The sequence below is a fragment of the Bombus pascuorum genome, chromosome 9, assembly GCF_905332965.1.
Source record: "Bombus pascuorum chromosome 9, iyBomPasc1.1, whole genome shotgun sequence".
Taxonomy (NCBI): domain Eukaryota; kingdom Metazoa; phylum Arthropoda; class Insecta; order Hymenoptera; family Apidae; genus Bombus; species Bombus pascuorum.
In genome coordinates, this window is record NC_083496.1 from 1,460,561 (window position 1) to 1,589,250 (window position 128,690).

General features: G+C 39.9%; 3 protein-coding genes and 1 long non-coding RNA gene across 6 annotated transcripts; 3 read left to right on the plus strand and 1 right to left on the minus strand.

Moving 5' to 3' along the window:
- Positions 1-8,495: 8,495 nt before the first annotated feature.
- LOC132910547 (proline-rich protein 2-like) lies at positions 8,496-9,155 on the plus strand. Its single transcript, XM_060966321.1, has 2 exons — positions 8,496-8,852; positions 9,111-9,155. The coding sequence occupies exons 1-2, from the start codon at positions 8,496-8,498 to the stop codon at positions 9,153-9,155; spliced, it is 402 nt and encodes a 133-aa protein (XP_060822304.1).
- Positions 9,156-10,312: 1,157 nt separating this feature from the next.
- Positions 10,313-16,211, minus strand: LOC132910357 (uncharacterized). Its single transcript, XR_009658757.1, has 2 exons — positions 14,676-16,211; positions 10,313-13,714 (listed from the first exon to the last, which is right to left on the minus strand). It is a non-coding gene; the product is annotated as an uncharacterized LOC132910357 (long non-coding RNA).
- Positions 16,212-16,405: 194 nt separating this feature from the next.
- Positions 16,406-97,459, plus strand: LOC132910355 (muscle-specific protein 300 kDa). Of its 3 annotated transcripts, XM_060965998.1 has the most exons (42): positions 16,490-17,667; positions 34,230-34,291; positions 35,041-35,136; positions 35,215-35,298; positions 35,413-35,505; positions 35,914-35,937; positions 36,240-36,418; positions 36,893-37,280; positions 37,368-37,514; positions 37,997-38,537; positions 38,977-40,660; positions 40,829-40,937; positions 41,101-41,115; positions 41,228-42,272; positions 42,526-48,063; positions 48,163-48,451; positions 48,575-49,094; positions 49,181-49,629; positions 49,734-49,929; positions 50,224-50,298; positions 51,933-52,085; positions 52,550-54,797; positions 55,156-56,467; positions 56,723-57,086; positions 58,329-58,937; positions 59,183-59,968; positions 60,217-61,377; positions 61,686-62,465; positions 62,738-63,388; positions 63,713-64,314; positions 64,560-65,202; positions 65,398-65,736; positions 65,879-66,184; positions 66,438-66,589; positions 74,170-74,980; positions 75,641-75,799; positions 75,893-76,255; positions 76,950-77,060; positions 80,370-93,971; positions 95,096-95,200; positions 95,353-95,658; positions 96,107-97,459. In XM_060965998.1, the coding sequence occupies exons 1-42, from the start codon at positions 16,992-16,994 to the stop codon at positions 96,308-96,310; spliced, it is 37,977 nt and encodes a 12,658-aa protein (XP_060821981.1). In that variant the 5' UTR covers positions 16,490-16,991; the 3' UTR covers positions 96,311-97,459. The 3 variants fall into 3 exon arrangements, with proteins under 3 accessions (XP_060821982.1, XP_060821984.1, XP_060821981.1); XM_060965999.1 differs by lacking the exons at positions 80,370-93,971; positions 95,096-95,200; positions 95,353-95,658; positions 96,107-97,459 and adding an exon at positions 79,400-80,025 and having other exon boundaries at positions 16,406-17,667; XM_060966001.1 differs by lacking the exons at positions 35,914-35,937; positions 41,101-41,115; positions 50,224-50,298; ... (2 more) ...; positions 95,353-95,658; positions 96,107-97,459 and adding an exon at positions 79,400-80,025 and having other exon boundaries at positions 16,406-17,667.
- Positions 97,460-114,228: 16,769 nt separating this feature from the next.
- Positions 114,229-127,184, plus strand: LOC132910356 (muscle-specific protein 300 kDa-like). The gene is made up of 9 exons (XM_060966002.1): positions 114,229-114,589; positions 116,547-116,804; positions 119,612-122,347; positions 122,711-122,895; positions 123,030-123,068; positions 123,268-123,774; positions 124,106-124,349; positions 124,996-125,051; positions 125,476-127,184. Exons 1-9 carry the CDS (start codon positions 114,566-114,568, stop codon positions 125,693-125,695), a joined length of 4,269 nt encoding a protein of 1,422 aa, XP_060821985.1. The 5' UTR covers positions 114,229-114,565; the 3' UTR covers positions 125,696-127,184.
- The last annotated feature ends 1,506 nt before the right edge of the window (positions 127,185-128,690 follow it).

Genomic DNA, 128,690 nt, shown 5'->3' on the forward strand with positions numbered 1-128,690 from the left:
TCTAACAACTACAAATAGCATCTAATCACAGAATCGTTATAGCTACGTAACAAATAACTCTAATTACATTATATTAATCTCCGGTTAAACTAAATTTCATCACTTGAACAGCTCGTTCTCATTCCCGTGTGCTCTGGTAAAAATCGGTCACGGATATTCTCGAGAAGATCCATTTGTTGATCGTTAAAAATGACGCGACACAGCCTTTCAGGGATTCAGGTATTTTCTTGTTTTCGTTAGCTTGATAAGTTACAGCTGGGTCGATTTAGCGAGGCGAAGGAAACCAAGGCGGGCAATAAAAACGAAAGATATGTTTTCGATAATCGCGATATATTCAGGAACTCGGTCACCGGATACAAAAGCGAATTGTTTCATGGAATAAGTACTCATAACGTTTGAATTTCGCGCTCCGATCTTGCACATCGCGTCGATCGACGATTTAACTAGTTTTACGAATCTACAGCGAACTAGTCACGCGCCTCTATCGGACCGCACGCGAATCGCTTACGTAAGTCGACGCGTTTTTAAACGTTCATCTATAGAATATAGTTCATAGACTGCTTTTCACAAATATAAATAAACGTTCAGGGAGCAAGCCACACTTACGCGCGTCTCCCTATAACAGTCGAATAACATCGAACAGGAAACGAGACTGAACAGCTTACGTTTTAATTATAAATTTAACACAAAATCAGAAGAAATGATTTATTGCGCGTGCTTCCCAAAAGCGAAGATTCGACCTAAAGCACTTTTGTCACCGAATGAATAGGAAAACAGGGCAATTAGTAATGGAAAAGTACTGTCCACAGATAGTACAGATGTCATTTTAAGTTCGAAAGAACGAAGAAAGGGAACAGTTTTAAAAAGCAGAGATAATGGCGTGAGTCGTACGTCTGACCGATGTTTTTCTGCCAAAAAGATGTCGCTTCATGTTCAACGTGGCGATAAATATGTTACTTCAAGAACGAACCTCGGATTAAAAGGAGGATCGTGTTTCACAATCGAGAGGAAAGCCATGTCTGGAGGAAACGATCGCGAACAACAACAATCGTAAGTGAGATATGTGCCGTTTCGTACGTCAATTTGAATTATGAAAATTTGAAAATCTGAGTAGAGGATCAAGAAAAAAATCAGAGCCAAAAATGAAGACCCGAAACAACTACGAATGGATAGGCGATTTCTGTAATTTAAAATACTGTATCGTAAGAAATCTAGATTAATCCAGTCGAATGTAATCTATGTACATAATGCGTTGCGACGTTTGTCTTCGGCTAATTTGCGCAAGAGGAGTGGTTCTTGCTTTCTACGATTCTACAAATAAAAAGTAGCTATTATAATCACGATTACAATTTGTTCTTGCATATTAAATAAAACTGCATATACAGTTACGTACAGTCATAACGCCCCACTAATCGTTGGTATTTTATGAATTCTTCCTTATCCATTCAGCACGATCCACAAACTATTTAATTCTATTGTTCCAATGAACGTAGTATTTATGGAAGTTTCGTCTATAATAATATCGAACAGCTTTATCGACTGATACTCAAACAATTTTTATTAATAAAATCAATATTTTCGTTGTGTAAAATTCGAGACGAGTTACAGAAGACCTAGAATCGTTCAGTCAGTGTAAATCCACGTACGTGTTGTACAGCGCAGTCTTTGATCGATTCGCGCGAGAAACATCGTTTTGGAATGGGATCGATTAATAAACGAGCGCGGCTTCAAAGAGAAGAGGATCGAGATCGATTGAAATTGAATCGGTTGAAAACACTATTCGACCTTATAATTAAGGGACGAGAAAAAGATGAGGTAAGCGAGTCTTTTCTTTCTCTTGTTTTGGTAGGTCACGCTTTGACATTGTTTGGACTTATGGTTTGTTTTTCTGACAGAAGGAAAGCTTCGACTGACATAACGAAGTTCGTCAAAGAGAAGGCAAGGATAGGGAACGCTGATTAGAAAAACGCTTGTCGACGGTTTGTCGCTACTGCCACCAAAAACAATACCTGTGAAGGTTAAGGTAGATGCCTGTTAGGCATTTGTTTTCAATCGGTCCAATCGAAACGAAGCTTGGTGTTAATGATCCGAAAATACGAAGTTTCAGTTTTGGTAATTTTTCTAGTTTTGGTAATTTTTTAGTTTTCCCAAGATACAGAGTTGTACAAACCAAGAGTGGGTTAATTTACACGAGAAAATAAGTTGAAAATGCGGATTAACGTTCTTTTATAGGAACTTTCATTTTCGAATAAATATTTCCAGTATGTACGTACTTCGCTTACTCTACATAATTTTCCTTGCGTTTATATGTCATGCACATATCATGTACACATGTATACACACACATATGATTTTGTTTTCAACATTTTAAACAGTGCTCTTATAATGGTTACGTTTTATCCCTGATTTTTTTAATTCGTTTACATTTAGGTTCATCGCCTTTTCGCAAGACATTCGTCAAGCATGACGATTCGATGGACTAAATTTAACATAATCTAGTCTAACGAGATCAACCGACCTCGAAGCAATTTCAAAGGAAAAATTGACTCTTTTCTCGCCGAATTGCCGAATCACGGGAGATACCACGGTAATTTGCCGATGATCGAACGTGATAGGGAACAATTATCGGCTAATTTCTTAATGGAACACATCAACGTCGAGCAAAGGAGCCTGATCGTCGTTCTTATGATGGATCTTGGAATAAGTACGGTGAGAAGATCGATGGAATTATCGAATATACGTGCACCCTGCCCTCTGTCCGTTCTTTTTTAAATTGTTTTAGGTGACAGCGATACTGTTCGTCGGAATTTTCGTAGCGCTGACTGCGAACAAAAACGTAGTCTTACTAATCCTGCGTACTTCTTCGTTAACACATTGATTGGCACCGGTAGCCATGGGTGACTCATGTTACTAAGTTTTTTAGGATGATTTATGATATTGTCGGAAGAAAGTGCGCAAATATAATATAACATTTTGCAAAAATTAAACGTTGCGGTGTAGTATAGTCATATTTCTATTGTGGCTTCCAAAATGATCTTTCGAATTTGATTGTTCTTACTATTCTCGTATTTCTTATTCTTTCTTCGACAATTAAAATTCCTTACTGCCCTTTGGCTACGAATTATGTAGTATGAAAATTACAGAATCATGTAATCGTATAACTTATCACATTGTCTCCATGTTATTTTCATGTATTTTCGTTTCTGCGTTGTTTTATTGATATACGCTATTTCTTATAGCACTGCTTTTAGTGTACCCGATGTCAGCTGTACATCATGTAACAATCGAAGAAGCTGTTGGACGTCGTTATGGCAAATATCTATATGGATACAACGTTTACTTCTGTAACAAAGTTAGCTAAAATTTGGGTCGTACTGAAGGAGTCGAGGCAGTTTTCACAAAACACCAATTGTGAGCGAAGACAACTATTTTTTATAGCACTTTTTGTCTTACTCGTTGGTTTTTTCTTTCTGGATTATTGGAGCCACTGTACAGTTCTAAATGGAATTTTATTTAATGTGTAAGAGTAAGTGGCAATCGTGATTATTATAGCTATTTTTTGTTCCGAATCATAGGCAACCAGACGAACGCCGCGACGCATTATGTGGATTTTTTTGGCTGAACTGATTCAGATCTCCTGCAAAATGTCTTGAATAGCTGAAATTCACCAACCCATTTGTAGTTCTTTCTTTGAGTCTATTCCAATGACTCTGGTATTTTTCTCGATATTGTACACGAATGGATTAATTTTTCATAATTCAATTTGAGTTTCGAGCTGCTTCTTCGTCTATTCTATCGTATCGGGGTTAGAAACATTGTAAAAATGGGGAAATACTTTGGAAAATGGTTATTGTCAGCATGCAGCAGATGAATTTCAATTCATTGTTACAGTGTATAGTGCTCTTTGATTATGAAAACATAATTATTCGAGAATCGAATATAACACTATTTGATGTCCTTCAAATTTTCTATATGCTGTACCCTATTCCCCTTAACATCCACAGAAACACGATTTTGATGATGGTTTTGCTCTTCTCGTTGGCTGTAATCTATCTGCATTATCGATAAATCGTGTTAGGAGTTTGTGAGTCAGACTACGTGTACTTAATATATAATTAATAATTGAATTGAGAATACAAAGATGAGAGTAAAGAAGATCAAAAGATTCATATTTACATTTTTCAAATATATAAAATAAAAATTTTGTTTGAAACTAATTATACGATTTATTTCACAATTATTGTTTTGGTACTGTTTAATGCTTTCTGAAGTATCGTAAAAATATAAAGAATTCTATACTTTGTTGTGGCTATAGCATATCCTGTTCTATATTTTATTTATAATTTCATACTAGACTTTAGTTTCTATTCAAACCATGTACTATAACGAATCGGTAACGTCGCATGCGACACGAAAATGGTATGTGAAGTCAGACGATCCCCAAAACATGGAAAACGAAAAAGCAACAAATGTCACGTCTATTCCGTACCTCGTCGATGGTGCAAGAGTTCTATCCTGTATACTCGTCTGTGGTAATATCATTCTCATCATTACCGACTATATCGCGCGTACACGAGTATGTAAGTACGTACATCGTTCAAGATGCCACACAGTTTTCCCTAAGAAAGTAAAAAGTAAAACGTTCAAACTCACATTTCCATCGATCATATTTTCCCAATATCCGCACCAAAGTGTCAAAATTATTTCTCAAAACTGAAGAAAAATTCCGAAGGTCCAAGAAGCTTTCCAAGCTGATGCAAATGTTCCGAGAGAAAAGAAAACGAGGGAAGGAAGAGAAAGAAGAACAATTCTCGCGGTCTTACCTCAGCGCCGATAATAAAACGGAAGCTCGACGGAAAAAGCGGCCGACAGATAGTGGAGGAAGCAAGAGAGATAATCGTGATCGAGGGCATAAAGCGAGGTACAGGGACGAGGAAATGTAGAACAGGAACGTTAAGCGGAATCGCGCGAGCGGTAATCCCAAGCCGAAAGCTCGAACGACGCCAAAGTTAAATATAAATGTCGCGGTAAGCGGCTCCTGGACCGATGAACCAGCGGATCGACTAGTCTCTTCGTGATCTTCGTCGTGGACCGAACTACGAAAAATCGAACCTGATCGATCTCCGTCGATCACGCGCCATATTTTCCGCGACGATCCTCTTCGATCATTGCGGCTCAGCTCGTGTTGTTTCGAGACTCGAGATCGTGGAACGCGAGACTCGTGCCGGATGAGAGTTCGAGGAATCGAGATTTGAACGAAAATCGATCGAATATACACGTTCCGATATTATATCGGAACCGTCGCGATTACCGTGTGCTTTTTGCCTACTTTGCAGATTTACAATCTTCGCATTGGATTTCGTTGATCGCTCGTGTCTGCGGTGCGACGTCTTTTCGGTATCGTTTTCATTTTTATTAATATTCCATTAATTGGTTTGCATGTTGAAGGAAAACTTAAGAGATTTCGTTGGAATCTTGGATTTAACGTTAATGATTTTCTTATCGAGAAGCTTGACGTAAAAGAGCACGATGATCTTCTTTCGCGCGTGCTAATTTAGTGAATTATTTAAAGAATTCGGCTACTCTAGTTCTTTTTGTAGTAAAACTTTCTTGTAAAATATTATCACCTCAATTTCAAATTCTACGATCGAAACAGGATCGATCGTTCGACTAACGATAAAAAGCAAAGGATTTATACGTAGGTAGAACGAGAAACTTTTCATTGATTAGTCGTAAGCCGAAGGTATGCATTTGTAATTACAAAATTTTCTCAAAATCCCGGACAAGCTCCGTCTAGATCATCATCGTCAGCTCGCAACGTTTAGAGTTTCACGTTAATTCTATTGTACGCGACTCGATGGAAAGTTTCAAGGATTATCGTCGATCGAGGATAACCGGTACGAGCAACCTGTGTCAGGAGCATCGGTTCAGAACGAAAACTATTTCTGTTCGTTAATTCGGCAGTAATCTTATTTTTGGACGCAGCATCCGAGGTCCAGGATCCAGCAAGCTAACATTGTATTATAACTACGACGTCTCTTGCCTTCTACAACTTCCCTTAATTTTCGAATATCTTAGCCCGAATTTTCCTCCGCGTATCTTCTTCGTTCATGTTTATTCGCTTCGTCGTTTCAATGTCAACTTATCTATCAGATATACGTTCGATCTTTTATGTATTTCACGGGAATCGTGGATAAAATATCAGGCTCTCATCTTTCCTTGACATCATAACTCCGATGTGTATTTTTATCCAGTTTGAAGAAAGAATCCGTGTGCACCTAGCTATCGTACGTACCTACCTACCTATAGAGTTTATCGTCGTCGAGTGGTAGGTTTTATAAATAGACCGTCAGTCGATTCCTCCAGCCTCAGTCGATGCTTTATTAAAATCGGTGGAACGAACTCGAACGTATGGTCGTCTGAACGAACGTCGAACATCCCCCTTGTAATGGCGCTCGTGAACTTTAACAAGAACAAAATGGACGTGTGTCTTTGACCAGGCGCGTTTATTTCTTTTGAGGGAAAACTCGCCACGTTTGATAAATTTCTTTCGTGCCTCGTTCTCATTTGTTTTCACAACGCCGAAAATGGATCCACGTTTAAAGTAATGCGTGCACCGGCGTAAAAAGAAGCCAGTGTCAAAAGGAGATAGCTAGAATTCTCGAAATTAGGTCACGACCATCGTTCCTTTAAGTAGAGAATCTCGAAACATTTCTACGAATCGGAACGTATATCCGATCAGCGTATACTGCTTTTTCATTTCTCTCGTTTCAAGGTAAAGATAATTTATGTATCGAACGCGATCGTTTTTCTTTGATAAATGAAAAGTTGGAATAACACGAGGCGCCATTCGTAACCATGGCGCCATGCACCATGTGTCACGGCAAAGCTAATTGTAGGTGTTAATATTCGCGTCACTTTCTGAAATATCTGACGCAGTCGTTGCAAATATACTTGCCTTGTCGTACACGTCTGTGGCCAGTGCTCGAATCGTTCTAAAATAGATTTCTGATTATATTTAGTCGGCCTACACTCGATATCCAGCCAAAAACCTTTAGACCTTCGACCCGTACAGCCACGCTACTCTAACTTCCTTATATTTCGATAATTGACCGACATACGATTCTATGATTCTCCTTGGTGTCAGACGTATCATTCAGCAACCCGTAAACGGCCTTCGTTCTTCCTTTAAAATATTTTTAACGACGAAAAGATGGTTACAAATATTTAGGTAAATTTTTATCTTTTACCTCGTAAAGACTTTTCGTAAAAATGGTCTTTGATCTTGGCGTCGTTTAAAAAGACGTTTAAAAAGAATTTTCTGCCATTGAACAAACGCAAAATTACATGGACAGGAAGATAGAAGAAAGTGGGGATGATAATGGTCTCGTTTAATTTCATTGTTTCTACTTCGCGCCCCTTTACATTGTGTAATGCCACGCATGGCGCCGCAAGTTGTCTATTACACATTTTTCACGCGCTAACGTGCAGAAGTCAGCGAGTAGGCAGACAATCGAAGCACCTATTTCGAGAGACTTTTGGACGATTGCCCATTTTAATCTGCCTACTCACTGCCACTAGGCGACCCAGAGCTCGTTACACGTCCAAGACACTCCAACTTCCATACGATATCTCTTTAATTCTAATCGATGTATCGACAGGATTTAATACACTTTGAAAATATTCTATATAATTTTCTATAAATTTAATGTATCCTATGTAATCTACTAGATGTTGCGTTCTTTCATAGTTTACTATTCTTTGGCTTGAAATAAAATTATGATTCATTTTCTACGAATGAGAGTACTCTTTAAATATTATGTAAAACCATCGGTTCTCTATTATTCTACGTGCCATTCACCATAAATTCTAATTAAGAGAGAGCTCGTTAATAGACTGCTGATATTTATGCGAGTGTATATTTTTACACGTGAATGCAGATCAAAAATTTGGAATCGTTTTCTCAATTTTACTATCAATTTCAAATTTTGAGATTAATTAGCAATCTTCTTTACGTCGATAGATCTTTAACGAAAGAGCTTTCTCACGTAAGAGTATTATCAGGTTGTTCGAAAAGTTTCTTTCGTTTTGTAAGGGAATAACAGACGCACGATGCTTTTTGTTTTATATTAGTTTATCGAATTATGCACGAACATAATAATAGAAATAGAACGAAATGGATCGTACGTAATTCGATAAAATAATATAAAACAGAAATTGTCGTTCTTCTATCGTCACTTTATGAAACGAAAGAAACTTTTCGAACAACCTAATATAAAAATGACATGTTTCTAAATTCGTAGATTTCGTAGCGGTCCCAAGCGAAAGCCAAATAAAATCCGTTTCATTTGACAACTAGTACTTTGCTTCTCGTACTTTTTATATTTTTGCATATGACGCACATGCTCGGTTTACTCATCCACGAAACATTGTACCATTTTACAGCGATGCTAGGTGATCGAAGCGCGACGCGTGGAGCTTCGAAATAGCCAGAGATGTCGCAGCCGCCGTCGAAACCCCATGGAAAACCCGGACCAGGGGGTAGCTGGACACCCAGACCGAACGTGTCTGGCCAGTACAGACCTCCTTCTCCTTACAGTCCCACGGGCTCGCCGCATCCTCAGCGAGCTCGAGGACCACCTACCCCGGTTCATCATGCTCATCCTGCGTCGCCCTTGACGTATACTGGAATGAGGCACCCGATGAGCCCAGTGCCGATTGGAATGCCGATTTCTCCTGGAATGTCGCCTGTTTTTGGATCGCCCACAGGATACATACAGTGCCCTAGACCCAGGTGGCCTTCACCGATTCCAGTAGGAAGTCAAGCGCCTAGACCTTTTATACCGATGCAGGTACGTTGTTTTTTGAAATGGTGCCACGAGCGATAATAGTATTCCGTATCAAAATCGGATTTATCGACAATCAGGAATCGTTCATGAAATTTACTCACATTAAAAAGTTTAAATGGAAATTGACTTTTGTGGAATTGGGAATCGATAATGGGATTTATCGATGCTGGGAATTTTAGATTGAACCCGATTTTTGGGATATCGTTAGTGGGATTTATTGCGTGAAATCTTTACTGAATGCCTATTGAGAATTGATAATAGAGTTTATTTCGTGGTACTGAGAATTTGGATGGAAATTGGTTATGAAATCGATCGTGTAATATAGAAGATTTTAGGTGGAATTTAATTCTTGAAAATAATTAAATTAAATAATTAAATTAAAAATAATTAAATTAATTTAATCAATTATTTTTTAATTTCTTTACCATGGGTATTACATATTATCAGTTAACCAGCTTAATAAAAAATTCATGCAATTGCTAAATTTTTTCCTTATTAATTTTTTGATTAAAATAATTGATTAAAAGAATTATAGTTGTTAATTAATTAAAAGTTGTTAAAAGAATCAAAATAATTTCCTTTAGGCATTCAAAATGTTCAGAACCGATCTTGAATTTAGTGCGTAACAGGGGAAATACTGTTCTTGGTATTTTCGGTACTCTCGCTAGTATTCTGGTTGAATAACATGCTGCGAGGTAATGCCGAGTAATGTACAATCGAGAACAATCGTCGAAACGTGAGATTCCGTGAAAAGTAAAGCAGTGAAATTTACGGTATTCTTGGATCCATTAGTCATTGGGATAGGCAGTACCGATCAGTTAACATATAGATAGCTGCTAACCAGCTAGTTCTAAACACAGACCACCGTACAAAATTGTCGGCGAAACAGGAAACGTTGCATGTTAAATCATACTGACGGCACGAAACACGTGTCAACTTCCTCGAGAAAGAGAAGTCCGGCATTTCTCGAGGGATCTTAGTCTCGAGAATAGATGTTCTTTCGTGACAGGTGAAATGCCTTTTCTAACTCGTCCTTTCATTTTACAATTTTATCAACTTTGAAAACTCGTTTAACAAATAAAATTGCACAAGTTTCAAGCGGTTGGTTGGTAGGTTGGTTAATTTTCAACATGTATTTAAACATTATTAAACAACATTATTACAAAACAAAATTACAACATGTATCGTTTAAATTTTTGTTGTAGACTCGGATAAAAAAGTTGTAAAAAAGCGATCTTCACTATTTTTTTCGCCATTCCGACCAATTGCAATTTTCTCAAATTTTGTTTACGCGTCATCCAGTAAATTAATCATTATGACTCCTCGATAAAAAAATCAAATCGTTCGTTCCAATTTTAAATAGATTATTTCGTTCTACAGGGTGTCCGAATATATATACATTAACGCGAATGCGATTGTAGTTGTTGGATTTTTTAAATGTGTATCGTTATTTGTTTTCCTACATTACGAATGCTTCTCAAAGAAACATCCAGGCGTATCGAAGAAGATCCGGGCTGCTTCACAGTGAAAATTCGCCACGTGTACCGTTCGTTTTTCACGCCCACGCGAACGCCTGTCTGACTGGCCGAGGCAACACGACGAAATAGGAACACCTAAATAAAATGTAGGCCGCGGCGAGTTCCAACGACCGGTTTTCTCAAACGCGCGCCAGGTGTGAATGCACCGCTAACATGGCAGAATTTACGTATATTCTTTGGATAAAGATTCGCGAACATTGTTGTGCACCTCGCTATTGTTTGTTTCGCTGTTTCTCACGTTCGAGTAGAGGGGATGAACAGGGAAGATGAATATGGATCGTGTGGCAATACGTGGAAATGGAAGATGATAAAATAACGAGATACGTGACTTACATATAATTTAAATTAGGCATTAAAAAGAAAAGTAATACGTATGGGAGCATGCATAGTAGATGTACGGCACAGTGTATTGTAAAATAATTATGTGGTAATTTATTGGAAGTAGAAAATGATTTTTTCTGAATTATTCTATTATCTGCTTATCGCCCGAAGAACAAGGAAAGAGGAAAGAAATGAAAAGGAATAAAAGATGAGGGGAAGAACGACAAGGGATGGGAAAAAATGAGAAAGTATTAGAAAACCACCCTCGAATTTTTATATTTTAATCTTCCTCTCATTTTGGCAATTTGTAATGTTGTTAAGAAAAGTTTAATTTAAAATTGGAACATCTGTCGTATAAAAGTTTGTTATATTTTATTAGCAGTATTTGTAATAAAGTAACGTACATATATTTCCCTGTTCTCATTTTTTGGTGCGTTTTAACAGAGTTCGTTGGAAAGTGGCGCAACACCGCCCTTAGTCAGTGGACCACCAGAATACATGATTGGAACGTACAGACCCGGCGAATACGAATATGTTGGAGTGCCATTGGATCACTCGCAAACGGAAGAAGAGTCTAGCGGACCCAGTACCGCGGAGATAATAGCAAACCAAAGTCAAGATTACGTGGATGAGAAGCTTGCCGAGTATCAGGCTACGATACAACAGCTTCAAAGTGAGTATTTCTTAGCAACAGTGTACATATTTGCACGTTTTTACGCGGTTCTTAATGATAATTCCTGACGATGGCAAATTTATCTCTTTTCTTATTTGATAAATTTAAGATGATAATTAAAAATAATAAATTACGAGTAATAATTAGTATTAATCACGTAGCTGTGTATAAGCAATGAATTTTGAAGAATTATGGCGTGTGAAATTTTTCATTGGACGAGACAGTTTTTATAAAAATTTTATAAAAATTAAGTTTCCTACAAAACGATACGAATGCTAGATTAAGATTAAATGCTTCGGAACACGTCGACGAAAATTCGTTTTTATTGGCAGCTATCTCTAAGAAACGTTACTTCTGTGCGACGTAACGTTCAAGATAGACATTGACAATGATCTAACGAAAAACCGATGTTCCAATGCCGATGTTCAGCGATATTTTTGGCAAGCACGAAATCAATGAACATTCCATTGCCAATTGAGAAACTTTATGGATTATTTACTACCCTTGAGAAACGCTCGTGGAAGGTGAAATTTATAAAATTGATTAAGAATTATTGATAATCCACATTTCTTTCATCGCAAATAATATTTATATTGCGGTATAAAGAACTTGTTATTGCGGATCACGCGAGAAACTTGCGGTTTAAATTGTAAATACAATAATTATCGGGAAACCGCTAATTCATTCGAACAATTCCAGTGTTTATTATTGCATCTTGCGCAAATGGAGTCGCGTATTCCACCATATGATGCGCTATCCTTTTGTGGCTGTTTTTGTTGGATAAGTGCGTGGAACAAGTAAGCCGCACGTTTTATGAAGTTGGAAATATTCGTTTACACGTGTTATCATTTTTCGTCTGTCTCTAAAACGATTCTAAACTCGAAACACGATGGATACATTGCCAACGTTTACGAAAGATGCATAAAATTTATGCGCGCGTTGAATATATGAATTTAATGAGCTTCTAAGAAATGTTCGAATAATCACTGCTTAGTTATATCATCGACTGTATCGTTTTTAACGAAACCACGCTTGTGTCTGGCAATCGATTAAGTTGAGTTAGTTAAGTTTACCGCACTGCAGCGTAAAAGAAATGGAAATAGCAGATTAATAAAACACTAAAATAGGAAAATATTAGGGTATTAAATATCGGGAAAATCGACTACCGAATTCAAAGTCATCTCAAGAGTCAGTAAGTTTCCACAAAATCTCAACGTAGAAATATTATAAATTATTATAATATTATAAACTATCGATCTTAGATGAGTTCTGAGATTTACGAGTTACTGGAATATTACGAGTACTTTGCAATAAAAATTGCTCTGGGACATTAAAAAACCCAGTGTTAATCTTCTGGAACATGAAATTTTTTTTTAACTCGCTTATTTCGAACCACGTGCCGGACCTACCGCAAAAAATTGGCAAGAATGCAATTTGCATATGAATTGGTTTGCGTACAAACTCTTTTGGAACACGCTAGATGCATGAAATTCATCGTACAAAGGTTATGGATCAGTCATTATTGATCGTTCACGCACAGGTGCCCCTGTACGCGTGCGATCTGCATACTTCTACGTTGAACTGTGTAGGAGGAATAGACGACGATGTCCAGCCTATTTATAAGTGTGACGAAGCACCTGCCGCGGGTTGTTCATGATTGCTACTACTGACATTTTTCTGTCTCAAAATTCAGATCGATCGGAAGATTCCAAAAATCTATCATTTGGCAAATGGTAAATTTGCGATAGAGCGGTACTCTGGATGATTTCGTCAGAAACATTTGTTTCAGTGCGCTTTGATGATTTGTGAATGAAATCTACACTCTCGTCTTATGTTGGCACGCGATGTTTGGACGATATTACGTAGCAGTGACGCATTGTATTGGTCTGTTTATCAATTTATTTCAGTTTGGGTCAGTTTATTTTGGAATACGTTTACGTTGGTTAAGCAGTGAGTTAATTTTTAATCGTAGCTTTGAATTATTTTTTATTTATCTAAGTTTTGAAGCAGACAGTTTTTTGGTTCGTAAGCATAGATCTTAATTTTTAGACGATATTTTCTTGTCCGCAATTTTACGATTGTCATAAAAAAGTTTACGATTTTGTTAAATTTTGTATGTTTACGCGTATAATGGACTATTTTATTCGATTTTACGTATACTAGTGGGTAACTTACACTCTGTCAGAGTAATTTCTTCTGAAACGCCCTGTAGTAGGCCATGTCATAGTATTCGTAGCCATATGTTTAAACGAAGCATATGCGTAGTCTCCTAATTTGTATTCCGACTTGCGTCTAGTTCGTCCATTAGTCAGCGTAGCTATTTCTGACACAACCTGCGGAATGAAGAAAGTTTATCAACGATATGTTCTTTATGTTTACATGTACGCGTTCTCTTATCAAACAGACGTTTGTTTGTTACCGATAAAACGATATAATCTGCCAATACTTGTTAAGAAAGTGTTTGATACACAATTAAATAGTAATCGCAAACGACTCTCGTAATTACAGATACGTGTTTTGAAAAAATGTTCCTCAAATTAAATCGTTCATTAATACATTGCTCAACAATTGTTTTATAATAAATTAAAATGTTCCAGCTTAACGTAGCCTGTATAACGGCTTAAGATACGAAGTACCGATGTTACTTGCTGATAAGCACGTATTTCAGGCAACAATTAAGCTGAATAGTTTAAACACGAAAAACAATTCCAACATCGAGGAGAGAATAAATAATATTAAAAAATTTGAAACGCGAGTATGTGGCAGAATGTAAATTTTTACAGCGTCTGCGTTGTATCGAATGGATATAATTGAGATAAAAAGACGAGAATCGTGCAAACACGTGTCATGAAACAAATCGAAACGATACGACAAGCTCGTAAAGCATTAGCCAGAGACTGCGATTCCTGCTGTTTTGTTTATTAGTTACGATTATCACGTACGTTACGCAACAATGACATGTGGATAACGCGTCGGTGTTTCGTAGAACAGTATGAACTATCGATAAGACGCGTAATACATTTCTTACGACATTCTACCAACGATATCGCTCGTTCTTTATGAGGTTTTGTCGAGCGAACTAGTTCCATGATCAGCTAAACTCTCTGAAGTTCTATGAATTCTTACGTCGTTTTCTATATATAAACTTTACGACACGTTCATTTTATATCAGTAGATATCACAGATATAATTGTGGATTAATAGAGACGCGAAAGAGAAACCGGTTCGAATCGGATTATCGATAAAACATGTTATTCTCGGTTATAGCGATGTATGTCCTCGAATATTTATTACTTTTCTGATTTCTGTTCTTCCAAAATTTTGATATGGGTCGATGATATTCTCGAAACAGTTAGCATCGCGTAGGCGCTCCGTCGATTTCCTTTGGAAAAACGTGACTCTCTCGCTGTCAGTAATTCAGCTTTGCTCGTTTATCTGAAAATAAAAAAAGAGTCAATGTAAATTGTCTGTCGCACGCCTCGTCACCGAAGGAAATAGAATCGTGGACCTCTTGTTGCGATTCGTTAATAGCATCGGAGTGCTGCTTCAATGTTTCGCGAACGACACTCACCGATAGTCCCTTGCAAAAGTGCCAACAGCTTCTTGGCAAGTGACAGCACGTACAAAGCATCCGCTCATTATCGATGACCATTTAATTAAACTATTCGTTGACACAGTGTATCTAAATAATTTAGGTCTGCTTATTAGATTAATTACAAACCTCTTTCCGTTCATCGACAGTAAGAACCGAGTACTTGAAACGAGGAACCTTTTTTCATAAAAAGTATAACTAGGTTTTTATAAGAATATACGTGTAATTAAAATCTCTTTATGCCTCGAGGGACGACCACTCTCTTCCATAAGTTCCCACGGTTACGTCACTTGTCCTTTTTCTCTCTTCATCGTCATACCAATCAAAGATTAAACGTATACCTAGTCTCGTTGTAAATTCTGTTACAAAGTGTTAAAAGCTTTCTGAGAGGAAGAGTAGCTGTCGACATTGTGAATGGCAATTGTTTCGAAACAGTGGAACCATTGTTTCAAAATACCAAGTGATAGAACTTGGTCCGATTTTGTAAAGTGTAGGATGTGAAAATTGTGTCGTTACCTTGCGTAAATTTGTCCTGTATACTTTTATCCTCTGAAATTTATAATGTAAATATTCTACACTGTAAAATATTTCAAAGTTTTCTCGTTAAAAGTATTTTACTTCACCATCGACTAACTGAATAAATTCTTTCAACGTATCTATTAAAATAATCATAAATGAACGCTATTAGTAGCATACGTATAAACGATATTTCACTTTGTCTCGTCTTCCTTTTGCTATTATTAAAATATTAGCAATATATTAAAAATATTGCTTAATTAGAGATAATTTCTTAACAGTCACCCGATACATTTACAACGAAAGTTATCAGACAGGACTAGGTCGAATGCCTAACGCAGAAACTTCCTCTTCGTACCTCAAACCACTCGACTTTGTTTCCCACTCTGAGACCTACCGCAATTCCCAGCGGTCGCAATGTTTTCAAGGGGCTCGCCCGATACAAAGATCGAAAAACGTATGCCGATGCGTGTCACACGCGGAATACCGAGGATACCAGGACTCTGTCAAAGAATACGTTCAAACGGTGGCGCGAGAAGTGACATTTAACTGGCTGCGGAGGAGAAGGACGCAGGATAAAAGCATCGATCGACGTTGGCATCAGGAAGGTTAGACGAGAGAGGGCGAACAACGCGAGAGAGGAAAGGAGGAAGAGGAAGAGAAGTCGGTAGGGCGTCGACGACGACGCGTCGGTTTGTGGCGCATGGGTTCGTGGCATCGTCATGGACCTCGTCATCGTGCGCGATCTCCTCCTCTGGTGGACGTCGCGGCCGTGGCGTCGGTAGAGTCGGTGGTCGTGGTGGATGTCCTCGTGAGCGTGCAATGCGGAACGTAGGCAGGGAGAATGTTACGACTGGGGGTATAGGAGGGCACGGAGGGCACACAGCACGACGAAACGAGGTGGGGACCCGGCGAGAGGTCGGGACCAGCGAGAGGCACCAATATCGAACCGGCGGCCGTGGTGCGCGGCCGGAGTGCATTCCGTGAGCGATAGACGCGTATCGCACATCAGACAGTCGCCGTGAACAGGCAGATATGCGCGCGTGTGTCGTTCTTCGTGTATACGAGGTAACAACAGCTAGGTAACGATCATTTGTAAGTATCATTGAATCCGTTTCGGTGGAACGGAGAAGATCGTGTGGGAAACACGAGCGTGGCCACGCGCCACTAAGACAAAACGAAAAAGAAAGAAAATAGGAGAAAAGGTGTCACAGTGAAGTTTTTCGCTTTGACCGGCGAGACGTCGAAGACGGGAGGCGCAGCGGGTGCTGCCGATGTACATACGTGGTGGTGCGCGTAGCAGGGTGTGGTGTGCGGAGAACAGGTGTCCAGAAGCGCAGCTCGACCGTGAAACGAGCAGAAACCGGAAACGTACGAGGCCGGTGCTCGCGCGTCACGATGAATTTTCGGGCTGGCTAGCCCGTAGAGGGAACATACTCGCATGAACATCATCGGCGAGAAAGCTCTTTGATACACGGTGGTGGTTAGCTAGGTGACGAGTCATGTCACATACACCACCGAAGAGCGCGAGTCCAGCCGGCAGCCGGGGTAGCCCTAGCAGCCCGAGTACGCCACGTGGAGGCCGTCTACGCGATAGGGTCAATTTCTTCATCGAGCTGTTCGAGGATAAAGAGGCTAGACGAAATGCCGGACAATTTAGATCGCCGACGAATCCCAGACCTTCGTCCGGACCTTCTTCGCGACCATCCTCCAGAACCAGCGATTCGTCGTTCGAGGAGAGCTTCGAACGATTGGTGGAAGAAGGTGAATTGAACGGTTCGAAGGTGGTAAAATTTGAGAAGATCACGGTGCGAAAGAGCGTGAAAGAGATCGGCAGCGGTGTGTCTAGCTCGCAACAACGAGGTTTACTCGCGGAATCGAGCAGAACACCGAGCGAGGAACACGCCCTCGAGGACTCGGCTTATCAGAGTCATAGCCACGGTGCTCCGAATTATGAAAGTAAATCCAGCTCGGTCACGTCGTTCACCAGATTTCCATCCGAAGAGAGTTTGTCGCATAGGAAGGGCAGTAGCCCTCAGCATCATCTGGGCCTGGACGATCGAACGCCGTCCGAGTGGTACGCGGAATATCGTACTCAGAGTTTCCAGAACGTCGCCACCAGGATCGAATATGTGCGCAGTAAGAGCGAGTACGATGCACACATCGCCGAGATTAAAGGTATTCATTTCGTTTCTTCGATCCACTCTTTGTTCTTGCTGACTCCGATCGGGAAAGAGGGTGTTGCCGGTGTTCACACACCTTCAGGGTGTGTTTGATTTCGGATGCGATTGGATATTGGTCTTTAACCTTCTAATGATTTTCTTACATCTTGTAATTATTTTCGAATAGAGGAAGCTTTTCATAGTTCTTGTAAGAATTAGGTATATATTTGGAATTCCAGTTACTATAAGAAGAATCTTTAAACAATTTGCATCAGGATTATATCATGGAAGGAAGATATTCCTGATATAATGAAAAGTATTCGACAGATACCGATTTAGTAGACGCTGATTCTAGAATTAAATTAATTCTTGTCTTAAATTAGTCGTGAACAAAGTAAAAATTAATTTTCTTAGTATAAGGTCAAGGATAGCGGAATCATTCCAAATATCGTGATATTACGCACGTTCTAGAGAAACGAAAACAGGGGCTCTTATCGAATTTACGTAACTCTGTGATTCTCTGTTCCGTTAAATATGACGTGTCATTATGATTTATACAATGCAAATTGTTGCAATAATGGAACTCATGCTAGATGTGTTTTCGAGTTTCTTCGCAACAACTCTCGCGAATCGCTTTGATTCGGTGGAAGAACAACTTCCACCGCCTCTCACCAACTTTACGAGCCACTGTCGCGACTGGAAAGAACTCCGACTTTGTCTAGCTCAGTGTTAGCACCGGTCAATACTAGGAACGTTGCATCAGATAATAGTAACAATGAGAAAAAGATGATAAGATACCTTAAAAGGATATAAACGTATAAAGATCAAGGTTCTTATATTTTCTTACACATTCCTAGTATAATTATCCGTCATTTGTTCTTCATTTTATCTTATTATTCGATAAATTATCCTTCGTTTAATTGGCCGTTGATTCAATTGATCAACGACTTCTTCGAGGTCCACGATCGATCTATTTACACTTAAATGGGTTTTGTCGGTTCTCCGATAGTTGAACGCTACGGTTGATACCTTCCGGTGACGATGATCGATCGCCCGTCGTGGAAATTAAAATAAAATTACGCATTGACCTAGATTCACCGACGACACACGATGACGATTCATTACTCATCAGTCTGAAAGGACGCCCTAGGTCCTTTTTATTCTTTCTTACGTTGACAATCGACAGTTACCAGGCGTGGGGCAATAAAAATCAACGAATCTTGTTACAACTTTATTCCATCGAATTTTATCTGGCCTTTGTATGTATGAAATCGGTTTAATTCGCATCTGACTCGAACCAAGTTGTCAACAAGACACGCGTTTCTATATGTAGTTTATCAATTTAAGTTAAATCCTAATTATCAAGATACATATGGTAGCTCAACTACAACACGAAACGATCTTAAGCCAAATTAAATTTTTGTAACCAATATACGCGACTCACCCCTAAATGAATATAAACTTTTACCACGTACTCGACTATTTTAATTCGAACTTAATTCGATACTAATCCAAACTCAATTTTTGTAATGAAAATACAATGCTTAATCCAAATCTAATTCAATTTGAATCTCTTTCATAAAGCTACATTTTCTGGTGTCTTTCTTAAAGGTACTTCCAAACGCGAAGAATTCATTGTGGCTCGCGTTAGATAATATTTACCTGATAAATTGCATAATACCAATCGATGTTACTGTGATACCATAACACCTACGGAAATGGATCAATGTTACCATAATACCCGCTGAATCCCATTGAAATCAGTTTACTTCGTATTATCTCAAATTTGCATTATTCCCCTTGAAGAACATTTTCTTACTGTTCATCGTTTTAGATAATGCCACGTAATCAAAATTTCCAATTAAGCGTATTATTTATTTCAACCGATATTTCAACATGAAAAATAAGATTCCAGTCGTTCAGTTTCTAATTTCCATTTTCTGCCCCGTTTTCAAATTACGTCGGAGTTTCTCGCTTAACAGAAAGGAAGGGACGCGGACGAAGAACCTGGCTTTCCCAGCGATCAATAAGTTATTCGCGGCCGTTAAGTACCATATTAGCAATTCCCTCATGGGGACCTCGTGGTACTTTTCTTGGTGGCGACACACGTTCGCGACCAACCGGATCGACTCTTACGAAATCGTGGCGAACACGGAACGAGGACGAGTCCTCGTCGTCGCAAGAACTTGAAATAATCAGCGAGGATTAGATAAGGCAAAGACGTTCTTAACTGGTTTTACGTCTAAAATAGATAACGCGGAACGCAGTCATAAGGGTCAGACCTGGTTAAACCAGTCGTTTGAAACTCGATGTAACGAACAAGTTCTGATACATCGTTGCCATTTTGCAGTGATGCGATTTTTTGCAATTTGGAAAATTTATATTTGCGTATTGAAACTACTGGATTTGTCTATATAATGAATTTTTTATTCTTTACAGAAATTTGATAGATTTACATTTTTTATCTGAATTGCTGGGTAAATGTTTTAGAAATTACGTCTGTACCGGGCTTCATGTCGCGTGAATCTTTATCTTCTGTGTTTCCCGATTGTCATCGTTGATCGATAACGTTAATTTGCGGTTTACGCTCGATAATCGCATTGCCCACGCTCAACACTTTGCACTACGTGGGATAAACCGGAAAGATCGGTTGTCGACAAGTCGACGATATTTTCATGGCCACGGTCGACATCGCCGGTATTCAAAATACGTAATATGTAGAATAGAACAATACAAGCTATTTCGCTGTAATTTTCCCACACTATATATTCATTATTCGAACAAAGTGTCCAAAGAACTTCTTTTAAAACGACAGGTAAAGAATAAGATTTCTGCGATTCAAACATTAAAACTACACTACTAAAGTATAAAATTTATTCAAATTGGTTATGTCCAAATCAAAATGGTAAATACGCGAGAAAAAGAACTCTTCGCTATATATTTTAGAAAAGATCGTATCTACCAAATACATCTTTTTAATTTCATGAAATCGTTAACGATTGAAAAATCCCATAAAATTTATATCTATAAAATTTCTATGAAGAAATACGAATCGGTGGTTTTGACAATGCTGCTGGTACAAATGCCAATCGATATCAACGAAATTAATAAAACTAGTGAAACTACTGAACTACTAAAGTATAAAATTTATTCAAATTGGTTTTGTCCAAATCAAAATGGTAAATACGCGAGAAAAAGAACTCTTTGCTATATATTTCAGAAAAGATCGTATCTACCAAATACATCTTTTTAATTTCATGAAATCGTTAACGATTGAAAAATCCCATAAAATTTATATCTATAAAATTTCTATGAAAAAATACGAATCGGTGGTTTTGACAATGCTGCTGGCACAAATGCCAATCGATATCAACGAAATTAATAAAACTAGTGAAACTACTGAACTACTAAAGTATAAAATTTATTCAAATTGGTTTTGTCCAAATCAAAATGGTAAATACGCGAGAAAAAGAACTCTTTGCTATATATTTCAGAAAAGATCGTATCTACCAAATACATCTTTTCAATTTCATGAAATCGTTAACGATTGAAAAATCCCATAAAATTTATATCTATAAAATTTCTATGAAAAAATACGAATCGGTGGTTTTGACAATGCTGCTGGCACAAATGCCAATCGATATCAACGAAATTAATAAAACTAGCGAAACATCGTTCTGACGATTCGAAGTAAAATTTGAGATCCCGTACAGAGGTTGAATATTAAAAAACCACAAAATGTTTGCGGTCGCGGTATCGAATAGCCATTGATTGGTTGTGCTCCGTTTACGAGACGCTAGTCGTTATCTTGACCTAACAAGCTTCGTTTTATTTGCATTCGTGAGGAATAGACCGGTTCGTTGCCCTGTTTCTCGATCAACCAGAAAACGATTCGCGTATGGTGACTATCGCGACTAACGTTTGCTGGTATCGGTGCCAAAATGTATCCGTGTCTCTTTAAATTTTCGGTAACTTTGCTTTGCTTATTCACGTTTGATTCGGCTACTAAACACCTTGCGTCTAAACTTTCCTGATAACTTCGCTCTACTTTTTCTTCGTTTTTCTCAAGCAGAACATTCAGGCATGCTAAATTACTTTTTTACAACTTTCTTGGCCGTCTACTCTTCTTTAATTCACACTCGTCGACATTTTCATTTAGGTTTCGCTGACTTCACTCCCAACTACATGCTATCATATTCGGCGAAACAGATTGTTATAACCTGCATAGTCATCTTTCAAACCATTCTTTATCCAACAGAAAATATTCGAAATTTTATATGAAAGCGATTGAATATTTTCAAACTTTCCGTGATACGCAGTCGCTTTTAAAACTTTCCGTTTTATAAATGACACATTAAGAAAAACTTATTGAAATTAAAAAATTATTGTTGAAATAAAGTACGCGATATAACTATATGCGATATATTTATTTGCTAACGGAGATGATCTTTTCATAAGGTGTCCGAAGGTTTCTACATCCATTAAAGATCTTTTTAATGTTATCCATGCGTTATTTAAAATAAATGTTTAAAATCAATAAAATAAAGAATTACAGCAATGCGAGCTTAATAGCAATTATCTCCTTATCGGGTTCAGCCTTCGGTGAAGAACAAAATTTTCCTCGTCGAGCTAATATAGTATAAATAGTCGGCGATATTTGCACGTGGCAGAAGTACAGAGAGCGTGAAAACAGCGGGACAGTGTTCGATTTAATTGAACATAGTCTTCCTTGATCAGCAGGATGGAATGGAATCGTAGGCGGTCAGATAACGCGAACAGCGGCCACGTTAAGAAAAGAACGACGGTGAGAGTGAGGTCAAGGTCTCCCGTGGTTCTCTGGTCCCCTAACTTATTAAATCCTTACGTCACGTCGCGTTGGCCAACGTACGAATCGGACATTCATCGAATCGGCCTTCGAATAATCGGAATCTCAGTCTCGTCTCTTGTTGGAATTCAGAGGTATCGCGTGGCTCACTCGACTAAGCGTTTTAAAAAGAAAAAATATGTTGCGTCAGCATCTACGATATTACGCTGACAAACGATCATCGTTGTACGACTGCCGAGTCCTGACATACGAATTTCGTAGGAAGAATGGAGGAAAAGAACGTGGAGGAAAACAAGTCTGTTTTTGAGAATCTTTTACAATCGCTGGAGTTCTGCCTACGGTTTGTAATGTAGTCGGACTAATCGGGCAATAATTTAAACTTCAACGGTAAATAAATATACGATGAATTTCAACAAATACAATTCGCATAAATGGAATTTATATTTATGACTGTACGTTATTTAGAGATGTAAATAACGCAATTAAAATAGTAAATAAAATTAAATATACATGAACTTGAAGCGAAGATATTGGAGTGAAAAGCAAGCACAGTGGCATAGTACTTCAGAAGATAACCGCGGGAGTAATCAATGAAATATTAAGTATATGGACTACTTGGAACAAATGAAAGTCTTCCAATCATGGAACATTAAATGAAAGCAATAAGCAAACGAAGAAAGCTGAAAATGAAATGCTCGATTCTTGGAAGAGGTAAAATCGATATAACAAAATGCTCGATAACGTGATACGCTGGATTTCATGATAGACACCTTAAGTCAGGTGTAATAAATTGGGCCAACGGAATGAACGACAGTTGCGTAAAAGCGACGAGGTTCGCTGTCGAAGAACAAACGATCGTTTGTCATCCGCGATGAAAAATGCGCGTAACGATTGTTAGGATTCATGTCGAGGCAGTGTGTTTCAGAATCTGACACGATCGAACGTAGCATTGTGTTGCGTATAAAACGTAATATAGTAACTCGTATTAATAGTAAACGATGACGTTATTGGGCGTCAGTTCAAGGCTACGCTCCGAGCGTACTCGCTTTGTCTGGAACCTTTTGCTCCGTCTTTCCTTCTCCAACCTTTCCCAGTCCTATATTTTCTCTCTCTGTCAGCCATATTTTGACTGTTCTCGTCTTTCTTCCATGTCTGGTTTTTAAGGCAATCTTCCGTTTTATGATTCTTCTTCCCCTTCTCTCGTTTTACGATCCCCTTCTTCCTCTTCTTCGTACGTTGCTCAATGAAAGGGGAGATTCTGCAAACTTTCCATATTTCTGTTACTCAAATTTTCTTGGCTATTCGTTGTTACTGTTGAAATTATCGCAAATCCTTATCCGCGCTTTCGATCGTAACGGATGCAATCGAAGATATCTAAAATTAATCGAGATATCTTTCATCATCGCGCCTGACGTGCATTATTATATACATTTGCTTGGAATCTTTTTTGGCGAAGGCGCGAAGATGGCGTCAAAGTTACCTTTACATTTTCTTCAAGCGAGTCATTCTGCTTCTTCGTTCGTACGTTCAATTCGTATATAATTCACATTCCATCTACGAAATTCCAAATTTATTGCTTCGAGCTTACAGAGAACTCGAGAGCTCACGAGAGTGTAAGAACTAATAGCAACTCGAGAACTAATAATTCCAACGATCCGAGTCTAGATAGACACCTTCTCTATACAAATTTTAAAGATTACCATCGTCGAATAGAAATTGCATGAATCACACGGTAAATCAAGAATAGTAGATTACATTGTTTTTCTTTTTATCGTATTGAAACCCGTAACAAGCGTCACGGCAGCAACAATTTGTTCCTCTCGGTATTGTACGGTATTGTTCTTTTCTTTAACGATTATAGCGTCTATAAAACATCATACACCATATAAAATCATATAGAAAATATTTTACGTCCCAGGGTCACGGTTATTATCCCTTTACAAAATGAATAACCGATTTACCAACTATACTTCAAATAAAGGAAACAGATTACAACACGTTATTTTGCTTTTCATCGTGTCTGGCGTATCTATCTGCTTCCGTCCGGTTTCTCTCGATACCGGTTCTATCTTGTCTACCTGCTACAGACACCAACCATCTCGTTCTATCTGTAGCTAGATCCGCTAACTTTATGTTCGTCTAGTCAGGCTGGTTAGTCGTCCGAACCGGGCGAACGAGAAGCGCGAAATTGCAGAGCGCGCGATTTAACAAGGGGGAAGGACTTCCTGATGAGGAATCGGCGCAACCTGCCAATCCAATTGGGTCGATCGATAATCTGCTAGCGAGCCGGCGTTCATATTACGGGGCTTTAATCGCGAATGAAAGACAAATTCGATCCAAGATGCTACGAACAACGTGTTTCTCTAGGCTTCGTGGTAATCGGATTTCGTTTCTTTTTTTTCTTTTATCCAAAGTCGTACAAGTGATATTTTACATTCACGTATTATCGTGGATGATCCATAGGTTTGATAACGATAGATGTCGAAATAGATAGAGATAGATAGATCGTTTTGTTCGAGTTATTGGAAAATAAAAGACGAAAGGTGTCAGATACTTAACGTGTTAATCGAATATTATTTCTTTACTTTCTCTGATTTTTCTCCGACGCCAAGTTAGATCCCGAAAATGGTGGGGGTAAAAATTAATAAAAATCAGGGAAGAATTAACGAAATAATATTTAGTAAACGAAAACTTTGGCTTACTCGTACGAAAGACGATCCAACGCCTGGTCGCTTGAAATCTCAATTTCTTTTTTGCTTGCCACGGTAATTTAAAACAGCGTCGTATATTCGACAGTAGCGCCTTTGATAGTTTATATTTAGAACGTAATACTTTAGGTGTAACACTCGCGATGTGCCATTTTTGCGCGCACATGGCGTGCAGGTGCGTTCCCATTCAGAAACGCCTGGCAATTATCGTCGATGAGCTCGCAACATCTTGGAAATTGAATGGAGTATTCGTTACTAGACCAAACATAGACCAAGTACCTCCCGTTAAGCGATTACCTATCCCTGAGACACGTGATGGACAGGGTTAAGCCATTATGACAGCTTGCAATCTCTATATTCTATATTCGTTCCTAGATCATTGAAAATGTCGTGCTAGGGACGCGAATATCATCAAAAAATAAAAGCAAAATTCCTGCCACTTCTTTGAAGTAAAATAAGTAGAAGGTAACGTCAATAATGACGTCATTCTTATTCTATTTATTCTATTAAGTCATAGTAATTTAAGAACCACAATTTGCAATTTTAATAAACACTGACGTAATAAAAATGAAACCCTCTAATTAGAAGAATCAACCCTCTAATGGATGGTCTGAATATTCTTTTTCTTATAAAAAGTTTTAATCGATACTTGTAGGTCGTAACTACAAGGCTAACGCCGTAACTAGATCGCTTTTTGGATCGAGACGCTTACAATTAGCATCATGCGATACTTGAGAATGAAGTTATGATAACGTTCAAAACGTTTGAGATATGCCAAACCTCGTAACAGAACTGAACGCTTAAATTCAATTTAATTTAATTTAAGCCCTATAAATGATTACTATGTCTATCTAAAGTTTCGATGTCTGACCAAGAACCGAACGAATCTACTGAAAGATTGTAGTGGTCGCAGGGAACTGATCGATAACGTCGCGTCGATGACATTGCTCAGACTCCTAAACGTCATTTACTCGAGACTTTAATAAATTACCGATGCGGTAAACATGCGATGTTGCAAACTACCAGCCTCGTGTTCTCTATTTATAGTCGTGATACTTTTATTCCAAACACGTTGTTAGTTTCAAGAAAATAGAGGAACGATTACGCGATTCGAGATTCGCTTCTCTGTTTTCTTCTTTCTCTCTCTTTTTATCTGTCGTCTCAACCTTGCGAATCTCGTTAGAAAAAACGAATGTTCCCCTTACTACTCGACCTCAATCGACTGGCGTACGAGCGAGTTTACAGGCTATTCGAGGACGAACGTCGATTTCATACGAGGATTAATCGCAGAAAGACAACTTCGGCAAGGATTTCAGCGGTCGAAGCATGGTCGGCACGCACGCCACGAATTTTCTCCAATTTGCTTGACGAGCAACCATGGTCGGCTGGCGGCATGCGATCTTACCTCATCCCCTCTGCACTCTCATTAGGAAGTAATTAACAAACAATCACGCGTACAAACACACGGTCGTTCTTTTTTAACGGAGAGCGATCGCGATGACCCGGCATAAATTCTATTCTTTCGTATGGTTTCATTTTTTAATGTATTATTTCCACGAAGAATATTCTGTTGCCTGGAAAATTATTTGGGAAAATAATGTTTTACAAATCGAATATTGAAAACTGCAGGAAGAATAAGATTTCTCGAATTATGGAAATCTATAGAAAATTTATACGAAAACGATATTTGATATTTTCTCTACTCTAGTAAGTTACCATTTTGATAATAAATTAGTTTCTCTTAGCCGATTCTTTTGATTATTGAAAATTAATTTTTTACTTTAATAGTTCGAGAATGGAAAATATCGAAAACTGAAAGAACAGATTTTTAATATTTCCTCCTGATTGTTTTTGTTGCTTTCGTTGATCGACGAAACCTTTCGAAAATCGTAATATCATAGTTGGGACGAATTGATGGAAAGAGTTATTGGCTGGAACTCTCAAAACTTCGACCCTCGAACACCTCTCACATCGTGTGTGCAACTGCATGCATAGTAAATGGCGTGCAGTTGCATTCGATAATTGGAAGTTAGGCTTTCACGTTCTTACGAATGCGGCTGTTTAGGAAAGTCGTTGCAGTGAACATTATTATCCCGTTGTGTAAACTTGTTGCTGAAACGAGCTCGCGAGCCATTTTCCACGGTAATCATCTCTAGAAACGGAAGTTAAGAATCACTAGGCGTACTTCACCTTGATGCTTATCTCTTTGTAATGTATTTTTGAAACGTTTTCAAGAGTTTGAGCATCGATAGACGTGGAACGTATCACGATGCGGAGGTTAAGTTTTATACATTGCAGTTTCAGTTGTATAATAGATCAATCCTCTTATCGCGCTGGGAATGTCAAGGCCTTGCTTCGTTATCTCAACCACCGTCTTGCGATTACGCTTCAACGATCATGAATTTCTTTTGCTAATATGACGAAAACAAACGTTAGATTGCCGTTTCTAATTAATTGTTCTTTTTCTTCTTTAAGTCTAATTCTTTTACTTTTATAAGCTTCCAGACAATCTGAGAAAGTTGTACGATATTTCTTGATGTTTCTATTATACGATGCGATACTTCATAGTTATTATTTTCGATTGCTATCTATACCAGAATTATCTGTGACACAAAAGCGCGACTGACGAAGTGATAAGAGAAAAGAGGCAAAATTGAAATGTTACTCTTTATCTTCGGATATTATGTTTCATTCCTTATGATCTGCTGGGACATAGAACCGTGTAAATATAGAGTAACGTGGTGTAATAAAAATACGCAGAAATACACGGCTGATGAACCAAAGGAAATCGTAGATTCGTCACGGGTATCGTTTGTACGTCGCGATGAATTCGATATCCTTTGCAAACAGGAAACACAGAGTGGATGTATGATTCCTTTCATCGACCAACAGTAGCTTGCTACGCGAAATCAACCCTGAGATATAGAATTTTCCTTAGTTTACTATTAATTCGTTTCTATCAAAACCATGTTGTGTTTCTATTTAACTAATTGGTAGATTTAATTAAGCTTTTAAATTAGAAGCAACGATAGAGATTAGAAATACATCGATGATTAAATTCATAATGTTTTTTTCTAACTTGATGCAAAACTCCAGGCAAAATATACGAAAGAAGATAAAATGTACGAAACGACGTAATAGAATCGGCATAGAATACGTTTTATATAGAGATGGGAATGATATGTATCGGACAAAGTATTTCAAAGATTCAAGCTGTTAGAGTAGATGCGAGACTGGAAAATGGGACAAAGTGATCGATGAAGCAGACATCCTTCTTCGAAAGGATCAAGAAAACGGACAAGTTCACAAGATTGCAGTTGGACGGAGTGATGAGAAGCTCGAGCCTTGTGAAATCAAGTCAGGAAAAGAGAACAAGGTGAGACGAGGAGAGGAAAAAGCAGCCTTGCTCGATTTTCCCTTTTTCAAAAAGCATTTTCTGTTACACGGACTGGGATTACCGGATGATCGGGAACCTTCGTCAATTTCACGAGATTGGAGTCAAGTAAAGAGAATGGAGGCCACGATCTAAAACGAGAAATAGAGGAAACTATCTATTATTTTCCTCGTTGGATGAAACATAATTTAGTATACGAAATAGAATTCTTACTCCATCATGAATACCCATCTGTGTTACTAAATTGAACTCAAACAAAGAATCATAGAGAATAGAGAGAATAAAACGAAAAAAGAAGAAAAGAATCGTCGAGTCGAAAGGATTGGACTTTAGTAAGAGAAAAGAGAGGAAGACAGAGAAGAGTTAATATAATCGAAAGAAAAAGGTCGATTATCTTCCTTCTCAAGGACACCTACGAATTGGCTCATTAACTACGCAGTTTACGTCAATCTCCATCGATTTTACGAAATCGAAGTGAAGGAAAGGAACAAGGTGATTCGTACGAAAAGGAAAAGGAAGCTCGATCGATTCCCCCTCTCTCGTACGAGAGACACAGGCGCTATCAAGCATATGAGGTCATCCACGAGAATTTGTCTCATTTCACCGATCTCGCTTCGTCCTTTTCTCGCCTTCTGCTTTCATCATGTCTGCGTTGTGCAGGCTGAACGAAAGCGCTAAAAATACGAATTTATATGCGCGACTCGTGTTATGCGTGTGCCTCTTCCCAAGCAAAAAAAAAAAAAAAAAAGAAAGAAGGGTAAGAGGGGAGAAAGCTGAGATCATTTTGAAATGTCAGACCTGCCGTTCGTCGATGGAAAGGAGAAGAGATGAAGAGATAACACGGATACAAAGACAGAAGAATTTCTGGAAGGAGAATTGCTTAATTTAGCGCTTTGTTAATTGGCCACGGGTTGGACTTTATGCAGATATCAACAGAGAAAACCTTCGGTATCTCCATCGAATGCAAATCAGTTACGAATACTTTGACACGTTTGATTTACACCCGAATCCTTTGTAAACGATCGAACTAACGTTATCGATCAAAAATTTCGAAATTTCAAGTTTCAAGCTGGCATTATTAACGAATTCGTGGAACTATAATATACGCAAGAAATGTCACGAACGTCAAATGACCACTTCTGTCTGGCTTCGGCGTGATCGTGTCGATTGTTTCTGTTTAATTACGTTTGGTAAAACGTGACATGGTTGCACGTCTGATACCCGTTATCTAGCGTCAAGACACGTTCGCCTTGTAAAATAGGGACTTAACGAGCTGATTGCAACGTTCCGTTCGACGAGTCTTCGCAAGTTTAAGATAGGTCGGAATTTGCTCGTTGCTGATGCAATTTCATATCTCACATTTTATATATTTTACGTTTTAACACTTTGTAGCGTTACATTACAAATTACAGATAATTTGTATTCCATTCAAAGATGCATCTACGAACACTGCCTATTCACGATACAATAAGTAGAATGGAAAATTCGCAGACAAATAATTTGACGATGAAAAGGTTAAGGGTGAACTATGCACAAGTATTTCTAACACAACTACTTGCACGCCTAATGATCATTAGCATATAAGTACATCTATACGTCCGTCATGCGACGCACAGTAGATGAGTGACTTGCTCAGTCAGACACAGCCTATTGAATTATTTCTTTCGTGAAAAGCGACCGCACCTTAGGGACGATACGACCAACGGTAAAAGTGTCACGAATGCTGACCTGAAAATACGAGGGGATTAATCGTCTTTTCGTCGTCCAGAAACACCGCCATTTTACGATGCACGCGAACACAGCCTTGATTCTTTTTTATTCTCTGCAGGAACGTTATATTCGACCGTACCAGTGTACGAATCGTATTTCTTGAAAATTTATCGCACGTCTGCCAATGGCCACGGCTCCCATTATCGTTCCATTAAGCCGCCAATAAAATGTCAAATCCCCGTAATTTACAACTAATAACGTAATTCCCTGTTTACACTCGATCTTACGACTCATTCTCTTTTCCTTTTCTACTTTCAATTTCTTTTCACCGGGTAGATGCCTTGCTTCGGTCCATCCTCGAGTTTTTGCTCTCGTCTCCGATCAACTAGCCGTCACGGTGAACGGTTAAATTACATCGTTCCCGCGAAACGTGTAATTTTACGGTGCATTACGCGTGCATCAATCACGTGCTCTTGTAATTTCCCAATGCTGTGTGAATTAATAAAGCAGCCGCGGCTAATAGATAGTCCAGAGCTTTAATCGTTTCGAGATCGATTTTTCTTTTAACAATAAATATATAGCAACGATACAATAACATGGACTGTACAATACACTCAACTTTGACAAAATATAGGTCGATCGTAATTTTTTAAATGCGACATGTACGTAGCTCCTTTTGTCGTATAATAGAATTCTATGTTCCAGTAGATCTCGATCCAGCCATTTTCTTAAGTTATCGTGCGATATGTATTGTACCGTTAGTTTCATAAAGGGTGTCTTTCATTTAACGCTAGTTACATCTTTCTCTCGACGTGTCATCAATGAGAATATCGTTCGCGTGATAATAATAGGACGTTGATATAGTCGCGAGTAGAGATATTCGAGTGTCGAATTATGTATATGCGAGTGCTCTCAACCATATTTAAAAGCCCTGACTCATCTATCACGTTAAGATACAAGAAATAGCTATTAGCAAACAATGCGATAGCTTCCCACGAGTGGCCACCATGATCTACATTTCTATAGCCTCGATCGAAGAACTTGATGCTCGAGGTTGCCTCCCCACCATAAATCCAACAATATAAAAGTATGGAACTTGAACATCGTATGAATATTCAGATTATTTACCTGTTAAAATATCGCATTAGCATGTTTATTGCGGATTCGTGATCTTTAATGCTGTACATGATACCGTGCAATACTTGTCTTTATACCATAAAATTTTACATACGTGTCTGATAGGAATTATTGTGAAATATTGTTTCATAAGTTCGTGCCACTCGGTTTGCGTTTTATGCAAAACTACATTGCACGTATACGATGAAAATTCATATGTTTATGAACAGAATTAGAGAAGCAGGACCCAGACTAACTAAATATTATGTCGAGTACTATACTACATGTATATTAGACGCGCTATATGTGTTTTTGTATCTTTAAATTGCTCATAAACACGTAAAAACTCGTGGTGTATGTATAACCTGAAAGTACAGGCCAACTGGAATCCGCGTCGTGAACTTGTTAACACGCAGCCATAAAAGAATAAAAAGCATTTGACGGAAGTGTGATAATAGATTTTTATTGACATAGAATAGCGAATACAAGGAAAATATTTCTCCGACTTCGTACGTCTAAAGTCTTTTCTTCAGACTATAGCACGAACACGCGAAAGGGGAACAAAGCAGCGTGTAATAAGCACGTCTGTCGCGAGAAGTGACAGAACGCACTGTGTATGCAGATCACGTATGCGTGCCAACAGCGACTACACACGAGCTTCTTCGTCTTGCACGCACGTGCAGCGTGAGCACTTTTTAATTGACCCTCGGTCCCTAGCGACTTTTCCTCTTGCGAGCTTATCGACGCCAACGATCCATCGTCCAGCGTGCTCGTTCCCAAAATAAGAGCCATACATCCCTTGAAACGTGATTTATAATACGATTCACGATAAAGATTACGGTGTTTTTCGCGGGAACACCGTAATTAGGCCTGGGCTGAACGTTTTTCGTGCGGAGACGAAGGGTGCATAAAATTAGAAACCCTGGGAATTCGTGAATTTTGCTTGTTCCGAGCCACTCTGCAGGAGTTCTCTGCACTTTCACTATCGTTTAAGATATTAACGTGTAAAATATTAACCGACTAATTAATTCTCACAACTATCCTTAGAAAGTGGCGAGTTCGGAAGGAAAATAAAATTGTCCGATTTTGCACATTTTTTATATTCCATAGAATAAAATACGTTTCAGAGTATCAGAAGCGATCGAGAATGCTGTTAAATTACAAATTAATAGACGTCGTGAGATATAAGCAAGATATTACTAGACGGAGCCTATCAATGTCACGTGTAGGCTACATACGTTTCTTTAACGAAGGTATTTTAACGTCAATGTTGCGAAGTAAGTAGAACAGTAGTATGCGTACTTTTACCTACGTTTTCTAGAACACGAAAGGATAATAAGACAAATCCAAGCACATCGTTCCATATGTAAATTTTGTAAAAAGCATTACATTGTTGGTTATCTGGATAAAAAAAGTTTTAGCTGTAGCGTTGTAAATGGGAATGGAATGACACAAAGGTTAACGTAATTGAGAATGAACGTATGCTTTCTCAGCTGTTTATAGGAAAAAGAACGTACGTAAATGGTTGGCAAAGAATAAAACGGCACATTGGTTCTTTCAGCTAGAAATGAATGAAACTCTATCGTATACATGATTCGGGCTACCTGGAAAGATATTTTAAAGGCCCACGTAAGAGCGTGAACGTTTACTGCCAATAAAAGCAGTCTATTCCACGCGGCATACGCGCATGGCTAAATTTACTACGTGGGAAACTGGTTTCAGCTACTTCGTGGCGATACCTTCTCTGTACCACTCTGATCGCCAGTTTTTATTCTTCGATTAACCATTTAACGGAAGATTCGATCGGTTTATATGCGATACTCGGAGCAATACCGATTTCAAGCTGAGAGCGTGATTTCTAACTCGATTTACAGTTCACACAACGCAACGATCACGAGGCTCCGCAATTGTCGATGACGTAATGACAAGACTGTACGTAGCATTTATTCGAACGCTGCGTACGAATATTATCGCCTATGTTTTCTCGCCATCTCCATCACGAATTTCGTCGAATATCGTGTCATAATTATTCTTGGACTTTAGAGGCCAATATCGATTATTTAACGATACGGTATTCGAATTGCAAATTCCACAACAGTCACGATACCTAGATCACGATACATATAAAAGATATTTTTCAGGCTTGATAAAACCAGTTTTTTCGTATATGCTCGCTTATTGCGAGAATTAATGCGATTCGTTTATGTAATCGCGCGGAGAATTTTCATTTTATCTTAGAAGGCATTAAGGGGATTAACTGGACGATAATGAGAAGCCAGACAATCGGCACGTTTCGAATATCAATGACGACAGATCTACGAAGACTTTTTAGTTTCTCAAAACACTTGTTTTCTCTTCAAAAGTATTTTCAATGTTTTGCTTGTATCGACAATTAACAGACTCGTTGGTCGAATTATTCGTAAAACAACGCTTAACGAAACCGCGAACTTAATTTGATAAACAACGTTTACGTTGATAAACAAAACTTGTTTATCCCTCATGATGCTAATTTAATTCGCATCTTGAGAACGAATTCGCATAATGCTACAAAGTTGCTACTACCTCGAGATAAATAGTTAAATTTACAAGCTCTTTCACTAGAAATAAGCAAACTGAAATTTCTCGTACAATTAGACACAAGCTTACTAGTGTCATATCGCAAATAATAGAGAGACGCGGAAAAAATTCTTTCTTAAATTTAATCGATACGAGGAGCATACGATTGAGATTACTACTACGAAAATATCAAATTGGTTTTAAGATAAGCGTACATTTAATACGATTGTGTCATCAATTTGTTAAAAATTCTCTTCTTTTCTTTTCAGACGAACAAGAACGCGTACAGAAGAAAACTTTTGTCAACTGGATCAATTCGTATCTTTCTAAGGTAAGGACAAGCACGTAAAAATTCAGATAAAACTCGTAGAAACAGCTTTCCGGAAACAAGCGACAGAACGAAGAACTCTGAAAACCTTCCGGCTGTTTCTCTTCCGCAAACCATCCCTCTTTAAATAATTCCCATACACCGAATGTTACGCAAAGTTTCTTGCCTCTTTTTCGTTTTTTATCGTCCCTTCTATATAATAATGCATCGTTGAAATTACTGCTCATCACGAATATCAGAAGTTCGGTGGAATAACTCGTGCCTGGCTCGCGAGTCTCGATATCGCTCCCCTACTTCCGCACTTCCGGATACTTCGAAACTTGAATTAGAAATCCCGGAACTCGAGGACGTGCATGCCCCAGAACCGGCACGACATTGCGTTCGATGTTGTCCTCTGATCGAAATAGGGAAGATTCACCTGTCATGCTATTTTTAATTTATCTAAAAGTACACGCACGAAAACTAAGGAAGATTCGTTCGTCACGAAATGAAATCCAATTTAATCAAAAACGTGACGTGAATTTGGAAAATTCCATTGTCGTTCATTTCGTTCGAATTTATAGTTACGACAAAATTTCTCGTAAATAATTGTAACGACTTCGTTTCCTTTCATACGGTTAGGGATGCTTCGCAACCATATATTTTATGACGTTTTTCGAAATTTTTGTATATGCATTCTCGATTGTCACAAGTTTCGTTGTGAGTGTCGAGAAGCAAGAAAGGAGAGTATCGATGATCGAAATCGCTTTCAGAGAAGTCCACCGCTTCGAGTGGACGATTTGATCGAGGACCTCAAAGATGGTACCCGCCTACTCGCGTTGCTTGAAGTTCTGTCCGGCGAGAAGCTGGTAAGTTTCAGCAACGGTTGTTCTGTAACTCTCGATCGATAAATTACGCTCGTACGGAACGCGTTTGTCTGTTCGCAGCCGATGGAAAGGGGCCGAAACCTGAAGAGACCGCATTTTCTTAGCAACGTAAACACAGCGCTTCAATTCTTACAGAGCAAAAAGGTGAGAAATCGTATTGTTCGATTGAAATATAAAATTGAAAAGATTCAAATTGAGAATTATTTCATGACGTGGAAAGCGTTTAGTATAATATACATTTGTGAATCTCTGTTGCAGATCAAGCTGGTGAACATAAATTCGTCCGATTTGGTAGACGGACGACCGCCCGTAGTGTTAGGCTTGATATGGACCATCATTCTTTACTTCCAGGTAGACGTTCTTCCATTCGTACTGTCGAATACAATCGAAGCTATTGAAAAAATCGCACACGTATTACTAGAATGCGGTAGTTGCTTAAATAAGACGCCCGTGCCACATGTAACATCGAATTACATAAACGCGTTACGATATCCGCGCGGCAGCACTGCGACGATCGTTTGCAGCGGGGATTAATTTGCTTGTGTCACGAAGTTGTTCGATCACTTTTTTTCTACCGAATTGCTTCGTGAAATCTTAGAGGAATAATTCTTTATACGAGCACACTGTTCCTTTTTTTTAACAATTTTTTTTTCCACTTAGAGTTGATAATTTTTATTATTAACGAAATTAATCCTCGTTAAGAGCGAAGTAAGAAATTACATTCCATTCTGCTAACCGTATTTATTCCATGAAAACAAGCTACGATCGAAGGATCGAAGGAAGGTGAGTAGCTAATTAAAAAAAAAGAACTGAACCAAAAAAAAAAAAAAAAAAAAAAAAAAGAAAAGAGATTGTCGTCTAACCTGATACGATGTTTATATAAACAGTAAAGCCGTAGAAAAAGTCTGTGTGTACAGAGGAGAATATTAAGTTAGCACGCACCTACATGATCTTACGCATCACCCTAGTACGCACGCTAGTCCTTCCCTTTGTGAATTTTTCTGTTCTCACCCTCGATACCCCGACCTTGTTGGTTGTTGTTCGAACTCCATATTTCGCGGTCCACTGATCGCGCGTTTTTCTAGATCGAGGAAAATACCAGGGCTTTGGAATACCTTGGACATACGTGGGGTAGTCAGAGCAGTTTAGAGAGTCTTAGTACCCAAGGATCCGCGACTAGCGAGAGGAAACGCATCAGTAGCGAGAAATGGAAGCAGGGTGCGAGGAAGACTCTGCTTCAGTGGGTCACCAATGCTCTGCCAAAGTCAGTATTTTATACATAATCTTTATATTTGGCTATTTGTCATTTAATATCCTGGTGTACAATAAGATTCCTTGTAATTTGTGCATTTGCAAAAAACGGGACAGGCAAGGAAATCCACCGCTTTTAACACACTATTTAAGAGTGTATTATTGGAACTAGCAGAGTATTTAATCCGACCAATTCGTAATTTTTCAAAAATTTTATTCTGTTTATGGCGCATCTCTAACCACGCGAAAATTCTTTTGTAAAACGTAAATAAAAAATTGTTGTCTTCGCATTATATGTATATCCTTTTATATACATCTTTCGCGTTGATCTCTTTGATACGAGTTTCATGCTCCGGTCATGGAAAGTTCTGGCATTAAAAAGAAAAGCAGAATTAAAGTGTCGGAAACACCATTAAATCAGTGCTGATATCGCAACACTGATAATTGCCTAATTTACAAAAGGTAAATGTTACTTTTCTCAACACAGGGACATCCAAGTACGCGATTTCGGCGAAAGCTGGCGTGACGGCAACGCCTTCCTGGCCATCATCGATGCTATCAAGGCGAACTTGGTGAACATCGCGGCCATGAGAGAAGCAACGAACAGAGCTCGTCTAGCGACGGCGTTCGACGTGGCCGAATCCGAGCTGGGTATCGCCAGACTTCTGGATCCCGAGGACGTCGACGTTCCCCAACCCGATGAAAAATCTATCATGACATACGTGGCTCAGTTTTTACACAAATATCCGGAACCAGGATCCGCCGCTTCCGATTCGTTCGCGGCTGTACAGCAGGAGTACGATAATCTGCTTGGTTGGCTGTACGAAAGGCTGAAATACCTGGAACAGATGGGTAGCTCCCCGTTGAGTTATGATGTATGTTTTAGTGTCTGTACGATTATTTTAGTAATCGAGGAACAGCGGTTTTGATGGTGTTTTTTTGTTTGAATTTTATATTCGAAGGAGTACGCCGCGTTGAAAGCAGAAGTCGAGCAACAGAGGGTTGTGTACAATAAGCTACAGCGTCTCGTCGAGACGCCTAGCATGATCAGCATCACGCGGGACTCATGGAAGCACGTGCAGGATCTGTGGAAGACCCTGGAGATGCTCGTGAGTTGAAATTTTATGAAACAATAAATAATCTATTGGGATGATTTAACAGCTAAAACAATGAAAATTTTGACTGGCAGCTCTCAGTCTGATGACGTTCATCTGTGTACCATGTTCTATCATCAAAGTTTGAGATTAACAAATTATCAGTTCTATTGTACAAATTAAAACGCTATGTTCAATTATGAACATTTATTGCTCGATAGGCAAATTGCATCATCGTTGACGATCCAAGTGAAGTTTCGCTTAGAAACTCTATTAATACTGAAATAAACTTTTAATGTTTTACTCAATAAATGATTGTTCCATGAATGGATAAAAATCTGGGAAGATTTTCAAACTTTTTAGGAACCCGAAACAGTAAAATTTAAATATCAATGATTCGACGTATGTGTGGAGTGTGAAAAAATATGTTTGCCTATAAAGAATTAACTAATAAACGTAACTTGTATATAAAGATATTTTCTGTTCCAATTTCGCAGATGTTACGCTGGCTCTGGCTCCTAGACTCTTATTTGCCAGGTGAATTAGGGGTCGTAGGGCGATGGTTGTGTCGCGCAGAGGACCTTCTGCTATCCGACAACGACATCCCCGAAGAAATGACAGAAGAAACCGCCAACATAATCTCGAATAAGCTCGAGGAGCACAAAAAGTTCTTCCTCGATCTTCCGTCCATGACGGAACGATTTCAAGCGGCGAGAAGTAGCGAGGCCGCGTTGAAAGTACATCCTCAACAATTGAACGAAATGGCGACTCGATTGGATAGCCTGGCGAGTCGTGCCGCCAAACGTAGAATCCGACTAAAGTTCCTGGAGCATAAGTGCTGCCTTATTGCTTTCTTGTTCCTAGTTGAAACAAAGTTGAAGAGTTGGAGCGTGAAATACGATACTGAAGAGAGTGTGCACCAGATGCTGGAGCAATATAGAAACTTCGTATCGCGAAACAGAATTTTCCAGGAGTTCCAGAAAGCCTACCTGGACATGCAACAAGTCGTCGAGGACTACAAACGCGAAGGTGACGTAGGTGAGTGGTGATCTCTGTAATTTTATTGATTTAGTCGACGACATTTGTCCGTTAAAATTTACGAATTCTCAATTTTTTCAATTAATTTTATTTACTGACCCGATGTTTAGCGTCTGTTATTAAGGATAGAGACACGAAATTACGATTTTCTCTAGGATACCAAAATGACTACCATTGGCTCTGCTATAAATTAAAAAATTTTTTTTTGAGTTTAAATAGAGATATTAATAACAATCGTTAGATCGTAAGTCACCACGATTGATAGTCTTTATTTGGTAAAACACACGATATAAAATTAATACGGAGTACCTGAAGATTAAATAATAATTATCTTAAATTATCGTTAATCATCTACGGTTCAACGATACCAATTGAGCGTTATAAATTCCTATCGTGGACAAATGTTTACTCTACAAATATCTGTTTTGCCATGCCCTAGACACCGAAGAAAGAGCGAGCATCGATCGTTTCATGCGAGAGACCAGCGACAAGTGGAAAAGCGTGTCCATGGATCTGCGTTGCGTGCAAAGCATGCTTGAGGAAGTGGTAGCTTATTGGCGTCGCTGGAACATAATCTCCGATGAGTTCGTGACTTGGTTGAACCGTGCTGAACCTGCCTTGAACCTTCCCGAAGAGGACAAAATGGAATTCTTCCAAGATATAAGCGTGTGGAAAGACAAACACCAACAATTGTCGGACACAGTGACGTTCTTGATCGCCACATCCGACGAACCAGTCGCCTTGCAATTGAAGCAACGTTACACGAGTCTCGCTTCTAGATGGGACTCGCTGTTCCAGGAAGCGAAACAGTACATGCACGCTGGAGACGTGATACGAAATAGAAAAGACTACAGACAGGGCGTGGAAACTTTACAAAAGTGGCTGAGGAACGTTGAATTGGCGTTATCAGCTACTGATTTAACCACAACAGAAAAGATCAAGGCATACGGTGAGAAGTTGCAAGTCTTCCATAATGAAGTAGAAGGAATCGAAGATCTTTTCAAGAGTATCAGCAAAAAATTCCAGTCACTCATTCAAGATTTATCTCGAGACGAAGTAGACAAAATGATGAACACCCTGAAGAAAGAGAAGGAGGCGCTGGTTAAAGTACGAGCCTTGATACCGATGCAGTTGCACCTGTACCATCAACTTCTGGTTCAGCAGGAGTCTCTGGAAGCTGGTCAGAAGGAAATAGCTACCTGGTTGGACGAAGCAGAGAGAATGTTGACCAACGTCGACTTATCAGGTGGTAGAGAGCATATTTTGGCTCAGTTAGAGCGGCATAAAGCCTTCTTCTCGAGAACTCTCTACTATAAATCCATGCTGGAGTCCAAGAACAAAGTGTTCTCCAGTATAGTGAAGTCTGTGGACAGTCACGCGGATGTAGCTACTGCAGAAGGTGGCAGAACCTTGAGAGAATTGAACGAACGGTTCAATCGAGTGTCTCAAGCAGCTCAGGCATTGGAACAACGGCTTCAGGAAGCTGTTAGATGCTGGACCAGGTTCAAAGAATGCGAACGACAGGTCTGTGAGTGGCTGTCGGTCGCTGAGACCATGATGAATGACAAACATACCGATAATAGACGATCTATAGAGTATCACAAGAACTTCTTTAGCAATGTAAATGAGAAGTGGATCCAAGATTTTGTGAACGCTGGACAAGACTTGAAGAATATTCTGCCTGTTGAGAAGCAAGCTCCTATTTTGGAAGCTGTCGAATCGCTTCAGAAACGTTGGAAGGAGGTGTTGACGTTCGCTCCTCTTCATTTAATGAGACTCGAGTTTCGCCTGGATGAAACCACGTTCCTGCAGTACCTGAAGGAGATCGAGGTGGAGGTGAATTCGGAACAGCAGGCTTTGATGAAGAATGACAATGTCGAGAATATACTGCAGAGGAACAAAGAGTTCTTCGTGAACCGTGGTACAGTTCTGGAAGTAGAGAAGTGCCTGCAGACTTTGAAGAAGATCAGCAATGCTTATAGCCAGTTGATACCTAACGATACTAGCTTGTCTGAGGCTGCACAACATGCTGAACGCCTGTGGGAGGATTCCGCTCAGAGAGTGGAACGTTTGAGGGAACAATTGAAACAAGTGCCTGAGCAGTGGGCTGCCTATAAGAAGAAGTAAGTATCGTGAAGGCTGTGGATCATCTATCGTTGACGTCTAGTAAATTTGAAGAATTTCCATTCTTCGAATTATCTTTTTACGAATCTTTTTTATTCAGATTTCTTTTTTTTACGAATTTCTGCTATCTTTGTAAATTTTTATTCATATACAAATTGTTGATTCAGATTTGACGAGATGGTACGATGGATGGACCATGTAGACAGTAACCTGGCGACTATTCTGCACGAGGTGAATACGCTGGAGGAATTCGAAACAGAAAAAACGGTATTCCAGGTAAGGATCATCCCTATTCTTACTCTTAAATAATAATAGAAATTTAGATGTGTGCATTATAAGGCATTGTTAACGCGAAGCATGCAATTTTTTATTCACCACACACGTTGTATTTAAACATTTCTTCTTCATTCTCTTCTTGTATTGCTTACACTGGACGTAGGTTCAAGTTTTAACGGTAAGTACGATCACGTACACTCCACCATGAAAATTCAATATAAAAACCTCACGTTATAATATCCAAGATAAATGTATCATATTATAATAAATTTCTTCAAATTATTCAACAGAAAATATGTAGAGAAGCAGACAGCAAACGGGAAGAGATGAAATGGTTGGTGCAAACCTTGGATAGCCTGACTTCCAATCGTTCAGATCACGAAGCCCTTTCAGAGCAGAACCGTCTGGAGCAGTTGATTACTCGTTATAAGAACCTCATACCAACCATAGAGATCACCATGACGAAAACCGATATCTATTCAAAAAGCTACACGTACAGAAAAGAAGTGCGCGAGGTGTGCACTCTTTTGCACAAGGTGAAAGATCAGTCGAAGGTCGACGTAGTGTCTGAAATCCCGGAGACCTTGCAGACCGCGGTTACTCATCAGGAAAGCCGTTTGAACCAGTTGGAACAACAGAGATCAAATATCGTGAGCATGCTTCAACGTGGTAAAGATCTTTTGAAAGACCAACACGCGCCTCCATTTGTGTCCTTGGAGGTTCAGCAATTAGAATCAAGCTGGAACGATACTTATGGTCAGAGCGTGGAGACCTTGAAGTCTCTGAAGAGCTCGCAGAAGTTGTGGAATACTTACCTGCAACAGAAAGAGGAGATCATGAGATTGATCGAGCAAGCTGAGGAAGAATTGAGAAAAATCGAGTCGACTACCTATTACGAAGCGTCCCAAGTATCATCCGACCTTCAGAGTAAGCAGGACTTTAGCTCCACATTGAGAAAATCTACCGAAGAGATGATGAAGAAGCTGCAAGAGACGTACAGTCATTTGACAGAGATCGCACCACCTGAAAGAAGGGAAGTACTGAAGAAAGAGATCACCCAAACCGAGAAACGAGTGGAGACTACTCTGAAGACCGTGCAGGAGAAGGTTGTTTATCTGCAGGAGCATAGTACTAGGTGGAACAAGTTCCAGGCGAAATTGAACGAGTTGCAATTATGGACGCAACAAAGTGCGCCTCAATCGATCGCAGATGCGGAGAACTTGGCGACCACTCCCGAAGAAATGGTTTATAGAACTGAGGTCTTGCAGAAAGATATTCAGGAGAGAAGCAGGACGTTGAAATTCCTCGAAGAGGAATCAGAGAAACTGGTGAAAGGTACGAACGAAAGTTTCATTATTTTTTGGTATATATTTTCTTTCAAATTTCATGATAGTACTTCGTATTTTTATCGTGTTTCAATAAGTTTCAAACAACTTTCTCATTTATACTCGTAGAATATGTCGAAAAATTTGGTAGCAAATAATTGAAGCACTCTGTATAAACTTTCCCTGTTTTTCTTTCTAAAACTAATTAATGTATAAAATAGATAGTCATAAATAATTTAGAAATAATTTATTTGCATTTGCAGGTGAAACTGGTGGTCCAGGAAAGCAGCTGCGCGCTGACATCATAAACCTCGAGAAGAGCATCGAAACTCTTCAAAAGAGTATCGTGGCCCAACGTCAAACCGCTGTACAGAACCTGGAAACTTGGAAAGAGTATGAGAAAGGAATCAAAGAATTGAAACCTTGGATCGAAGAAGCCGAGTCAAAAGCAGCCACCATAGGCAGCAAACCTACGACTCTGCCGCAAGCAGCTCAAATGTTAGAAACCGCCAGAGCATTCGAAACACGATGTCAACAGCACTTCCCTCAAATTCAAGATTTATCCTTGGTCAGCCAGCGAATATCAGGGAAAACATCAGCCTCCGACGAAGTGGACGCTGTTCACACTCGTTGGAACGCAGTACACGATATAGCAGTCCAAACAACCACGAAATTAGACAAGCTAGTCACTTCGTGGAACAGCTTTGAATCCGAGATCAAAGAATTTAACGAATGGTTAGAAAAATCCGAGAGAACCGTTCTCATAGAACCAAACACCGAAACACCGGAGGTATCGGTCTTGGAGAAAGAGCTGACTCGATTGAAGGACTTCAACAAGACTATATCCGATCATCAAGCTCAATTGATATCGTTGACCCAAGTGTCTGATCATATTAGTCACGGTTTATCCTTGGAAGGAGCGACCAACTTGAAAGCTCGTGTATCAGACATCAAATCCAGAGTCAGTAAGCTGGCTGACACGGTCAGATTGCAGATCAATCGCGTCTCTGATTCTCTGTTAGCCCGCCAGGAATTCCAGATGAAGATCACCGATCTGGAGAACTGGATGTCACAACTCAGATCGAACGTCGCTGAGATCAGCGATGCAACTGTTGATACCGTTGATACCAATCTTCAGGCTGTGCACGCGTACATTCAGGAACACTCCGAGAAACAGCCCAGTTTGGAAGCTATCTGCGAAGAAGTAAAGGTGATATGTCCTAAAGGATCCATAAAAGTTAAAGCTGCTTTGGTTGACACTTACGTAGATCTAGAGAAGAAGTATAAAGCATTAGGCGACGACTTGCAACAGAAGAAGAAGGGATTGGAGAAATGGATAGAAATGTTGAGTTGGTTGAATGACGCCAATGCTCAGTTAAGTCACTGTAAGTACGAAGCTGAGGCTAGAAAACCTACTATTGCTGATTTGGAGAGATTCTCCTCGGAATTGCAGACTATATACGAGAAGATAGACACCTGGAAACAAAATGTTCTACCTGACACTGCTATTGGAATTCAGATCAGAGACAAACAGGGCAAACCTCTGTCCGCATCGGGTTTGTTAAATGATTTAGAGAACAAAGCCTTAGCTCTACAGAACGAGATATCCGCCAAACGTGACAGACTAGAGAATCTTGGCGCCAGGTGGAACAATTTCAGAACACTTCAACAAACTATCACGGAGAAGATACTGAACACTCAAACTTCTCTTCAAGAGACGGTTTACAACGTTGACTCCTGCAAACAGTTGGCTCCTGCCGTGGAGACGATCGATCGATTAATCGAAGAGCATCAGAAGAGAGAACAGGAGAAAGATATTCTTCATTTTGAAGGAAGTTCCTTGATGAAGGAGGACCAGAGATCGACGACCAATATTCAAGTTGTTTTATCTTCTGTGGATGCTAATTGGGAGAAGGTTAACGAGCTTCTTCGAGAGCAAAGGAAGAAATACGCTGACATGAACACCGACTGGAAAGATTACGAAGAAGCTAAAGAGAAAGTGGAAAAATCTATCAAAGAAGCGACCAGCTTGTATCAATCAGTGAAAGGAGTTTCTTATGACGTTACTCAGGCAAATATCACGTTAGAGAAGCACAAGAAAGCTTTGGAAATGCTGAAGAAGGGCAGACATTTCTTAGACAAAATGGATTCTAAGGCGCAACAGTTGACGAAGGAAGCTTCTTTAATGCCTAGATTCAATTCTGAACTAATCGAAAACGACTTAACCGATGTTCGACAACGATATCAAGATACTTTCAACGATATCAGTGAAAAACTACAAACCTACGAGACTCAGGTAATCATCTGGAAACAAATAGAAGAATCGAAATCTGAACTTATCAAGTGGCTCAATAATACCAACGACGCTTTGACCACTGCGTTTGAGCGTTTAATGGACGCAGAAAATTGTCAAGCCAGGTTAATCAGATACAGAGAGGAGCTGCCTGGTTATCAACAATTGTATCAGAACATCGTCACCAAAATTGAACAATTAGTGAAATCGAACAACGATTCCGATATTCCTACTTTGAGTTCTCTTCATAAATTGTTGGACGACCAGTTCAAGGTGGTTAAAAGTTCGGCGGATAAACTGGAATCTTTGACTTGTACGTTAAACGAAAGAGAAAGAGCGATTAGACAGGAGCTGAAGAGATGTGGTGACGCCATATCGAAAATTCGCGAAGACATTATCAAATGCGATGATTTGACCGGCGAAAACACCAAGATTCTTGGTCGTATCAATAAATGTCAGGAATTGAAAACAGAATTGGAAGAATGCGATTACGCTCTGTCTAAAGTTGAAGAAACACTGACGAAGATGTCTACGGAGTATCCTAGCATTTCCAAGTCGAGTTTACCAAAAGAATTGCAGGCTCTTCAGCTTCGAAGAGATGGTGTGGCCAGTCATGCTAATAAAGTGATAGCAACGTTGGTAGCCTTCTTAACTAAATTATACCACGAAAAGTTCAGTGCTCTTCAACGTATGGTAGCGACGCTGAAAGAAAAAGTAGCATGGTGCGAACCTGAACAAAGTAGCGATCGTTATAATCTAGAAGTGAAAATGGCGTCCCTGATGGACGTGGAAGCTGGAATTGCCGATTGCACCGCTAGAAAAGAAGACACTGACAACTCCTTGAAGCTTCTAGCATCTGTTGAAAGCGCCGAAACGATGACCGGCTTAAAAACGGAACGTGACAAGGTGGAGAGTGACTTGGAATCCCTGAAGAGTAGTTACGATAAGATCAAAAATGATTTAGAAAGAAACATCGCTCTATGGCAACGTTACGAACTTACATCAGAGAATGTCTTGTCCTGGTTGAAGGAGAACGAAAACAGAATCAGAGCTGAAGCTTCTGCGTTGCTTAATTTAGACGATATCGAACAGAAAATTGCGGAAATGAGTCAAGTACAGAAGGCAGTGATGGAGTATCAAAGTGAACTGAAAGACCTGACTGCTCTAGCTGAAGACATCACCAGAGTTAGTTCTGAATCTCGAGTGAATCAATACATCAGCCATCTTAATACACGTTACGATTACGTGTTGAAGTTCCTGGCGCAACATTTGGACAGACTTAAAGAGTTAAAAGAGAACAGGGATCAGTATGTTGCTAATAAGAAGAAACTCGAAGCTTGGATCGAAAATGCTGAGAAAACTTTGAAAGCCTTCGACGAAATCACCGGACCAAAGCCTATAACTTTCTATCAGTCGCGTTTGAAAGAACTGAAGGCTTTTGCCGAAGGACGTGAAGTTGGACAAGCCATATTAAACAAAACTGCGGAAGCTGGCGAAACTTTGTTCGCCAGGGTCACACCGGACCAGAGAGAAATGATCAGAACCGAGTTGAGGAACTTCCGTAACCGCGTGGACGCAATGGCAGACCGTGCTAATGTGATTTATAAAAGAATAGAGAGCGACATGATGCACAGGTCTTCGTTCGAGGATAAATTCTCTCAAGTGAAACAGTGGCTGGTAGATGCACAGAATAAATTAGGAGAGAAACAGGAATTATTACCGACCTTACAAGAGAAGAAGCTGACTCTTCACCTATACAGAGCTGTAGCACAAGATGTTAGCGTGCACAAGAATATTCTTCAACAACTGCAAGATAGACTAAGCTCAGCTCCCGATGACGATGCTAGTGAAATGTTGGGCAACGTGATCGAAGCCCATGAAAAACTGTCTAATGAAGTTGAAGGACGAATTAATATAGCGGAGAAATACGTTTCTAACCACGAAGCGTATCTTCAGACGTTCGAGAAGACTCGGGATTGGATCAATACGGTAATCAACGAGGGAACGCCTATAATCGAGGACTTTTCGGTGGAACGAGACACGGCAGAGACTAAAATCACTGCTATAGAGAATCTTCTTCAACTGAAGGCGGAAGGGGATCGAACTCTGGCTGACTGTAACGAACAATTGAATATCGTTCTTGAACAAACTTCTTTGCCAGGTCATCCAGCTTTGCTGTCTAACTTTGAGCAACAGAAAAAGATATGGGAAGATTTCCTGAAGAGATCCATAGCCTCTAGAGACAAGTTGAGGCATATGTTCGACCAGTGGTCGGAATTTGAGAAGATCGTGGAAGACCTGGAGGCCTGGATCAAGCAGATGGAGACACAATTGAAGGATCAAAGTTTGAAGAGTACAGAGGAGGCAAAGAGGGCTCATTTACAGAAGCTAAAGTCCTTGGAAGAGAGCATTATCGCGAAAGGAGCTGAATTTAACGCTGCCATTGAGAAGAGTCAAAGTATCGAGGCTGAAGCAGACCTGGCCACTAGAGCTTCCAGACAATCTACCAAGTATCAGGCTATCAAGAACCAGATAAAAGAAACCGTGATGCGGTACGAACAGTTCGTAAAGGAGCACAATACTTTCAATGTGAAATACAATCAATTATTGCAATGGATCACGGACATTCAATCGGAATTGAAGAAGCACAGCGAAATCGTGGGCGATTTATCCGTGTTGCAAAGTAGACAGAAGCTCATTCGTGACCTTGGTGATACCAGAACGAAGGAGAACGCTAGATTCGAGTCTGTCGTAGATCTTGGAGAGAAATTATATATTCATACGTCTCCCGATGGTAGAGAGATTATCAGACAACAATTGAGAAACTTGAGAACTCTGTGGGATGGATTCACCGAAGATTTGCAAAACACTACGCAGAAATTGGACCAGTGCCTGATGCAATTCGCCGAGTTCTCCCTGTCCCACGAGCAATTAACTGCCTGGCTTCGAGACGTGGAACGTGCCATGCATCAACACACAGAATTAAAGTGTACCTTGGAAGAAAAACGAGCACAGTTACAGAATCATAAGATTATGCACCAAGAAATTATGTCTCATCAGTCCCTGGTAGAGTCCGTTTGCGATAAAGCTCAGCAGTTGGTGGATCAGACCAAAGACACTTCTCTCAACGTCTTTCTACCTTCTATTAAACAATTGTTCCATAACATCGTAGCGAAATCGAAAGATTTGTTGGAAAATTTGGAAGATTGCGTGGAGAAACATCACAGATTTAACCTGCAAGTGAAGAACTTCTCTGACTGGTTGAATGGCGAAAGAGACAAGCTCGCAGAATGCAACGATGTCACTGGAGAAAGGACAGATATTTGTAGAAGATTAGCTACTTTGGCGACGTTGAAGGACGATCAGATGCAGGGAACGGAACAGCTTGGAAAGTTGAAGGAACTTAGTGATACGGTTGTTAAAAGAACCGCGCCGAAAGGATGGGACGCCATTAATAAAGAGATCACCGTTTTGGAAAGCAACCTTCGTCAATATCTAAGCGAAATAGGTATTTGCAATTTAAATAAAATGCTTATATCTATAATATCTAGTCTTAGGATTTGCATAATTTAAACAATTGTTCCATTTCATTCTTTCTGCCGTGTAGAATCCGTGGAAGAGAAGCAAAAGACAGCTCTTCAGAAATGGCAAGACTTTGAAGACAAATTGGAAACGCATACAAAATGGTTCAGCACGATGGAAGCTGCCTTCAGAGACCAACAATTACAACCTACTTTGCAGGACAAGGAGGCTCGTTTGAAAGCTTTGAAAGAGAAGCGTGACGCAATATTGAAGGAAGAATCGAATATAGACGAGTTCGTTGACAAGTCTCATAGTCTACTACATGCGAGCGGCGTTGAACGTATCAAACCCATGATCTCGCAAATTAGCAATAGGTAAAGACAAGAATCGAAATCTTTCAATGTCGCCAAATCTAGATCTTCGCGTATATATATATTTATTTTTACGAAAAGATGAAATCGAGGTTTTCAATGAAATTGTTCAAATGGAAATTTCAGATACCAACTATTGCACGGGCTTAGCAAAGAAGTAGTGACAAGGTGTCAGAGTATCCTAGACGATCATCGGGCTTACGAAGAGAAACTGAAGGTTGTGGATGCGTGGCTGACTCAATTGGAACAAAGTTTAGCCAGTCTGAAGAAAGACGAGGCAGGTGGAAATCTCGAAGAGAGAGTCTCTCGTTTACAGATATTGTTAGCCGAGAAAGAGCAAGGTGAACATCGATTGGGAAGCTTGATATCGTTTGGGGAGAGGATCCTTGCCGACACATCTGCCCAGGGAAGGGAACTTATTCGTCACGAATTAAGGCAGGCTCGAGAACGATGGGATAAGTTTGTAGAAGGCATAGATGAGCAACAGAAGAAACAGGATGCTCAGTCTTTGCAATGGACCAATTATCAGGAAACTTTGCAACAGATTTTGGCTTGGTTAGACACTATGGAGAGATCTGTGAAACAGGACTCGACGATCACGTGGTCTTCTCTTCAGGAAATTAAATCCAAGTTGTTGAAGAGCAAGGTGCTTTTAGTTGTTTTCTCGTTTTGTTTTAGAAGTGAAAAAGATAAGCCTTGTTATCGATAATAAAATGTTGTTATCTTTTATAGGGAATGCACCAGGAAATTCTGGCATACAAACGCATCATCGAGGGTGTCTCTGAAAAGGCAAATGCACTGAAGTATGCAGTGCAAGCGCCATCAGACGCTCAACAGAAAGCTGCTTCGGTTTCTGGAAGATACGAGGACTTGGTTGAAATGTCACAAAAGAATATAGTCAACCTAGAGACTCTCCTAGACACGTTCCAACAATTTTACGATCTCCAGAAATCCTATCAAGACTATCAGAAACAACAATGGGAACAATTGACCAATTACAGCGACTACACGGGCAATAAAGCTGCCCTTCAAGCTCAGCTGGCCAAGATCATGGAGCTTCAAGATGGCCAGAGGGAAGGAGAATTAAAACTGGATATTCTTAGCGAACACGTGGCTCAGAGTGCATCCAACTTATCACCTAGATCGTTAGAATCTATGGAAAGAGACCTGGCTTCGTTGAGGCAAGATTTCTTTTATTAGTTTATCGTAAACTGTATTCGAGTTGAGATTCAAATGAGATTAAACGAGTTAAAATTTCTTGGTAAAATGAATATTTATGTTACAGATTCGAGCATAAGAAATTCGCCATTACAGTAAACGACATTATTCGATGCATCGAGGAGAGGATCCAGCAATGGAGCGAGTACGAAAATTCTTTGGAACGTTTATTAGCTTGGTTGGCGGATGCAGAGTCGTCTTTGAAGAATTACTCCCTAAAGAACTCTCTTGAAGAGAAACAGGAACAACTCGAGAAATACCAGGTAATATTTTATAATCTAAAATAGAGACCACAGTTGTATCTTGCAACGTATGTACACCATACAGGGTTACATCTGTAAGAGCAGATTATTCTAATTAAAAGATTAGTTCAACGTTTCGTTGAAAAATTAACTTTTATCGCGCGAAGTCACACTACGAACGCGATCTGTTTCTTTTTACGAATAACGCGCGAACGGTGCGGAGATTTTTTGATTTTTAATCAAGAAGAGGAAAAGATACGAGAGAGATGAAGTGGTATACAGGATCAGGCATTGTATTTTGGAAAACTTTCTTAGGCACTGCAAAAAACCGCCTTATCGTGGGACACGGAAGTGACGGAACTGGTGGCCCTAGGAGACCACCTGGACCAAGTAAGAGAAACATCGAAAAAATTTGTTCGATCAGGGTTGTGAACGCTTTTTTGTCAATTGGTCTCTCGTTACTGTCTCCTTCTCTTTTTCTTCTTCTTCTTTCTCTCTATATTCTAATCGTTCTTTTTGCTTTTTTTCTCTCTTTCTTTTTCTTCTCTTCTTTTCTCAACGATTTAATTTAGTGTGATATAAATCGAAAATATTACATACACATATAAATAATATATATATGTATGTATATTGAAAATGATTTTATAAAAGCATTGGGGTAAGTTTCAAGAACTCGATACACTGTACAGGGTGCGCCGTTAGAATTCGGACAGAATTCAATTTGTAGTTCCCACCATATTAGAATTCAGATGTTTGTGCTGATTGACTCTGAAGTTAGTTAAATATGTCAATAAGTCTTCTATAACCTCAAAATGACAGAACTCGTTAAGCAAAACCCGGAATACGATAGAAGAGCGGCGATTATAGAAAGTCTTCGCGCCGGGAGAACGCCGGTCGAAATTATAAAATTCTTTAGCTACCCAAGATCGACGGTATACGACATTGCTAAGAGATACGCAGCCTCAGAGTGGTTCGAGAAGGGTTCTCCTTCTCCGGCGAGAAAAGTTCAGCGTTGTCTCAAGTGAGGGCGACGTCATGCCTCCGCACTTCTTCCAAAAAGGCGAAAGAATCACAAAGGAGGATTATTTGGAGGTCCTGAAGACAGTAATAAAGCCGTGGATGGAAATTACGGCTTCTGGAAGGCCGTATTTATTTCAACAAGATGGCGCACCTGCTCACACAAGTCATCTTGTTCAAAATTGGCTCTCTGACAATGTGGACATGTTTTGGTCGAAAGATTTCTGGCCTCCTAACAGTCCCGACCTAAACCCATTGGACTATTACGTGTGGGGCGTTATCGAGAGACAAACTAATAAATGCAGGCACCCCAACGTCAACTCCCTACGAGCTGCTATCGAGTCAGAATTCGCGACAATTAAACGCGACCAGTTGAAGTCAGCGTGCTCGCGCTTTAGAGCAAGAATAGAGCAGGTCATAGAGGCAGAGGGTGGTTACATAGAATAAAAGTTCTCAGCAAGGACCCTTTAAATGAGATATAACAACATTTTCATGTGTTTTTGTGTATTGACTTAAATAAACAACTTTCTGCACAAAACTTCTTTTGTCCGGATTCTAACGGCGCACCCTGTACACTCACTTTTCACACTATGATACTTACACTTGTCTTTTCTTAAACGTCTTACGAGTAGATACTTTAACACACATAAATTTTCTATCATCTTCTTGTCTCCTGTTTTACTTCGATGCATGCAAACGTGTTGTTTTGAGTACGTTTGATCGAAGAATCGTGTTTCCAAGCCCCTACATTGCGTTGTCATGGCACGCGAAAAAATCCATGACTAGTTGATTGAATTCACATTAACCATCTGTACATGAACATACCCAAACATACAAACAAACATGCGTGTTACCTCTGTGAGTTAATGGTAGTTTCAGAAAGACGGCAAGCTACCTAATCAGTACACGCGTTTTAATTAGTTTGTTCGATAAAGTACACAAAATTTAAAGATAAAAGCTTCCTATATGAAATATCGTGGGATTCCAATGAGATTTCTGTTCCATAGATGTTGATCGTGAATCTCCGACAGAACGAGGCCGAGTTCGACAAGATGAGCGACGAATCTTCCGAATTGATGCAAATTAGTGGGGAGACAAGGTTCTCAGCCAACGTTCAGCAGATCACCTCGCGTTTCCAATCCATTCAAGCGACTGCTAAGGTGAGTATCAAAAATTACATGTTAAGACTCATAATTATAAGGCAACATTTATCTTTAAACGTAAATTATACAAACAATAATTCAATTATTGATCAATAATTTTGCTAGAAACTTTTAAGTCTTTTACAAGTTCATGCGAGAGACGTATAATTATTTTATAGAGTCTATAATTTCGACAAGTAGTTCTATAATCTGTACGATTAAAATTCTATGAGTAATCTATGAAGAATTTTAAAATTCTAATTCGTCTACGCGTTGTAATTTCATAGAAATTCTTGGAGCAATTATTTAATTAGAAATTCTGATTTATCGAGAAAAAATGTCATCTAATTTAGTTAAATATATTTATCATTCACTCTATTCCCAAACATTTCTCACTCTGCTAAGAATATTCTAACGCCTCCGCGATAATTATATATTACATCGTTCAAATTTAAAGCTGGCAATTCTTTAAAAAATCACAGGAATTGGTAAAGAAGTGCGAACAGGCAGTGGCAGACCACGCAGCCTATCTGGAACGCTACAAACAGTGTTCAGAATGGCTAGCAAACACCAGAACTACTTATCAATCCATCAAAGACGATCTCAGTGGCACTCTTCAAGAGCTAACCACGAACGTAGCAACGCTGAAGGATCTCCTAGCTCGTCAATCTTCGGCAACCCTTTTAATAAACAACACCGTGGAAGCTGGAGAACGTCTATACTACACCACAGGCATGGACGGCAGAGAGATCGTTCGTCAACAATTGTTAGATCTTCAACAAGCCTTCGAAGAACTGTACGACAGCATCGCGTCGACCGAACGAGAGTTACAATCAAAGATCTCACGTTGGTCCGGATTCGACGAGTCCAACGAGTCATTCGACAACTGGCTGAAGACTGTCGAGACTCAACTAAAGCCAGAAATCGAATTAAAAACTACACTGGACGAAAAACGAGCTCAGTTGCAAATCTATCGTTCGTTCTTGCACGATATTCAGTCTCATCAACAAGATTTACTCGATCTTCGCGATAAAGCTGACAATTTACCAGACTCTACTGACAAAATACATCAGACGCTGAAGAAACTGAACGACAGACACGCTACAGTGTTGAAACGAGCTGTTGCGTTCGTTGAAAAGTACGAAGGCATAGTCAGTGATCATCAACAGTACAGCAAAGCTGTGCTCGACACTCACGAGTGGTTAGACGCGACGCATAATGCAGTTATTCTTTGGGGTGACACGGAATTAGAACGAGTGTCCCTTCACACGAACCTGGATCGACTGAAGAATCTATTGCAGAGTTTACCAGAGGACAAACCAAGAGTTCAACAAATAAGAATCCTAGGGGAGAAGGTGATTCCAGGAACCTTGGAATCTGGTCAGATTAACATTCGTTCGCAGATAGACTCCTCGCAGCAAGAATGGGAAAGTTTGGTCACCGCTGTCAAGTCTACTATAGAGAGTCTAGAAAACAAGCTTCAACAATGGAACGAGTTTGAAACATCGAAAGAACGATGTCTCGCCTGGATGAGAGAAACTGATACCAAACTTCACGCGGTAGATTTGAAGGCTACCTTGCAAGAGAAGAAGGACCAATTGGAGCTTCTGCGCACACTCCAAGGACAGGTTCGCGCGAAAGAACTGGAAATAGATGCTGTCTCCGAGAAAGCTCAACAGCTTCACAAGAATATCACGTCTCGTACCACACATATGTCAGAGTTAAGCATCAAGTATCAACAGATATCGAACAAAGTGAAAGATCTGAACAGTCGTTGGCACCAATACGTGACCACTCATCAAGAATTCGACAATCAAGTGGCAGAGTGCACCAGATGGTTGGATGACATTAGGAAGAAGCTAGCTTACTGCTCTGATCTGGGTGCATCCTCTCAGAAAGATTTAGAGAACAAGATGGAGGTAATTCAAGATCTATTGTTGTACAAGGAAGATGGATTCGCCAAGGTTCAAGGGATCGTAGAACTAGCTCAAGCTGTCTTAGCAAACACAGCACCAACTGGACACAAGGCTATCAACGATGCTGTTGGAAAATTACAGGAACAATGGAGCGCGCTAGCCTCGAAGATGTTGGAGACCAAGACCAACTTGGATGATTCTATCAATAAGTGGGCTGGTCTTCTAGAACAGATACAATCGATGAATAAAACTGTTGATTATATGCAGTCTGCTTTGAACGAATTCTTGCCATTCCAAACGACAATGTCTGAAAAGAGATGTCAGTTGGAACGTATCAAGGCCTTGGAAGAGAAAGTTCGATGCGAGAATATCGAAGTGGATAGTCTGAAGATCAAGGTGGCTGAAATGATCGCCAGTGGTCCTCAAGGTCTAGCTGCATCCCAGGCACAGAGCATCTTGAACAGATTCGACACGTTGTTCGAGAAGATTAAATCGTTGCTAACCGAGCGAGAAGAACAATATAAGGATCACAGATTGTACAAAGAAGCACACGACGATATTATCAATTGGTTGAGTCGAGCTCGTGAAAAGATTCCATCGATGAAACAGAGGCCATTAAGCGATAAATTGGCTATTGAAAATGCTGTGGCTCCATTGGAGAGTTTGTTGAATAAGAAGGCGCAGGGTGAACTCTTGGTGGAACATCTTCAGCATACTGGCAAGGTCGTCTGCGCGAGTACGAGTCCTCAGGGTCAGGAGATTATAATGAACGAGGTGAAAGCTCTAACTCAGAGTTTCGAAGAGCTTTTCAGAGGTAAGTCTATCGAGAAATTTTTAAAAGATTCGAAGATTTTGAAAGATTCGAGAATTTTCAGAGTTTGGTATCACAGAGTTTAATCTTAGAATCGAAGCTTTGGTGTAGCAACTGATTTTGGACGAAGCTAGTTGCAATGCTGACGAATCGTCAGAGCTATTACATTCATTCAATCTTTTTCCATCGAATCATATTTTCTATCGTTAGACAATTTTTTATATTCGAAAACATTTTTGTTATTTAATTCTTGTTCCAATTATATTTCAATGATTTTTTTAGAAACTAAAGCGAGATTGAAATATTAAGAATTCTAAGACCATGTTACATTAAGGACGATTTATTATTTTCAATTCCACAGAAATTAAGCAACAAAAGGATCAATTGGAACAAACCGTGAGTCAATGGAGAGACTACAAGGACGAATACGAGCGAATAAGCGATTGGCTACAGCAGTTCGACATCCTCATAAAGGCGCAGAAGAATTCTCTCTTGTCAAATGTAGCAGGGAAAAAGAAACAAGTACAAGAAGTGAAAGAAATACTGGAAAACCTATTAAAGAGACAAGAACAAATCGATAAATTCAACAAGACTGCATCCAGTCTTCTTTCGTCTAACCTGGACACCTACATAAACAACCAACTTCGTCACTTAAACTCTCGCTATCAGGTTCAAGTGAATCTCGCCAAAGACGTTCTGAACAAAGTGGAAACTAACTTGGCTCAGCACGAAGAATACGTAGCTAATTTGGCCAAGACTTGTGCTTGGATCGAAAACGCGAAGCAAATCATTCGCAAAGGGACCGAAGCAGCGTCCACTAGCAGTCGAGAAGAATTACAAAACAGATTAGACAACATCCAAGAATTATTAAGAAAACGCGAGGAAGGACAAAACTTGGTGCATCTGACGGTAAACTGTGGAGAGAAAGTAATGAGAAATACTCGATCAGACGGTCGTGAAGAGATAAACATTCAATTAAAGGAGATTCAAAATGCGTGGGAGAGACTAGTGAAGAAGATTTCGACGACCAAAGTGCATTTAGAGACGAGTCTGCTTCAATGGGCGGATTATAGTTCGTCGTATTTGCAATTGCAACAATGGATCAACGACAGGGAAGCTAAATTGCAACAAGTCTGTGAACAAAAGGTGTCGAAAGCTAGAAAAGGTCTGGCTGGCTTGAGTTCCTTGGCTATTGGAGAAAGGAAGGCGAATCTTAGACAGACGAACAGTATAGTTCAGGATATAGTGGCGTTCGAGCCGATGATTCAATCGGTTACCACGAAGGCTGAGGATCTTCGACAGGCCACACCAGCCACGGAAATTTCAATAAAATACGAAACTTTGAGCAAACAAGCGCAGGAGTTGTACGCGAAACAAAAAGAAACCGTGGAACAGCATCAGGCGTTTATCGATAGTGGAAACGAATTTATTCAGTGGATAAGAGCGGCTAAGGAGAGACTTGGAAAATGTTCAGAACCTACTGGAGATAAGGAATCGTTGGCGAATAAGATTACACAGTTGAAAGTACTGCAGAGCGAGCTGCCAGAGGGCCAGAAGAAATTGCAACATGCTTTGGAACAAGGGAACGCGGCGTGTCAGATCGCCGACGAGGAGGACAAGGAGATCATCGAGGAGGAAGTTGCGATGCTGCAGGAAGAGTACGATAGCTACGTGTAAGTTTCGTGATCTGTTTCGAACTGTCAGAATTTTTTATATTTTTCTGACGTACTTTCAATTGCATCATATGTATTCCATAATTTTCTTAATATATTTCTTGCATTTTTCTTTTTTCTTTTTATATTTATCGATATCGTTGACGTTGATAATAAACAACAAGTTCGATAATTCAATAATCAGAAATTCTCTGATTAAATGTTCAGTCCAGAATTAATTATTTAAATACCGAAGTTCTATATATCTGTTAACAGAGACTCGCTGAACAACACGAAGAGTTTACTGGAAGTAGGAATAGTGAAATGGACGGAGTACGAGGACCAATTTTCAGAAGCTACCGAATGGCTCACGCAGACCGAGCAATTGGTGCAATCGTTCAACAAACTTCAAGATAGTTTGGAAGAAAAGAAGAATGTTCTTGAACAATTCCAGGTCCATTTACAGACGTTGTTCGACTGGCAAAGAGAACTTGATCGACTGAACATGAAGGCTCAGATGTTATTGGAAACTTGTGCAGACACCAGAATCTCGAACGCTATCACCCAATTGACGACCAAGTACAACGCGCTTCTATCTTTGGCTAAAGAAATAATGCGACGTCTGGAATTACATTATCAGGTATATCTCATTACTGAACTTTGAGTGTTAGAGATGCTTAAAAGATTAGGATAAAAGAAGAATTAGGATCTGAAAAAGATTAGGATCTGCACAGTTTAGTGTCGCGTTCTCAAATAATTTTATTCTGCATTACCTTGTACTGCAGTCTACGTTCTTCGCTATTACTTTTTAATATAAGCTTCTATAGTAACCTTGAAGCTATTTGCTCATACGACATATTTTTCTACGGTTCGATATTCGATAGATTTTCAAGCTAATTATCAAAACAATTTCTTTTAATATTTTTTAATAAAAATCGAAACTTTATAATAACCTTGAAGCTATTTGCTCATACGACACTTCTTTCTACGGTTCGATATTCGATAGACCTTCAAGCTAATTATCAAAACAATTTCTTTTAATATTTTTTAATAAAAATCGAAACTTTATAATAACCTTGAAGCTATTTGCTCATACGACACTTTTTTCTACGGTTTGGTATTCGATAGACCTTCAAGCTAATTATCAAAACAATTTCTTTTAATATTTTTTAATAAAAATCGAAACTTTATAATAACCTTGAAGCTATTTGCTCATAAGACACTTCTTTCTACGGTTTGGTATTCGATAGATTTTCAAGCTAATTATCAAAACAATTTCTTTTAATGTTTTTTAATAAGAATCGAAACTTTATAATAACCTTGAAGCTATTTGCTCATAGACACTTCTTTCTACGGTTCGATATTCGATAGATTTTCAAGCTAATTATCAAAACAATTTCTTTTAATATTTTTTAATAAAAATCGAAACTTGAATTGCTGAGGTTATTAGATGTGTGAGCAAAGGAACACGTGGATAAAAAAGGTAGAAAATATATTTTAATACAGAAGTGTAAATACAAATAGGAATATAATTTGAGCTGGTCCAGATCCGCACGCTAGTTTTACCCTCTGACTGAAAGCCCCGAAGCCATCGTCGCCTGTCTACCGTTTATGGTCTGCCTTCGTCCCAGTCTTTTGTCTATACGCTGTCGATGGCTTCGGTGTTTGAGAAAACTAAAAAGACCAGATGTAGATTTTTCTTAGAAGTCGTGACCACTTCGACATGAATATCCAAGCTGAATATTAAAATTCACTATGCTATCTTTCCAAGAACACAAGGGATTAATTTTGATCTTATTTGATACTGTAACTGCTATCGTACGACCGCAAGGATAGTGAAATCAAAATTCCTAAATAATCCTCCGTATCTTTTCGTCTACAGGAACATCAGCAGCACAATACGCTGTATCAAGAATGTCAAGATTGGATCGAACGAACTCGTGACAAACTGAGCGAATGTAAGGAGATTCCAAGCACCTTAACCGAGGTGAACAATAAGCTGCATACTTGCAAGGCCATCAGACAAACCCTGGAACAAGGCCAGAACAAGCTGCGTTATGCTCTCGAACTAAAGGAGAAGGTGATTATGAACACAGAGCAAAATGGCGCGGCAAAGATTCAAGAAGACACAGAAAACCTCAAGACGGAATTCGAGAAATTGTTAGTCAACGTGGAAGACATAAGACAGAAACTTGCGGCAAGAGCAAGCGCTTTGGAAGAATTGAACAAAATTCATCGACTCACTACGGATTGGATCGATGAGATCGAGGGCAAGATTCAGCCGGGTGAAATGTACAAGAACGATCTCAGTGAAAAACGAGCGGTGTTGGAAAAGTATAAGACGGTTCAGAGGGATATTCAAGGTCATGGTGAAACCGTAGATCGATTGAAAGCTCGTTTGGCTGAAGATTCTAGCATACCCGTTGGCCCTTATCAATCTACCATCGCAAAGTACGACGAATTGACTAAGCTGATCGCTGAAAAAATTCGAGTACGTATTTATTAAATGTGTTAAACATTAATTATTATTATAAATATTAATTGAATCGATTAAATCTTGGATCTTATTTCGAAGTTTAAATGGAAAAATACAGGAATTTCCCTCGATTTAATCGAACCTCGTAAATAACAGATGAAGAATATTAATACAAACGTGTAATTACAATTAATTACAATTAATCTTTCACATATATCTGCGTATAAATATACCATAAAATTTCCTGTTTCTGCTTTTAGAATTTAGAAGAGCAAGTGAACGATCACGAGAAGCTGCAACAAGCTCACAACGAAGCCGCGGATTGGGTTCGTCACACGAAACTGGAACTTCAGCAAAACTGCGACACCCACGGCGAAAAGGAGCGGATCATCGAACGGGAGAACAAAGTGAATCAGATCATCGCTTCTCTTCCCAAAGGAGAAAACTTGATCTCGAAAGTTATTCAATTGAGCGACGGAGTGATCGCCAGCACAGGTCCCGAAGGTCAAGAAGCTATCAAACAGGACGTGAAACAGCTGCAAGCAAATTGGAAATCTTTGCAAGCGCAGTGTCACGAGTCCCAGAAGACTTTGTCCAACTGTATTTCCAGCTGGTCTCAATTTACAACCGCGTTGGACAGCATGAAACGATGGATAGATCATTTCCAGAAGAAGGTGAACGACGAGCAATCGAAAGAGAATAAAACCCCGGAGGATTTAATTCGGTGCAAAAGTCTCGTGGAAGAAGCCGTTCAACAGAAGCCTGTTTTGGAAGATTTGAACGACAAGTGCGAAGCTTTGTTGGAAATGAGTGCTTGTAGTTGGGCTCGTGACAAGACTGTGCAATTGCAGTCGGCTTACACGTCCTTGTTGACGGATATGCAAGGACTGGTTTCCAGGGTGGAGAAGAATTTATCGGATCACACCGAGTTCTTGAAGGCGAAGAAGGAAATGGAAGATTGGCTGCGTATTGCTCGAGGATCCGTGCAGGATTGCATGGGTGTTGGGGATGCTGAGTGGGCCAAGGATAAATTGGAAACCATCAAGGTGTGTTATCGATAGATTTTTATGCGCGCAAAATTTACAATATTTAAATAGCCAAAACTAAGTTCTCGTTATTTTTAATAAAAGTTTCTTTCGTTTTTAATAGAAGAAATCTTTCCGTAGTTGTATTAAAATAGTTATTTATCGTTGTTGATATTTCAAAAAATTAAAAGATTCAGAGGATTGAACAGATTTTTAAGAATATTAAATTGTTTTTCCTTTTCCTGTGTCTAATTTTTCTGTGTCTGTAGATCGTCGCAACAAGAATCACGGAGGGTCAACATTTACTTTCAACATTACAAAACGCGTACGCGAAAGCCATAGACACGGCAGTGCCAGAGCAACAAGACCAACTAAGATCAGACATGGCGGGACTTCTTTCCAGCTGGGAGCAACTGAGCATCGATTTGAATACGGTTCAAGCTCAGCTTAAGTCTCTGTTACACCGTTGGGATGATCACACGGAAGCTCACGGGAAGATGAAACGTTGGTTGGAAGAGACCGAGAACAGTATGCAGGAACTTCCAGACACGAAGGGAGAATTCGGTGACATGAAAACCATGCTGGAACGTTACAAGCACATCCAAGAGGAAGTTCGCGGCAAGAAAACCGAATTAGATCATCTGTTGGAAGAAGCTGACGAACTGTCCAAACTGGCGAAAAAGAGCACGCCTCTGGATCGTACGAGAGAATTATCGAAACGTTGGCAGAATCTGAGTGAGAACGTCGACGAAAGAAAGAGATTGATCGAAAATGAAATCGAAGAATACAACGCTTATCATGCAGCCTTGCAAGAGACTGAGAAATGGCTGTTGCAAATTTCTTTCCAACTAATGGCCCACAATTCACTCTACATCACGAACAAAGAGCAGACGGTATCGCAAATTAAACAGCACGAAACTCTGCTTGCAGAAATCGAAAATTACACGAGTGTGCTGGACGATTTGAAATTGAAAGGAAACGGACAGATCGGTCGATACGTGGCTGCCAATCCTGAGATAAAAACAGTCATCGAAACGCAACTTCAAAATGTTCAAGAGAGCTACAACTCTCTATTGAATACCGCGTTGCAGATTAAGAAACGATTGGCGGAATCGTTGGTCAAATTCCAGGAATATGAAAACACTTTGGAGAGTATTATGAAGAATCTGGATGCGTATGAGCCGGAAATAGCGCAAGAGATGGAGGCACCTTTGGATACTCTCGATATTGCGAAGCAGAGGTTCGAAAATGCGCGTACATTGCATAATAAGTTACAAGGCGAGAAAACGAGGCTTGCTCTGGCTGTCGAAGCTTGCGAAGCTGCGGTCGCTTGCGTCTCGAGACCCGGAAGTCCTCTGGATGCGCCACCTGTGCAGATTCCACCGAGAGAAGTGGAAGTTAGGAACAAACTGGAGGAACTGATCGATCAGGTATCGTATTCTTTAAATCTTTTCGTTTCAAGAATTTTTTTATACTCATATTTTCGTATCAAACCTTTCGAACTTTTGCACGATAACTTTCTTTTCGTCTGCATTAAGGATTTCTATTAAAAAAATTGTATTAGCGAAAACGAAGTAAAATAATATGCGTCCTCTTGTTAAATATGCTCGTTATTATCAATTTAACGATAATAAACGATGAAACGTACCCTTTTGCAATTATAAAAATAATCATGAAAATTTATTTGATGGCAAAACGTTGAAATAGCTACACTGCATGATCAACGTCGTGGTTTCAGGCTCAGGGACACTTGATGAACGTGACGAAAGCTCTGAACGAACTAGAAGAACAAACTCGTCAGAAGAACGTGCTTCGATCTTGGATAAACCAACAAAGAGCTCTGTGCGCCGAATGGAAGTCTCGGCCAGCGAAATTAAGATCCGAAGCTGCACACGCCGAGTTACAAGCAATGAACGACTTACTTGGAAACGTTGGCGAACGTCGAACTCACGCGTTAACTGAACTATCGCTGAACGACGACGATCAGGACATCGAGGAAGGATTGAACAAACTGGAAGCAGAGTTGACGGATGCTATCGCCGGAAAACAAGCTGCTCAGGATCTGATTCAAAAGTACAGAACACAGGTGCAGAGTATTCAAGCCTGGTTGGATGTTCTATCGAAGAAAGTTGACGTTATCGAGAAGGGAAATGGACAAACTATCGGGCAAAAGATCGCTAGCGTGAAAGAGATCACAACGGAGTTCGAGTCTCAGGGACCTGGAAAGTTGAACGAGGTGAAGACATTGAGCGATCAAGTGATGGATTCTGTGAGCAACTTGGATTCGCAGCAGATAGAAGAACAAATTAAGTCTGTGGAAAGAAGATACGCTGATATAGCGAAGAAGCTGCAGAGGAAAGCGCAGGTATTGGACATGACTGCTCAAGGAATCGAGGCAACTAGGCAGGAGATCGAAGAGAATCGTGATTGGATTCAGCAAAGGAAACAGCAAGCCCAGGTCTCTGATCCAGTTGGATTTGACAGCAAGCAGGTGGAGGAGAAGCTCCTTGCTTTGAAGGTAATTTAATCAGAAAGGATATTCAGATTTCAAAGAATTTATTTCTTCGAAAGAGCTTACATTTTTTAGTCGAGTAGTTGAATTATTATAAACTTTGTATTTATTTTATAAATCAGAGAACTAGAGTTAAATGTTCGATTTACTATTTTCCAAAAGTTCTTTTATTATAATACTTCTACTTTAAATTTGTTAGGATAAATAAATTTTCCTCGATCTTTATAAAACATTACGTATACAAAGAAACATAACGATACGTTTCTGGTAAATTTCAGGCGATGTTGAAGGAAGCAGAAGGAAAGCAAATGGTGATCGATACCCTGGAGAAACGAGTCGGTAACATGCAGAACGAATTAGAGGCCAATGAACAGCAACAATTGGAAAACGAAACGAAAGCCCTGCGTGGCGAACAATCTCAGCTGTGTACGATCTTAACCGAAGGAATCTCCAGTGCAACGGCTGCAGCCGACGCTCGACGCAAGTTCGAAGGTGATCTGGAACGAGCGCGGGCTTGGATCAAGTCGAAGAGCAATAACTTGAAGAAGCTGAGTGGCTATCTGCCTTTGAAGGCGTCGAAAGTCGAACAGGACATCATTCAGCACGGAGAATTGGAAGCTGACATCGATTCCTTCAGTGAAAAGGACCTGAATGATATTTTGAAGCAGGGGCACAATCTATTGAAGGAATGTAACGAGGAGGATCGCGCGAAATTAGGAAAAATCTTGGACGAAATGAGCAAGGATTATGAAGAGCTGAAGAGCGAAGCGCAAGAGAAGCAGGCAGCACTCGCGGATCTTCTTCAAGGACGAAAAGCCTTCGAAAATGAAATAGACAAGTGTAAGAGATGGATCAACGAAGCTGAAGTGGCCACGTCTTCGGATCTGAGGTCTTCTAGCATCGATATTTTAAGGGAACAGCTGGCTAAGGTAAGATACAGGTTTCTGTAGCGAGTTGTGTCACAATAGACGTACAATGATAGCAGATTGCATTGTTTTCTGTAACATAGAATCGTTTGTATTTCCATTTACTGCATCTAAATATTCAAGCATAAAGGGAACTATATATGAAAACTTTGCTTGCAATTTCAGAAGTATCGTAATAAAAAGCACGATCAAATTCTAATCGTGAGATTACTATTCTAATTCAATTCTATTCTATTACTGTTCGGATTATAATCTCACTTTCGTTCTCCATTCATCCAACCAATTTTTCATCATCGAATTATTCCTACTTCTCTCCTATTTCTCCAGTACGATCGTCTAAAGAAAGAGGCAAAGGAGTACGCGGACGATATCGAGAAGCTAATACAGCAAGGAAAATCGATTCTCCCAACCGTGAGCGACGCTGACAAACTCGAGCTAAACGAGCAGTTGCAAAACATGAAAGAGGCTCACGCTAGAGTAGCTGGTATCATAAATGAAAGAGCTCTGGCTCTTCAAAAGAGCATCGACGAAGCCGAAGAATCATTGGCAAGGATTGCCGAAGCGGTTCAATACATGACAGACGTGCAGAAAGAGCTTCACGAGCTTAATAAACCGATCGGTTCCCGCGTCGAAGACGTGGAAGCTATGCTGAATGCGTACGAGAAGATCCTAAACGACTTGAAAGCAAACAAGGCGAAACTATCTGATCTCCAATCGGTCAATGTATCTGATCTTCACGGGGTATTGACTCAACAGGACGACCTCATAAAGGCTATAGAATCGCAAATTGCGAAACTTCGCCAGTTACTTCTGTTACGACAGCAGTTCATCGCTCTGATCACTGATATTACGACGTTCATTGCTAAGTACACGGAGATCGTTCGAGACATCGAGAACTCGGGTCAAACCACGGAAGAAAAGATCAAGAGGTAGGAAATTGTTTGTTTTGAATTATTTATCCAGCCATTGGAAACGAACGTCGTACATTTTGATCTTTATACATTTTGAAAAATTGAAATATTTATAAGATCGATGAATATTTTGTTATTTCTGATTAGCGCATCAGGCTGCTGTAAAGTGTCTATCATAGAAATATTTAACAATGTTACTAACTTTTATTTCAGCGTTGATTATCCTTCGTAATTAAACATGACTGTTTCCGATTTTTATTCAGATACGACGATGCCATTCTAAAGATCCAAGAATGCGAGGCGACCCTCGCAAGCGCAACTGACAAGGGTCAGCAAATCGCAGCAGAAGGTTCGACCGCGGATAGAAACAACATAACGGAACAATTGCAATCATTGAAGCAACAACTGCAGGGTCTAAGAAGAGCCGTGGAAACCCAGAGGGAGCAACACGAATTAGCTGCGGCGGAACACAAGAGACTCGCGAACGAACTGGCCGAAATTCTCGATTGGTTGGAAGATAAAGAGAAAGAAGTGAAATCGAGGCCTCTCCTGGAGAGAGATCCAACCAGCGTGGAAGCTGAACTGAAGAATCACAACGTATTATGCGAGGCTGTCAACGAACATCTCGACAGAATCAGAAACTTGAAAAATTCTGTGCCTCACGAGGAAGGAATGCCTGGTTCGTTGAAAGAAATGCTCAGCGAAGCAGTGTCTCTGTTGACCTCCTTGCCAAGAGAAATGGAGGAACGTGGAAATTATTTGAAGACTAACATGAAACTCAGACAAGAGTATGCTGCTCTTACTGAGAAACTTCGAAGTTGGGTTCGCGAAGCAGAGGTTAGACTGGAAAGCGACAAAGATGGACTCGATTTTGAGAATATCCTGAGCGATCTCGAGGAGCACAAGGTTCGTATACATCGAACAATTTGATTAAAATGAAATAGTTTGACGTTGATGCCTTAAAAGCCTTCAAAATTATATCTGAAACGTATGGTTCAAAATTTGTCAAAACCTTTGAATTAATATCGGATCACATTCAAAGCGATTCGAATTATTCGCTACACTTCTTCGCTGTATTATTTCGATGAATTGTTCTTGCAGATTTACTTCAGTAGCGAGCCAACGATTCGCGAGCTGGTGTCTCAGCAAATACAACAAGCAGGTGACAAAATTTGGCCATCGTTGACTACGTCCGAGCAAGAAGAATTGAGCGCGGAACAACAGCAGCACACTCAATTACTGAAGAACACGCTGAACACCGCAAAATCTCAACGTGCCAGATTGGAACAAGGAGCTGAAACCTGGAGAGACTACACGCAAACCCTCGAGCGAGTTCGAGCTGTGATCGCGAGGAGTAGATTCACTGACGAACCTGTCACGACTCTGGCTGGATTGCAATTTAACATCCAGAAGATCACGCACGCGCTCAATGATATACAGGTTAGTTAGGCTAATCTTCGTACTGTCTGTTTGTCGTTAATTACAATTACAAGATAATTAGACGATGTTTCTGGCCATTTACTAAGGAATACGTATTACCACGTATAAGTAGAAAGAAACAAATTTGTATTTTTTGGTATAGAATCAACAGTTCGAATTGGACCTTTTGAACGAACGCAGTCAAGAAGTGCTTCGATTGGCTGATGCTAATAACAAGAAGACGATAGAAACACAAATCGCTGAAATCAGTACGGAATGGAAAGAATTGGTTTCCGGGTTAGAGGGCCGCAGAGACGCTCTCGAGGCGCTCTCCAAACATTGGGAAGATCTTGAGACGCAATGGTCTGTCATTGAAGCTCGTGTAAATGTCATCGAAGAGAAGAGCAAACTTTTGGATACCGTAGTTCGGTCTAAACAACACTTGCAAGACGTTATCAAGGCTTTACATGTAAGCATAACATCTCTCTAATAATTGGATGGTGATAAAAAGAAAACTGTTTTGATATCGTAGAATATTATCTTGAAATTTTATTTACTTTCTTTAGAGTAAAAGTAATTCAATTAGAAATCAAATGCGTAATAAAAATATGATGTGGGAAAATGCAAGAAGATATTTTATATGTATAAAGACCTTAAATAAAAAAAATATAAAAATGTATTACTTCGTGAATTTTATTAATCTTGTTTTTTACTGTGTACAGGAGCTGGTATCGGAAGCGGAGAAATTGAAACCGATGGCAGAGGAAGTGAAAGATCTATCAGGACCTGTTCTAGCGTATCTGGCAGCCTTCACAGAGGCACCAGCCCACGCGCTCGAGAAAAAGCTGAATAAGTTGCAGAATTCCGTCGAATCGTGAGTCGAAACTGCTCTTTTGTTGTTGCGATGTTCCAGAAGCACCGCCAAGGACACTGTATCGGTGTCACCAGAGGATCGTATATTTCTTGATTCGCGAACGCGTTTCTTTCGAAGTCGAGAAAATTTTTTATTTATTAAAATTTATTCCACAAAGCGTTGATTATTATATACGGTTTACATTCCATTCGTTTCTCGTAATTTTCCGTTCTTATCAGACTATTTTAGAATTATTTTATATCTGCTAGAACATAATTTCACACAGATCTACTATTCATCGATTATCAGTTACGTTTTTTACTCCGCTCTTATCATTATTAGATTTTAATTTCTGTTATCAAGTTAAGATTACATATTTATCTCTTCTATTTTCTTCCAAAAAATCATTATTCAGTGTTCCGCCAAACTGCGGAATCATCAACGAAGGAATCATGCGGTGCGATTGTGTGCAATTTCGACGCATGTGCATGCGTGTGTATGTGTGTATGTCTGCTTATGCATATTACCATCCCTTTGAAAGGGCTAGGTAATGTCTGCTTCCCCCACCCTTTCATATATTTTGTTTCAGGCTATCTTCGCATCGAATATCGATATATTATTTAATCATATATGTATATTCTTGCAATTCTTTTCTGACATAATACTCTTTTCAGGATAATTTATTTATAGCCACCGATCGTTACAATTCGTTTATTATTCGTTTCATATCAATCTATAAATAGCGGCTTTGAGTTTCTGCGTTAAAAGCTCGTTCATCTTACGCACGCTGATCTTTCTTTCTTCAAGATAAATAATATCAAGAAGTCGATTTCGAAAGGTTGATTCTAGCGGGAAGGCGATCTCGTTGAAATTTTTGCCGAGGAATAGCAAAAATTGAAGAAATAAAGAAACGATGTCGAAAGAAGGGAAAGGACAAGAGTTGTTTCTCGATAGCGGCAGATTCTTTATGGATTACGACACGTATCGATTTAGCATGCATTACGTGTCCTACTGTGTTGTGTCATAGCCAAATTAGTCCCATGACGTAATTAGGCCTTGGAAAAAGTTGTGCACTACGTGTCGCGATATGCATTGCATCATAAAATTAATATCCAGAAATGAATATAAAATAAGCCGACCGGAGATGCCGATCTTATCCGAATCATATTTCATCCAGTCCACAGACTTTTAAAAAAACTGGTTTTTCTCGATTAATAATGAACGATGTGCTGCTGAAGTTAATCTCAATCAGCCGGTAACTCTCATTTTCTGTTCTAATTGAAAGGTATCTATGAACTGATCAGATTTGTTCACTGATATTTCACCGTTGATTTAATCTTCGAAAATAATTAAAAAAGAATAAAAATGAGTGGAACTTCTTACGTACATAGAATCTGTTTCATCCTTTGAATATTAACTAATTCGATCAATAATTTCTTCCACGAACGAATAGAGCCGATTAAAATACAAATATTTAACGAAACGATCTGTATAAACATGAAGACGGATTATTTTCTCCAATCTCGCTATACAATCCAATAGTATACAACAAATAGGTTCAAATATATGAAAATACATAAATGGCAAATCTTTACACGTTCAAATTTCCCATGAATGCACAAACGCCCACGATTCATCACGCCTACGACAGTTCTATTTCCACCGATGCTGTTTGTAAACATGTTTCAATAGATTGCGCAACGCGTTTCCCGAGTAATTCGCACGACGTCGTCGTCGGGTCATTAATCGAGTGACATTAGGTAATCCATGACTCTCTGCATTCCCATCGATTCGAGAATCGCACGTGAGGAGAACAAACGAGAGAAAGAGAAAGAAATAAAGAGAGAGAGAGAGAGAGAGAGAGAAGGGGAGGGAGACGGCTCGGAAGACCTTGCACGCCACCGCGGTATGTTCTCGTTTCGAAAAGGGGTTGCATTCGCCAACCCCGCACCGAATCGTAGCCCTCGCTCCCTCACACTGCTTGGTTGTCGATCGAATTTGCACTAAATATAGATTTGACGAGGAAAAGTGAAGCGACCGCCGTGGCGGCACGTTGGCCCGTTTCTGAATTTCATGGCGTAATATCCGCGGCACGGTTTGCACACGTCAGTTACCATTCGTACGCGGCACCGCACACTGGAAATAAAGTATGACGAGAGAGTTTGTGGTTGTTAAGCAGTCGAGGTTGATCCGCGTGTCCTTTCAACCGGCCGTTTATTAAATTATCGTCTCAGATAGTCTCAATTATACCGAGTCGTTTACGCGAACCTGACGTTCCGTGGTTATACGACCGTGTTGAAGAAGATCGTGATTTCAAGGATTATTATAAAGGATATAGTAAAGTGTATAAATCGATTGCGATTCCAAGGATTTTTCCTGCGATAGCAAAGATTATGATAAAGTCTATAAATCGAATTGCAAAATTTTACGCAAGATCGAATCAGTAACTTTGGTGTCTACAATCGGATCGTGGATTTAATTTGAAAAAGTGATTACACGTGAATTTGTTGTGTTCTATTTGAATTGTATTTGTCGAGGATTTTATTCAAAGTTTATTGTGTAGTGAATCAAAGGATATATAAGAGTGTCTGACGAGTATCGCTGTCAAGTTGTGCAAGAGCCGAACAGACCGGCAAGTGCGTAGACGCACGTTGATGGTGAACGAGCACGGCATGTCGATTGACAGTACGTAACAATGAAATTTTTACGGTCGTCTATCGGGATAATGGGATTGTACGCGGTTATTGGCTTAAATATTATGACCGTTAGCCCTCGTAGCCTCTCTATCAGCAATCGATACCGAAGCGGAACGACGAAACGTGTTTCGGTGCAGCACGTGTCTGTTCGGCGTTGCCGTCGCTGCAATGTAACAAAGAAATATTCCTGAATCTACTGTCGGTCGTGTTACAGAAAATTGTGTAGCAGTGATTGTTTACTCTGCTCTTTTCGTTTCTTCGTTTCTGAACGATGATACCGATGGATCACTGGATACTACATGACATCTTTTAAAATAGAAGTAAAGTTTCCACCATGAACGTAGAGGTGACTGATACGCAGTTTGATTATCTTCCTTGGTTTATTTAACCTTTTGTTGCTAGAGATAAAGCTTCTTTAATAGACTCACGTAGATATTCCAAGATCGCTTCAGATCGATTTTTAGATGCTGGCAGTACTATTTTTATCGTAGATTCGTATCGTGGCTTCTAGGGTTGATAATAAGGGTTGGCAAGTTCCATCGTCGTTTTTTGCCCGTTTTATGATATTTTATTCAGTAGTTTGCTTCGTATCATCGAGAAAGTTGTGCTTACGAATGAAAATATGCGAGATTTCAGTATATATGTATCATATACAGTATCGACGTGATCAAGTCCTTATAAGTCTGAAGAATTACTTAACCGTGTCGTGAAACTTAAAATTGGTATGACCCAAATGAAGCGAATGATGGCAATACATTTAAACTGCAGTGTTAGACAAAGCACGCTATGTCATCCGATTTTCATTTACTTCAATCGATAGTTAAAATTCAATAGTTATAAGTAGACTCTTCACATTTACTTATGCGGATTCATATTTTTATGAATAGAACCAAGGAAATAGAATCCAAATAGAAATTCGTATCGCTACTAATCTTCTTGAATATTTTTCCTCTAAATACGAGCGTTTTGTTCTGAATTTTCTGTACGTTTCTACGTTCTTAATTTTCCCTATTTTACATACGTAGGTACGAAGATTCACACAGTCTACCAATAAAAATTCTATTCAAAGACTAAATACGCGAGTCGCGAAGGTCTCTGATTCGGATGGAAATCTTTGTTCCTTCGCGTGTTGCAACATCCGATGCAACCTTTCGATTCGCATTGTAATCATACAAGGTTCGTTCAACGTGCCAAAAAGAGTAGGGAAACAAGCGCGATGGCAAAGATCTTCGAGCCAATGAACTCGCCTTGCTCCCGAGGCGTCTTTGCTCTGCAAAAGACGAACACGATGGATAAGCGTAGGAAAACGAAGCAGACGAAGATGAGAAGAAGAAAAAGTCAGAGAGAGAGCTATATTATTCTTAGGAACAGCGCGGCGTGCGCCGCTTTTCGGCTGTCGTCGATTTTCGTTCCTGTCCGGCTTGGCGAGCGTTTAAACGTAAGCCGCATGCGTCGCGGCGCCTCGCCAAAAGGAAAATTCAAAGCTAACGCTATTACGCCCTTCTAATAACGTTTCGAACCGCGAACGCTGCTGTTTAGCTTGATCGTGCCGCGCCATACTGTTGTCCGAATTTAATTTCACGGCGGATTTTCAAATATCTCACGCGATTCGAACGTCGTCTTAAAGAAGTCGGTTTTAAAGAGGAACGACTCATCGTCGTGCCAGGCAGGGATAAACCGAAGAACGAGATTTGTCGAGAGATTGACAAATTTATCGATTCGATCACGAGGATCCACCACTGTTACTGAACTTGGTATACACGTACCACCTTTTTGCTGTTGAATCTCATCGCCCATAGATATTCGTTCACGTGTTTCTTCAGGGATAGCTATTTTCGTTTGATCTTTCTCTTCCCTTTTTTCGTTCTAAGAAAGTTAGATAGTTTAGATAGGGATTTTTATTTGATTCGACCGAGTGTCCTTTGGTGTTAGAATATTTCAAGAGGATAGTGCTTCGTTGGAACATGGTGGATAGATCCTGCAAAGAGTGGATCGCTCGATCGGTGTTACGGAAATATCTCTGTGCTGGAGCACATTGGATCGAGTCGCATGCCCGCATAAGGATTGCATCACGTGCACGAGATACTTCCGCAACTTGCTGCCGGCCGCGATGTTTCAAGAGCAATAACGATCGTCTTGCAAATATTTCAAAGTGCAGTTTCTACGTAACGCCGCGCCGCGCAAATTCAGAACATTCAAATGACCAGATTTGCATAAATTGCAATTTATCTCTCGTTCGTAGAGAAATCTCGATTATTTGAAATTTCGTATCGTATTAATTTACCGCATTAACGTTTAAACAGATATTATCTATTTCGAGAATAATGAAAGTGAAAAAGATCGAATGAAAATAATTAATTAAGCTGTTATTCTTTTCTTATTTAATCTCGTATTAGTCAGCGATGATACAGAGCGCAACGTGTTTCGTAAATTTCTGTTCCGTTTTGAAAATACCACGACCGTCGGCTGGTGATTGCACCTTGTGTTAAACGCCGTTCATTATTAGCTACGATGATGTCATCGTGGGAAAAGAAACGCGTTGCGCGTGCGAAACTTGACATTGACATCACGAGCCCTCCGCGTATTCTGAAATTCCGCTTCCGGGCTGATACTTGCAGACGTTAGGGCTTTCTGAAACAATCGTTATATACAGCGTTAATAAGACAAGCAAAGAATAATTTGGCAACAACGATGGCGTCGCCAGTTCTTCCTCTTCTTTTAGAAAATATCTTACTAAATCGTGGCTTCGATTCAAATTGTCGAGATGAATTTGACTGATTTCTAGAGGCTTCTATGTCGTATTTTATTTCTTATTAGACCTCATCTTGCAATTACAGTAACCTGAATGACTAATCAAAATTGCATCCTTAACGCTGACATCATTGTTGATCAACGTGAAACATCGCGAAAACACGATGCACCGGTTCGTAATCGGACATGAGGCGAATCCAAACGAGACGATGACTGATTTCGACATTTCTCGTAGCACGATACACCTATGGTGATGTCGTCATCTTTTATGAAAACTCTTGGCACCGTTCTCTATCAAAACATTCTTTGATCTTCTTAGCTACAATGAAGCAAATTCAAGCAATTCGTACCGCGATCTAATAAAACAATCTGCTCTTCTATAAACTGCTCTATTCTACTTTGTTATATCGGCGTTTCTCTATCAACATTTTTCTGTTCACAGAATGTTTTAAATATTACATCACGCATTTGAATTATCAGTAACTATATAATAATTTCTAAATTAAATAAAACATTCCAAAAGATGAAAAAGACAAGTAGCTAATTGAATCCTTATATATACACGGATTGTTAGAAAATAACAAAATCAAATGTTCGAATGGACCAACCGGAATTAAGGAACAGGATTTGTAATAAGATTTCAATCTCGTTTGTTCGTCGTTTGATAGAAATGATATAAATCGTGTTGCCAATCCTTTTCAATAGAATGCAGCGTAACTTTATGTAGAAACGTGGACTCGAAGATACTTTGATTCTGTTACTTTAACTCGTGTATAATTCTATAAGAAGTTAAGAAATTATACTTCACGGAATTTGATATAAATTCAAATATAAGCATACCCAAATCACGACCAACGATAGAGGAATTCTAAAACGAAGTGTAAAATTCCAATAAAAGAATAATTCCGGTTCCGACATGTAACCAACAGACTCCTCGCACAACCACACATGGATCGTTCGTCTACTTTTAGCCAAAGCGTCCTCCGCTCTGGCTGGAACGAAGCCAACCATAGTTGAACCAGCGACACGCATTTCCGATTCTAATTTCGTCGCACCTCTGCCTCGGACAATTCCTTCTGACCGATCGATCCGGCGTATCCTCCGCCTTCTTTTCTTCTTCGTCTCGTGACTCCTTCGTCAACCTCTAGCCTACAAGTAGGCTGGACAGGAGCGCGATGATCGCGCATTGGCACGCATTATTGGAGACTCGTAGGCCACGAGAAATATGCTAAAATCTATTTTTATGCCTGGCCTCCGTGCACAAGCACGCTGCTAAGGGGCAAGTCGTTTTCCGTTAGTAAGGTAGCGACCACAGGCTCGCCGACGGTCACGTTGGTATTCCCTTGGCTCTGTAAACACTTCTAACTTCCGACTGGATCGTGTACAAAATACACGCGTATTCGTGAACGTGTACGTTGCTCGGTATCTTGCGGAGAACACGCGTAAGTTGTTGCTGTTCGAAGCTTGTTTGACGGCATGCTATTTCAAACTTTGTTACCGTTACTTCTTCTTTTGGTTCTAGACAACTTCGTTTCGCTTCGTGCAACACGATATTAAAAGCTATCGAAGCTGCCAAGTTTCGAATTTTAGTCCTGGAAGACACTCTACTATCGCTAGAAACTCCTTTGGCGCCAGGCTCTTTCGTAATTTACATTTCTGTCTCTTCGTTTCGTAAGCAGTGGCGAATGCCACCAAACTTGTGAAAGCTCGAGCTTTGACCTTCGAAGAGGTGCCATTTACGTTCGAGGCTACTTTGACGCCAGGATATTTCACGGTTTACGTCTGCGTCTCTTGGTTTCTGCGCCGCTTCATTCGGATTTTTCCTTTGTAACGTGCACTTTCCGTTTCGAGTATTTTTATCAAATCGTTTTTTCACTTCGAATTCCATTTCAAATCTTCACAGCTCGGATCGTTATGTTTCGAATCTTTCCGCCTGGAATCATTTTTTTCCGAACCTGTTGGTTCGCACAAATTTTATTATCTTTTCGTGATAAACCTGTCATGGAATGGGATCATCGCGGTTGAAATCTCGACCTCGAAGGAACGTCGAGAAAAACGATAAAGCCTCGCATTGCGTTTAAAACATCGTTGCATACAATTACTCTTACGCGAGGAATATCATCGGAGAATGAAAGAATTCGGTGCTCCTTGTAGGCTCATCGACTCCCTGCAGACGAAATCCAAGAAGGCGGACGAGGACTTGGAGGCGTTCGAAGGCACCGAACGTGAGATCGAGCAGCTGAGGAAGCGTTTGAACGAGGCGCGAGAACGCGCCTCGAACCTTTACGTCTTCGGTCCGGATCAGGACGCGATCGAGGAGGAGCTTGACGAGCTACGCTGGGCTGTCGAGCAGCTCCTCGACAGCACGAAAAAGTTCTCAGGAAGCACTAAGGCGCGGTACCAAGCTAGCCAGCAGCTGGTCCCTAGTGATCTTGCTCAACACCTGACAGCCCTTGAACTTTGCGCTGAAGCGACGGCGCAAGCGATGGAGGAGAAACAGAGGGAACAGAAACGGGCTAGAACCGTCAGGTCGGATTACTTAACCGATCTCGACGAGGTTCAAACGTGGATCAGACAAGCTGAATTGAAGGTTCAAGACAGATCCGTCGAGCCTACCCCTCTAAAGGAACAATTGAAACAGGTGCAAGACGAGTTGGGCACGATCACCGACAAGCTCGAACGATTAACGAGAAACGGCCGTACCATTGCGGAGAATACGAGGGACGATACTGAGAAACAGTTGATCGACAGCACCGTTCACAATGTCACTGAACAGTTGAACCAAGTTAGGAACTGGCTGGACGAGAGGAAGCAAGTGGTAGCTGATACCATTGACGCTTGGCAGAGATTTTTGACGTTGTACGAGGCCGTTAAGGCATGGACCGAAGAAAAGAGACAGTTCCTAGTCGAGCCATTGAAGCTCAGCACCCTTGTGCAGGCTAGGCAAAGGCTGCACGAGTATTCGGTACGTCCGAAACATGTCTATCGAACCGTGATCCTCTCGACTAGTGGAGAAAGCCAGGAGAACGTGGGTTTCTGAAGTTAGAATTTATTTTCCGTTCTTTCTTGGGATTGACCTTTGTTCGGTCCCTTCGTCTGGTTTTGTTGCATAGAAGCATCCCTTAAATGTTCTACTATCTATCGTCGAACAGTTGATATACGCGCAATGGTTACAAGGAACGTTGATACACCACTGCATTTAGTGTATTTAAATACTAATTAATTAGGTCCAAGTATATTAAATTTCGTATTATTTAGTAGTACCTTTGCATAACTACAAAGGTTTCATATTACTGGAAATAAAATTTAGATACGCTTCGTTGAAAAATGTACTTTTTGTAGTCATTGTAAATGACCACGATCACTGCTATATTACTGTAATGTTCAATTCTTGAAAAAGCAATATTTCAAAATTATAACTTCGGAGTGTAATTCCCATTGGACGCTACATACAACCGGAAAGCTTCGATTGTAACAGCGATGCAGACTATACGTGCTATGCAGACCTAGAGTTCTTCGAAAACACACGTTCCTTTGCGTTTCATTCCACGAATGGAGAAATCACGGTTCATCTTTCTGTCAACCGTTCGTTCTATTAATCTTCGTATTCGGGGTGGGTTTGCAGACAGCCGTAAAAAGCTGCAAACAGATCAACAAGAATCTCAGTGATATGGGTAAGGAGCTGGAGAGTATCGGTCAGGTTTGCAGCGTGGGCGACTTGCCCGAGAAACTACTCGAAGCTGAAGAAGCTAAAGTCCAAGTAGAGGGTCAACTGTTGGAAAGGGTTGGTTTTTCTCGATCGATCAGCGAATTTTATTTAGTTAGGGGTGGAAAGAAAGTGCGTAAGATGAACATCGTTTCAAACTGTTCGTTTCAGAACGCGCTGCTGCAAGAAACTAGCGAAGAATGGGAGCAGTGCGAGCGAAAGATGAAGGAAGTGAGAACGTGGATCGAGAAAGCGAAACAGAGTCTCGAGTCGCCGCAGAACAAAAAGAAACCATTACGGGATCAACATAGTATAAGGGAAAAAATGCTGAGCGATATCGCGATACAGAAAACGAAAATTGGTATGTCGATGGAGAAACTTCAGGTTCACTTCCGATCTGGGATTGGTGGCGATAGTCGAATCGGCGAAACGGTTGACGAGCTGTTGGCCGAGCTAGACAATCTCAATACCAATGTGAGAGAACAGACTACGGCATTAGAGGCTTGTCTAGCTCAGATTGATCAATATCAACAGGTTAGAATTGCTCAGAGGATTGTTTCCTTTTTTTTTCTTTTTTTTTTTTCGTTGCTCTAGACTGGAGCTGTATTCTTTTGAAACTTGATTGCTGATCCGGTTAGAATTTTAGGGAATAGGAAATTAGCTTCATAAGTTTAATCGGAATATAGAGAGTTTTGTCGCAGTTTGAAGTAAGTCGAACAGGATTAAGATAAATAGAAAAAATAATGGTGGTGAAGCGGTTAAAGGGTATAGCAAACCTTATTTTTCTAACGCGTTACCTTCTTACATAGATGATGCTTCGGGGTGCATAGTTGCATTTGTTGCACTATGGAAAATTCGATTACACTCTGTTCAGGTGCATCGATGCCCTTGTAGAAGAAAGATGTAATTGCAAGCATATTGCTATCAGGAGAATGTAAATACCTGTATAAAAGGATTGTACAGTCGCAATTTACAGGTGCATTGCTGCGCCGATGAAGAATTGCGTATAATTCCTTCGGATATATCCTACGAAAAGGTGAAACTTCAAAGAAATAAATGTGCTATACCATTGAACTATCTTCAACACTATTCCCTCATCTACAATTATAAAAAAAAGATTACCTGTAAACGTAGAATCATAGTACCGGGTTTTCTAGAAATAAAGAGGATCAGCAATCGTTTCAATGACGTCCAAAAGAATACGGCTGACGTCCGTTTGTCGTTCTAGGAGATACAACAGTTGAGGCAACAGATTATGCAGGTGGAGCAGCAACTGAGGACAATACTGAGCCCAACGTATCTGTCCGCCGATAAGGAGAAGGCGTTACAGGAGCAACAGGTAGGTTTGTCTTGATCCCACCTTTTTACCACCTGCACAAGTGCGCTAAAGCAGCAAGTTGATTTTTTGCATCTGCTCGATACCAACTGAAGACCACCACCAGGATAATAATCGCGTACTTTTCGAATCTCTCCCTTGAAACGAGTTGTTTCTTCTTTACTTTTTTTTTTTTTTTTTATTCGTATATGTATTAAATTCGTGGTCGGGGGTAGTTTTTTCATCGATAAATCACGGACTTCTCTCTGGCATCTGCTCTCGAGACACCATGCCTGCTCTCAAAATATTAATTTCTCAAGTGACTAACAATTAACCGTCGATCGAGCCAACATTAATTCCTTAACCGCGTCAGGGTAAAATAAGATTTTTATTGGCTACGGATATTTGCGAAGAGATTTACAGTTCCATGTATATTTTCATTTCTGTTATCTAAATACAGTTAATAGATTAACGCGAAGTAGCCAATATAAATTTGTAACATCCATATCAGAATTATACCAATCAGAATTTGGAAACATTTTGATAATCCATTCTGAAGAGACAGAGGTCGACGTACCTTTTTCTGATTATAATTTCAATCAAGGTGTTTCCGTTTAAATTTCTCCATGCCAATATCCTTATTTTCATTTCATACGCATCATTAGAATTATTTTTCCTTCCTCTCCAAAGCTTTTCTCAAACAATTCACCGACGCTTAACAATATAACATCTGGTAATAACATGAAACATATATAACAATCGCTAAACATCTATTCACATCTTTCTCTGACTTTCTTTAACTCTGTCTCTCTGTCTCTCTCTCTCTCTCTCTTCTTACTACTTCTTTACATCTTTCTCTAAAAAATAAGTTAATCTCTAATAACATCATGCTGATTCCATTGTAACAAAAAATGCGAATTTATATAGAAAGAAAAAGATAATCCACGCGCTCTCGTTGAAATTTTATTACAACAAAATTGATCGTCCTTTCGTCAAGATAACGATCGAACGATCAAAATCGAGTTCGTGTATTCGCACGCTTAATCATCGTGGTGGTACATCTGTTACGCGGTATTGGTTGGTATCATGCTCTTGACTAAAGTTTTATCTCACCTGTTCTTTTTGTAACTGAGAGATCAATCGGTCATACATCACTGTTCACGCACGTCTCTGCGTTTATTCGTCTGTTTCTCTACTTTCTATTCGTATCTCATGATCCATGTATACATCACCATACTCTTAATGACACACCTATATGTTGTTTCGTGATGGGGTTTACTTGATTTTGCTTGTTTTCTCTTTTCTTTGTATAACGTCACGTGTTTCTATCTTATTTGTACTTTTCTTTTCTCGCCGTCTCTCACTTGTCTATACTATCTATGTATCAATGAGTGTTACAAGAATAACGCAATTCTGAATCTTTTCGAATTGCACCGCACTCTATATATATATTACATATATATATACATGTATATATATATATTTATATCCATAGAGTAAATAGAATACGAAGGAAAAATTGTAATAGTCGCACAAAGATATGTAAAAGTCGCATCAGTATGTGTAAAAAAACGAAACGAACGATTGTCTTGCAACGTTTCGTCCACCACACACAGAAATGTCTGTTTCACACACCGTTTCACAGTAGGCTTTTTCGATCGAGTTTCTGTCGTTCACGAAAGTAGCGCTCAGCTGAACTTGTACGTTACGTTACGATTTGAATGTATACGCAACGCGAGCGTTCGTCCTGTCGTGTCGAGAAACGCGAAGATCGACGACGAACACGATCTATACGCGAAAAGAAAGATGTATTACGCAAGAAAATCAAGTGACCTCCAAAACGCGCGCCGAGACTTGTGAGAACATAGCGAACACAAGTCAACGCTCCGAAAGACCAGTCGAACTTACCTCGATAATTTCTCTTATGTTCATTCGTTTCATTTCTCTTTCCGGTTCTTTTTCATTTAACTTCACATTGTGTTCGCTCTTTTTTCTTGTTTAACTTGTCTTTAATCCATCGCATCGGCTATTTGATTTACGAACATTTTGTTTGCTGTACCTTTTCCCGCCTCTCCTATAAAAATACAAAAATCCATCCACCGTTTCACGTCCCACGTCCCACCTTCTTCGTTTCGTTTCTGACCATCGTTTCTGCTTCGCCATCGTCGTCTTTTGGGGTTCTGCGGCGTCTACACGATTATTAATCGTCTCAATTACTCTCCTTTGTTCTCACCTTTCTTTGGTTTCTCGGATCTCTGTCTCTCTTCTCTTTCGATCGAAATTTTGTTCACGATTTTTCCGTCCATCTCGCTCGATCGCTCGGCGTGTTGTTGTTTCTTCGTTTGCTCTGTTCGTTCGTGTAGATCTGTCGGGAGAAGATCAAGTCGTTGCAGAGCAAAATCCAGGCGCGTACCGAGAGATCGAAGATCCTCGTGCAACGCGGCAAGCCTGATCCAGAACCGTTAGATCCATGACCAGTTTGGTCGTTTACAGTCGATTGAGATCATCCAACGTTCTCGCGATTCTACGTGATCACGATTTTCACAGCCATTAGTGTCGTTCCTCGCGTTCTTTTCTCACCCGGTTCTATTCCGCGCACTATATCCGGAGCGAAGAGTACGTCGACACGAAAATGGCGACAGAATCGAAGAGATTCGAATTCTTCGAGTTTCAAAGAATCCTGAAGTCTTCGACCTATCGTGTAAAACTGTCGACGTTCGTCCTCGTCCACGGAATGGAAACCGATCGATTTTTAATACCTCAGGATCTTTTTTAGCGAACTTTATATTATATATATGAATGTATGTATGTATACGTATATTGTCTATATTACATTATATCGAGCAAACTTTTCCTAAAACGTGTTATTCGTTCAGGCATAGAGAGCAGAGTTGCGTTCATATAAAAGAAAAAAAAAAAAAAAGTAACAAAACCAATTTACCAGTATACTGTTTTAAAAGAGAGAATAAAGAGCCTTCTTTATCGCCAAGCAATCTTGTATTTCTTCGCGAGCTACACCACCGCTGATCATAACGTTAATCTAGCATACACGCATATAATACTAAAACTCTCCGACAAAAGGGAATTCTAATCTTCCAACAGCCCCTTAATCGCGCCCCTGACCACATTATTTAACAAAGAACCACCCCGATCTCCCATTATTTCCATACCGACTTTAACATCTTATCTGGTTCACCCCTGCCACGAAAATCAAACAAACAAAAAAATGCAAAACAACACAAAAAAAAAACAAAAATAGAAAAATCTCCCAGAAAAATTGACGTATGTGTATTCCATTGTTGTGCCTTGGCTGTTCCTCCGTGGCGGATAAAGCAGAGCCTGCAGCAAAGGATGGACGATTGGAAGCAACGCGTGAAGATAGTGCTGGATCAAATATACGCCGTGGACCCGTACTATGTACAGAGCAACGAGACGAGGATCGTCAATCAGATCTCGTACGCGGACATCGCCGCGGGTCGGACAAGTCCGAGCTCCAGGGGTTCTAGCCCCTTTAGAAATCCCCGAGACGAGGTTTCTTCGGTCCCCCTCTCGATTCAAGTGCTCAAACCTACCGTGCAACTGTCAAGAACAGTGGAAGCCCAGAAGCAACCTGTTATCGAACCAACTGGCGACAATACTCCACCAAATGCTGCGATAGCGGAGACGAAGATGAAAGAAGAACAGGCAAGACCCGAAGAGCAGAGCGAACAGAAGGAGCCTGAAGTAAGAACCGAGGTTAGAAGACGCGTCTCTAAAGTAGATTCAGTGGACTCTAGATTGAGAAATCAGTCTAGAAGATCTGGTTCCGTGCGAAAGGACGTTCGCGGACCTATCAAGGAATCTCCCGAAAGAAATTCGTCCGCGGAGGCTGACAATGAAATTTCTGGATCAGACACTTCTAGATCGGTAGTGGAACAGAGGAAGGAACAGTTTGTACTTAAGAATACACTGGCTCCTAAGGTGGAGAGAAGAGGAAGGTCTGCCAGTCCCATTTGGATGCCTGGATCAACTACCTACGCGGATATTCTTCGTGGAAACAGACAGAATTCTCGCAGCCCTTCGGTCGAGACTGGCAAAGATGCTCACGTAGTTGGTAGAGAAGTCGGAGAGACCGTGGTCGAGGAATCTTGCGTGGAAACTGTTCGGACGGAGAAGATGGAATTCGAGGTGCCCAAAGTTGAAGTAGAGGAAGGGGCAACGGCTGAAAATGCTTTTATGGAACAACCAAGCGAAGACGCAGCAGTGGAGAGCTATCAACAGCAGCCTGCCGAGGTCGTGCACGAAGTTGTACCTGAAGTCGAGTCTCCTGTAAAAACTTCTGAGGAACCGAGCGAAGCTCAAACCAGTTGGACGGACGAAAGCATGGACGAGTACGTTTTATTGAATGAGAAAAGTTACGAAAATGTTGCAAGACCGCCAGTTACAACGCAACAAGTTCCAGAGGTCTACAACTATATTCATCCGGCTATTCCTGAATTGGTTGGTTTCATCGGGTCTCAGATCGCCTATCCAGTAAGTTCCTACGTCTACATGCCAGCTGCACCGCCTCAGCAAATGGCTCTTCCTCATTACACCGAAAGTCAGATAGCCTTTCCATCGGAGCCGTACGTGGCACAGGCTAGCTACATCCCTGAACCAGAGATTTATCAGCAAAATCAGTTGCAGAAACATCCGCAAAGGCATCCGCATCAAACCAAATTCAAGATCCCTCCAAAGACTGCTCCTGTAGTTGTACAGAACGTTGAAGAGAAGTGTTTACCTTCGAGAGCTCAACAACCTGTGGATGTTGAGCCTGTCGTTCAGTCAAATATTCAAGCTGCTGTTCAAGCTGCTGCTCAACCTGCTGTTCAACCTGCTGTTCAAGCTGCTGTTCAACCTGCTGTTCAACCTGCTATTCAAGCGGAAGAAGTTTCTGAACCAGAAAAACCAGTAGAACCAGAACAGTCTGTGCAGCAGACAATCGAGCAACCTGTACAACAAGTTTCTACGTCACTTGCAGAAAGTACGCCTATTAGGACGAAAAGTACTACCTCAAGCGAGAGCAAGACATTCTCGTACGCGCAGATTTTATCACAGGGTCTCAGTTCTAAACCGACATCGACTACAAGTGTTCAATCCTCGACAACGACGACTTTAATCTCAAAACAGACGAAAGAGCGTTCGCGCTCGCCAGTAAACTCGGCGACATCCTCTGTGCACGAGTCGAGTCCTCCTCAGGAAGCCAGACAGACTCGAGAATCGACCGTAGGCAAGTCAGGAAGTACGTGGGATATATCGAGGAGAAGGGAGACGAGAAAGACTCACCAGGAGTCGCCGAAGACGAAAATTCCTGAGAAGAGAGCTCGCAGAGGACCAGAGCAACCAAAGGCTTCGGAAGTATTTCAGAAACCTCAGAAAGAGAAGATCAGGACCAATACGGAACAACAGAAACAGGTATTCGAATTGAAAGATGAAATTGTGGAAGATTTGACGGTTTCTCCGAAGGTAACTCCGAAGAGTGTCAAGGTTGAGATTAGAAAGGAACAAGTGGACGATGTTAAAGCAGAAAAGAGGATAGATGCTGAAGAAACGAAAAAGGTGGAAGATCACAAGCAGGATGAAAAGGATGTTCAGGAGGAGAAGGAGGTTGATGTTCAACAGAGGAGCAGGTCTCAGGAGAAGAAACGAAAGGCGAAGAAGAAGAAGCCGGAGAAGGTGGACGACGAGATAGAGAAGGCCCTGAAGGAGATCGAGGATATGGATAAGCATAAAAAGAGGGATAAGTCGAGGGAACAGGCTAAGAAAGATACGGTTCAAGCTACGGTGGAAAAACCCAAAGAGGAGAGCGAAAAGAAGAACGTGAAATCTAATGAGAGGAAGAAACAGGGTAAATCGAAGATGGAGAAGATTAAAGATGAATCGGAGACTGGAGTAGGTCAGTCTAACGCGAAAGAACAGGTTAAATCGAAGGACGATGCGAAAGAGAACAAGGAGGAGAAAGATTCTGGGAAAAAGACCGCGAAGGATGACGTTAAAGCTTCTGAAGAGAAAGCAACGAAGGTTGAAAGTCGAAAGAACGAACCTGAGAAGAGATCTGATGTGAAGATCGATTCGAGTGAAACGAAGAAAGTGGACGCGAAGGAAGAGAAACCGTGGAAAAAGAAGCAAAAGGGTAAGGAACAAGCTGGTGCAGCGAAGGACAAATCTAATAAAGATACCAAACCCGCGAAGGTTGACGCGGAGTCGGAGCAAATCAAGAAGACAACTGACGAAGATAAAGTAGAAACTCTGAAACAGAAACACGTAAAACTAGATTCGGTTGAAAGTGTTCAAAATTTGGAGCAGATAAAGAAAGAAGACACAAAGGTTACGAAGCCTGTAAAATCAGATAAAACGGCCGAAACTAAAGTTGAATCTAGGAGCAAAGTGCAAAGCGAGCCTAAAGAGAAAGAGCCGATGAAAGAACAGGAGAAGTCGAAAAAGAATAAGAAACAGAAACAAGGCAACGACCAGGAGACTTCTAAAGTCCAGACACCGAAGAAACAGAGCCAACAGAGAGAAGACAAGAAAGCAGAACAGTCGAAACAAAAGAAATCTGAAGAGAAATCAGAAGTGACGAAAGATGTGAAATTGGATGAAAAGGAAGAAGTTGGAGCAGAAGTTAATGTGAAAACTCCAAAAGACGATAAAGATAAGAAAGCGGCTGAGGAAGAGAAAGGGAAGGAGGATGATACAAAAGAACAGAAGAAGAAGGGTACGGTATCGGAAATAGAACCGAAAGCAGTAGAAGTAGAACAGAAGAAAGTAGAACAGAAAGTAGAAAGAAAGAAAAGACAAAAGAAGTCAAAGTCACCGACGAAAGCAAAGAAAGAAGAAGATTCAAAGTCTGCGTTGCCTGTGGAAGAAAAGGAGAAACCTAAAGAAAATGAAGTAGTAGAAGCGGCTAAATTAGAAGAAAAAAATAGTAAAATTGATAACGATGGCAAACTGATATCTATAGAAGAAACGAGAATTACCGGAATTGAAGAAAAGATTACCGCGATCCAGAAGGAAGAAAATATTGTTAGCGTAACAGAGAAGATTGAAGCACAACCTAATATCGAAAAGAGTATTACTGGAGAAAAATCTACAGAATGCGTCGAAATATTTATAGACAAAAAGACGGAAGAAACTGTAAAGAAACCAGAAGAACCTGAGATAGTTGAAACTAGTGACGTGAAAAAGGAAGAAGGAATTCTTCTGCCTGAATTACCAAAAACCGATACACCCGAAATCCAAGAAGTTCCAGGAACACCATCAAAGTCCAAGAAAGGGAAATCAAAGGAAAAAGCTGTCACCGAAAATACCACACCCACTTCCGCGGTCGAGTCCAAGGAAGAACCCAAATCCAGTCAACCAAGCACACCGAAGTCTGACAAGAGAAAGAAAAAGAAACAGGACAGTAAAGACAAAATCGTGGTCGAACCTCCACAACCAGAACAAACGATAATCACTGAGAAACCTAGCACAGACACGAAACCAATCGAAGAATCTGAAAAATCAACGGAAGCACCATCATTAAAACTCGTAACTCCACCGATAGAGTCTCGGGATAAAAAGCAAGGCCACGTTAAAAAACCAATTGAGATCGAGAAAATTTCAGTGACAAAGTCTGACGATTCAGAATCTCGCTCGCAAGAACTGATTGAAAATCCAAGTACAGAAGAAGATTCTCTTCTTTCAAAGAACGAGAAAACTGCAAACGTTTCAGCCACTGTTTCACCAACCACAGAATCATCTTCATTAGGGAAATCGTCGTTGGTCGAAAAGACGATTACCACGGTGACTAGCAGCGTGCCTGAACCTGTCGAAACGAAGCCATCGATCGAAAAAATCGTAGAGAACTTAGAAAGTATTCCCTCATCCAAGGTCGTAGGCTCCAAACCCACCGAATTAATCACCCTGCGTCCTGAAACAGTAGAAAGTAGCCTAACAACCACCGAATATGCTAGGGTATCGGATGATTCAGCTGTTGGTATCCCCTGGAAAGCGTTAGATACGTTAGCAGACGTTGACAAATCAATTTCCGATTACACGGTATATCTTGACGATCTTGTTAAAGACGATCAGCCGATTCTGTTCGGTAGCGTTCAGGATAGGAGGAGAGGTCGTTCTGGAACTCCGAAATCTGTAGGAAGCGCGAGAGACGAGAGGGAGTTGGATAATTTCGAGAAAGAACAGGACGCGAAGGTTTTGCAGGATAAATCTAAGCACGAAGTTGAGGGTAAAAAGGATAGGATGAGGGTTAAGGAGGAAGTTGAGATTGTCGGAGAAACTGCAAGTGTAGCATCGAAAGATTCAGGTGAGTTAGTGATAGAGAGTGAAGGTGAAATTGCGCAAGAGAAAGGAAGGATGGGTACGGGACCGGAAGGGTCTTCTTCTGATATTGAACAGGGACAGGGAAAAGGAACGGGCATGATGTCGTTAGAATTGGAATTAAACACTCGTGAAGTAAGTACTCTTCCTACTCGTGTAAGACATATGACACCTGGTACAAGATATATTCCCGAACTTGTAACTGTTCCTGCTGACGATCCTAAGCCTGAAACGGAAAATATTGAAGATAAAACAAGTACGGTCGAAAAGAAGGTAGGAGACGTTGAGGAACGTCGTGAAGTTGATGATTCTAAATCTAGAACGGAAGAAGTTAAAGAAAAAGCAGCTCTACCTGAAGAGAAGATAGTAGACTCTGAAAAACAAGAAGTCTCTATTAAGGATGAAGATTCTAAACCTGAAAAGCAAAAGATAGAAGATAAATCAAGCCAGATCGAAATACAGGTTGCAGAAACTAAAAAACAAGTAAAAGTTAAAGGTGAAAATTCTAAACATGAAAAGCAAAAGGTTGAAGATAAACCAGGCCAGAGTGAAACACAGGTTCAAGAGTCTAAAATACAAGTAGAAGTTTCTGATAAAGGTGAAGATCCTAAACCTGAAAAGCAAAAGGTTGAAGATAAACCAACTCAGATTAAGACACAAGTTGCAGACTCTAAAAAGCAAGTAGAAGTTTCTGTTAAAGGTGAAGATTCTAAATCTGAAAAACAAAAGATTGAAAATAAACCAACTCAGATTAAGACACAAGTTGTAGACTCTAAAAAGCAAGTAGAAGTTTCTGTTAAAGGTGAAGATTCTAAATCTGAAAAACAAAAGGTTGAAGATAAACCAAGCAAGACTGAAACACAGATTGCAGAGTCTAAAAAACAAGTAGATGTTTCTGTTAAACGCGAAGATTCTAAATCTGAAAAACAAAAGGTTGAAGATAAACCAACTCAGATTAAGACACAAGTTGCAGACTCTAAAAAACAAGTAGATGTTTCTGTTAAACGCGAAGATTCTAAATCTGAAAAACAAAAGGTTGAAGATAAACCAAGCAAGACTGAAACACAGATTGCAGAGTCTAAAAAACAAGTAGATGTTTCTGTTAAACGCGAAGATTCTAAATCTGAAAAACAAAAGATTGAAAATAAACCAACTCAAATTAAGACACAAGTTGCAGACTCTAAAAAGCAAGTGGAAGTTTCTGTTAAAGGTGAAGATTCTAAATCTGAAAAACAAAAGGTTGAAGATAAACCAAGCAAGACTGAAACACAGATTGCAGAGTCTAAAAAACAAGTAGATGTTTCTGTTAAAGGTGAAGATTCTAAATCTGAGAAACAAAAGATTGAAAATAAACCAACTCAAATTAAGACACAAGTTGCAGACTCTAAAAAGCAAGTGGAAGTTTCTGTTAAAGGTGAAGATTCTAAATCTGAAAAACAAAAGGTTGAAGATAAACCAAGCAAGACTGAAACACAGATTGCAGAGTCTAAAAAACAAGTAGATGTTTCTGTTAAAGGTGAAGATTCTAAATCTGAAAAACAAAAGATTGAAAATAAACCAACTCAGATTAAGACACAAGTTGCAGACTCTAAAAAGCAAGTAGAAGTTTCTGTTAAAGGTGAAGATTCTAAATCTGAAAAACAAAAGATTGACAATAAACCAACTCAGATTAAGACACAAGTTGCAGACTCTATCAAGCAAGTAGAAGTTTCTGTTAAAGGTGAAGATTCTAAATCTGAAAAAGAAAAGATTGAAAATAAACCAACTCAGATTAAGACACAAGTTGCAGACTCTAAAAAGCAAGTAGAAGTTTCTGTTAAAGGTGAAGATTCTAAACCTGAAAAGCAAAAGGTTGAAGATAAACCAAGCAAGACAGACACACAGATTGCAGAGTCTAAAAAACAAGTAGATGTTTCTGTTAAAGGTGAAGATTCTAAAACAGAAAAGCAAGAGATTGAGGATGAAGCGAGTCAGAAGACTCAAGTTGCAGAGTCAATAAAACAAGTAGAAGTTCCTACTAAAGCTAAAGAGTCTAAACCTATCATAAAAGAAATTTACCCATGTTACTTTACAGACTTGGTCAAACCCTACTGGTTCAATTATCGCCCTTACATCGAGGCAGAGGTCAATTTCCATCGGTGTTTCAAAGTGGTAAAGGTAATAGAAGAAAATGTGCCTGCTCCTGCAACTCCAAGATTAGAGAGTATCGAAAGATTTGCTCAAGAATCGATTATGAAGGAGCATAAAGAAGAAGAAGAAGAGATGTTAGAAGACACGGAGCAATCTGAAGTTGAAAGCAGAAAACTTTCACTTATCAAAGAAACTTTGAAATATCCTATTAGCACATTTTACAAAGTAGAATCCGAGTGGGTGAAATCTAAGCAGACTAAAGAGAAAGAAGATATGGCAACTCCTTTGGAGGAATCTAATCTTACCGGCGTTGAAGTTGCGAAGGAAACAATGCAAATTCAAGAAGATAAAAAACATTCCGAGGTATTAGATGCTCGAAACATTTCAGAAAATGACATTGACAAAGAGAAAACTATCGCAGAAATTACCACGGAGATTAAATCTACGGACATGATTTTGGATCAAACGGCAGCTCTTATCGAGGATGTGAATAAAGAGCTTGACATGATGAAAAAGGAGAAGGAGCAGAGTACAGTCGAGGGAAAAGTAGAAGATAGAGAGGATGGAAAAGAACCTGAGATACGGAAGAAGGAGCAGCAAGTATCTGATAAGAAGCCGAAAGAGAAATCGAAGAAAGAAAAGCAGCCGAAAGATGAGAAGTCAAAGTCTAAGAAAGAAGAAAAGAAGGAAATAACATCACCGGTAAAAGAACCTGAAGTAGTCGAAAAGAACGATATTACAGAATTAACCAAGGCTGTGGAACAACTTACTATGATTATCAATGAAGAAACTAAAGAAGCTTCATTGGCATTCAAACAAACTGAAGAAGTTGAGAAGGAAGATATTGCGATTGTACAGGGGACAGAGTTGGCACAGACAACGGAACAACTTGTCACAAAAATAGACGAACCTTCAGTTCAAATTATCGATCGAAAAGAAGAAGAGAAGATAGAAAAGAATGTTACAGAAGAAGAACCATTAATCACATTAGAACCAAAAATTGAAGAAGTAATAAAACCTGCAATCGAATCTTCTGAAGTAGAGAAAGTAAAAGAAGAAACGAAATTAGAAAAAGATAAGAAGGAACATGAGAAACAGGATGAAAAGAAAGAAATTGTTCCAGAACCTCAGATCTTAATTGAAGAGAAAATTGAGAAGGAAAGTGAGAAGGTTGAAAAGCCTGTTTCTGGAAAGAAGAAAGTTTCTAAAGAACCTAAAAAGAAAGATGTTAAAGAGATAACAAGAGAAGAAAAGTTAAGCACAGAAGAAAAAGCCTTGCCGCAAGAATCTATTAGTGTCGTGACTGAATCAACAGCAACTGAAAAATCAATAAGTGACAAAGTACCAGAGATAAAAGATTCGAACGCACCTGAATCTCCAGCGATAGAAAGCAAAACTAAACCCTTGGATAAGCCTAGGAAAGAAGAAGGAAAGGCAAAGTCAGGAAAACAGAAACAGCCTAAAGAAAAGTCTGATATTAAAGCTACGTCTACCCCAGAGAAAGATGCAAAGAAACAAGAAGAACAGGAAATTGTTTCACCAGATTCGAAGAAGAAACGTGATGGAAAATCGAAAAAGGCAAATGAAATCCCAGCAGTGGTTCCTCAAGAAACACCGACTGAAGCTCCTTTGGAAGAAACTAAGAAAGAAGAATCTCAATCAGAAATAAAGGAAATATCTAAGGAAGAAAATCAACCGGTATGCGCCAAATCGTGGGCATCTGTTGTTGGTATGAAAGGAACAAGCAATCTTCCTGCGGAAAATGTACAAACTGTGACAGTAACTCCTCAAGAATCGATAACTGGAACATCAGAATTAGGGAAAGTAGCACAGATAACAGAAACTGTGCCTGAAGAACCACAAAGTCCACAAACGCAGCATAAGAAACATCAAAAGAAGAAAGAAAAGATTGTTACCGAAGCGAAAGTGTCTTCTGTCGATACTGAAACTGAGAAGGAAAATATGAAGTCTGTTATTCCTGAGAAAGTTGAAGAATTAGAATTCAATATGAAAGATTCCAACAAATCATACGCTCAAGTAGCAGCTTCCAGCAAAGGAACTTCTCCACAATCGAATCAAGAAGATGCTGTGTTACTTAAACCGATTCCTCTTATTCCTGATCAAAGCTTGGATAAACTAATGGAAGTCGAAACAATTACAACTGAAAAATCATTAACAATCGCAGAAACTCCAGAGGCTGAAAAAGAAACATCCAAACCTGATGAAATAGCAACAAATGAAAAGTTCAACGAATTAATTACTGAACAAGACGTTTTCAAAATGGAGTCACCTTCGTGGGCGGAAGAAATTGAAAAAGAAGCAATGGTGGAAGAAACTAGTTCCATGTCGCCAATTCCAAGCGCGATAGTAGTCGAGACGCCACAGAAAATGAAGGATTCGTGGGCTACTATTGTTAGTAAACACGCGGAACCGCTGGAACCAATTTCATCACCCACTAGCGAAAAGATTATGATGAAAAAACAACAAACTACCGAACAAAATATAAATCCCCAAATACAAATCCATGTGGAAGAGGCTCCAGAGCCGGTATCAATTGAAGAAGTGGTTGAAATCGACGAACAAGGTTTTATGGAATTCGTAAATCGAAAAGAACTGCGATCTAGACGATCGAGATCGCGATCCAGAAGCATCAGACGAGACGAACCAAATTCGAGACAGTCGAGTGATAAGGCTATAGTTCCTGAAGAAATTTTAGCAGAAGAACAGAAACAGATGGGCGCGCAAAAAGTGGAGGAACAGAAGAAAAAGGATGGAAACAAAGGAAAGGAGGGAAAATCGAAGAAAAAGAAAGGTGAAGCAAAATCGAGCAGTGCAGATCGCAATCAGGTGACAAAGGATGAACAGGAAAAGGATAGAGAAAACCTTCAGAAAGAAAAAGATAAAGAAAAGACGAGTAAGATTGAGGAAAAGGATGTGAAGAAGGTGGAGAAAGAAAGAATAGAGCCATTAGTCGAAGAGAAGACACAGAAACAGGCAGAAAAGAAAGATACTAAGCAACATGAGGGCAAATCGAAGACGAAAGAAGTTAATTTGAGCCAAGAAAGCAAAGAAAAGGCAGGAGAGAAAATTGAAGAAAAGCTTGATGAGAAAGTGAAAGAAGTAGAGGTTGTGAAGCCTGAAACTCCGGAAGTAGATAAAGTAATCGAAATGGATAAACAGAATTCTAAATCAGCAGATAAGTGGAGAAAAGCAGAAACGAAGGAACAATCTATCGCTGCTTCGAAAAAGAGTAAGAAATCAAAGAGAGGAAAATCTGATAAGGACCAACCCAAAGAAGAACTAGAACATAAAGAACAAATCAAACAGCCGGGTGTTGTTCAGGTAACAGAAATACAACTGAAATCGGAAGTTGTGAAAGAACCAGAAACTAAAGAAGTTAAAGAAATTCAAGAAGTATCAGCAATTACAAAATCTGAAGCTGAAAGTAAACCTGAGATTGTCGAAGAAATTAAATCTGAAAAGTCAACGTCTCCAAGAAAACGCAAAGGAAAATCTAAAGAAAAGAAAGTAGAGACAGTATCAGGAATTAGCGAAACATCAATTGAAGAAAAGAAGGTACCTGAATCTAAAATTAAAGAAGAAATACCAGCGAAAGAAACAAAGGTTCAAGAAATTCAAGAAATTGAAGAAGAAGTAAAAATTACAAAACCTGAAAAATCAACGCCCACAAAGAAGCATAAAGAAAAATCTGAAGAAAAGAAAGTAGAAACGATACCAGAACGAATCACTGAAACATCAGCTGATGAGAAGAAAGTATCTGAACTTGAGATCGAAGAAATGTCGGTAGAAAAAGTAAAGGAAGAAGTAAGAGAAAGTGAAGCAAGTCAAAAGAAAGAAGTTGATTCTAAAGCAGATGTTACTGAAGAGAAAAAAGAAGTATCTGCAAAGGAAGGAGCTCAGGAGAAACATCAAGAAGAACCAATTAAGTCCCCGCAAACACCTGTTGCAGAAATGATTGTAGACGCTAAAACAGAAACAGCAGAGGTAACAGACGAAGCTCACGCAGACAAAAAGTTGAAACTTTCGAAGAAGGAGAAACGAAAGCAAAAGAAGAAAGAAAAATCAACTACACGAGCAACCAGCGAAGAAAGATTAGAAAAGGAAACATCCGAGACGTTTGTTCCAGAAAAGAAAGAAGAAACAACAACCCTGGAAGAAATAAAACCAGAAGAAGTAACTATTTCACCTGATGAAACCAATCAAGAAAAAGAACTTAATGAAAAACTCCAAGAAATTAAGAAATTGAGCGCAATCACCCCTGAGGTGATTCCTGATGAAATAAAGCTTGTTCCAGAAACTATGCTTAAACCGACAATTAAGGAAAAGACAAAACCAACTAAAGAGCAAGCAAAACTTCTGAAACCAACTGAAGAAAAGGAAAAAGTTTCAGAAGAAATAGAAAACTTTGCTGAAGACAAAATGAAGACACCTAAACTAGTTACAGATAAATCTGAAACGCCCAAACTAGAGATAGATAAATCTGAAATACCTAAACCAGAGACAGATAAAGCTGAAACATTTAAACCGGATAAAACTGAAACACCCGGACCAGTGACGGATGAAACTGAAAAAGACATAAAGCAGAAAGAAGAACCAACGTCAGCTTCGAAAGAGAAATCAAAACGTAAGAACAAACAGGCGAAGAAAGGTAGACGCGAAGAACAAGAAGCAGCAACGAAGTCTACGGATGAAGAACTTCAATCGCCAAAGGATGAGAAAGAAATTGAAATATTAAGCACAGGTTCTACTATTCCATCAACTCCAGAAACTCCAAAAGAAACAGTCGATCAAGGGAAAGACGCGACGATACCTGAAGAGAAAATAGAATCAGGTGCACAATTGAATAAGTTGGAAATTGATGAACCAAGGATCGAGGAGGTTATTAAGAAAGATGAGAAAGAAGCGAAGGATGTCTTGCAGGAACAAGTTGTTTTGAAAGAAACAATTATACAAGAAAAGACAGAAATATCTGGCAAAAGCCAAGAAGAAGTCGATCGTCTACAGAAAACCGAAGAAATTCCAGAAGCTCAGCCTCCAGAAAAGAAATCTACGAAAGAAGAAAAATCTAAAACGAAGAAAATTAAAGATAAGAGACAGGAAGAGACAACTAAAAATGTCGAGCAAAAGATATCTGAAGAGGAAGCAGTAATTTCCAAAGAGGAAATGCCAGTCAAAGTTTCTGAAGTTAAAACAGATAAAGTCGTTCCACCCGAGGCAAAACCGGAAGAAACCATTAAACCTGCTGAAATAATAGTGAATGGTAAACTAACAGAAGAAGACGACAAAACTGAGAAGGAAATAACGGAAAAGAAGACAGAAGAAATCGAAAAGGTACAATCAGGAATTGTAAAGGAACTCGAAAGTATAATCCAAGAAACCGATCAGCCTCCGCAACGAGATATATCAACAGAAAAATTATTACATAAAATTGAATCTCCCATAACCATAGAGTCGATTCAGTCTCAACTAGAAACCGAAGAAGAATTCGAAAAATGTATATCCAGTGAACCAGAAATAGAAACGGTAGATATCGTGGTGGAACCCGTGAAACCAAAAGTACAATTCTACATAGCCGACGAAATTCTGGTTCTAAGTCCGGAGAAGAAAAAACCCGTACAAACCCCCCTAATCTTAAAAACCCTGTCAGAACTCAGTAGATCCAAATTCCTTTCTCTTGATAGCGGTTTTTGGCCGGACAAACACCCCTATCACGAGGCTGAACGCTACCTGTTCGAAAATTTGGCTAACTATCCGATGGCTAACTATCTTTCCGACGATGTCAAACGCGATTCTAACGATAAAGATGATTTCGACGGGGATCAGGGCGGTGGTAATTTGAACGAACGCGGTGGTAATGGTGGTACCTTGAATTCTTATTTCATGGGTGGTCCACATACCGAACGTCTGATCGCCGATCTCCCAGGTGGTATAGGTAGCTGGAGCGATTACAGTACTTACTTGTCGAGCGAGAACGAGCAGAGAACGGACCAGTGCACCGAACTGGTTCAGGAAAAGATCGAGAATCCAATGTCAGACCCAATATATCCCTCCGATAATCTACTTTCTGAGTTATCCTCTGTCCATCTCAAGGACGAACAGTCTATTTCCAAATTCGACGAACTATCGTTGGAGTGTGACGTTCCTACAACGTCAGAAAATTCTGAAGATGTAAAATCGTTGTCACTGTCCACTGTCGAAGTATCCGCTTCTGGCGAACAACCCCTAAAACTCGATTACAAGACCGTGAACCCGGATCAACTATCAGAGTCCACTTATTCCGATCCACGTGAGTTATCCCCGACACCAGGCATCCCTGACCATGATCCAGATCCCAAGAAACATTTAGGTAGAGAAAAAGGATCGATGCAGCGGCGCACTCCAATCGTGGAGACGGAGAGAGAGATGGGGGTAACTGAAGATGAGGCTGAAAAGAGGATACGAGGGATCAAGGTGCGATCACAATACAAGCTGTGCTCGATCATCACCCAATCGAGCTTGAACGAGTTCATTATGTTTCTTGTTGTTCTTGTTACCGTTGTATTATGCGAACTCGCGTGTGGCTATATGTATTATATGTAGGACACGCGAGCTCGCATATGAGTGTGTGCGCGCGTGTGTGCTTGGTAAAGTGTTTTTTACTGTTTTCTTATGTCTTCGTTCGTTGTTGGTTTTATTCTTCTTTTTTTCAATTTTTTAACGTCTTTTTTTCTTTCTCTCTCTCTTTTTTCATTTTTTCACTTGTCTCTCGACGTGTGTATACATCGAACGTATTATACTTCTTTCTACTCGCTGACTCTGTACGTTTTCACTTTGATAGCCGCTGTTAATAGTTAATTACCACTGTTAATGCTGCTACATTGCTGTTGCTTCTCTCTATCACCATATAGATCTTTGTTTCCTTCCTTCGTTTGCATGCTATAGTTTTTTGATTTTTATTAATGCACGAGAGTAACGTTACTTGATTTTCTGGTTGCGTTGCGGTTCACGAGAACTTTTCAAAATTTATCTCGCGATAAATTCGACTTGGAAGAAAAGAACATTGACAGAAAATAATTCTTTGTGATACCGATTAACTTTATTCTTGTTCAAGGAAGCAGTTTGTAGTCACACGACACGTTACGTCGACGTATTTGATCAACAGAAATCCCTCTTAAAATATTACGTAACATGGTGTCTTTCTTTAAATCTTTTTATTTTAGCCAGCTTTCCCTCTTATAGTCCTAAGAGAGTATTTCTTAGAGTTTGTCCAATGTAAAAGATCGATGTTACACGATACTATAATAAACACGATTATTAGAGCGCCCTATAGCGTTATAACAATTTCTTGATTCTTTTATCAAATCTGCATGAATATAGCTATATCTTCTAAATTTGTTTAATCGTTAAAATAAAAAACATTGCAGCATTTTTTGATACATTTATGTGTTTTCTGTCTGTGCCCCCGTGTTACGATTTGCTACAAATTCGACGAGTTCCTCTAATCCATCGATTAACAGACTGGTATCGGACGTGCACGGCATATTTTCTTCGCCACGATCAATCTTCACGTTCATTAATACATCCCTATATTACAGGATATCATACAGGAGCGCCTAATGGTTTTACAGTTGAGTCTTTCGAACCTAAAGGGAACTTACTTGCCACGAGATAGCATAGACTCTATGCTGTCTGCAATTACGGTGAGATTATGCACAAAAAGCGATCTTATAATATTTGTCAATATCTTCCTTTCTAGAAAATTATTTTATTACATATTTATTTCAAATTTTCACAGATGTACATTCGGATGTTTCATTTATTCTGTGACTTGAACTATCGAAATAATTTTCAGAATTTACTAACGGAGCTCCAAGGATACGATGAGGAAGTGGGTCGTTTAGAAGAAGAATTGCGTAAAATTCCAGCCGATTTGGAAGCGCAGAAGCTTCTGTCGAGTCTGGAAGGAATTCAGTCTCGCATCGCCACCCTTTTATCGCAGGCGGAACAAGGGCGCGCTACTTTGGAAAGAGCGCGTGGTCAACAAGAACAACGCGGCCACGATATCCACGAATACAAGAAATTCTTGGATGAAACGGATAGCTGGCTGAAGAATATCGTAGCCGGTATGAAGCAACAACAACCGACTACCACGAACAAGGTGCGTTTATATGAAATTAAATTTATTTTCAGCCTTCGTGGGTGATGGTACGACGACACTTCGAATTGTACACAGAGAATCGAAGAATATTCACGTGTTTGCGAGCGTTTACAAAAATTCCATTGATTCTCAGTGAATGCAAATATCGTTCTAATATTTCTCGATCCTCTGATCTTTTCAAAAAATCATGCAAATCGAAATCGCTTGCATCTCATACACTCAGAATTTTCATATCACGATTCTTTATTCTTATTCCTATTGGTAAGAAAAATTCGGAAATATCGGACACGATAGTTGACCGCGATTTTTACAACGCACGGACCTGGTCGGCGATCTCGTAATCCCCCGTTTTAGAATGGCGGCGTGCACGATTTATTTTTAAACGAAACCACGATATGCGGAATCACGCATATAAAACGTCTCTCTGTGTGTCTCTGTGCCGGGACAGGCTTTACAGGACGAGCTGAGCAGTCACGCGCAACGGGTGTCGGAGCTTGAATCGTTGCCAGAAATCAGCACGCTGGCAAAGGTCCTGAAGAATGCGCTGTTGGAAGTGATGTCGCGACTGCAGCAAAGGCAGCAGGTATCCAACGTTTTCCAATGCACGGGGGCTTTCGCAAACTTCGCTGGTCTTCGCGCAACAGTCTCGTGAAATACACGATGATACAGAAACAGAGAGTTCTAGGAGTATGAAAGAAAATTGAAACGAAAAAAGAAACGAAACTAGAGTTGAATAGAATTATTTAACAAATATTCGTTACATATTACATAATACTTATTTACATTTATAGAATAGAATAGACGTAACGTCGTGAATGACTTTTCAATTTAACATATTTCATGCAACAGGATTATCGAAGCAGAGAATCGAGAAATATGAAATTAGAAATTAAAAATTGAAAAGGAATATTTAGCAAATATTTATTATATATATATTTATACATACGACTTATTTTTATTTATTATATTTATACGGACATATAAATGTAGCACCATCGATTAATTTAAAATTTAAAGATAGGTAAACTTTGGTCAAATTTCTAATCGATTTCTAGTCAAGTTCTAGTCTATTTTGGGATTGGGAATAAAATAAAAGGAATTATTCAGTCTCTTGTCGACGCAAGAGATCTACTACAAGAATAATAAGGATGTGTACAGAGTATGTATTATACATTAAGAAATGGTATACATATACATATAATACTGCCTGTATCTTATACTTTAGTAAATACATAATGGTAATAGGGTGATAGATATAGTCAAGCATGTAACATTCTTTTTGTTTCCTTTCTGCTTCTTAACGTAGTAATTCATGTTTGTCGTATCACGTATCATTTTGCACGATATTTATTAATGGGTAAATTATGACAGGATAAGGTTCTAGTACACTTGTCGTTTCATCTACTTTTATTTATCGTTATGTCATTGCGTTTATTTCTCACCTGAGCTTCACATCATATGCAACGAATATGGCGGGTTAAATATCATAGGCGTGTTAGTCGATATAATTAATAACTTCAACCACTAAAAATATATAGAATTTTTTATTATTTATGAAAAATGACTATGATTGTCAGCCCGCCATTACACCGTCATTTTACGCTCATCGCACTGTCATCGTTCACTCTTCTCACAACTTCACGGTGTATTTATTTATATATAAAGCTAGCACTTTTTACGTTTCTTTTAGCTTAAGGTAATGAATGTAATTGTATAGGTGCAGCATTTGTTTATGGAATGTTAATACAGTTACTCTGTAATTTTTTTCATGCTGTAATTAAAGTATTCTCATTAATTCCCATCTCCCCCCTTTTTTATTTATCCCTCGATATCACCAAAAAATTCTACGAGTTCTATGTACTTATGTATATGTGTATATGTAAAATAACGACAAAACGTCTTTCGTTCGCAATATTGCTATTAGAAAAGTATTAAAAATAGTGTCTTGTGAAAATTTTAATTGTTTCGCTATTCAGCATCGCTATTTTATTTTCTTATCTTTTATTTTCTTTTTTTTTAAATTAATTGCTCGACCGTAAGTTTTGATTCTCTCTTGATAGATAAATCGCCGGTTCCTTTTTTCTTTATATCGCATATACGTAGACCACTCGGCGTACCCAAAATAAACGCATTAAAATAAAGTCGGACGTGAGCTAAAAATACGACAGTGTTACGCGGAGTGTTCTTGTCTGCAGATATTCTCGTTCTTACTCCTCGATGATCATGTTTTCTAAATAATTCTTTCGTTCTCGTTTCCACCGACATCATGCAGGTGCAGCTATACCGTAATCGAAATAATCGAAGACCCAATCATCGGATAATCAATGTGGTCTTCCGCGTAAAAAGCCAGTGATTAACGTAGTGCCATCATTAACACAGGCGCGTTAAATTTTGCTACCACGACACAGTGGAATCCACTGTTACTTACGCCATTGCTTTCAGCCCTGTTGTGCAATAGGCTTTTTGGACAATACGACGCAATAAAATCTGCCATTATATCTGGTTCACACTTGAAATTTAAATGTCAAGATATGCAGTAACAAAGTAGCAAAATTTAATAGCTTTATTGTTAGAGCTTCAGTCACATCATCCATAAAAATAAACTACATACATACAATGCTCAACGTATATTTAACACTTAATTGCTAGAGTGCGATTAAAAATATAATATTGCTAGATAATACAATTAGAAATATGTTAATTGTTTACTGTGGCTCCTAATAAAATATTTAAATGTGAAATTGTACGTTACCTTACACAATTAAACATTTTTCAAATATCTAGCAGAATAATGTTCGTAATATAGTTAAGGGTTGAAAGATAGTTCTATCATTATACGAGGAAAAGTAAATAAAATTTACGGTGAAAGATTATTTAGAAAAACATTGCAGCAGTCGAAGAACCAGCGTCCAGGATGATCACACAGGTATCTTGAACCAGAATCGTTTCTTAAATTTTCCAGGAGGTTTGCGATGAAGAGGCGCAAGCGGACGAAACGTCAGACCGAGATGATGCCACCCTCGATCAGGCACCCTCCATTCATTCGTCCCTCGAAACTAGTATGCCATCCCTAGCCGACGTTTCCCTGCAAACAGGACAAAGTCTGCTAGCAAACATCGTCGAGAAACCACAACAACTGACCAAACAAACGTCAACAAATAAAATGCCAGTTTCAACAGAATGTCATTCTTTGACCACGCAAACCATGGACACAGCACACCCTAACATCGAAAACATTCAGACCCAAGAAACGATAAAGATTCTAAAAACCACAGAAGGTGATCACGATGTGATCGAGATAGCCACGAAGAACGTACCTTCCGCTTCCGCTCAGGAAATCGATCAGGAACATGCCGAAGCGACAGCAGAGGACATCGTCGTTGATATGAAATATCAAGATCCTACGAACACTGACAATACCACCAGTGAGTTAAACATCGTTCACGCTGCTCCGCAATCGTTCGAAACTGTCCTGGTCGAACCAGACGACGTGACCACCGAAGTGGTGGTAGACGAAGATGGTTCGAAGAGAATAATAGTAAGAAAATTAAGACGAACCACGATGACCAGTAGACAAACCACTCAACAACACTTGTCATCCACGTCCACGGCGATTGGAGACGCGCCATCCGTGGTGCAAGCTTTCTCAGAGGCCACGTTGAAGGATCAACAGGTCACGGTGACTACTACGAAGCCAGATGGTACGATAGAAACCACGACGAAACAGATCCATGGCGGAAAAGTAACTACTGGCACTCCTTATAAGGATGTAAAAGTGGAGGAATACGAATTAGTGCCACAGTATACGCACATGGTGACCCAAGGTCACGTTCGAGACATCAGTCCACAACCTTTCGAGGAGGGACTGCTGATGGAAAGTGGAGAATATCGGGCGCAAACGTCGAGCGTGCACGCTGTGGTACAGCAAGTTACTCGAAGAGTGATTAGAAAGACTAGGAGGATTATTAGGAAAGTTACGATCGTGGATGGTAAAGAGACTGCTACCGAGGAGATCATAGAAGAGCCCGAAGAAGTGGAGATCGATGAGAAGAATATTCCGCATATTAGCATCAACGTTATTAAACAAGAGGAACAGAGACAGTTTCGAAGTGATGCAGCAACAGGTGAAGAGAAGACACCAGAACGCGTTTTAGTTGAAGAAATCACCGATAAAGAAGAGAAAGATTTGAAAGTAGAAAAGATCGAAACCGACGACACACCGATGCAAGGACCGTTCTTTGGAGCATTTGCTAAAGACATGCACCCCAGCACGGGATATATAGAAGCAGAACCATTGGAAGAAAAGCCATTAATTGGTATCAAAAAAGATATTCCAGTAACCGAGAAGAAGGAAGAAAAAGTCGTAGACGTAGCTATTCCAAGAGAAAAGACTTTGGAGAGTCAAGTGGAACCTTCGATAGTGGATATTCGAAGGGAACAATCTCCACGAACTCCTGAAGAATCTTTATCACAAATTCATCTTGATGACAAGAGCTCAAAATTGGAATTCGTTGGAAAGAAACCTGAACCAGTGGACAAGTACGAGCAGGAGCATTTCCTGGTCGAGGTAAAAGACAAAAAGTTGCTTCCGTCCGCCAGCCAGGCGTTCATCGATGCTGAAGTATCTGCTGTATTGCAGAGTCCAATCGGAGAGATCAAGATACACGAGACACAGGTACAGCAAGAGTTAGCGAAGTCTTCGATCGAGTCGATCGTATCGGACGACATCACTAAAGCGACCTGTAAGTCTGTCGATGCACCAGTAAGCAGAGAAACACCCGGTATCGAGCTAGAAGGTCGCACGGTAGATGTAGAAAAGCACGATGACACTATAGGCACCGTAGATGTACTAGAGGAAAAGCCATCGATCGAAACGGCGACGACAGGAGCACCAGAATCGTCGCTAGAATTTGCATCAACGGAACTACAAAAGATAGTTGACGTTTCAGAAGTGCAACCTACACAGATCGAAGGGGCAGTTTCGACGATTCCATCGACGGAGTGCGAGAGGCACGACGAACCGGAAGTTTTACCTATACACGTGAAACAGCAGATAGTGAAGAACTCGTTCATTCCGGAGATCGATTATTCGGTCGACGACTACATGGACGAAGCACTGAAACCGGAATACAAACCGATCTTCCATAAAGTGGAGATATCTCTGGCTGTGAAGAAGGACGGTGAAGAGATGCAGTCTACGGTGGAGGTGAAGAGTCAGGCTGAACCGGAAGCAGCTCCTCATCGTATGGTGAAAGAAGACGTCAACATCAGTTTACCTGCAGACAAGGAGAGCAAATTAGTTATTCACGACAAGATTGTACAAACTTCTCCACCGATTGCTGAGCCTACGATTGTCAAATTGGACAAGTATGTCGGTCTCTCAGAAAGAACAATGATTACCTCGGATAAGTTTACTATTACATCAGAGAAAGAGGAAACTGACAGGTCTATTATCTATTCGGAAAAGGAAGGAACTTCCGACAATGTGGTTACGTCAGAGAAAGAAGACGAGTACCAGACTGAACCTGCGATAGAACTTGAAGAAGAAAAATTTGTACCGTTGATTGAGAAGATCGGAGAGGAAGCTAAGTCACCTATGTCGTCCATGGAGACGAGATCGAGCGCTTCTCTGGTATCCAATATTGCAGAGTCTATAGAAATCGACGTCGCATTATCTGATTCTTCGAAACATATCAGCGAAGCGCCACAGCCTGATATCACGAAGATGTTCGAATCCAAGGAGCTAAAGATGTTGCCGAAAGACGAAACATCGGAAGGGGAAGACGGTTATGAGGCGGACAGAACGATGATATCGACGACAACACCGGATGACGAGAGTATGATGAAGATGAAAAAGAAGAAGAAGAGGAAGCAGAGAATACGAAGCTTCAAGGACGAAGAGCAAACGGAATTCCCAGAGACTAGCTCTGATGATGAAGAATTCACGGATGATTTGACGCCGATGGAGAGCGAGTATGCGAAAGCTACGAAGAAGAAAAAGAAGAAAAAGAAGCGTGCAGATGTTGACGTAGGTAAAGACAAAGCTCCAGCCGTCACATCGAACGAGGCAGACACACAGACTGTTCCTCAAGCGTCCAACGTTTCTGTTGCTACATCGCCAAAGCAAAAAGAGATATCAGAAATTTATATTCAAACCTCGCCTCATTTATTAGAGGAGACCAAGACACCAGAAATCGTAAAAGTTCACGAAGAAGCGCAAACTTCTTCAATTTCGCTCGAAGATTCGGAAAAGATTGAAACACCAAAAGTGGCGGAGATTCACGCAGAGATGCAAACGTCTCCGCTGTCTGTTTTGGACTTTAGCATGCAAACTATACCAGAAAAGGAACCTGAAAAATCAATTACGCAACACTCTGAAATGCAAACGTCTCCGTTACCCGCTTCAGATTTTGGCGCTCAGGCTGTTACCGAAGAGCCACCTCAGATAGAAGAAACGAGCACTCAAACGATAGAAACTCCTGAGAAGAGAATGGAAGAGTATGCTGTTCAAACTAGTCCGATCGAAGATACCACAGAAGCCACCGTTCCAATCGAAACTGTAGAAATTCAGGTTCAAACCGTAGCAACGGATGTAGTCTCTATCGAGGCACAAACGTCGCCAACTGCGCCGTCAATGGAGATGGAGACACAAACAGCAGACAAAATAGTTGTCGCTGTCGAACAGCAGACCACTCCACCGCCAATTGAAGAGAAGATCTCAGCTGGAATAGCTACTCAAACTGTGACTCCTGAAGCACCAAAGACCATAGAAACAGAAGCACAAACTAGCAAGCCAACCAGTCCAGAAATAGTTACGTTGGACTTCAATATCCAAGCGGATTTGATAGAGCATCCTTCCGTCGAGATAATGGAAACGCAAACGACCCCAGCAGAGAGTCCGCGGCAGGCAGACACTCAAGAAACTGAATCACAGACGATATTGGCCGAGCCAACTCAAGAAATCATGATACAGACCAGTCCAGTTACATTTTCCCCTGAAAAAGTCGAGGTTTGCGAACTGTCTTCTCAGACCAGTTTAGAAGAGAAGAAACAATCGATGGATGAACAGTCTCAGACTGTCACACCGGAAAAGATAAAGACGTTGGACACCTCGGTACAAATAAAGACGTGCGAATTGATGGCACAAGTTGAGGAAAGTGTACAAATCATTCCCGAAACTCGTGAAGATGGCGCGCAAACGAGCGTCGAAGAAGAGAAACCGTTGTTGGTGACGGCTTCACAGCAAACACACGATGTGTTACTAGTACCTCGAGAAGAAACGGAAGTGGTTAAAGACGAAGAAGGCAATGTGATAGAGGCCACGATAGACGTGGTAGATGCAGAGGTAAAGATGCCTCTAAAACTTACAGAAATTCCAGTAGCACCTGATGTACAAGTACAAGAATACAAAGAATACCTGGATACGAAGATTGAAGAAGTAACAGAACCAGAACCTGTTATGAAAGAAACTATTCAAGAGGAATTCAAGGACGAACAGAGTCTCTCTGAAAAGATAGAGAAATCAGAAATTGAGGAATCGGTAGCACCTTCGAAAGAAGACACCGAAACTACGGATGCTGAATTTAAAATCCGTTTGCAGGCAACCATAGAATTCCCAACTAGCGACACTACTACCGATACTGCGAGTAAATTCACTGATAGTTCGCAAGATACGACTATTACAGAGGATCTAAGCTCTGCAGGAAAGATAGACAACAGCGTTAGCAGGAGGCAGAAACGGAAGAGGAGACACAAGACCAACGAAACGTCCGCAACGACTGAAAAGGATCTAGAATCCATATTTGGACAATCTGTAGAATCGCGAGATGTGCCTCTAAGATTGTCTTATTCCGATGTTACCAAGAGAAACATGGGTAAAGAAAAGTCTGCCTCTGGCGAACCTGGTTTCTTCGAAAGAGGCTTTGACGAAGATGATACTAAAATTGTCCCGGACGAAAAGGTAGATAAAGAAAGTATACAAAGCACATCATTGACAATGATCGAACCAACAGCAATTAAAGACGCGCAAGATGTATGGACGGTAGTCAAAGATGAAGCAGAAGGTCAACAAGCGCCAATTGTTCCACACATGCCTTCACCTGAACCAATGGACACGACCGAAGAACCATTTTCTCCTGTAGAATCAGTAGAAATTTTGCAGGAAGATGACCGGCCACGAATCAAAACTTACGCGGATATCATCAGTGAATCTTCGAAAACACCAGGAAGGGATCAACCTTCGTGGGAACTGTCCCATCACGCGATACCACAGAAGGGCGCGAGTTCGAAAGCTTTCTTGTTAGCTGAAACAGCAGAATATGAACCTCAACATCAGATCAGTCAGAGCAATCAAACAACCAGAGCGATCTCTGATCGAATGCAGAGCCTTCGAAACGCTAAACAACCGAGTCATCTAGGAAACATTCTTCATATAGCTCATCTGGACAAAGTGGCAAATGAGAAACTAGCTGAAGAACGAGCTGCAGACGTGAGGAAGGAACTGTCTCACTTGAGGGACGCTGCTCAAGAGAAAGACGCGATCGCCGTTGAAGAAACTCTGGTTGTCATCGTAGATACGATTTCCACTTGGTTGGAGACCATCGAATACAGAATTTTCTTGAGCAAAGAGTGTCCTACTGGTCCCTCTCACGATGATAAAACTTACGTTGAACTGAAGGACGAAGTGGAAAATGTGGAAGAGAATATTCAGGAGCTTAATAATATTTGGGAATTAGTGCAGACCAGTTATCCAGGGGAAGATAGGAAAAACTTGCAGGAATGTTTGAATGCTCTCATGACTCAGGTTAAAATGATCGAAAACGCGACCGATGATGGAGAGGAACAACTTACGAGTGAGCTCGCTAGGTGGGATGAATTTGTAAATGGAGTGAACAATATGTACAGGTGAGATGTTTATTTGAAGTTAATAGTACCTTTTCTCCTTTTTAATTTTTATCCAAAGTTTAAAGTTCTTCTATTTTCTTTTTCTTTTATTTTAATAGATTAATCGAGGAACAACGAAAACTGCTGAACGAAATCATTGAGCTCGAAGCATCCACAAAATGGAAACTAGAGGAGCTGGACAAACTGGAAAATATGAACCGGTGTCACATGTGGAAGACCGCAACATTACTTACCACTTCACACGAACTACTACGCGATTATCCTGGAAAACATATTCCAGAAGAGACCTATGCGGCTCACGAGATGACCAAAATAATCGAGCATGGAATATGCATCGAACGTGAACGTCTACTCCAATTATTAGCCTTAGCCGAAGAGTACGAACAAACTCTTCGAGAATTCGCTCAGATCACCGAAATCGCGGAGAATCTATTAGAGAGTCCTATCTCGGTGATAAGTTTAGAACATTTACAAGAAGAGATGCAAAAGCACAGGAAGTTCTTCGTGAATCTAAACCATTGTCGAGCAATTCTGGAGTCGCTGGAAGGAAATTTGGACCCAGAAACCAGAACTAAATATTCAGATCTTCACGAAGAACTGCATAGCAGAGCTATATCGTTGTTAGATCAGGCTGCGTCTAGAGCTCAGCAAATGGCTCTGGCTGCGTCTAGGTGGATTCTTCTGGAACAAGGGGTAAAAGAGGAGAGAGGATGGCTCCAAGTTGCTCATCAACGAGTTCCTGATCTCCAGACTGTGACGTCTTCTGATTATGACCAATACATCTCCTTATATCAGGTAAATTAATATTTTCTTTTTAACGAATCAAGATATAAATAATATCACGTATTTTAGTTTAGTCTTGCATGAATTAATTTGAGCTACTTTTTACATAATGGTATCGGATATTGGATATTTAGCGTGTATTGATTTTCACTGAGGGAAGAGGATACGACGAATACATACGTACTTGATTTTTTTCTAGTCTCTGGCGATGGACGTTGCGACACACCACGCTCGGCTTATTCAGCTTCTGAACGTGGCACGCAATCTTCAAGAATTGGTGAACATCGAAGATCCCGAAGATCGTTATGGCGAAGCCTTAGACGTTATCGTGAAGCTTCAGGATAACGTAGAGTCGTCGTTGAGGAAATTGTTGGCATTTAGAGAAAGTTGGTGCAATCAGGAAGCACTAATGAACCGTTTAGAGAACTGGATGACATCGGTGGAGAAGGAATTGGTCAGTATCCGCGATCCTTCGGGAGGCCATATACGCCAATTCTGGGTAAGTAATCAAAACTCCTTCGAACGATTAATATATTTCAAGAATTAAGTTAAAAAAATTGTTACAAATTTCTACAACCAAAGTTAAAACGTCGAAATTCTTCACACGTCGAATATTTCCATCTTATTAGGAATTGAAGGCGCAATATGAGGTGCACAACAACATTCGGGAAGAAGCTAACAATAGCTTCGAGCAAGCTCTGAGAATAATTCCCTTATCAGACGAGATGTTGCAAAGGCAGTTCCATCGTGAGGTTCAAGATCGTTGGAGCGACGTCTCGCAGAAAATAAACGACATTCAAGAACAAGTCACTCGAAACATTTCCTCCGAAGATATTTCGTCCAACGAGAAACTAAAACTCCTCGAGCGAGAACTAAACGAATTACGAATAACCGTCGATGGTTTTCACGGTGTTCTAAAGACAGAAGAAGAACTAGATCTATACATCGAACGTTTGACAGTCTTATTCGATAGGATCTGCTTGATCCAAGACGAGCTAGGTCGCCTAGGCTTGCTTCCCGTAGCGGAGAGCGAGAAGGTCGGTGTTCTACTGTCTTCGGCTCGCAGAATAGAGAGCCAAATTAGCGAAGAGTTAGACGCAGCGCAGTTGCTGAGGGAAAGGCTTCAGGCGATCCAGCGCGGCCTTAGTCGCGTTAGAAAAGCCCATCAACGACAATCGTCTATATTGGATCAATGCGAGGGAAGCGAACAACAGGGAAGCGAAGTGGTCGCAGCTGCTGTGGATCGATGTCAAACTGTCGCCGACGAACTGGCGATTTTATGGCAGGATATCATGGGCCTCAGACAATTATTACACACTCTACCCACAGTAATGAGAGTCTCGGTATCGCCAGTCAGCGTCGAACGAGACATTTCCAACCTTCAAGACACTCATACGGACTTAGAAGGCAGATGTTCGCGATTGTTAACATTGTTGAAGAACAGGCTCGCTCTATGGAAAAGATTTGAAAAACAGTTGGAGATGGTACAGCAATCGGTTCAAGAGGCTGACTACATGATGGAATTGTTAACCGTGCAAGGATCTGTCGATTATGAAAGACTACTGAAAGCTACCGAAAGGCTAGAGGTAAGTTTGAACTTCTATGTCGATCGTCCAAAGGTAATCGTACGTTGTGTAAGTACGTTGTTCTTGGGTTGGGTACTTACGTCACGCGAACTAAATGTCGTTAATCAAGGAAGAATCCTAATCGAAACCGTGAGTCGATTCACGGCCCTCGATGTAACGTTTCGAGGCATCCAAGATTTACAATAACACGCCCCCGGTGCTCGTATGCTCGAACATTCCTTGAAAGTCTCTCGCGCCTCGGAATGCGTTAAAACTTGCACAAGTTTGAATAACTAACCGAATGGTATCGACCGGCCTGCTTTTGCGCGCCCTCGACACCTCCAATCGTTCGCAATTGAAGAAACTAGTATGTAACTCTGCTATATAGACAGTATTTCTATGAATATTCCAAAATAAGTTTCGCATAAAGGCTGGAAACCTAATATTGGAAACTTTGTTCGTTGCAAAATATACATCTATGTAATCCACTTTTGGTCGATTACCATATATTTCCAAAAATAAGAAAAAGAAGAAATTAAAAGATATTCTGGAAGACGTAATAAATATGGAAGATTTAAAAACTGAAGATAAAGTTATTTAAAATATATTTGCTACATAGATAGTCGATCTTCGAATATTCAAATATTCGGACAATCGACTTTCAAATATTTCAAACGTAAAACATTTAAAATTAAAGAGAAAATTCGCAAGAATTAAAATCCGCTTACCCAACGCAGATTATCGATCGATTGACGCTCTCGCTGTACATCAAACTTTGAATATTCCATTCTTCAAATGTTCCAAATTATAACAGGCTGAAAATTAAAAGCACGCGTTTCTAGAGATTAAAATGAAACGATGTACGGAAGCATTTCGATCGATGCTCTCACCGGAAGACGCACTTTCCTCTCCGATAACCTTCGCCACGTGCGAGGAAAGCGGCGCGATTCACAGAGCGCGCAGGCGCGTAACAAGCCTGGGATCGGTGTTATCGGAGGTCGTGTATCAGTGACACGAGTTCCGTGGATGCGGTCGTGTCGAGCGCGCGTATTTAAACGTTCTCGTTCATTTATACAGTGACTGGCGACATAAGTGACACGCGAGTGCATTTCTTCTTTCTTATTAAATAATCTTCCTCGTTATGAAGGTGCTCGAACATCGAACGCCACAATTTTGTTAACGTTCGCGAAATGAAACGTAAGAAATATTAAAAATGTGGCAACGCGAATCATGCGAGAAATTGGTGAAACGATCGACGCAGATGATCGTAAGAAACCGTCGAGCATACTTGTGCCTGGACACGTCGAGTTGATTGAGCGGAAGTAAGCATTGAATATTTATAAAAATGCAAAGTATCCGAACAATTAAAACTCGAGGACGCATAGAATTCTTCTTCAACTTCGCTTCACTATTACGTTAGAATATGTAATGTAGAGTTTGACTATCGTTTTAGGATATACGGATTCTTTTTATGTATATGTTGTTAGTTCTTTGTTGTTTATTTTTTTTTTTTTTTTCGGTATTTGATATTTTTGGAGATAAGGGATGAACGTAACGGTGGAACGATAGCAGCGAACTCGTAATGTTTTGTCACTTCGTGGTGTCCCTTGTGTCGTAATTCCCTGTACAAACAAACCGAACCAGGTCGAAGAATGTATATACAAATATGCAAAAAACGGAGATGACTCGTTATAGAAGGAACATAATTAACAGCTGTGCTCGAAAGTCATTTTTAGTTTCGTTGAAACAAACAGTGTAATGCTTATGTTTCGTGTTTGAATAATTAGAAACGATTAATCGCAGATAGAAGTCCGTTGACGATTAAATGGTAATTGGCAACAGGTCGGGCCAAATGAATTGTCCTTGACGAACAACAGATATCGAGTCATCGCGAATAAAATCTCTCATTTACATTTTTCATGTGCGACGGCGACGCGGCCTGAAATTCTTCGATTCCACGTGACATTATTTGAATTACAAAGAATAAAAGAAAATCGATTCAAGAAATAAAGAAGGACAAACGAAAAGACAGAAATGTTTATAAAATTCAATTAAAATCTTTTTCGTTATTTTTCTTACACTAGAATTGTGAATTACAATAGCCTAATTAGAAATTTAATATTTTCTGAAAAACAATGAAAAAGGAAGAAGTATTTAATAGAAAGACTCAATGATTCTTTGCTACTCCTTCTTTGTACTTGAACATTATAATCGATGACCTAAAATATTTACTCGCAATGTAAATTATAACTTCCACTTATCGAATATTCAAAGAAGAAAGTGCAGTAATACTCCAAAAGAACGTAAGAATAAAATTCTGCCGTGGCAATGCTATAAGTAATAAACATGATGTGAATCATAATAAACGCGATACATGTCGAAGTAAAAATGAAGGAAACGAGCATGCAGCAGACGCTCGCTGATCCACATTGATATAATTATATACGAGGGATGACACAGACGAGTACGATGGCCAGGATGTATGACGCAGTGATACGGTATGTAAACTATGCCATGTGGAAAAGCACGGATTTACCTAGCTTGTAAAGGAATCGATGTTTACAATTTCAGTAAGTTAACGATTGTTTCCGATTAGGTTTGTCTTTCAAAATTTTTACCACGAATTTACAAAATTCGAATAGAACGACAACAAGCAACCGCACCCAACCACGCATTTTTGACCTTCTGTTTGTTATTCCGCGTACGGCACACATATGGCTTTGTTTGCTATGGATGAGTCGTTTTAGATAAGATTCTCTTCCTTTTTCATTAATTTTTTAATTGGGGAAGCGAATATTTTTGCAATAGCTCGGTTTGTTTGTTAATTATTTATACAGCGATTAATCTTGAGATGCTTATCCTATAAAAACGGATAATTATTATTAATATATTCACATATGAGAAAGGAGTTTTACGAATGAAGGATACTGTGTTGTCGTAAAATGTGATTCTTCATCCAATAAACGACACGCGAAAAATCTCCGCTTAAAATTCATATTTCTTTCTGATATTTTTAATAAAGAATTGTCTTCTTCGCGTTTCAACACGACTACGTTTTCGTTATGCAATGTTCCTTCGATCGCTTTTATTTTTGACGCTCGGCTGATAACGTCATAAAACACTCGAGGAATTTTATTCTTGTCGGCTATATCATATAAAGCGGAAGCTGCAGGCCAGTCGCAACTTCCTGTTCCGTTAGTTATCGCAATACCGCGCCCACAAGAGCAGGCCGGTGCATTTTAGTAACTTCCGGCTCGCGAAAAATCGACCGATCAGCTTCGTTAAAATCGACAAGTGCACCATCGGCTGCCACCGTGGCACTTGACGGCTTGAAATAGACACGAAGCGAGTCACGATTATCCGAATTAATCGCACGTTACACGAGTTTCGGGATGCTCTTTTCCTGTCACGAAATTCCATTTCATTTTTCAATTAAAAAAAATTGGCATATACCAGTTCCTAAGTAAAAACATACGACTTAAAATTATTCCAGGACAAAACATTCTAAAGTAAAAGTTTTTACGAGCGTTAAATTGGAACAAATTCCCCTTCGTTACAGTTTCGTGCGATTTGTTCACGAAACTCATAGATTCTCAGCTAAATAAAACTTATGGTAATTTTACTTCACTTAAGTAACAGTTTAAAATAAATTCCTGGTTGAACATGAAGCGAAGAAAATTATAGAATTGGTTGAACGAATTCGAAGAAAAAGTTGCCTGGTGTAAAACGAGATTTCGCTAGAAATGTACCGGCGGCTATTCGATTTCCGCCAAAAGGTTTCGCCGGAAAACCGTCAGCCAGGTGAACGAACTCGAGTACACGACACAAAATTAGTCCAACCACGTTCTGACCGAATTCGAGCCACACAGGCTTCGAAACGTGCTCGTAGTCTCGTGACTCAAAATTATTTATAGTGCATATTTAAAGGAAATTGGCACGCGCATTCTTTGAGTAGCAACGGCGATATACACATTGTTATGTGTTCGAATGTTATAACGATTCCAATGATATCCCACGATCGTGCGAATATCCCGCGCTCTCAGTAGTATTCTTTGCGTTCAAGAAATACGAGCACTCGGGCAACCAGAATTTTCTAACGACTTGAAACTTCTGTCGAGCCAGCTTGAGCCTGTAGAACCTACCTTCCTTAGTTTAAATGTCCAATCTAGCATTATTCCATTTCTCAAGGTATTATATTGAAATATTAAAATGTCTTCGTGTTTTCTACCTTTTAAGTATTGTTACATCATATAGATTGTCCGGAAGTAATGATTAAATATTTGAAATTGAATTTTTAAAGACACGGACGATGGAAAGAAAATTATAAAACTTCGATCTTCTTCAGTTTTGAAATGGTAGATAGGACACGTCACTTAAAGAGGGTAAAATATTTCTAATACAGTAAATTAGATAATTCCAACTATTTTCTTTGCAAATATCTCTTTGTAAATATCCAAGAGACTAAAATATGCTAATAGAGATAACTTCATGTGGACGAAGAGAATTAGGAAACGTGTTTGAAAGGCTTCTCGAGTTAATAGCTACGACGGTCGCAATTAACCAAGAGATCATAGAGCAATACATTCATCGTTCGATTAATCGTCTCAAGAAACAATAGAACAATATGCAAAGTCTCTTCCTGTATCTATTCTTCCTGTGCTCGAGGTTATATAACGACTTTACGATTCCACGCGGTGCAAAGGAATAAAACCGAACCTTCTCGTATCGATGTAAAATATCGCGGAACGTACGTCAAAGATAATTTTAATCATTAGTAATATGCATGAAACGCGTGCAAAGTGTATTTTCCCTGCTTAGAATGTTTATCTTATATGGAGAACCCGTATACGATGAAATCACTAACCGAACGCGGTTATCCTTGGCTACATCGTGATATATTAACATATGGAAATCGAAAATAGAGGTTATTATAAGAAGAAGTAACGAGTAAGAGTCAACGAAGAGACAGTTAATCGTTCGTATAAAATCGATTAAAGTTTCATTGAACCCCAGCGGTCCGATAAAAGAAGCCTTTCTGCGCGAGTTTGCTTCTTTAATCCGTATAGCGAAACGCGGATAAACAAACCGATTAAAGGAACTCGACCAAATACGCTTAATCGTATTGTGTATCGCACAATAAAAGAGGACACAGGGGTCCTATAATTCTTGGTAATTGATCTCTCATAGAAGATAGATTTTACTTATTAGGAAACTAAAATATTTCCAATTTTTATATATTCGAACGTTATTACATTATTACGTTTGTTTAAAATAGTTACATACACAAATGTACATACCTTCTCTGAGTAAAAAGCATTGAGCTAAGCAATGTTAGAATTTCACGAACTGATCTAATTACACTGAACTTGTTATCAAAGAATTCTCCTAAATCTTTCGTCGACTTTTTGCAAGTTCCTCAAACAATGTCCGAATTCACGTCGGGAAGAGCACAGGAGAGGAAGAGAGACGGGACGCAAAAACTTGTGTATGCGTGGGTTGTGTACGAACGGAAATATTTTATCTTATTGCAGGGTCTGAGCGGTGATTTGGGCGCGCGAGAAGTTCTCATTGGCGAATTGCGAGAGGCTGCCGAACCTCTGCGGGAGGGTTGCGCTGCAGAGGTCCGCGAGAAGGTCGAAGCAGCGGTAAATGAGGCCGTACAAGCCTGGGAGGACACCAGGGCCGAATTAGATGCCCTTTGCACCAAGTATCAGCACGCGTGCAGATTGTGGCAGCAGTACAAAGACTCGAGTGCCGCTGTTAAGGCCTGGGTGGACACGCAGATGGACAGCGTCGCCAACCTGCCACCTGAAGAGGCCGTCAAACACATCAAGGTACGCGCGAACGTCTCTTTATTTACGAAATTTGCACAGCTGCTTAGTTAGTTTATTGGTCGGTTGACGCGTGATTGGCACATGCCTCGACTCTTTCGAATTTTATGATACTTTGGATTTTATCTGAAAGGAGAGGAAACACGAGATACAGCGTTATCGTGAAAATGAAAAATTGGAGCGCGAAGAGATTAGAAGAGAAAGAAAGAGAGTAGCTGAAGGTGGAAAGTTTCTGTAAATCTATATTTAGCGTCCGAGTCATCGAATTTGGAATCGTAATTGGCTCAAACTGTCAGATAACACCACCGAAATTTTATGTAGCCTTTGTTGCGATTTCTAAACTGGGGATTCTATTGTCTTTAGAACGATTCAGAGAGTAAACTGTTTTTATCTCTGTGACTCATCGGTGGGCATCGGCTAATGAATTTTGCCGGTAAAGTAAGTAACCACGAGGAATCAACTGGCAAGGTAAATGTGATAAAGCTGATCGTATCTATCGTAATGTTGGATCAGGTTGTTAGACGAATACGAATGTAGAAAGACAGCCGAGCAAATGTTTGGACGTCTTCGAACGTCTTTATGATTTTTTTTTTTCGTTTGAACGTTAGTAAACTAAACGGTAGAATCCTCAGTTTGCTTTCGTATATTATTACTTTAAAGACTTGACAATTTATGCTGGCAGTGGCCATTAACGTTATCACGTCGTATATCGATGACATAATATTTATCAGCAAAACACGTTACCATTTGTACACACTGTCGAACAAGACAAACTATCTGTTGGGTCTAGATAAGCCGAAAATGCTGTATCTGCTAAAATTTGTTAACCTATCTTCACCCATCGACATGACGCTTTTTTTCTGTTATCCTCCGTTTCGCTTATTATTCTGTTTTTCTTCGAACGATTAATAATTATTCTGACCGCACTTTAGCTACGAAAGAACATCCATTAATTATTTCTATTACTGTACCCAACCGAGTATTTATAGGTACCCGTTAGATACAAAAGTCAATACCGAACCTGGTATCTACTCTCGCTAAACACAAGATCAATAACCAAGCAATCATCTCATCCATTTAAAAGCATAAAAAAGCATCTTCCCGCTGCCGACAAAGTCGATATCTGCCCTTTGGTACAGTGAAACCGGAGAACCATGACTTTACTCCTGCGTCGTCCATGAAAAAAAAAAAAAAAAAACACTCTTCAGACAAAGCGATAGTGCGACCAGAACGTCATCGTCCCTTGAATGGGAGCCTCGGGGTAGTGTCATCGTCCCCACCACGCCTAGTGCGGCACAACAGCACGTAGAAGGCACGATTCACCCTACGCAAGTGCGCCGAAACGTGGCTGCGAGGGTAGGTCGTTGAAATACGGGGCAACAGAGTCTCTCCCCACTCGAGTCTCAGGGTATGCGCATCGATCCCCGAAGAAGCGAGGACGCCAGTCTGGTCCAGAGCGTCGAGACGCTTGTTTCTTCATACATCTATTCTATAATCGTCGACGTGTCTCTGTGTGTGTTCACTATCCGTTTCGTTTCTCTGTGTATTATTATCGTTTCTTCAAGAGACCGACCGATAAGCGTACATCGCTCGTAAACACGTTTCGCAAGCATAGCAATTCGCGCGATTATGCGCGTACCATCGACGGTGGCCAAGAACCGTGTCCAGTTTCCGGCTAATCGAAAATTCGAACCGCATACTCGATGTCGCGACGACACGTGCCCGATTTGCTCCTTCTACCGTCGGCTTGTCCCTCCGCGGGTGGATTGTGCGTGACGTGCTGTGAAAAATAGGAACGATGAACAGTGACCTAAATTAAGAAGCATGTGCACACCCGAGGAGATAAAGGTACGATCGAATTGGGATTCTGCGATATCAGACGTACCCGGCTTCGTCCAAGGACGGTTCTGCTCTCTTATAAATCTATGCGGTTTATCGATTTTTTACCGTGTTTAGATAATTTATATGGTGATACAAGTGGTTTTATTAATTAAATTTTACACAATCGTTTCAGTTATTCTTATTTGATTAAAATTTACGTGATTTCGGCAATTTATATGATAATAGCGTCGTTCTTATAGCGTTGGTTTCTATTGCATACTTGAATTTATACGTAGATTTTAGCTGTTTTTATTTGATTAGAATTTACACAATAATAGACGAAGATAATGCATTGTATTCGTTACTTGAATTATATATATAGATATGTTGTTTCAGCGTGATTCAATTATAGTATACAGTCTATATCGACATCGATATATGACGTTCGTGGTTCGAGGCGTGGGATAATTTTGTGTTGGAACTGTGTAATCCGGCGCACGTGTGATGCAACGAACTGGAATAGAATTTCTGCGGAGTCTTCGTGCATGACACTGTGCGCTAATCTAGTAAATTGTAGTTTGCATTCGACGTCCCTACTACTCTGACTATTCCTTATCAAAAGATGCAGTTGTGTGGCTGTTATCGAGCGATCGTGTACCGTTATTCTTACGTTTTTGATATAGAAAAGGATAAAGAAGAATCGCGAATGATACCGAAGTAAAAAAATGCTTTCATAATCTGAGGAAGGTAATACGCGAAACTGAATGCGCGTTTCGTTAACTTAAAATGCACGTAAGCAAAAATAAACCGAATGCAGACTGGAAACTCGACCGAAACGCATCTACTATTTCACGCATTTGTCATTGCAAGTCGATTTTTCTCCTTTTATTTCTCCACAATACCTTTCTTTTCTCTTATTCTCGTTTATTAATTCGAATCATTCATTTCTGCGCGCCCCATTCACGTATTCTCGTTCACACATGTCTGTGTGTTCATGGCTGCCATGAATTTCAAAAAGCATTCGCTCGCAGCTTGCTATCTCCGGTTCCGTTTCTCAAACAATAACACGCGTTTATTTCTAGCATACAGACAACTCCCCTATCTTTGACGCGTATTTAACAGGTTTCTGGAATCCTGCTGCGACCACGAAACTATCATAACAGCTCGATACTAAAACACTTTAATCACCATGTTTGCAATTAGCGCTAACTCGACGAGATAAATTTAGATAAAACCAGTACGGAAGTGTCGTTTTCTTTAAACCTTTTCCTCACCGTGCCGGTAAAAAAAAAAAAAATATAGAAAAGATCATTTGAAACTCGAACGAGAGCATCGAACACTCAGAGCTGTTCCACTGAAACTGAAATGCATCTGTCAAATGTACGTATAACTCTACGACTATCTCTAGACGAGATGGATCACGTGTAGTTTCATTGTGATACGTGATGCTTAAAAAATATCGTGCGTACATCGATAAGTTTGCGAGCTATCTTGTTTATAGAATTGCATCAATGACATTGAGTTATGAGACATTTCGTACGTGAATGTAAATGGATTGGTAATGATAAATGCAGAATATTTTAACCTTTTAAAAACACAAATTTTTTTTCCTCCTTTACATGAAATGACATTTGACTGTGAATATTAAACGCGAGATGTTTCTTCTATAACGTTACACAAATCACATTACACCGTGTGGTATCTCACCCGAGGATGCATAGGGATTAGAATGCCCTAGCGTAGAACGTCACTACACTCTTAAAAACACATACAAACTTCGTTTTATTTTCCTTTTACATAATACATTTTACATGTTCAAACACGTGAGATATCTTAATGATAACGTGGAATAAGCAACAGTACTCTCTTGTCTATGGGTAAAGAAGGGTTAATCATCTCTGAGGGGAGAAAACCTTAACTTTGATTTAAAGATCGTCGATCGAAACTAAATATCAACCTAAGAGTACTATTCACTTTTTGACAGATTTGCGAGGAAACGATGGCGGAACACAAGGAGAGACTGGCGGAGCTTCAAGGGCTGGTGGCGCAGATCGCGTCGAACGTCGGTCTGGACGCGAGTGGACCGTTGAACTGCGAAGTGGAGGCACTCGGACAGCGTCTGGATGACATCCGTGAAACTTTGTCGTGTCTAGCGGATGCGGCAGACGCCCGTGCCCTCAACCAGGAGCTCACACGTGGCGATTTATGTCAGACGAAAAATTTCCTGGACTCGGTCCAACAGGCAAGTTGTTACGTAATCCTTTCGTGAAGCATTTATTTTTTTTCGTGATATACTTCCTGCTTCGACTAAACGTTTTCTATCTTCTCCTTTTTTTTACTCGGTTCGTCCTTTGCTTCCTAGTTTCATAGCAGACTGCAAGGTAAATCTCACTTTGATTGCATAACGCGATCGATAGAGCGTAACGAGTGTTTTATTTTTATAATATGGCGATATCAGGAGGACCTTTCAAGCTCCTTTTTGCATAGAAAACGCTTTCAGTCGGAGCATGCATTAATCGTAAATATAAATATCACATAATTTATTACTGGCAGAGATGAAGGTATTAAACATCGGAGGTCTATGAATAGAGAAATTGTAATAGCCAGGAAATCGAGAATCCGAATAAGGAGTTGACTCATCTCGCTCGGTTAACGAGTTTAACTCATTCGAATCAAATATTTAATTAATTCTCAATTAAACGATTATTTACCCGACTGAATTCACTTATTTGATCGTGAACTAAACGTGGAAATTATCTTAATGAAAAATTATAAGCACGTGATGAGAAAAATCGAAACTCTTCTTACACGAACTCGAAATATATCGAACACTTTCTCCTCCGCCAAGTTCGAATAGATGAAGTTATACGTTACAATGTAGTTGAAGCTTAGCTGCTGCGTGAATGTAAATGATCTAACGATGACAGGTTAAAGCTCTATTACCTCTCTGAATAATTCATGAAGTATTAGACGCTTTGAATTTATCTCTCGCTTTAAACGCGTTTGCAAGACAGATGAAAAGTTATGGATTGGATTTTATGCGATTATCACTTTTAGGAATTTGCTCGGTATCCGAGATTTGTAAATATTTTGAACCCGTGGTATAGTTATCGGTGGAAAACGTCTTGACACGTGCGCTTAACATCGTACGGTGAGCGAGTACGTGTTTATTTAAATTAGCGCCAGACGCTGCTAGGGACATAACTACTCTTCCTCAACGGAGGTCATTGTTCGATACAACGTTAGAATTCGAACAGAAATCGAATCGGCCGGATTCTTATCGGAGAACGAGTATAAACACTTTCAACTTGCAGGCTTTTTTTTTTCTTTCCCTTCCTAAGTGCGTTGGTTGTAAGTTTGTAAGACATTTTGCTGCAGTTTCCAATCAAATCTTCAAAACCAAATCAACGTTTCAAATCTTCAAAACGATGAAAAATTTGTAAGTCTAAAAAGTCTGTCGGCATTTGAAATTTCAAAAGTCTGTAAGAGTTTCCAACTATGACAATTAATTAAGGTTTCAAATTCATACAATTCGTTAAAATTTGAAATTTAAGATCAAAGCGGAAGATTGAATTATGCCGAAGCGATAGACTCGATATAACGAATAACAGTTAATTTGGGATCAATGGATCGCGCAGAAAGTGAATCAGCGCATCGCGGCGCGCCGTCTGAATTCCACAGGGGCGCGTTTCTGAGAAGCGAGGTTTCTAAAGTAGTAAGCTTCGTACTCGTTGAGGAGCAGCGTATGCTCTTCGTATTCTGGCCTTTGGAGATTCGCATGGAAGTACAAGATACCGAACGTACAAGCGAAACCTTCTAAATTTCACTTTCTTCCATGCGTAGTAAAACTATTTGTCTCGTGGCAACCAGTAGAAAAAATGATAAATATCGATCTTTCTCTTCGCTTAATCCTGCGACGTAACATTTTACGGCAATGTAACCCTCGATGTTTCAAGTGGCTCGAAAATACACTTGAGCACACTGGTTACAAAATATATTGCTGATGGCTATTTTTATTATCCTACAAGGCTAACCTAATAGATAGAGGAAGCGAGTTCTCGAACGAACCTTGGCCGATTCTGCTGTGTCTCGAGTAATTTGAATTCGCTTGGAATTTTTTGAAAGGAACCCACGAATCGCAACTGCGGCTGCCTGTCAAGGTGATTTCTCTGGCTGCGTCAATGGCGTATATCGTTGTATACGCGTCCGTCAGTTTCCGGCGTGCTATCAGGTGCTTGGCACAGGCCTCGATCATTATACCTCGCACGCGCGTTTATATTTTAATCGCGGTAGTTCCGAAACACTTTGTTGTGTCAAGGCCGAAGGGCTTGAGCCCGGGGTGGCAATTACATCAGTCACGAAATCCGCAACAGCTGAATCCGGACGTGCACCCTCTCGACGCGAAACTTTTGCCCCTAACGTACAAGGAGTATGCGACTTCGATTGTGTTTCCGATCGAATTTCACTCTGGATAGTTTATACTGATTCTTCGTTTGTCGGTGGAAATTCCCAAGGACGCGAGGAAATAGAGCCGGAAAAGCGGTATCGGAAAATAGCAAGCAAGGAAGCGAAGCACACTTGAAGCGAGGGAGGGAGATCGTCTTATACCGGAAAGACTGCTTTTTTAATCAGTTTCGCTTAGATTTACGGAATTTCGTGTATTGAAGGCAGATTTACTTTTTCCTACGATTTCCTAATTATCTTTTGTTTAAAATAAATGGATAGGTTTAAATGAAAGAGGAGTAACATCTCTCGTTACTTTTTTAAATATGTCAGATTTAGTCGCCTTTTCTGTACGTTGGGTATTTTGTTCTAAAGTGAATCGATCATGTTAAGTATCCGAATAAAGGTTAAAGTTATTGCTTATTGCTTTTTAGCAAATGCATGGTTGTAAAGAAACTAAATATCAGGAAGTTTCTTCTGCTACGTTAGTTATTCTTTGTCTAAGATAATCAATTATTTGGTATTCAAAGAAAAGGTTCTTTATTCAAAATAAATCACCTATCTGAAACGATCACGCGTTTAACGAGATTTATTATTTTTTTGCAGAGCCTCACCTCGGTGAGCCAAGGCGAGTCGAAGGAACAGTTGAAGCTCCTTCGTAACCATCTTCTCGCGCTCACGTGCACAGAACCACAGCTACAGTCGATCAAAGAACGCACTCTGGAGGTATCGACGCAGGAACTATCCGTAGTCGAGGTATTGCAACGATGGCAGAACGTCTTCAGAGAAACCTTCCAACAGTATCACCGTTTATCGGCTCATCTAGTCAAAACGCAGGATGGTGCGACTGCCCTGAAACTCTGGCAGGAGTATCTGTCCGACGTGCAAGATTTCCTATCTAACGACGTGTCCGGGGACTACAACGGTTTATCGAAATACAGAAACCTGTGCGAGGTGCATCGAAATCTCCTGACCGACCAACAGAATCTCATTCTCAGCGTTCGATCGGAAGAGAGCAGTAACTTATCAACAACGGAACAATTCAACATCCTAACGAATTTGCACAATGAAACGTTGGCTGCAATTATGGAAAGACACGCGGCGGTGCGTGACAGATTGGCTGCGTGGGACAGGTACAAATCGGACCAAACTAAATTGCTGTCCTGGCTGAAGGAAATAGAAAGAGAACGAAGCCAGTTACACCTTCGATTCATCCAATTACAAAGGCTAAACGAAATTCTTCAGAGGATACAGGCACTGCTGGATAAAATAGAGCAAGGCAAATCTCAACTGGAGTCTCTGCAAGAACAACAAGAAACTTTGCTCGTGAACTGTGACCAGACACTAGCCATGTCCATTCGAATGGAACTTGCAGCTCACGCTCAAAGGATCGCCAATCTTAGTTCTAGTCTTGAAATCTGGAGAGACTATATACCGAGGATACAAAAGTTGTATGCAGAATACGAAGAACAGGCGAAGCACGTCACGACAACGTTTTATGAAATTGGTCAAACTCTGAGCACAGCGTTCCACGCGAAGCCTGCCAGTTTGTCGAATACCAAGCAACAGCTGGAATCTATTCAACAACTGCAAAACAGACTAGCTGGCATGACCACGGATTTAGAGTCGCTGTGTGTGATCACAGAACAGCTGAGGGAGTGTCTGAGTCCTATCGATATGAAATCGTTGAATCAACAACAGGCGCTCCTTCGGTTGCAGCACGGAGACCTCGAACACCAGACCGCGTTGCTTATTTGTAGGCTGGACGAACGTTGCGATCTTTACGATCGCTGGAAGGATAGATCGGCCAGGTTACTTACGTGGATAGACGAGACTGAGATCAGAATTCAAGACTGTGACACAATGGCGCCGAACGAACCTCAGGAGACCCTGAAGAGACTGGAGTGTGATCTGCAAGCGGATATCGCGTTGAAACAGCTAGAACGTTTATGGATACAGAACACTGGCCAGGATCTGATAGAGGTAGCCGAGGAAGAGGAAAGCGAAAGACTACAGCGAACTCTAAATGAAGTGAACGAGAGATGGGAACGGTTGCTGGCTATGGGCAAATCTAGAGCCAGTAAATTGGTTGATTTGATGAGAACTATGGATACGTTGGAGAAGAGGATAAGCGAGTTAAGGAGCTGGTTGGCCAGCGTGGAGTCTCAATTATCAGAGACGTTCGTGATCGAGGAGATCACTCAGAACTGCATCGACAAGAAGCTCGACGATCACGAACATCTTCAGAAGACGATCGAGGCAGAAAGCGGAAACATCGGCGAAGTGTTGAATCTCTGCGAAATTCTATTGAACGAATGCGACGCCTGGAAGACTTCCTTCAACACGGACGCGATAAAGAATGGAATGGAAGGTTTGGAGCGTAGGTGGACAGCGACCTGCGTGAAATCTGCAGAGAGGAAAGGGAAGATCATTCTCGCATGGAAAATTCTTCAAGAACTGGAGAAGATCAGAGCGGAGCACGAGGACTGGCTCGAAGAAATCGACGTGGCCCTTTCAGAATTGGAGAACAACCTGGATGAAGTTTCCAAGGAAGAATCGAAGAAAGCCATTGAGAAAACCAGAAGCATCTTTGATGATATAGAGGCGCACGAATCGGTGATCAAGATAATCGAACAAAACTTTAGTCGTTTAGCTAGGACAGGTCTGGAACCAGATAATCTAAAGTCGCTTATCAGCGAGACTAGACGGCTTATCGATAAGTGGCAAACGTTGAAGCCTCGAACGAACGCTATTCTACTGGCTCTCCAACAGGGACAGAAGAATTATCGGGATTTCATTACGGTGCACGGCGCGGCAGTCGTCGGATTAACGCAAGTCGACGTGCGACTGACCACGACGCAACATTTAGCTACGTTTGAACAAAAATCCTCGACACGTCGAAGACTACAGCAGTTGAACGAGATCGAGGAAGAGCTTCGTACGCAGAACCTCACATTGCAGAAAGCGGATGAGTTGGCGTTGAAGGTTATGCAAGAATGTCATCCGGATGACGTGGCGACTATCCAAGAGCTGGTGGACGAGTATCAGCTGCTATGGAAAGACATAAAGAAGAGAGTGGCTTCGCTGAGAGCGGAAATCGAGGGACAGGAGAAGTTGGAAGTTGACGAAGCTGTGCAGGTGGAGACGTTGAAATTCGAACAGGACACTGGTGTTCAAGTGGACACTTTGCCAAGGATAGTGAGGATGACGTCTAGCGATGCCTATCTGATAGAATTGGAAGCTGCTCTGATTGAGTGCAACGATGCGCTGGATACGCTGGAAATAGCAGTTACGCCGGATCCTGTCGCTGGACCTGGATTGAACACAGCGGCTAAGAATATCGTAAGTTTGGATATTATTCCAGTGCTGTAATAGATAGAATAATAAATATCTATTGATATTCAATTAATAATTTATAACAAAGTGTTTCAAATGAAAGTTCAGTGATGTTTAGTGAAGAATCTATTGATTATTGACAAATTTGAAATTATGGCCATTTAAAAAATACAAGATGACTCCAGTTTCTCATGTGAGAAAGATTCCAAAAGCTTTTTTACGCTGATAGATGTTTAATATTAATAAATTTCGTTTGAAATATTCGTTGATTAACCGTTAGAATCAGAATCTAAACATCGTGGCAATTGATTCGTGCTATACCTATATAATTGCTGTAATATCACGTTTGAAATATTTTTTATTTAACAGAGTAAACTAATTGGAAGCTGCCAATCGTCGATCGAATTGGTTCGTCATTTGCACGGGTTGCTCATTGAGGATGGAAAATTAAACGCGCAGGTTGCCAAGGCGAACGAAGTAGCGGCGTTGACGAACAGATACGAAAATCTGTTAATCCTGGCGAGAACACGAGAACAACAAATCAGAGAACTCAGGTAAGATCATTTACTTTAACACGTATAATTAACTACCTAATTACTGTTACTATAATAGACATTGTCATTAGACGTTATTGTACCTGTTTCAACAAAACCAATTGAATGTTAAACCAGAAATTTTTCGCGCGCAGGTCACCTAACTCTGACGTTTACACCTTTCCCTGTGATCAGTGAGTGTTCCCATTTCGCACTAACAGTTTCTCATTAACAGTTGTTAACGATCTCCGCTCGTTCCATACCTGTTTTTCTCATAGTAAACTCTGAACATTAGCATGCGAAAAAAGTTCACTTTCCAAAAATTTCGTCTAATCGTAAGAAAATATAAATATAGATATGACAGCAAAAAATATGAAATTTTGTATATTACAGCGATAATGGTAGATTAACCTGCCCCTTATGTTCGCGTCGTAACTGGGCTCAATTGGAGAACGATCTCTGGAGATTAGAAAAATGGCTGGAATTCGCAGAAGGCACGCAAAGTGAACAACATTCGCCACCAAGCAACATAGAACAATTGGAGGATGTCATACAAGATCACAGAGAATTTGTACTCGATTTGGACAGTCATAAGAGTATTCTAGTCAGTCTGAACACTGTCGGTGCTCATTTAGCCGATCACACGGAGGAACTGTGTCGAGCGATGCAACTCAGAGACAGATTAACCGTCGCAAACACGAGATGGGACAAGGTGTGCAACGTGACTGTGCATTGGCAGGAACAGCTGCAAGTTGCGTTGATGTCGAACCAGCAATTCCATCGTATTATAGAGGAACTGCTTACCTGGTTGGAGAAAACGGAAGTTAGTATACGAGCCAGCGAACCGGTCGATTTGACCGAGTCACCGGAAATTATGACCGCCAAGTACAATAAATTCAGGTATGTTTCAAGAATGTTACATTCCAATACCCGTAAAAGATCACGTAACTGTAATATGGTACATATAGTAAATGGATAAAAAGTAGTAAATAACACACCTAAATTTTGTCACGTTCCTTTCATTTTTCAGATTTTCTTTGCTTCGTATTATCACTTATTATCTTTATTTACAATTGTTCCAGCATCTACTAAATTAATCAAACAAATATTTCTCAATAATTACAAACTGTTGCAAACTATTAACGTCTATATCGGAATAATTAGAGATTTAACTATTTCGCGTATTCTATCCGAGAAGAGACTGCAGTTAAAACAAAATTTTTTTTTTCAGAGAACTGAGGAGCGATCTGGAGCGGTGCGAGCCCCGAGTTCTGTCGCTTCAAGAGTCGGCTAATCAATTACTAGACGAGAAAGGCGAAACCAGAGCACGTCTACAGGAATTGCGACTCAGATTGCAGTCCCTTCGCCGGCTGACTGGTATATACGCCTTGAAATTAGGAGCAGCTTTGGGAATGGACCCACGAGATATTGGACTCGCAGCCACAACATCTTCTCTTGCTTCCCTCTCTCACGATGTAAGCTTCGTCTTATATCTTTCTCACTTTTCTTAATTGGATATTCGAAACGAAACAAAGTCCTTACTATAGAAGACTCTTGATATTTAATTTCTGTAAAAACGAAGTAGCTTGTTAAAAAAATTTCCAGGGAACGTCGATGCTCTGAGGCTACTTGCTGGAACTCGATGGTTCTCGCTTCTTAAATGTTAGACCTCGGTGTAGCTATATGTGCACTTACGTCGTAGGATCACGTTAATCGATACTTGAAACACGGGGCACGGATTGCAATAAAGATCCAACGAATATCGAATACGAAATGATAGAACCATCTGAAACAGTTCTATGAATAGTTGATGTATGAAAGCATCGTTGATGATGTCTTTCATATCTTTTCCGATTGGATAAAAATAGATGTGATGAAAGAATTAAACATGATTCTACGTTTCTCTCTTTATACTTCATTTTAATTCGCAATTTGTATTTTACACGATGAAGACTGTCAATGATATTTATCGTGTGAGATATACAAGGCAAATTAAAATAGATATCCTAAAATCACGTAATGTTGTTCCTGGTTGGAATTTTATTATTCCATGTCCCGTGACAGTAGCATTCACACGCACAGTACCTTATTGTTTGTGTTTTCTCTTTTACTGTATTGTAGCTACTCGACGAAGCTGCCTCTGGAACCGCTCAACCCCACGACGCACCTGGCACAAAGTATGTTTTCTTCATTTTCTGTTTGAAGTTCTGAGCTGTGTTCTCCAACACGATTTCTATGCATTTACAAGTATAAATTCACATAACCATAAAGTTACCTTAATACGTCGACATCGAACAGAAAACTTGGAGAACGTAAGCTCAGACAGATTTAACTTCCGATACTATTCGTGGCTGAAAAGATGACTTGCGATCTTTTGTGCTTCCCTTTTAATCTATAAATGTAAATGACATAGACGACACTACCTCAACGACAAAAATACGCTTACGCTATTTTTAAGATTACGCTATGAATCAATGAAATCTGCGTTCCTTTAACTAGCCAACTCTTCAGCCACGAACGATGGTCTGTTTAAATAAAGTATCATTTCCAAAACTCACGATTGAGATCGTAATAAATATGAAATAAACGCGCGTGTTCCAGTGGTGACGATGGCGAACGTACGGTATTATCTCGGGGATACCGTTTCCTGGGCCGAGTATTGCGAGTATCCTTGCCGATCCAGGCGCTGATGCTGCTGCTCCTCGGCGTCGCCTCGTTGGTACCATCCGCCGAAGAAGACTACAACTGTATGCTGTCGAACAACCTCGCCAGAAGCTTCACGCCAATGGTCGTCTATCCGAACGGGCCACCTCCTATCTAATGATAAAGAAACCTAATCTCGGACGCACCGATTTCGTAGGGCCCAGAAGAATGTTCAACCGAAATATTCAAAGAAGTCGCGGGAAGCGGAAACGCGAGATCGCGCACGATCTGCGTACATATGTACCTACTTAACTAGTCTGTCATGTGGTGATTCATTGATGCAATCGATAAGAGAGATCAATAATAGATCAGTTTTTTTCGTACGTCACAATTCTCCTCGAGATGGTCGAACGTTTAAGTAGAACTATAATGTTCGACTATCTTGATGAGAAAAAAGAAAAAAATGATACACATTCTTCTATAGACGATGATTTTACACGTAATAAACTAATCTAGACTGAAAAGGCTCATGCTGGGATATACTAAACTGAAATCCAAATTTCTTGGCCTTAAATTTAGTTGGATTAAAGCAAGTATAACGCCTTTGATCTGACCACGTCCCAATGAAAGACTACGTTTAAAGACAGTACGAGCAACGATGCTTGCTATTCGAAAATTGAACGAATAATTCAGTTGTTCTTTCGTTGGATCTTTTTATTTGCTCTTAATATAAAATTCGATGATTTTCATTCGTTTATTCATCGTTGGTATTAAAGGTACAAATTTGTATATTCTCCGTTTGTATAAAATTTGTAATATAATTGGACCTTCTCGTAGACAAACTTTAAATAACAAATTGTAATTTTTTTAAAACTTGATTTCTATCTCTCGCTTCTAAAATTGTATAGATTCTATCGAAGTAATACTTACGTTAAATACTATTTAACATATTGATGTCGACATACATTAAAAATGTTACTTAACGAATATATTCCATGATAGCGTGATACTACATACAATACCAGTTCGACTTTATTTTTTATACGTTGCATTTATAACTCGAAGGAAAGTAGGCAAAGAGCGAAGCTCGATTTTGTATATCGAGAACGAAACGTCCACTGACCGATATTTCAGAGCGTGATCGCGATTAACGCGATTAGTCATTGGTGCTAGCTCGACCGCTATAGAGAAAAACATAATAATTAATTATAATATATTATTATCATCGAGGTGTTTTCGAATTGTTCTCCTTTCCGTTCTTTTTTCTACGATTTCTTAGGGTAAACAATGGATAAGGGAAAAAGCGAAGAAGGGAAGGATAGAATAAAAAGAAAAAATGAAAAAAAAAGAGACAGACGTATCGCATAATAATCGAAATCGCATAATGAAATTATTGACGACACCTCAGACGAGGTGTACCTTTTTCGAACGAGAACGACACACTTTTGGATACGCACAAAAGGATCATGAGTTTATTATTCGAGGTACAAAATAAGAGAACGACTGTATTTAACGGCCCGCTAGTTTCGCTTCCTAATTTATCGATATCTTGCTTGCTGCGCGACCGAGCTTTGTTATGTATTTTTATAAGGACAGAGCTTTCCGAAGACGGTGTACATCTGTCGATGTAAAATAATTATAATAAATTAAAACCTATAGAAACTTCATTTCTTTCCTCCTTCTTTTACAAATACTATTTATCTTCCGATGCGATTAATCCATTTTCAATGTCTAGAAAGAATTCTATGTTGTTACTATACGATTTTACGCGTTCGCGAATAAAGCTTGCGAGGAAATTTACTATAGCGAAGAATTATTCAACTATAAACATCTAATATTTGTATCCTCGCTTACCGTGCAGCTACACACGTGACGTTTATACGTAAGATTGTCAGACGAGTGCGTAAAATTAACATCGATCGAGAGTCTGTCAAATCGAAAACATCGTCAACTTATAAAGAAACCTCTGCAAATACCGCAGGGATGTTATTATCCATAGATAAAGACGTTATACACATCAATGCTTCTTCTTTGAGATCACGGTCAATGAATAATTCCAAAAAAAAAAAATAAATAAAAAGGAAAAGAAAATGAAGAGAACCAATAATAATAGCCATTCGTTCATGCAAAGAATTAATTTCTGCTCGAAAGAAGGAACAAAGTCATGTGCTTCGTGATTCATTAATGATTACATGATATTTATAACACGCATTTATTAACACTCCGATTATCACCTGACTCACCTTGAACCAGCGACGAGCCTAAGTAACAGAGCAAACATTCGCGATCACGTGTATCCTTCGCGTGAATTCAAGTGCAGTTTGTTCGAAGGCATCGCGGTAATTAACAATGATCTCTGGGATGAAATTATCACGATTGAAAGAAAGCGCGAGTCTCGCGGGCGCCACAATTAACTTTATCAGTGGCGCCTGAAGAAGCGCCGTTAAAAGGAGCATAAATTGGAATATGAGCTCCGCTTAAGTCTGTTGTTGACGCTCAGCGTTAACCACCCTGCAAGTTCATTATACTCGAGACGCGTTTATACTGCAACAGAAATGGCTCAAACGTTTCGCAACGTCGTACAAATTTTTCTCTTCCAATGATAAGTAAAATACGCAACGTTATAGTAGTTTGAAAATTCCTTCTTTCCGTCATTAACTTTCGAAAATTTTTCAAGGCGATCGAGTCAAGTGACGTATTCGCGAGGCATTTATGATTTAAGGATCGAGTAGATCACGTACGCTCGCTTACAATACTCGCCGTCTATAAAAATTATTCCATATTTTCTCCATCGCGATTATGTATAGAAATAAGTATAATAAGATCTTAATCTCATTGGGCATCTTATGCATACATACCTCGATCATTTGCAATCGCTCAAGTTAATGACACTTTGTTTAGTCGCAAGGGTAGAAGAAACAAGGTGTCTAATGTTTTGTACCATTTAAAGAAATAAATTATATACTGTGAATGATTTCCTGTAAACATTGACATCCTCGTACAAAAAGAAAAGCTTCTTTGTACGCTATCGATCATAGGTTTGGCTATACTTATTACTAAGAAAAATATTCTTAATTAATTACTATCATCCTAATTTCAATTCCTCATTTTTCATTTATTTTATATATAAATATAAGAGAAAAGTGACAAAATAAATTAATAATTGGAATATC

Coding starts and splice junctions, on each gene's coding strand:
- LOC132910547 (XM_060966321.1), top strand. CDS start 8,496: ATGTCGCAGCCGCCGTCGAAACCCCATGGAAAACCCGGACCAGGGGGT. Junction 8,853..9,110: donor GACCTTTTATACCGATGCAG/GTACGTTGTTTT, acceptor AATTGATAATAG/AGTTTATTTCGTGGTACTGA.
- LOC132910355 (XM_060965998.1), top strand. CDS start 16,992: ATGTCACATACACCACCGAAGAGCGCGAGTCCAGCCGGCAGCCGGGGT. Junction 49,095..49,180: donor CCAAGTTGTTGAAGAGCAAG/GTGCTTTTAGTT, acceptor TATCTTTTATAG/GGAATGCACCAGGAAATTCT. Junction 95,201..95,352: donor CTATGCTGTCTGCAATTACG/GTGAGATTATGC, acceptor AATAATTTTCAG/AATTTACTAACGGAGCTCCA.
- LOC132910356 (XM_060966002.1), top strand. CDS start 114,566: ATGTGCACACCCGAGGAGATAAAG. Junction 114,590..116,546: donor GCACACCCGAGGAGATAAAG/GTACGATCGAAT, acceptor ACTTTTTGACAG/ATTTGCGAGGAAACGATGGC. Junction 122,348..122,710: donor ACACAGCGGCTAAGAATATC/GTAAGTTTGGAT, acceptor TTTATTTAACAG/AGTAAACTAATTGGAAGCTG.